Raw genomic sequence first — 132236 nt, forward strand, 5'->3', positions numbered from 1 at the left:
CAAATTTGTGATGCTTCTCTCTAAAACTCTCCTATCTCCAAAGCATTTTTAGTTCAGGGACTTTTGGCGGCTCGTGTTGTTTCTATGCATGTAACAGTCATCGATGGATTTCTCTTTCATGAATGTGTCCAGTCCCCTGTGGAACTGTGATAACAAACAAGCAATCAAAGACAATAATGAGATCTAAAAGCTGGAAGTAGAATCTCAACACATTTAGTATGGGGAGCACCTGGTTTTCCCAGTTGGGCTAATTAATGATTGGAATGGTGTAACGAGGATTGGAGGGGATTGCAGAGCAATAACAACATTTTGGCTGATTAATTTATTTTAAAACTTGCTCTAGTTCAAAGGGCTGTTTAGGCAACCAATAGGCCATGTGCTGTTCCAAATACTATTATTTTTACAGTTGAGAGACACCTTGCTATTAGTCTTCTATGGAAATTAAAAAACCTATACCTTCAGTGACATACATTATTGCACTCTTAAAAATAGCAAAGGCCTTCTTCATTTATATCATATCATAGCTTACTGTGTTATTATAACCTCAGAAGCCTCCATGTGAGCTAAAGATATACTGATTTGGTCCTGTTTATTAACATCGCTCCAGCACTACAATTTCCACATGGTACCTTGGTAGTGCTTTCTCACCAATGTTCTGATGTCTTTTAAGAATCAAACATTTCTGCAACAGGTTTTTTTTGTATGTTTGTTTGCTCTGTTTTGTTTTGTTTTGTTTTCCCAAGGGGCTCTGTTCATTGTTTAAGCCATATTGCAACAGTGACGAAAAAATATATTGCCTGTTTCTACTGCATTTTTTCCTTACTATTCCGTAACCCAGAAGTCTTTTTCATAAGATGTCTCACTCAGATTCTTTTTCTTCGGAGAAAATAAAGATATAAATATCCCAATTACAACAAATACAGTATTTCACAGGTGGCCACATAACCTTCAATATAATTTAGTGCTTATATTAGTACATGTTTATCTACACATCTAATGTTGCCTATTCCAGGATGCATTAATGATGTACCTTTTTCATATTCTGCAGCTCTGAAGAATCTTTTAAATCCTTTTTAAGTATAGCTAAAGAACAGAGAATGATAAAGTATGGAAAAACACATGGTAAAAATAAAAAATAAAAAAGACAACCTTGCTAGCATCGAAAGCTGAAAATCAATGTTCATATATTTCCTAGTGACTTTTGTTTCTTTCTCTCCTTTCTTTTAAATAACACCATTAAAAAAATGCAAAGGAAGATGCTCCCCATTGTTTTCTGTCAGATACTATCTTATTTGTATATAGTTTTTGTGGTTTAATTACTCCCTTTGTTGTTTTTTTCCCCTTGGTTAAAGAACAAATCTCCAGATTGTTCCATGATCTTTGTATCTATGCAGATTAGATTTGGAAATTAAGGCCACTTGCATCAGCTACATAATTAAGTACATTAAAAAAAAAGGTCTGCCACAGTTTTTTTTTTGTTTTATTGTTACTAATGAATGCATATAATAGGAAATGTTTAGGGTTTTTAGGGTTGAAATAAATATTTTCTGGGAAAGCCCTACCAAAATCAGGTTGTGTAAGTAAGCAGTGAATTTCAGCTTTAATAGTAAAGCTTTAACCTTTCCAGTCTCACCCCTCCTGTCCATTGGGCATTATTCCTCCTGCCCGTACATCTACTTGAATAAAACATATAACTATCGTGACTTATGACTGCTTTTGTACCAGCATCCTTGGAGCGTGCTGTGTAAAACCAAGATTATAGCAAGAAGGTTGAAAAAGCAATAACGCAGACTGTATACCTGGGACTACGCATGTCACGTTACTTGCTTCATAATGGTTATGAAGCCTGCAGTGCCCATGGAGGTTTTCTGGAGGATTTGCATGCAGAGCTGCTCTGGCACACTTTGTCAGAGTTACTAATGAAATAATTCTGCAAACAGCAAAGAGGGAAAGTCCCAGGTTGATTGGCCTCTCTTACTCCATGCTCTCTTTCTACATGAGGAGGTTCAAGGATGAAAATTAGCCTGTCTGACATGGGAAAGATCCTTCTCTTACAGTAATTTCAACAGAAAACTTGGCTTCTACCTCCTCCAACCAGCCAAAATTGTGCCTGGATGAAATGATGCCTTCCCCAAAATGATTGCAAACTGGACTCGCAGAAATTGTAGGAAAGATTTTACAAAAATGCCCACAAATTCTCAGTGGGAATAGCAATAAAAAAACTCAGTTATTCCTAACCATTTGACCACTTTGATCACAGACTGCTCAGGACGTAAAGGAGTCGGTACAAAGGAAACGGATTTTGAAGCCAGCAGCCCCCGAAAGTGAGTCTGTAACCATCCAACCCAACCCAACTTCACTCACTTTTCCCACCATGAAAGGACTATGCATTCTGCATGGTAATTTTTCCTTATATTACCAACGTATGACACTGTCAACCCCCAGTTTACTCATCTACTTTCTTCATTCAGCATGCCACCAGCAGTTCTTCAAATGCTCTTCGTATGTCGATGTCTCCTCTGGACTTGGGCTTCCCATGTCACTTCAGCCCGGTTTTCTAAAGAAAGGAGCCTGATGCAATCCTATCATCCATTTTCTGCTGAATTACTCAGCCTTAACTCATGAATTCTTCAGCCAACTGCAACTTAACTTGATCTACAAATTTCTCATACATTTTCTGAAGAGCTGCAACTGAAGAGAAGGGAAAGACTCAAGATAACATCTTCTCTTTTCCCCTGAAGAACTGTCAAGTGAGGTCCACCTCATCAGCAGCAGGACATGCCAAGCTAGGGCTGAGCTGTGATGGACGTTGCCTGTGGCTGTCCGAGCAAACAGCTGAGGGTGCTGAGCCCTGGGGGAGATGGGCAGAAGGAGAGTCAGTGCTGAGGCTGGAGAGAGGGGAGAGAGGCTGAGAATAAACTGATATATGGGGGGAAAAGCAGGGTCTCTCACAGTGGATATGCAGAGGGATAGAAAGCATAGAAATTAACATAGAAATCGCCAATTTAAAAACAGGTTTCATTAATTTCGCTGTTCACAGAACAATATGTTTAACAAAGAAATCGGTATTCAGCATCTCATTGGTACTATAATGGTGGGCTGGGGAAAAATGGAAAGAAGTGGATTTTGAAAAAGAAAAGTATTTTTCTAATGCAAACCTGATGTCAGTGTTGCTGGCAACACTGAAATCTGCAACCACATTCATTAAGGAAATTGTGTCCACAGTGCAGAAACTGCAGGTAAAAGGTAGCATTATTACCTAGCTTTAACCCAAATATTCAATAGTATAGATATTGTGTTAAAATAAAACTCTTGGAAACAAGAATAAGAAAACCTTTTGAAAAGTTTTAAAGAAAATGCAGAAAGTGGCTGTGATCCTGACACACTCCCACAGAGTATTTTGACATCTCCTGGTGAAAATCTGCTGTTTCAGGGTAGCGTGAGAGGCACTACCACACAGAAGGGGAAGGAAAAGAAAAACCAGTAAAAGCAAAACAAATAACTCTTCCCCTGCTGCCCTCCTTCCCCCAGGGCAGGGGAATGGTGCCCGATGACTGCCCAAGCAGCTCAGATCATAGCTGGGTGTGAGAGAGAACCTCAACCCTACTGAGTAATTCCATGCAGAGAGCACTAGGGTTTTTCACTGTTCAAGGAAGGAGCTAATCCCAGTAATTCTAACTTTCTGGTTTACTCGTAGGTAATCTAATTTGTGGAGTTGATACTGCTCTTTAGCAAACTTGCCGTGTTGTGTAAAAAACTACTCATGGTACATTATGAGAAGCAAGCACTTGTTTAATTTGAGATTCTTTTATCCCTTGAAGATGTATACATGTTTGTATGTTATGCAGTGAAATGAAATTCAAGTTTTCGTATCACAGCATCTGATTAACACAAATCAATTATCTCTACTGAAAAGAGGCAAAATTTTACCCAGATATTGCTGCTTCTTCCTACTGCCAGTGCCTGACATTTGTAGAGTGTAGCAGGTTGGATCTGAAAGTGTGTAATAGTATTTGTGCTGAATTAATACAGAAAATAAACTAGAAGAAAGCGTTCAATTTTCATTGTTGCCTGAGAATATTGCCTTGGCAAATTGCATGGAAGATGTGAAGATATGACATGCAATTCTAAAAGAAAAAATCCCTCCAAAAATTAGAAAAGGCCAAAAAACATCTCTTTTTATTTCCTCCTTCTTAAAAAATGTATTCTCCCTGCTTTCTCCCTCCCCCAAAAAAATACCATCTTTTTTTTTTTTTCCTTTCCTGACACCCTTTAATTAATGCTCTTTTTTGGTGACACTGCACACTGTGGATTACATGCAGGAGTGGATGTGTACCCCTGCCGAGCAATCAGGCACCCCGCAGGGCACAAACAAAAAGCCCCAGTGTCCAACCCGGCTGTCTCCTATGAATAGATTGCCCTTTCTTTATTAGGATAAGAGATGTGCAAGTGCCTGTGTGTGCTGGATTTGGAGAGGAGAGATATACATCTAGGCAGAAATATAGTATGTCTTGGGGAAATTTCAGAATGTGACAGACATCACTTGGTCCTAAAAGGGATTTGGGGCGTGCAATATCTACAATGTTTCTCAAGAAGGGTCACCACCACCCCAAACTAAAACAAATGGAAAGCCCCCAAAAAACTTCATGTTGCTTCTCTGTTGATGCTGAAGGTTGTCAGACCTGCCACCCACCACCTCGCCTGTCCCCCAAGGTGGCCTAGCATCGACTGCCAGGTGTGGGAAATACAAAATCTCGGAGGCAATGGGCTGGTGCATGGGTATATAGCCAAAGGATGCAAATAAGCTGTTTCAAAAGTTAAATTTCTGCAGTAAAAGGGTAAAATCTGAAATGCACTGGAATACAAATGTCACCAATGTCAACAGAGGCTTGGCCAGCAACTTAGCTCACCTACACAACTATATATCTATGATCGGTTCTTAAAGCCAATGAGATATTAAATTTCAGAGAGCAGGCGCTGTAGTAACTATCTCCTGACATTGCATCTGATGTGCCAAACACAACATACCACTCAAACAATGCTCTCCTCTCTGCTTTATTTCAGCTTAAACCCCAATTATACCTGGCACACTGAAAGGAGGTCAGGTCACGGAGGAAGAGTTAAAATCTGACTCATGCCGCTTGATGCGTGAAGGGACACGCGGTTACTTGGAGCACCACGAAGCACAGTCGGTAAGAATTTGAATACACAAGTTAAATCATTAAATAATCTACATTTCAATTGTGCCAACCTGTCAGTTTCAGAAGGATTATCTTGAAGGTAAACAGATAAAAACAAATAAATAAATAAAATAAAGATCTAGCACCATACTTGGTCAGGTTACACTGCAAAAATTCCTGAGGATGTATGACATAGATTGGAGTCTTAGTTCTTGGTCTAGCTCTCCTGAAATTAGGGAAACCCTAACTGCCTTGACAGAAGAGTTAGTGACTATGGGCTGAACATTATAGCAAGTGTACAAGGAAGAACTGGCATTAACAGAGCAGGGCTGTCCCTGCAGCTCTGATGCCCATTGCACGGTGGAGGTGCTGCACTGCAACGTTTGTGTACCCAGAACTACGCGCACTGCACGCCTGTTGTACAAGCACTGCGTATCACATCGAGGGCTGTGTTCATGCTGTAGCAGCCTGCAGGTGGCTGTTAAAGCATCAAACCCTCAGATTAAGCTCGTGATATCTGATAGCTACTACACCAAATATGTAGGAATCCAGTTAATTTTCCAGTCTTAAACAGAGGTCTTCATGCTTTGTCCAGTAACATGGCAGAGATGCTAAGCGGCAGATAAGGACTTCCATGATGCCGTTCAAGAAAGCAGAGGGTGTGAAGGATCACTTCAGCTGCAGCAGTGCTGCAGAAGGGCTGATTGGTGGTAAAGATGCTGGACTGAGGCTCAGGATGTAGATGTTCGACCCCTAACTGCCATATGCTATAACAGTGACTTCAGGCACACCGGCTAAAACTAAAATCCCTAAAAATCTCAGATGCTTCAAAGTTAGCTCCAGCATCAGTGCTGGCTGTCCCCTTGGCCACCTGGAGGCTCCATCTTAGGACTTTGTGCACCTTAGGCTGAAGGCACTGATCAGACAAACACAGAAAGGACTCCAAGCACAGGAACAAAGCCCAGGCTTCCCTGGCCCAGCACACAGCCAAGGGCTTACCAGGATGCAGAGTTTGGCTCCCTCTTGTGCTCTGTCCTTTTAACGAATTAATTTGGGAAATACAATGCAGTGGAATATTTTTAACAGGTTGTCTGCAAGTGCCTCTAACATGGGGTTGGGGCACTCATGAACACTGTGAACTGGAAATCCTTCAGGTAAGGAGTTCAGCTTCTCACTCATTTGGTTAAGCATGTCTTGGGATAGGAAAAAAAAAAGAAAAAAAAAGTGGGTTAGGAATGCTGAACAGGTTCTAACATTTCTAATCTTTTTTTGCAGGTTTCTCTTTTCCACCAAGCCTCAGCTTATGGCTTGTCAACCTGGGCACATTTGTGCAGCCCAGCAGGGAGAAGCCAATTCTCTGTAGGGATGTCTGCTTCAGAAGCTGCATCAGCAGCTCTCTGCCAACATCTAGGTTAGAAATTTCCAAGGCAGAAGCTGAATGGCAAGACATGACATTTCTAGTGTTTTACAGAAGGTGTCGTTGTTGCGCTGCTCTGTTTGACAAACTCCTTCTGACTGTTCAGTAGCACATGCAGTGAGTCACTTCAGAAAATGAACCTTTCTTTTTTTTCCTTCTCATTCAGCTACAGTCTATCCCACATCAAACTCAAGATGAAATGTTTCCTCTCACGGAGTTTGACTCTCACAGAATAGACACTGAAGGCTACTTCTCCAATTCATCTCTTAAGATTAATCAAGGGTGTGTAACCTCACAAAATGTTGCCTTACATTTCTGGTAATGATAGGAATTCTGCTTGAACCATAAAAAGCACGTTGAAACCAGTGTGACACTCATTATAACATGTTATCTGCATTCTCCTACCACGGCCAGCACACCTGTATTCAGGAGTACTTTGATCATGACATGGGCACTGGGAACACCGAGGCTCCTGAAAACAAAGGGGAAACATCTCCAGCAGCCCTCGGGAACCTGCTGGCTACCCCTATTCAGAGACATTGCACCACTTATCAAAAATACCCCAAACACCATTCCTCTCTGAAGGAGACCTAGAGTGGGAAAAATCATTTATGTGTAAAAATAATGAGAGCCTAAAATAGCTTCTGCAGTTGCAGAGGAAGGGCCTAGAATGCCAAAAGCCTGTGTCTTACTGTGTTGTTATGCACTCCTGCCTTATCAACATGACCCAGAGTCATCCCTGCCACCAATGCTGCTGTAGTTACAGTTGATGTGATACCTTTGTTCCAATGCTTTCGCTTCAGAAGAACTGAGTGTGATGATGCCACTTCCCCAAATCAAATTCTGCCATAGACGCTCACCTCACCCATAAATGATTTTTGACTCTCCTTGTGCTCAGCAAAGCCTACAAATGAATTTTGTGCTTAGCAAAACAACTGAAAAACCAGGACGTAGAAACAAGTGCAGAATGAGGTGAGGACTACCTTTCCTGGAGAGAAACGTGTCATTCAGTACCAAAACCCTGCTACTGAGTAGAGGAGGATCAAGTTGCCTGCCACAACTAAGATTACTCTTTGTTTGTTTGCACACAAATTAGGGAAATAGTAAATACTTATCCATATGTTTTTCAGATGTGATCTTACCCAAGATCTCTCAGGGATTGCAGGTATATGCCCATACCCCTTGACAGCACATCTCTCCAATATTTTATGACTCTCTCCCTTATGAGAGGGGGCTCAGTAATAAACTATTATCCATTGTTGGGACTACTTTTGGCAAGGTGAGAGCAGCTAAAACACACTGCCAGCTTCCAGCTAGTGGCAACTTCCCCGTTACTCTCCTGAGCACAGAAGCCCCTAGATGGCGCTGCGAGACTCCTCTTCCACTTGGCAGCACTGAGCGCTACCTGAAAATAGATTTTTCCCTATTTTTGTTTCTTTTTTACACAACAGGGTGAGAAGATAAATAAATATATACAAAACAACCCCAGCCAAATATCAGTTCACATTACTTAAGCTCAATTCCATGTTACTACTTGAAAACAAGGCAGGAAACTTGATCTGATTCCCATCCAACCTGCTCCAGCTAGAAATGTCCTTTTATTGATTAAAAGCCAGCACAAAATGTTGTTGCAGTAAAGTATACTTGCACTACTATCTGCTTTGCGTAACCACTGTTCTGCCTCAGATCGGTGCCACTCTGTTATATTCAGATTGTATCATCTTGCTGAGCCAGACAAGGTTTAAGACCTCCATGGATCCTTCCTTTTGGGAGCCCTAAAGCACTTGTGCTCCGTCAGAAAATATGCTGTATGGCAGTCAAACACTGGTCTTTGAACTGTGAAATATCCAGGATAGAAATAGGACTGGTGTTCAATTTCTGTTCCCCTGATGTTCAATTTCTGTTCCCTCTTCCACTTCTCCATACAACAGCTGAAGACATAAAAAGCAAGAAAGCAAGCAAAAAAAAGACATACACACCCCGATTACAGATATTGAATGGCACTGCTATTTTACTGGTAGTAGTCAGCTAGGAATGGGGCAACACTAACATTAGGACATCAGCAATAACATTAGGTAAAATCAGGAACTGGTTCATCAATGCCTTGCCAGCTCTACCAGCCATTAAACCTTCAGGATGAAAAGCAAGGTGTGCTAATGGTGCTCGAACGTGCCCACACACCAATTCCTGTGACCTGCAAAATTTCCACCGAGCACGAGCTAACATAGCATTGGGCACAAGCTGGCTTTCTGCCTGCCACAGAGCTAAGGGGCTGGGGAGCGGTGCTGCACCCTCCTGCCTGACTCCCTCGCATCTCTCCCATTTGCCCTCCACGTTCCCCACGGGCACATAATTATTTCTGAAGCCTTCATTACACTTTCAGATTTGGATGAATGAGTCTCAAGTACTAGAAAGTTAACAAGGGATAAGACGGAGCAAGCAAATGAGACATTTTTTCTTTAGAAACTAGGTTAAAAATGCTTCCTCTTCTCCCTCAATTGTATCAGCAGCAAATTCTTGCTCCCACAAGCACTTCAGGTTACTACAAACATGATTGCTGGCATAAAGGAGAACAAAACTCAAGCAGAATTTAGTCTTATTGTTCCTTCTTCTGCCAATCATCTGATGGTGTGATCCTCTGCACAAGACAGGACAGGATTTTCCTAGAGCCAATTATCTGCTTTTTGGTCACAGTATGCTCTTGCTGGCATTCAGCCTGAGATATTGCAATGTAAGGAATACAAAAGTAACCCTCTCTTCAACCTCCCTTAACAAAGATATTCACAGAAAAAATAAAACCATTAAACTATATACTAATGAAACCCAAGCCAGTAAGATCTGGTTGCTGTTTTGGCAGAGTGGGAGGCCCAGGGAGTAAACTCCTGCTAGTAGCAGCCTGTTGAGAAAAGTGTCAGGGTGAAGATTGGGGCCATGCATGTAGCAAGCAAGGAGAAACAGAAGAAACAGTCTCCAGGAAGAGGGGCTCCTTGTCTACAAAAAGGGGTTGCTCTGAGGAGCCTGAGAAAGGTGCTCCACCTTTCTCCAGCTTCTAAAATGTCCCCTCAGGTCTGTGGTTGTTGACTGTGGTATCTAGCTCTATGCACATCAGCTTTCCTACACTCAGGATGACTTGTTTCCTTGGGCTTGTCACAGAGTACATTACTTGAGCAACCATCAGCCAGCCACGGGAAGTGGAAGTGAGTTTTGGAGAAGCAGCGGATGTGGAAAGCTCACTGGCCAGGCTGGACACTGGCTGAGTTTCCAGTCCCGAGGGGAAGACGTATGCCATCCCTGGAGGTATTGAAGAGGTGTGTAGACATGGTGTTTATGGACATGGTTTAGTGATGTACTTAGAAGTGTTAGGCTGATGTGTGATTAGTGTGTGATAATCTTAAGGATCTTTTCCAACCTAAACCTAGATCATGATTTCCGTAAGACCTTGGCCAAGCCTTTTTGCTGCTCTCTTAAGTTGCTGTGTGTGTGAAACAGGGACAGTAACTTCTCTCTGCTGATGCTGTCTGGGGGACTTCAGCCAGGTAGCATTTTTATGTGCTTTCAGATCCCTCTAAATGGCACTAAGTGAATGAGATTTATTAACATTTCTTTTATCTGCTGTTCACAAACACCTGAGCTCAGGGAAGAGCAAGTGTTAACAGCCCCTGTCACCGCCCCAGGCTGAGCAGTGACAATCGCTGTGACCACAGTCACAACAGCACAGCAGCTAGTCCCTGGGGAGATCCCATAATGATCTGCAGGCATTAGTGGTAGGATAGAGTTAACAAGTTGTGTGTGTTTTTTTAATAAGAGGGTTACTACATAGAGGAGGAGGATTGCCTTGAGATGAGGACATCTCCCGGGTTCATGATCTGGCTTAGCCCGCAGGCTCAGGAGCAGTGGCATTGTGCTTCTTCATAACTAAATGATAAATGTATGATAAAACTGCAGTGCTCCCAGTCCCCAAGTCACACCAAAATCTGGTTATTATTTTGGGGGAAATTCAGATTTTCCCAGAGTCCCTACAACCTGCAGCTGTCACTGACCGGCAGCAGAGATGTTCAGCTTTTCTGAGTTTTACTCCTTTTAGTAGTCACTGGCTTCCAACCAGCAACTTGTAACACAACTGATTCCCAAACGCTCCATTGTCTTATATATTTGCAGCTTCCCTGTGACACCATATGCCAGCTCCAGCTGGCTGGCCCCAGCTGTGCTCAGTCCCTCACCCAGCTGTGCACATGGGGGCACTACAGAAATGGGGAGTTTGGGGTGCTGTGCCCAGAATGAAGAGGACATAACCCATGATGGCACAGAGATTGCAGACCAACCCCAAACAACAACCCCAGGTGCAGCACTGCCCCATGTCTGCTCCAGGGGACAACCCAGCAGGGCTGTGCCTTCTGGCCTGCTGACATAGATGCCTGAGAGATCTGAAATCAGGAGCAACCTGTTCTCCTTTCACAGCACGATATGTTTGCAGCACATTGTATTTGGGATCAAAGCCCAGCACTGCTACACAAAACAGTTCAACCTCCTCCTTTTCAAAGGTTGGGTGAACATAGCTGCCAACAACCACCAACAGAGCACACGTACAACAGCACCTTCCTCAAAAACAAAAAACACAAACAAAAAACCACCAGTACCAACAACAAAAACACTCCTTGGGCTCACAAAACCACTACTTACATGAAACAACAAACTCAGCATTGTGCTATTAACGCAGCAGGTTGGGAATTTGCTTGTTTCTGTCAAATGCATGCAGACAACTCTGTGGCGTGTTTGGAGAAGCTAGCCCAGACCAAATGCTCATGTTACAGCCAGCAGCTTTGGGTGAGATGCTGACTTGGGGAGCTACTGGCAGATGAGGAGGCAGAGGTCTCTATTCCCGTTAGCATCTGTCCTAAGTGAATGTGCCCTCTCATCATAAAAACTGGAAACTAAATCCAAGGGGAAATGTGCACAAAAAGGTTGAACAGATAATCGCATCAATCCACTTAAATGGGAATCTGAGTCAACAGATCTAATAAACGGAGGTCAGTGGACCACACAGATGACAGAAGAGCCTCTCACGGCTGCGCTATGCCCTTCAGTCCCTCGAGATCACACAGGCAATTTTAATGCAATAAACTGTCTCTCCAGGCACAGGATTTCACCACTAGATGTCAATGGCATCTGAGGTTTTGAAAGAGAAGGTACAGCTATGAGCAGGTTGGCTGCAGGAAAAGTTTGTTCAAGCTGGCAGCAGCTTTTGCTGGAAGCAACCATGCCAATCAAGCCCTCTGCTTGGTCAAAATGATGATGTGCTCCTTGCAGAGATGCTCCCTGTAAGACCCTGCCTGTCTTTTCATAAAACATGGCGCTGGCAGCTTCTTGTCTAGTTCTTGCCAGGAAAGATCCCTCAACAGAAGTCTGTACTAGCCACCTCCACTGACAGCACACTTTGTGGGAGCAAGCCTATGCAGGAATCAGGCCTAGGTGGCCTCAGCAGCAGTTTAATTACTCATCAAGCAATATAAACCTTGCAAAAAAAGAGAGCTCTCACAAGCATTTGTTAAAAGCTTGTATAACTTACTGTGGAATTGCTTGATCTGGGGTTTGATGCTCATCCGTTGTCATCCCTAAGTTTGAATCATCACTACTTACATTTCTTGGTGAATTCCCCTCCAGCAAAGCATGGCTCTGTGCTCTCAAGCCATCTGTCACAGCTGGTGGAGCCTCTCTCAAGGGGCACTTCACCACTTAGGTTAAATGGGTGACTTCTGCCAGTGTCACTTCCCCATGATAAGTAACGCTCCATCAAACCCATATTCTTGTAGAGAGGAAAGGACTTGCACCTGTGACAGAGCAACAGCAGGATGCCAAGACAAGAGCCCCACCTGCTCAAGTTTTAGAAGCTTTGACAATTTTCTGCAAGACTTCAGGTGCAAGACAAAAAGAAAACCTGTTCCAAACTTCATACAGTCTATATCCCATCTTCCCACAGAAGTCATCGTTTAAGTTGATCAAGGGAAGCTACCACAGTGACTGTCCTTTGGTGTTCTTTTGCTCATTTGGTTCTGATTAAAATCTTAATTTCTTACTCATTTTAGACAAGTACCTCTCTAACCTTCTGTAAGTTAAAGAAGGTCAAGTAACTTTGGTTTTGCTACCAAATTTTATTCTAATCCCTGCTGAATCAGTATTTCTTAGCACCCCCAGGACTGCTCTGACTCCTTCCTTCAGAGATAGCTGAAACCTTACAGAGAGGAACTAACAGCACCAGGACCTTATGGCACACCACAGCTAGTCCACCCACAAGGACAAACTGCTTACACACAAACCCTGCATTCTCCACTTCTCCCTACAAGGTAACAACTTAAGCAGGCCGATATACAGGTGCAATCAATCACAAAGAGCTTCCCCTTCACCTGCTGGGTTTATGTGGCCTCCTGAATGGCTCTTCTCTCTCCTGAGACCCAAATTAAATTCATCCTGGGACTTAAATGCTTTCTCTCTGCTTGCTGTGTTTTTATCAATGGTAAGGACAAGAATTACTCTAGCTTGAGGATTCCCCCTGAGGATACAGGACCAGGAAAGAGTTAGTAACACCCTGCAGAGCAAAGGAAGCTTTCTGAGGCTTTCAAGATGATGCCCCTTTCCCTCCTTCCATAGTCTGCCTGGGATAGGAGAAGGATGGAAGATAATGCTGAAGCCCAGCCAGTTCCCAAAATTGCAGAGTCTGGGATGATTTGTGAACTATGGTGCCTCTGCAAATCACCGGCAGTACAGACCTCCGAGGTGGTGGAGTGAAAATGACAGTGAAAGCTAAAAGCCAGCATACAGACTGTATCATCCCTGACCTCTGAGGCCAGGCACATGCCAAAGCTCACTTTTTCTAGGCTTTCAGGACTTTTATAAAGGTCTTATGAAGTCCACCAGCCTTCCCCCAGCCTGGAGGGAAAGCAGAGGAGAATATTTCTCTCCTTGCTTCAAAGATTGTTTATTTGCTCTGTGTCTGCAGGCCTCCACTGGTATATTAACTGCACTGGGTGATTCTCTGAGCTCTGATAAAACCACGGGTATTTCACAGTATTACAATAGCTACCTGTGTGTGGTGCTGTCAGTGTGACATGGTGGTCACTGCAGGAGGTGTAAAGGTAGAGTGCTGGAGCCCGAGGAGGTGTCGTTTAACCTGCTGCTTTGGGCTGTGCTGTTTGTGTGCTCAGCTGCCTTCCCCACGGCAGAAGAGAGCGTGACCCAGGGCAGGTGCCCAGTGTGGCAGGGAAACCTGCTGAGATGTGAAACAGAACAAATATTCAGGTTTATTTTTCAGGCTTGGCTCTTTCTTAGACAGAGAAGAGGGAATCACCTCAGGGCAGATAAGTCCTGTTTTGTACAGTTCACCCCAGCAAACTGCCCCCACCTGCTTCCTCCTGCCTTCCCACGGCAGCTTAAACTACAAGTTTTTGCCAATGAAGCACTTTTTTGATTGACAAGAACAAGGGAACCCTTGCCTTAATAGTTCAGCAAGATGGTTTGAAGGAACCACATTTGGAGATCAGCTGCTGAGTGCAGCAGCCTCTTCTTATGGCTCTTCTAGCACAGCTGGAGCTGAGGTACTTGTCCTACAGGTCCTACACATCTCCATGGTCCTGATAGCATGGAAAAGTCTTTAAACATTGTTATAGAACTGTGTCAACATTTTGGGCTTGTACTGTTTCAATTATTCCAGTTGCAATTATTACACACCCTTCTCAGCTATTACACTGGCACGCACTTTGTTGATCAAGTTTAAGTTTAGGCAAGGTTCAGCCACTTAGAGGATGCAGTATTGCCTGTTTACAAAGCACTTCAAACAGACATCACACCATAGGTACCAAGTGTTATTTGTGTGTGAAATAGCCAGGTTTGGCCTAGTGGTTCCTACAGTTTATGAGTGGAAAGGATGGAAGGAGCAGACAAGCCTCAGATGTGTTACAGAGCACTCACTGCTCATATCACAGGCTCTGACTTTCATACTCCAGACAAGCTGAGAGAAGGGAGAGGAAACCAGAGAAGCAGCAGCAGGGACAAATGATGCGAGGGGAGAGCATTTGCTCCCCTCACTAAGAGGATCAAGTGCTGATAAGCAGACTCCTGGGAATTTGAAGATAGTTGTACTCCTCCCCTCTCCCACAGGGACTTCTCACCATGGCTCCAGGCCCCTCTTAGACTGTGCGGTGATGATAAGGAACAGCTGAGACCCCATTAATATAATCTCTGCTTCTGAAATCACCTAGTATTTATCAGCATTAGCAAGACCAACCAACCAGAGAGGTACCAGTGGCTCTGAATGGAGCCAGGTTCCCAAGCCAGGCGCACACTGCATCCACCTCGCAAACACAGGGAGGGGCTGCAGAACTGAAGAAGTATGAGCATAAAATATTCTGGTTAGGAATAAAAAGGATGTGTGATAGGCAGGAAGGCACAGAGCCCAGTCTTCATTAAGGTAGTTTTTATATTTTGAAAAGCAATATTAAAAAACACTGGAAAATGCAAGATAAATGTAACAGTTGCTTCTACAAGTTTTAACCTTGTATTGCTTGGCCATTTTGACATATAAATTATTGCTTACTAGCTCTCATAAATACACAACACAATTAATATGTACAGAGGCAGACAAGCATGAAATATGAAAAGGAAAACATTGGCAACATTGATTCTGGTAAATCAGATTATTTCATACATACCAGGTCTCATAGCGGTGGATAACTACTAGCTGTAGTCCCTGAGAAGTTAGGTAAATACCTTGATTTGGGGTTTCCTGTTTTATTACTTTTAATGCAAGCTGACAGCATTATGGCACCCAGAGAGAACATAACAGGCAGGTGTTCTTACCTCAGCTCACTGACTTGATCCCAGTATTTCTTAACAGTGTAATAAGATGACAATAAATAGGCTATGCAAATAAATATTACTCTGCTAAAATGTTTAGTATTTACATCTTTGTAATTTTACAGCCACATATCTTATCGTTTCAATATATTTTTATTTTTTTGCCAGTGTCATGCAAATGCAGTTAACTTCTATCTGAAATGGGGCTAGAATCAAACAAGTAATGGAAGCATCTACATTTGATGCAGCAAAATCACACACCAGAGGTACAGAGTGACCTGGCTTTTTCCTTGGTTTTGTCTAATTACTCTTCCTAGCTACTCATGAAAATATGCGGTATATTTAGCCTCAGGTGTGACTGTGATATACTGAACTTACGGGATTCATGGATTTTATCCACGTAACATAAATGTGCTATTGGGCAAGGATGAACAGTTTAAAAATCACAGTTTTACCTGTGCCGGACCCCAGGAGAGGCTATGTAGTGCCCCTGGCATTTTCACAGGGTTTGTTTCTCCTCCCACCACACCTTCAAAGTGCCTGCCAGTCTGAAGCCCAGCTCTGCAATACTTTAGGTGTTGAAGGAAGACTTTGACAGGCCTTTTTGTTTGTTAGACATATTATTTGGGCTACTTGCCTTTCCTTCAAGGTAACAGTTTTAATACCCATATTTTCAATGTGAAATTGATGCACCAAAGTCGGCCCCTCAGACCATTAAGTCATATTCAAATAATAAAGGCCACTATGAACACTAGTTCTTAAAGTTTTAAAAAATAGTCCAGTTAGCCAGAACTTGGATAACATGCTTAGTGCTGGCTTTGTGCCTTCAAACTGTTTTCACGCCAGCTGTAAGGGACAGACAACACCCGATTCAGTATGAAGTTACAGTGGTGCAGAAAGCAAATGCTCAGGCTGGCTCGAAGCCCACAGGTACAACGTTACCCAACAATTTGCTTCAGCCAGTTTGAACTGGCAGTGAAGAGCCTTCAAGCTGGCTTTAGCATACTTTAAAATCAAAGCCAGAGTAGTTGTCTTTTTTATATATATTTTTTATTTTTTTCCTCCCTTCTTTCATTTCCTTTATTCTTCTCTGGCACTGCTGCTGCTTCAACAGCAGTAACCACCAGAACTATCACAGAGCTGAATGCAGTGAACCGCAAATACTTTCTTATGCTCCCTCTCCCACAGATTTCAACAGAACAACTTGTGGAATAACATTATAACATATGTGCTAATGCATGCAGTCAAGTCTACGTGCAGGCTCTTAAAAATAATGTCGTAGTAATGAGATTTCACAAGGGGGAGCTCAAAAACCAGCAGACAATGCAGGTAATGCAACTAGGGTGGGGATTCAGGGAGTGCTGGAGCCAGAGGAAGAACTGCAACAGAACAAGAAGCAAATTCAACCCATGGTTTGTGTTCTTACACTGCAAAAAGGGAGTCCACTGCAGCTAGTATCCTCATCTGAACAGTTTTGGTCTGTTTGCACAAAAGACTTATTTACAATATGTGCAGTCACATCTACAGAAGAACATAGGAAATTTTTACTCCATGGCCAGCAAGAGTTTATTTTTTCTTTCTTTTTACTGGGTAAAAAGAAGATTTTTTTCTTTAAAAAAAATCATATAGTATTTGATAATAACAAAGTACAAGCAAATACATTTCTGAAACATCTGTTTCCTTTACAATAGATCTATACAATATTTCACAGATGGGAAAACTGAATGCATTCTACAGATTTCCCCCACAGACTACTTATTAAAGCTGCTTTTAAAAATCCCTTTAAACCAGAGATAACACAATGATGAAGAGCATGCTACTTCAGTAGATCCACATTTCAGTAAAGGAGCATCTTCTTGGAAATCTTCCTCATGTGGAAAACATAGGATAGAGACGGGCAAAGTGGTGCAATGTATCCACCTTCCTGCTCTGCAAAGGGACTGTTACTGCAAGTCTGTGTATGAACGAGAGTGCCAGGCAGAGCAGCACACATTATTTTGTGTAACTTCATGCTGAAAACCGGAGCTATGGTGACAGTGGTGTGTAGATTTAGGTCAGCTGTAGACAGGACGTTAGAAATGCTGCCTCAGTATGTGCCCAGAAGTACTACTATTAACTACATGAAAATTGGCTAAGGAAAATATGTGAGGTGCACAGAAGCAGGAAGGGACCCAAATGCTGACAGCCTGATGTGTATGCAGGTCGTTACACCGGTACCCTGAAGGGTGTACAGTGCTGTTCTTTAGGAACTGGAAGCTTGTGCAAGTTAGGTGAAATTTTACCTGCTGAAACAGAGCGTTTCCAGAAGGTTAGTTAGGAATGTAGGTGAGCCTAGGCATTGCCTCTGAATTGACACAAAGGAGGGTGTAATACAAGCTGAAAAAAAGTAGCTCCTGCCATAACAGTCTATAACTCTTTAGCTTCAGAAGCTAGTACTAAATCTGAGATAAATGAAAAGGAAGAAAGTAACACATTTTCTGTGTACAAACAATTGTGTCCAGAAACTGCAACAAAAGTGGATTGGCTCCTACAGTGTGTTTTATAAAGCAGATTCTTAAGGGACCATTATAGTATCAACTGTTTACTGACCTCCAAATTGTGACACACTCTTGAAGTTCACATGGTGTGCTGCCTTTTTATGTTCCAGTCCTTGGCTGTCCGCAGTTATCCTGAACAAAATGCTCCGGTGGATGCAGGGGAGCTGCCTGGATTGCACAGTATTTTTGGCAACCTTGAATTAGTGAGGTACACACTGCGAAGAATTGCGAACCCCCTTGCTTCATGTTGCTTGCTGCAATGGTTTGCTGCTGTGACACGACACTTCCTTTCTAATACTGGCAGAATCTGCATTGAAAGCTACACTGGACCAAACAATATTTTCACAGAAACCAAGCTCTTGAGCTCAAAGAACACTGCTCCGCTTGGTGACGAGCGGGGACGGCACCAAGCTTGCCTTGCAGCTCTGTGAGCAGCTTCTTTGCTTGCTCTGCCTGATTTTCCTGTGCATGTTGTGTGAGTTACTGATAAAACTCAGTAAACTGTTCTCATATACGGAAGCAACATGCTTGGCATAAACATTCACTTAATTCAAAGTGCTGCAGTTACAAGGTTATACGAAGCTGTGTACGCTCACACGCGCGGCTCTATCCTGTGAGAAAGCTCGAAGAGAGCTTGCTGGTTGTCGATGACATGCAGGTGGTGGACGTATGGCTTCAGTTCATGGTGCTCTTTCGAAGGAACTTCATTGCCTACGGGACAGAGAAAGGGAAGGAATCAGATTGCTGAGCCTTGCCTGCTGCTCATTTCTGCGTGCCAGCAACCCAAAGGACTTGCAACTTCAGTGCAACCCGTGAGGTAACAGATACAGGAAAGGGGAGGAGGAAGGAAGAAGTAGACAACACCAGACAGCTGGCACACATCTAGGCATAGCAGGAGGGGTAAGCGGGTGGCAAGACACTGAACTTCCCAAGAGGAAGATGTTCCCTGCTGGGAGCATGGGCAACACATCCCCTGCCAGGGCTGTGCAAGAACTCCCTCGTGCTGCTCTGGCAGAGCAACAGGTAACCCTGAGCATGGGTGGGTGATCCAGCCTGTAACTCTTACACAGTTTCAGCACAAATACGTAAGACAGCAGGCCCCTCAGTCATTTCCTTTGGAGCAGGTGAAAGGCAACAGTGCAGCAGACGGATGCTGAAGTTCTTCAAAGCTGCTCTGGCAGGCCCCTGGGTTTTCATCTGTTATGCTTTTGATTTCTGCCTAATAACAGTCTTGCTGCTCTTTCATGGGAGCTTATATGGCAAGAGGAATTAGCTGTACAACTTGCATGTTCAAGGGTGGCTTGAATAGCATGTGTTTTCTGCTACAGTTGTTAAGCTTGGCATGAGCTTTTGGGAACTCACTGCCTGTGAAACCTTCCAGCATTGCTCGTGACATTGACGGCAGAGGCAGAAAAGGAAAAGCTAAGTCCATTGCTACTGAGACAGGCAGAGGAAACAACGAGACATTGCCCTCCATTGCTGACTGCTGACAAACTGGCGAAGGCTGAAGAGCTCTGTTCCAGTCCTTGTCCTCAGGGAATTTTTAATAACATTACCATAAATTAAAGAAGAAAACCCTCAAAACTCCCCAAACCAATCAGCTTAACTTGCACGCTCTCTCCCTCTCTTTTGTTTCATTATCATCCTTTTTTCCACACTTCCCTGCTACATGAGAACCTTTCCAGGAACCAACCATCCAACTCATTTCTACTGAGCACTATTTGATGCTATGCAAGTAACATGGGATGTCAAAGCAGCAGCTTCTGCATGCAGCTGCTAATGGTGTTCCTGGGAAGCTATTTTTAGGAGCTATTTCTGAGCACCTATCTGACTTCAGAAATGTGGACAGGACAATGTGATAAATCTGTGTCAGAATATATCAGTGACCTTTCTGGTCCTAGGGAATAGATCACAGCAGCTGTGCTGGATGTATTGAGAAACATTTGTATTTCTCATTAACACCTGAAATTACAAAAAGCTTCAACTGTGTTATTTGTTCAGGCTGCCTTGCCTGATTTTGGAAATGCTATTATTTGTTTTCAGGATATAAAAGCATTATTTCCATTAAAAATGCATTTCAGTCTTGCTTGAAACCTAATCAGCTTCTGATCCAGAAAGACACTTACTAGACATGATACAGTTCATAAACAATAATATTCCTTGCTTGGCTTTGTTTGAATTCTTTCCTACAGTAAGATGCCTGCTGCTCTCAGGCCAATCTGGGAGTTGATGCAGTAGAAAGATTCACATTCCTGAGAGCAAAATAAGCCCACTAGAAAAGGAAACTGTCCATAAAGTCTCAATAAATATTCAGTGAATTCATTTCATGCCTAAACGAATCTAACAAAAAAAAAAAAAAAAGTGTGCCTACAGGGATATCTGTATAAGCTGCTTTTTAATGCCAGCTTCACAATAAATCAAGTCTGTGGTAAAACAAAATAACAATCGTGCACTTCAAACTACCAGATTATATGATAAATCTCAGGTATTAACCTTAGATTTATGTTGCAACACTTACAAAACCACTCATAAAAATAAAATCAAAAAAAGCAAAGATGAGATGAAAGCTTTGCAAAGAAGCTGCAAAAAAATTCACCTCATTATAAGGAACCAATGCTATCATTTTATAATGCCAAATAAAAGGCATTCTAACTTATAGAGAGATGGGTTGGATTAATCATTATTTCCTTCAGTTTCTGGTTTAACAGAAGAAAAACAAAAGAGGGTGTCATTCTTCCTCTTCCATTCTTTCTTTCTGTATGTATTAAAATAACACAAAAACCAAAATAGTAAGCAACCTTTCTTTTTTAAAAAAGTCAGTGCATATGCAAGTAATTTTATAGAAAAAAAAGTATTCAAAAATCTTAATAGTACCTTTAGTTCTCCAAGGTAAATGTATTTATCCACTTTTTTTTTTTTGTCAGAGTCTGGGCTGCCAGCTGCTGAAAATACAGCTGCAAAGAAGACGATTCAAACTCTTTCTCTTTAACCATGAAAATCCCACATTCATGCTACAGTACAGTTCTGAAGCTCTTTGGAAAAGAGGTTTTAGTGGCCCCAGTAAATTACATGTTCAGTGTGTTTGGCTTAAAAGTGGCTCTAACCACCTCCTAAAGAAGTGTGGTGTTTGTCCCCCTCTTGTGTTTAACCTCTCTGCAGAGAATGAGAACTGCTGAGAAGGAGAAAAACAAGGTTTCTCCTCTGTTAGCAGCAGAGGAAAGCAAGCTGGGGTCTTCTAACATGGGCCCTTAGGGTCTGATCCTCTGGTGTCTAATGCTTCTGTGGTGTCAGTCTCTCCAGAACAGACTGAGGTAACTGAGTTATAGCTGGGAAAATGAGAAACAGCAGCCTCCTTTATTAAGTGTAGTTTGCACATCTATACTTGTATCTTGTTTTATTGTTCCCAGTATTTTGGAAAGGTAGTAATTTTTGCAGGAAAATTATTTTTATAAAAAAATCTAGAAGTGCTCTACAAACATTTTGTAGAGTAAAACTTTATCCAACTATGGTTACTGCTGCTTTGACCTTCCAAAAATCACATCCCCTCTTGCCAGTTACTTAAATAACTGGCAATAATGTTTTGCTGCTGAAATAAAGCAAAGCAAGTGGAAAGAAAGAACGAAAACAAACAAAACCAAACAAAACAGAAAAAACAATCACCCTCAAGTCTGTAAAAAGGCAAACCAAGTAGGAAATCTGGCTACTCACCAAACTGGTTATTTCTGCAATGTCTCAATGATCGAACAGTATCTGCAATCATGTGCTGCAAAGACAAGACAGATAAAACATCAGTGCAAAAATCTGAGATGGCTTCTGTCATTAGAAAATCCTGAAAAATCTCCTCGCCTTACCATGTAAAGCAAAAATCAACTGTGGTAAAGTAGTAAAAGAGGACAGTGGGGGAACAACAGAAAGGCTACCCTGCTCTCTGGCTCAGTGGTAATATATGATGAAACAAGGTTAGTTGAGGAGGTCTTTATTGGTATTGCACAGATTAAATGAGAACAACTCCCAAAGAGCCTGTGGAAAGCAGTAATGAAAAACAGCCGTACAATTACTTATTTTTTGTTCCCGTGACTTTTATTAAACTGAAAAGCTACAGGAGGGAAGTTGTGTGGATTAGCTGGGTATTTCTGCATTCAACTCCTGTCTTTAGCGCACTGTCCAGGGCTTCCAGTATTCTGCAACCTCTCCTGTATCCACGTGTTATTTAATTGGGCTGCAAGCTCTCTGTCGCCCAGCCAAAACCTCAGCATATATCCATACACTGCCTAGCACGAGCAGGTCCTAGTATCAGTTAGGCAGTTTTCTGTAGCATGATAACCAACATACAAAAATAACAGCCTACATCCCAGATAGAGCAAGCACCCTGACATCTCCATAGACGTTTTCCAAAGAATGGCATACCATTTAAAAAAAGCTGTTGCTAACAGGAATATATTATCCTCTTGCCCCCCAAAAGGAGAATTTTGTCCCATTTCGCCAGAACAAAGTATAAGCACAATAAATGACTTGGAACCTTCCACACTCACAAGATACCTGCCTATAGAATAGGGAACAAAAAGCATTCCTAGGTAATTAGAACAGCAAGTTGCATTGCGGAAGAACATAAGTAATAATGAACCAGTCTTCCCCTATGTGCCTCTAAGAATGATGTATTTTTTAATTTACTGGGCTTTCCAACCAAAGAAGAAAGATTTTAATGCTCTGAGAAAATGAAGTCCTGGAAAAATGAAATGTAAAGTCAGAATACCATTGTAAAAAATTTGACTTTTGGTCTGAACAAAGCATTAATGATGGCTTTGCATGGTTCTTCAAGATTTGACTCCAGAATTCACCTTCAATTGATCCTGGAGCAAAAAATATCTTTAAACTTGAACTTTAATTCTTCTTTCTAATCCATAAATCAGAGGTAAGAAAGATTAAGAAAGATGCATTTGTAGTTGTCAACTTCTTCCCATTTAGTGTGAGGCCATGTACAATGTTTCAGCAGCTATTTATATTCAGATTCCCTCATGGTAGAATAATTAAAGCCATCTTTGTATCATTGGTTACAGAATCATAATTCATCTGAAAGACTGCTGCAACTGCCATACGGTAGTGCCACAAGTACTGGAAACATCTTTCCTTGGCCATTCACTGGAAGAATATCATGGTAGTGCAGGTAGGAAATTCAGGCTACATGGGAGATTTCTCTTCAGTGCTTCTTAATACACTCCTGCAAGTATTTTTCCTCCCCTGAGTTACAAATATCTATCCATTTTACAGTTCCAACAAATCATAACTCATGATATATGGTTTACTTTGATACGGCATTTATTTAAAACATTGCCATTTTACTGTTCTTCTGAGGTACAGTAAATTTTGGATGTTCACTTAGATTACGCAGAGGAAATAAAAGGTTTAAGTCTGGTTTCTCATTCAGGCTCAGGTCTTCAGCCTATGAAAACTGCAACTGTTCAGTACAAGTCAGCAAAGTATACTCATTTTCACTAGATTTCACCCATAAATTTGTTGAGGCATTACTCTTATTTATTTATTTAATTGCTTTAGTGATAGAAAAGTGAAAACATACAGAATTTGGCCAACAACTTCTCACCAAATCTGATCACTAATTTAAGCAAATTGCTTAACTGCTCATTGCAAAACTCTTGATGGTGTTCTCAGATCTCCCTCAAAAATAAACAGAGGTGGAACAGATTACCTGTCCTCGGCAAAATATGTTTAAGATCAGAATAACATAGAACAGCTCATCTCTCAACACTGAGAGAGTAGCTTACAGAATTCCTCCGCAGGAAAGCTTATCACAGGAAAAACAGCTTTAATGGAAACTTCATATTCAGTGAATCCATTTTTAAAATATATTTTTGCTACGTGTTGTGCTTCATTTGCCATGCAATCACACAATCTCTTGTGCTGATGTTCTTGCACCGATTATAATGAAGTTCCGAAGAGATGTCCTTCATGGTCAATAGTGCAAGTATTGGGAAAGCTACAACTTCCACCACTGCTGCCGCTCTGATATTTTTAACATAGAAACATAGAATGTTTTTCATAATTTTTAGCTGCTACCCTTTGAATCTAGCTTCTAGAAGTAAGAGAAACCCCCCTTAGCACACACACTGTCATTCTTTGCTGCTTCTTTTATCAGTCAGTGTGGGGTCCATCCCAAGATAGCTTCTGAAGGTGATGCTCTGGTGGTGAAGAACCTATTTGTGTAACACTCTATTAAAGCAGAATCCCAAATCTCTCTTCTTTACTAGCCCAATTAGAGCCTCTGTCCATCTCCAACTCTCTGGGATCCAATTGTAATACAGAAAATCAGCTTATTCATCTGCAAAGTAAATGCTATTTCCTGACTGTTTAAACAGATGCTTGCGTACCATTAGTGTGATGAATAACACATTTCTTGTGGGTTTTCAGCCTCCCAGCTACCTAGAATCATTAGCACTCTTTTAACGGATGATAGCAAAAGCTCAGTCTTGGGAATTGTAGAGATATTTGGGGGGTGGGGGAGGTTGAAATTCTTCAGCTGCATGTACAGTTCTCACTGCTGAAGGTACTGTGTAAGATGGCATTATCTAAAATGGTAATGGCCACTGACCTGTATTAGAGTTTGTTGAAGTGTATCTAAGACATGTCATTGTTAAAATATGGGTGATGGCTCCTTACTGAAAAAAAATAAAATTGAAGCCACAATTCAGTGAAACAGCTCAGTAAATCTTCAGATGTAACGGTATAAGACTGTATTTTCATTTATAGACGAAGAGTGTATGGTACTAAGTAGTGATCTAACTCTATTGTAGAGTTTACCCAACATCAAGTTAAACAAACCACTGCAATCCTTTCAACTTTTGCTATTACTGGGTAACATTCCAAAGACAAAAGATCATTTCCTTTTCTACTCCTTGCAAATTCTTTTCTTTATATTTTGAATTAACTTTGTCTTCATTGCAATCATGTCATGTCAAATCAAGTTCAGTCATGGTAGGATTTTGTGGCCATGATGGCCTAAGAATATAAAATAAGCAGGGACTGTACTAAGAGATTATATATTTTATTAAACCTACTGATATTGTTGGAAAAAACAATGGTTCAGACTAACAAGTCTTCCTTCAGGCCAAGTGCTTAATGCAGACCTGAAATATTTCAAAAGTACTGACTCGAATGAAGACATAATAAACTGTCTTTGCTTTGAAATTCATAAGCAGAAACTCTACACATTTATGACGGTGAGTAAGTTCCTTCCCCAAAGCAGTAATCTGCTATGGTAGAATGATTCTTTTCTTCTTTTTCTGCAACAGCAAATTTGCAGGTGAGGTTCTGCAGCTTGACCCAAACTAAGCAGGAGTCAATGTCAACACTAATTTTTCTCAAGCAGTCAGAAAGTGCTCAGCACAGTAATAAAACGCCAGAAAAGACTTTCTTCACTGGGACAAAGCCTTTACAAGTAGAAAAGAAACATGGACATATACATGGTGATGTGTGAAGCGTCTTGTTAGTACATTCATGCCCAGAGACTAAATACCTTAGAATCCAAATGAACCAGTGTGATACATATACTGTCTGAGTTTCCACTACACCCCTATTTAAATTTCTTCTAAGCTTCCACTTCTGTAGCTTGCACTATTGTCTGCATTCATATGTACACAGGGCTTGGGACAACCATGAGACAACACGTTCCCCAGGGCGTGATCTGACTAACAATTTGGAGGAAGTGTCAGTGTTAGCAACCTTCACCCCACCACCATCACGCAGACTCTTCCCCCATTTAAGATGCCCATTTATCCTTTTGCATCAAAAAGGTGAAATCCTGGCTCACTGAAGTCAATTAGCAAAGATCCCACCACCTCTGGAGACACAGTGGGGACAGGAAGGATAAGAAATCTTACCAAGCAAGCCCAGCACGCATTAAATGTATATGTGACATTAAACAAACAAACAAACAAACAACAAGGTCTGGCTAAGACTGAAATAAGAATCATATCCTACATATCCACTAAATTAATATATGGGCCAGTGGGGGGATTTCAGTAACAATTATTGTGCATCAAGGGCTAGTTTAATTTACATGTTAATTGGATGTACTTCCAAGAGGCAATGAAGAAGAACATGCTAATGAGTTTTATGCAGACACCTAAAGGTCAAACAGTTAATGGACTTGGGACAAGGAAACCTTTCATTAAATGCAAATCAGTGGTCTCCTAAACTCTGCAACAAGAAAAGGTACAAGAATCAAATAGAAAACAAGAAAAGAGGATCTCAGGTTCAAAAGACAAAGCCTACATCTGCTTTTAGGTTGAAAGACAATGTATATTATGACAGGATGTGAAAAAAAAAAAAAAAAGTTCAACATCTAGCTCATGAATAACTCCCTGTTTGCATGTTCATTCTTGAACAAGCGTAAACACATGGAGAAAATACATAGCAACAATTCCCCAGGAACAACCACCTGGACTCGTAGTCCCATGGCACATCTAGAGCAACCAGGAAGAACATTTTGGTTTCTTGATCAAATAGGCCAGCCGAACAAAATCAAAGCTTCTCCATGCCAACGCTGCTCTGATGTGTAAGCTATGGTTTTCAGTGCTACAGAAGTGTTATCAACAAAGAACTAGAGCAAATGAAAGAAATCAAAACTCCATCTGGAATATCATGCCAGCATAGGTGTCATGTCTAGAGTAGATGTACACAAAGATACAAAGCTATTAAGTTGCCTTCTATATAACAATTAATATAGTGATATGTACAGTCAGTTTAATTCACATTTTAGGCATTAGTATCTTCATCATCTAACCTAGACCAAAAATTTTACTTTAATTTGAGATCCCTGGAATTAGCGTACCAGGCAGTAGTGTTGAACTAGACCTACATTTTCTATGGTGCCTTGAGAAAACAGAAAACAACTCAGAGAGAGCTCAAACAGGTGGACTTAACTGAGGAGAAACAGTCCACAAGGTGGTGTAAAGGAACAGGTCTCTTTGGGAAGGAACTGAGTGGACTGTGTGGCACTGACGCTGGATACCACTGGCTTAACTATTTTACAGGACAAAAGCAGGGAGGAAGGAATGAGAAGAGGAGCAGAGGAAGGAGGCAGGGGGGTTCAACTGTTGGCTGTTTTATCCTGTTTGCTCTTTGAAGCAGCAGAGCTAACCTCTGTTTACTTCCTCTTCTTTCACTCACAATAAAACCTTTTAGTCTTATAAGTGGGGGAAAGGGAAGAAGAGAATGAGAATTTCTATGAAAAACAGGAACGACAAAATTAACTTACCAGTTTTTCAAAATTAACAAGGTTATCCAGAAATGTTTTATTTCCTTCATGGATGAATGTTACATCTGAAAAAAAATAATAATAAGGCAAAAGAATTATTTTTCATGGCTTTGTGGTTCAATATGAAGAAATAAAATGACTAAAAGGAAAAAGAAAAAAAAAAGAGGAAAATATCCCACTAAGGATTGCCACAACACCTTACAAAAAGGGAACAAAAGCTTGACATAATTAGAGACATTACATACATATGGTAATAAGAGGATTTTCAAGTGAGAGCCCAGATTTCTTCCTGTTCTCTGCACCCTCGGGATTTATCCAGCCACACTACCCATAGCTGTGCCCAGGCTGGGGCTGGCCGGTCCCTGAGCCCAGAGCTCCAGAGGGGCACAGCTACCAGGCATGGGGTCAGCTCTGACACCCCTTCATCTCTCTCCATTGGGCACCATGACTCTGAAGTCCCCACAGAGATGTGGACTACAGCAGTGGCCAGCCAGTGAGGTTAAACACAAGCGACTAAACTGGAGCTGAAAGCCTAGGATGGAGTAAGCATTGTGGCTAGGCAAACCCTAGGGAGTTAAAAGACTCTTACACAGCATTGTTGGAGAGAATTTGCAAAGGTAAAAAAAAGGTCAGTGAGAGGAAAAGGAAAAGGTCTATATTTGTATCCAGGAAAGGAACTGAACACACTGTAATGAACTGGACGGGGAAGAAAAAAATAAAAATTAAAAAATCAGGCAAAACAAACATTGTGAGGTTAAGATTACAATTAAAACTGTAAGTGGAGGTCATTTTTTTTTCCAGTTTTCTTATGCCTGCTAGGACACAAAGCAATACCTGCCTCAGACATGAAATCCCGAGGTCATGGGCAGACTCCCCATGGGGACTGAAACTCTGCCTCCAGTGGTGCATCCTCTGGGCAACAGAAGTACTAGCGGGGACACCATCATCCATACCCCCTTATCACCTCCCTCCTGCTTTAGCTGCGCACCACATGGATGCACGTGTACCCACGAGGACCAGGAGCAGCCAGCACTGATTTAACAAGATGGGACTCTGACACCATTACTTCATAAGTCACAGCTCTCTCTCTGCTGAGGTGCCAACCTCCAGTACACCAGTGTAACTGCCCATCTCAGCATTTCCCTGTGCGCATCTCCAGGACTCCTTCTCATGTCCACTTGGTCCCCAAGCTGAGTGCTAGTTTTGGGTGGGTTTAGGACAGGAACCTGCAGCTGACACTGGGGGTTGCTTTACCATCTCCCTCATCCTACCCCAAAACAGCCAACCGGATTTATTTCCTTTTCTTTCAAAGATTCGCTCTGTGCCTGAGGGAGATTTTGTAATTGCTTAGAATGGAAATGTTAATGGCTCAATATGAGGTTGGAAACCCGAGGCGGGGACTCATTAAGCAGAGCTCTGCCTGAGGGGTGATGGGGAGCTGGGATCTGCTCAGGGACTCCTGAGCAAGTGGGGCAAGCATGGGGGTACGCTGGGCATGCCTCCAGCTCCTCTCTGCTTCTGGGTGGGACCCTAAAAAATCAGAGGGGAAGGAGGGAACAGGACCATCTGCACCTCCTCCACTTTTGGGGCACCCAGGAAAAAGGACAGGGAAAGGACACAGCTTCAGGACCAGGCTGGCAGGCAAGCATTACTTGTCTCTGTATCAGTGCAGTGAAAAAACGTCACTTCTAATGAGGAACTTCTACTGGAAGCAGAAATTTCCAGACAGCTTTTTAAGTCTGTGACTGCAACGGATATCTCTCAGGGTGGAAGGAACAGAAATTTGCTTTGCGGCCAACAACTAAGAGTCTAGATAAATTCAGTGGAGCAGAAAATTGCATCTGAGCTATGCTGTAATGGTACAACACAGCATTTCATTGCATATTTGAAAAATCTGCCTGATTTTCTAATGCTGTCTGTGCTGTAAGAGAGCTCTGCATTTAAATTTAATTAACTTTAAAAGGACACTCAAGTTATTTTTCATAATTAGCGAAAGATTTTTACTGATCTTAATTTTTTTCTTGAAACTACTTTTCTTCCTCCTGTGTTGAAATACAGTAATTTGTTGACTTATTAATGATTTCTGTGCTATTGATGCTTATTTTATTGGTCCTGTAAATAATTTTAATCCAAACATGTTTGATACAGAATATAGTCATAGGTACTGTACAATGCATTGAGAATTACCAACCTGGGCAACATTTCCTTATGGATCACTGTATTGAAGAAGCTTACTTTACCGTTTTGCGGTCGCCTTGTTATATCCAACACACTTTAGAGACATGAGAGCACGCTGCATGAATGCACTTATAAAAACCCGTGCGTTTTTATACCCTGTATTGCAGCGCTGAGCAAACATCATTGCTACACGTTACTTGTTTATGTTTGCCTTCTTTTGAAGTCTTGATAATTGTATCTATCGGAATTTATGCAAACTCCTTTGATGTGTGCAAAGAGCCTTATGGCTCCCAAACTGTCACCAGCTTGTTTGGAGAACTGTCTTCAAATATTTTTAAACCTGCAGCAGTAGCAGGTTAGCATAAACAGCCTAACAAGAACACTTTCAGAATACAGGACTAATCAAATGAATTTGTCATGTTCAAGACAAGACGATTAATAATTAATGACACTGAGATAATGGAGTATTTGAAATACGTGCCACTGAATTAGCTGCCCATCTCACTGCATTAAGCAAGCAGTTTTATTGCATCTCTCAGACCTATGGGAGGCTTGACAACCTTCTGCTCTCAGGACAGAAGGAGGGGGTAGATCCTGTTCTCCGTAGCTTTACAAAATCAGTAACACCAGCCAGTTATGCTTCAAGGAGGCCAGGCAAACCCTTCCAACAGCAGCGTGACCATGGCTTCTTGCGTGCATGCAGGCTGCAGGACCTGTGGCACTGCTGTCTGCCTGCTAGCCTCAAGGGGACACAACCACAGCCACTGCAGGCTGCTCTGCCCATGCCTGCCGGGGAAAGCACTGCCGTTTGGAAACCTGTGTGAAAAATGCCATTTTTCCCATCTTAAAAAGCAGCTGTGTTTATTATTATCAAGACTGAGAGCTATCTTGTAGGTATCCTCGTGTCTGCCACACACATCATAATCCCATGTGAAGGAAAAATCACCTTATAATTATATTAACTAACCATCACAAATTTCTGTACACGCACTGGCATGAGAAAAAAAAAAAGAGCAGACAAGCTTCAACAATACCTTTCAGAAGTAAGGGCATGAAGGGAATTTTTGGAGATTTCATTTTCTTGAATGCGTCTCTGTAAGCTTTGTGATTCAGAGAAGGGTCCTACAAAACCATTTGGGTAATAGAGAGAAAAATCAATAGGCTATAAAAAGAGCAATTCTAAATACATTATCGGCTTACGATCTGAACATGACTTAGATATAAAAAGGTTTCTTTGGGAAACGAGGTAGATAAGGGTTTTCTAAACTAGGTGACTTACTAAACTGAACAGGAAATGTAAACAATGAAAACAACAAAAGCAATTATGTTCCTCCAGATGAAATAGTTCTAAAAATGGAGTAAGCTGCAGAACAGATTCACTTTGCTCTATGATTTCCCCACAAATTTCTATTATCAAAATCTCTGCAGCTTATTTTCCAGCATAGAATATACTTTCAGAATGTATTGCCGATTAATTTCTTCTTAAAAAGCAAAACACCTCCTTCCTTGCTCCCTCTCCCCCCAATAACCACGAAACAAAACTCCCTAATCTCGGATCAAACGAACATATTGGACATTGTCAAAGAAAATAAGAGACTATGTTTCAGTGGTGTTGTGTAATTCAAAAACTATCAAGATTTCCACTATAAACAAGCGGTTTTGTACACCAGCTCACAGACAATCTTGAAAACATGTTAATTAATAAAAGACTCAAAGTGCAAAAGCATGACAATTGTTAAAGGCTGGATTTCATGCTCCCCGCATTAGGCAGCGATCTCACCAGGCATCCAGCTCCCTGGCAGCCAGAGGAAACACTTGTTTACTCAGCTTTGATAATGGTGACAAAGATCCCAAGCCTCTGATTTTTTATTTTTTTAACTTTCTAAAGCTATCCTCCTTGTCTCCTGATCTGCAGCACATTTCTTTGGATAGAGGACAATTAACCACCAGAGCAACAGAACAGTTTCCAAACTGGTACTGGTGAACTAGCAATATGTGCCTCTCTCTGCCTTTCCTCCAGTTGTCAGGAACAGGGCCTGTTTCTTTTTTGGAGACCACCTCTGAGCTTTGTGGCCTATGGAAAACCTCAGATGTGACATAACCAAGTTCCAGCTCCAGATAATGACAGGAGGTCTTAAATTACAAAGAAGGATGGCAAGTAAAGACAAGCAACTCTGTTGGGCTGTTATCACTGTACTTACTGTCAAGCTTTCCAGTTCAGTGAAAAGTTTCTTGAACTTCCCAGGAATTTTCTGAAGTGGGGAACACAGAGAAAAAACAGAGAATTTGATTTTAAAAAGGTAGAAAAATGTTTTGTTTTGTTTTGTTTTCCATGAGACTGATTTTTTTGCACTTCCTCAGGCAGTTGCCTCTGCTCCTCAGCTCCAAACACCCTACTTGCAGACCTGAACATAACGCCTGTGCCTGCAGCCTCGCTTCCACACCCTCACCATTCTTCTACAAAAAATGCACGTTAGTAGCCGTTTTTATTTTCTTGCCCAGCCTCCATATCTGTTGCATTTATCAAGACAGAAATAGTAGCACTGACTGAGGCTTCAGATTCTGTAATCACAACCAGGTTAAATATTCTTTTTGTAATTGCTCTCTCTCTCTAAACTATGGGTTCTGGAAATGAATAGGCATAACACTCAGTGCTGTTCAATACACCGCCCTGGTGCTTACCCATGGTATTCCATGCTGCTCTCAGAGAACGAGAACTTCCCTTAAAAAATGAGTACCCCATCTCTGAGGTCTCATCCTAATCCCACAGGGAATTGCACAAAATGCCCTCCTTGGGAGCTCAGGTACAACATAACTTCTTCCTTCATCCCCTATATGCTAATGCCTGCTCTATTCCACAAGCATCCACAATCTAAGATGCATCAATGGATTCACCTCATACTCAAAGCAATTGTTGTTGTTCAATTTGAATTTTGCTGCTGGTATTTCAGACTTGAAGAAAGGTGTGTGGACCTGAATGTTTGTTTTTGTTTTTTTTTCAAACTACACTGGTTAGCTCCAGTAGCAGATATCCCCTTACTACAAATCCTGCCTTGCCTGTGTACTTAAACCCCAACAGCCACAATGACACTACCAAAGAGATTTAGAACAATTAAGATTAAGTGGATGAGCTGTACGATTAAAATGCTAAGATAACTGAATGTGGAATTGCAATTGCACATTTTTAATATCTTCAATCAGTGAATCTTAGGCTCATTAAAACACTGCATAGTGTGGAAAAAAAAGTAGAATATGCTCAGGGTATATTACTTGTTTAAGAATTCAAGTGCAGAACCAATATAGTTTAGTGTGTAAATTGTTGCTTAAATTTAGGTGGCTTCATTTACATGTGTAAGTAATTATAATTAATTTATAAACATTGCTCTACTTTTTAGAAGTCACATTACTAATGCAAATAACCTTCTGCTTTTGAAATTTCCAGTACAGTAAATTTTTATAAAAAACACATGCAACTTCATAAATATTTTACACACAGGAACTTGACATATTTACAATGATACATATGCAGAGGCACTCCCTGTTCAGACAAGCAATACATTTTGTTCTTCCCAGAGAAGAACATCCGTGGCGCCTGATTTTCAGAGGGGTCTCACCACGCTAGAGAGCTCTGTGTGCTTGCAGGCTGGAGACACTTATACCATTGCCACCTGTATTTAGTCCCTTCCACACTCCTACCAAAGCCCAAAGAAAAGGGATGAAGTCAACCCATAAGAGCAGGCAAGGGCAAATGTTCCCTGGTGGGCAAGGCATTTTAGGAGCTGGAGAAACAAGGGATTTCTGTATTGTTGTCCTCAGGTGTGTATTTTTTTTCTAAATTTTTTGCTTTATATGTTATTTAAAATAGCCTTGCTTATCCAAGTCCCTGTAAACTCCATCCCAAAGCAACAGTCATTGCCCTCATTTCTCTACATGCCAACATCACTGACATACACAGTGATGTTTTCACATGCATGATTTCAGCTAAGAGGGAAAGACTGCACTGGACTGTGTTAAATAGCTTTGTGACCCTTCAACGGCCACTAGGTTTCAGCTGCTGGTGCTCAAGGGCATCTGCAACAAAGGAGATCACAGCTATTCTTTTTTACTTTGTGTTACAGGTTCATGTTTTTTGAGTACTGCCCACTTGCGGTGCTAGGTGGGTGGCAAGGGATGAGATTTCTCTGCATATTACATTAAATGACTTCTTCCTCCATTTTAGTTTCATCAGCAAAGATATATATACCTTGAATAAATGAAATTATTCCATAATAAGGTATGCTTTGTTTAGAACCAATCTTATAAGACTTTCTGTTCTGACATATGCTTAAAATGCTAAGATAATGTACCTGACTTCCCCCCCCATCCACACGCACACCCCTCTTCCACAAATGGGTAAGATCTCCTTGCTTTGCTCTTATTTAAAAGCTCTGGAAAGGCACATTTCGTTTAATTTGAATGGCTGTGTACCTACGGCTTCAGGTCACAGTAAAGTTTCTTTAGTGGCACTTGTCCTCTGTTAGATTTCAGCATGAAAAACAAATAATTAGGAAGAAAAGGTAATTCACCAGTACACAACATAGATGAGAAATGTTTTTGACAGGATCTAAAAGATACAAAGATGTGTCTTACCTCCCAGGTCTGAGACAGCCGGCTGACAGACGCAGTGTTGAGACCCATAACAATAGCAAAGAATGAATTCAGATTTCTTTGGGCTTTACAGCTGTGGAATAAAAATATGAATGCTGTATTCTGATTTTTTGTCCTCAGAATAAGAGATAAATGGAATGCACAGGTATCCTAGGTTACTGAGCCCAGTTTCAACTCTCAGCACTAACATACAATCAGCTTCCACATAATGAACTCATTAAATGTCCTATCATGGCCACCTGCAGTCTAGGTGATGTGGTCTCTAAGAAGTTTTTTAGCACACGTTCCACTGTCTCATCAACCCTGCTGTTGGCAGGTTATTTTTCTTCCTTTGCTGTCAGAATTAATTTTCCCTTTTCAATGTTCGAGTTACTCTCTGCTGTCCTTTACCATACAGAATAATTCCTTGACCTCTATTGTGTTGTATTATAAATATTTTCATCCCCTCTTTCATCTTTTCTGTAAATTGTACATCATTGGTTCCTTCAATTTTTTTTTTGTGGTCATGGAGTGCAATCTATTTCTCCATATTGCTGTTATTTTTCATTGAATTCTTTGTAATTATTTTAACTTTTCTCCCTGCTCTACTTCTTACCAAGGAGATGTGTGATACAGTGGGAAAGGAAGGAGAAGCACAATTACTGCTTTACCTCTAAGTTCTTACATCTTTCTCCTATGCAAGTATAAAGCAAATATAAAATATATTTACTTGGAACAGCGTCACACTTTGTCCTTGTCTTTAATTTGTCATCTGTTATCACCCGAAGACCTTTGTCACAGCACTGTTCTTTACAATCATGCCGTTATTTCTTCAGCTCAGTATTAGCATTCCCTAGCTGAATTACTTTGCATCTATCTAAATTAAATCTTATCCCACTGTTGTTTGCACATGCCACTAGACTCCTTAGATCATTCTTTCTTTTTTTTTTTAATCCTCCAATGCATTTGCAATCCCTCATCATTTTTATTGTCTGAAAATCTGATTAATGTTCAATTTACATGTCCCTATAAATTAGTTGCAGTTTGCACTGGTTTCAATAGTGGTTCCTGTGGAATTTGCTTGATACCTCTATTCTTTGACATTTCACTACATACAGTTGGCCCCTGCTTATTTCCAGTCCATTAGGAAATTTTAAATCCTGAAATAAAAAGACGTGTGTGTGTAAGAGAGAATCCTCTTAAGATGATTTTAGGTATGAGTGAATCCACTGTCTTCACTGGATTAATCACCATTGAAAAGCACATGCCAAGGCCTTAGACTGGAAACTCTCTGGCACTTGTTACAAGTTTGTATAAAGTTTGCACTCATCATGGCGTACCATCTCTAGATGGCACATCTCTCACTTAACTTCAACTAAGTTAAAAGAGAAAACAGGGAGCAGTCAGAGCTGCTCTCAGCTCCCTACCTCTCTGCCTTGGTCTTAAATAAAACAGCAGGGCTGCTTGGCTTGTGACTGCGCATAGCACACTATTTCTCCACCCCAACTTGTCCAGAATTTATGAGATATGATGTTTTCTTTTAGAAAGATGCTTTTTGGATTAAAACAAGACCTCAGCGAACTAGATACTGTCCTATTTGCATAGCAATATGCAGATTTTGACATAACTGATCTGATGGGTGCTTCTCCAGTGCACTGGGAGAGCCTGTCTTCCATTTACTGACAACTGTATTTAGTTTCCACAACTTCGACTATTCACTTAACAGACACAGAATTAATTCATATAGAGAAACATTCTAGTCTGGAGACAAATATATCCCTATTCATGTGGGACAGATATGAAACTTTTCTTGGAATGCAAATTAACGCTATTGTGGTGCAAGCAAGGCACACAGAGCCAACCGGTTTTGACGTAATTGGACCAAACTTGGCCATTGATAAGGCAGAAAATGAAAGCATTACTGTATACCCCAGAACGTGCAACCTAAATCAAATCACATTTATGAGTTACAGTAGATTAGATTAGAAAAATTCATTTCACCAAAGGCACTGCTTCAGTAGAGAACAGCCTTTTGTATGTAACTGCCTTGCAAATTAAATCAACCCAGTCGATGAGGGGAACAAATTATACATTTTCCATGAACATGCATATTCAAATATTGCAAAAGACCAACAAGTGGAGAAAGAGGCAAGAAGAATGGCTGCACATATTTAAATTGCTCCATTCCCTTGGTTACCAAAATAAGAATAATTACAGAGAGAAGAACTCTCTGTGTATAGTATATCTGTATTTTGTTCCAAGGCATAGAATAAATGCCAATAGTACTTACTAATAGTGCAAGAATAGAATGCCATATCTAATTAGTGAAGAACCTCTGCCCTCCTCTTCCCTTCCCCTCCACCCGTTCCAACAAATTAAGAGTATTCCAAACAGGATTGCATGGGGCAACAGCTTACTGCAGCCAGTTTCCTCTGCAGAGGTAGGCCTTTAAAACAGTTTTCTGGTTTTCTTGTAGTCTTTGGAGAATGAGTGTGGTTGCTCAAACAGTTTTGTAACACATTTCCTCAGGTTAGCCCTGCTAAGAAAGGAGGTATCCCTACATCATCAGGGATTTTGCAGTTGATGCTGCAAATACACTGGCTAAGTAGCTGGGGAAGATTTGAACATCATACACTCCACCACATCGAATTTTGGCCAGTATTTGCTGTTGTTGTTTATGGACTGTTTTATCTAGGTATGGTTACTACACTCTTAGAACTCAGGATGGCAAATTAGGTTTTTGTCTTTGCTTTGCACCTCATTCTCTTTTGTCACCCTATGTATATACATATATAAAGCATGTGAATTCAAGGATTTTTGTTGCAACTTTAGTAACTTACTGGGCAGCAATCTTGATGAACTTTTTGACCAGCTGTACACGCTTGCAGAGCTGGCTGCAGAGGAGTATCTCAGTGGCAACCCAAAGCTGGACCTCGTTGCATCTTTGAAGCAGAAGACTGAGATTCTCAGTGTTTTCAGCACTGCCCTGTCTGCTGAATGTGAAGTATATGAGCTCTTGCTGGAAGACATTGTCAATATTATTAGGGATACAAAAATGATTTAAGTATAAATAAGTTAAAATTACGACAAATATTTCTGAGACAAGATTTGGATACAACTGGCTATTTTTTATTGTCCATGAGCCAATCACAAATGATTCAGTTTTCAGATTTGGCTTAGCAGTCTAGAGGCTTATTACAGTATTCAGGTGAATTGGAAGTCCTGCAAGATGTACTTTTCTTTTAAGATTTCCTGCAGTTCCACTTCTAGTTTCAGGAAGATACAGGACATAACTAATCTGTCTCTTTCTGAATTTCTTCACTTCTGTTCCAGCATGAAGAAGCAACCAAATCCCAGAGCACTGCAGAATTTGAAAAATTTCCACTCCAATTTCTTGCTAAAAATGGCCAAATTTTTATGTTTTATGAACAGAAGCATGGGTCTTGCTTTCTGTGCAAAAAAAAAAAAAAAAAAAAAAAAAATCTTGACTAGCTCTGGTTTTAAAGTGTCTAACCTGAGTAAAAGAACATGAAATGAAAGATCGAGGAAAGCATCGAGAGGCAAGGGAATTTCACAGTCACTTTCTCAGAAAGTCATCACACTTTTCACTGAATGATATTTTCAAGTGACATTTTGTACTGTTAACTGTGTGTTTTACTCAGAAGCTCACAGGAGAACCTACCAAAGTCATTGAAACAACCCAATGGGCACTGAAATGGTATATTATGACATTTTATAAAGCCTGCCCAGTGGTTTTTTATCTCATTGAAACCTAACCAGAGCAGTAATGTGAACATCTAAGTTGCTGAAATAGTGATATTTTTATATGTATATATTTTTTTTTGATTAAAGCGATATCAAGGTCACTTATTCATAGAGTCCTGTATTTACTGGAATATTGTCGAGTGCAAAGGACAATTTGCATACACAACACATTCATACAGATAGTTTTTAGAGAATAATCGTGATCTTTACAGGCCAGGATGCTGTTGGCCTTCTCAGGTGGCCAAGAAGGCCAACAGCATCCTGGCCTGTATAAGAAGCAGTGTGGCCAGCAGGTCTAGGGAGGTGATTGTCCCCCTGTACTCGGCTCTGGTGAGGCCGCACCTCGAGTACTGTGTTCAGTTTTGGGCCCCTCGCTACAGGAAGGACATGGACGTGCTCGAGCGAGTCCAGAGAAGGGCGACCAAGCTGGTGAGGGGTCTGGAGAACAAGTCTTACGAGGAGCAGCTGAGGGAGCTGGGCTTGTTCAGCCTGGAGAAGAGGAGGCTCAGGGGCGACCTTATCGCTCTCTACAGTTACCTTAAAGGAGGCTGTAGAGAGGTGGGGGTTGGTCTGTTCTCCCACGTGCCTGGTGACAGGACGAGGGGGAATGGGCGAAAGTTGCGACAGGGGAGTTTTAGGTTGGATGTTAGGAAGAACTTCTTTACCGAAAGGGTTATTAAGCATTGGAACGGGCTGCCCAGGGAGGTGGTGGAGTCGCCATCCCTGGAGGTCTTTAAAAGACGTTTAGATGTAGAGCTTAGCGATATGGTTTAGTGGAGTACTTAGTGTTAGGTCGGAGGTTGGACTCGATGATCTTGAGGTCTCTTCCAACCTAGAAATCTGTGTCTGTGTCTGTGTCTGTGTATCTTTTACTCTCTTGAGGCAAGTTTTAATAAAACCCACTATGTATACAGGGAACTTGAGATGCACCACCACAGGGAAGTTACAAACCTTTGTCAAACTTTTGCAGTATCAAGGATTACAACACATCTCTTGGACCTGATTCAATACCACAACTGCTGAGAACTGTGACATCATATTGTCATGACAGTGAACCAAGAACCAAGGAATACCAGTGCTCCAAAATCCTGGTGCAATATCAAGACACCAAAGCAATATGTCCTGGTTTCCGGTAGGACAGAGTTAATTTTCCTCCTAGTAGCTGGCAGGGTGCTATGTTTTGGATTAGAATGAGAAGAGCGCTGATAACATGCTGATGTTTTAATTGTTGTAGAGCAGTGCTTACACCAAGCCAAGGACTTTTCAGCTTCTCGCTCTGTCCTGCTAGCGAGCAGGCTAGGGATGCAGCAGGAGCTGGGAGGGGACAGACCCAGGACAGCTGACCCAAACTGGCCAAAGGGGTATTCCATACCATCTGACGTCATGCTGAACAATATATAGGGGTGGCTAGCCGGGGTGGAGGGGGGGCCGGCTGCTCGGGGATAGGCTGGGCATCAATCAACGGGTGGTGAGCAATTGCATTGTGCATCACTTATTTCGTACACATGATTACTATTATTATTATTATTATTATTATTGTTGTTGTTGTTGTTGTTGTTATTATTTTTCCTGTCTTAATAAACTGTCTTTATCTCAACTCACAGACTTCACTTTCCCGTTTCTCTCCCCCATCCCGGAGAGGGAGGGGGGAGGGTGAGCGAACGGCTGTGTGGTGTTTGGCTGCCAGCCGGGCTAAACCACAACACTGCTGCATGGAAACAATGTACTTGGAAGTGGGCATGGTGCTCCTCACCTCATGAATTGCGTTGAAGAGGCTCCAGTCAAAATTTGTTAGTTCTAAGGCAAGATCCCAAGTGTTGATTCCCAAAATTCTCACAGACCGTTGCTGCAACTCCTCGTTTTCAGCAAATGGGTTCTAAATAATTGACAAGAACAAAAATTTCTGAGCAAATGCCAAAAGCTTCACAATGAAACAGCTGTTAGACCAAGGTACAAAACAGAGCTGACTGAGTAAGTAATCTTCTAAGTGCACTGAGGTTTTTTTTTCCAGTTATAGCCTATTTAATAAATAGCCTGAAACAAGAATTGGTCAATAGGATCAATGATTTCCCATTGGATTAGGATTTCTCCCTCCCATTCTCTTATTCTCTCTAAACTTTGAGTGTGGAACACTGACCAAACAGGTAATGAACATAATGTAAATATAACATATGAAATTATCAAGAAAGTAAATTTTGACACCAGGAAATTTTTATATTACAAGGTAAAGGAATCATTCTGCAAACTCACCAGCTTCAGAATAAATATACAAAACTTGCCACCAATCCACATACATTTACAAACAGCATAAATTCAACATAATTTACTCCAAGTGCAGTTGCCAACAAACAGTAAAACACTGCAGGTCCTGATTCAAAAAAGTTACTTAGGTTATCACTGTGGAGTTCATTGGTACTGCCAATATTAAGGGTCACTTGACATTTCCATTATTAGCTCTGATTTTCAAAGGTTTGTATTTCTCTTGGTTTTTTTGTCTCATCAGTCTGAAACCTGGCACATGAACCATCTGCCAAGATGAACGATTATTCTTATCAGTTAAGCCATTACTTTGGTGCTATATTTTTGACAGTTACAGCAAGTTTTGCAATTTTTATTATGCAACTAATGAAACTAGATTGGCTGTCACCTGTCTGTACTAGAAACCCTTCTTTAATATTAGCATTTTTAGAGGCAGCTAGAATGCTGGAGATAATGGGGATGACAGATTACAATGATATCAGCATGTCAGCTCTTCAGGGCACATTGATCCAACAAAATGTAAATAGACATTTCTCATTGCTAGGATGAATGCACAGATACTTGTGCTGACAACAAATCAAAGTCAGATGCAATACTGTCCCCGTACTTTCCTCAAAGCATATGAATAATTAGCAGAAAATATTAAATCTTGGAGTTCCTGCCTCACTGAGGTTTTGGGAAAGCACAGGGAGAGGGATTTTTCAATCCCATTTCCTGAGGACAGGGGGAATGAAAGAGCTTCTACTCTTCAACCTGCTTCCCTCCCTAGCACCAGAGACATGGATAGACAGACAGACAAAAGCTTCCTTTTGAAGAAAATGGAAGAAAAGGAGATGCCACCAGATGCAAAATAACCATGTGGATGCCACAACACTGTGGTCACACTGATGCTTAGTAATTTTGGTAAAACTCACACTACATATATATCTACATGTGGTAATTCCACGTTTGTAGGTTTGTAGAGTTTGTCTTCTACCTTCTGTAACTCTATACTAGCTATTTTATGTATCGTAAAAGCACAAGGGGTAAAAAATGGAGTCATGAGCTTTGAAGTAATCCTCATCTCAGTCAGCCCTGTACAAGCACAAGCCAGCTTTTCTAGGCTGACGTAGATTGAAAGATTTAAGCTCTATAGAAGCTTTGGTATATTTGAAATTGATGAACAAATTCCATTACTGTTCAGTCAAACAACTGCTGTTAATGCAAGATTTTTTTTTCCAGGTATAGAACACCTTAGTAAGCTTCACTAAGGAACTGAAAAATAAGTCATGTACTGAAAACACATTCTTAAATGAATAGGAAGCCCTTGATCTGGAGTCAGACACATAAAAAATTGGAAGTCAAAATACACATCCTTACCAAAGAATCAGTCAGATCTTTTCGGTAGACAAACATACGACTGGATGATTCAAAAGATTTTGAGATGGCCAAGTCATTTGGTTGTAGTTCATGTTTTTCTTTAAGAATAGAAAACAAAACACACAAGCTTCAGAAAAAGGAGTATAAGCTGCATATAAATATGAGAAAAAACATTACAAACATATTTGTAAAGCCACATATTTTTTTTAGAACATAACTAAGCATTAAACACACATATACCAAGCATGGTTTCATCATCTCCACACTATTCAGAATAATAAAAGAAAAATGTCTCTGATGGTGGACTAGAACACAAAATCTTCCATAACCTGCTTTCAGTGTGGACTTCACACAGGACAGAACATAAACAAACCCTTACATTTTCTAGTCTAACCTCCTGTGCATTTGGGAACGTTTCATTTCAACCCAGTGGCTCTACCACAAATGCAGTGACTTCAGTTAAAGCAACATGTCTCACCCTCAAGAGACTGAGCTGCTGTGTGTCACAGGCAGAAAATAACAGGGGTAGAAATCTCATCAGTAGCAGTTCAACCCATAGAGCAGAAAAAAAGGTCCTTGTTAATTAATTTATGTAGAGAATTTATGTAGAGAAATTATTCCTCTAGACCTATAGCAATTTATTTAGTAACCAGCAGGACACACCAAACAGGCCACAAAGAGAAAGGACTTTTCTTCTCCACTCACTGGGCAGTGCAGTGTTCTGCTCTGGGCAATTTTGGATGCACCAGAGAAAGGTGTGTGGGAAAAAAAGAAAAAAAAAAAAAAAAAGACCCAGAACACAGCTAAACACTCATGCCCTAGGAAAACTGTCTCTTCTTGCAGGCTCCAAGTAATCTTCTGGAGATCTGACATAAGATTTGATTACAGTCACTGTATTAATGTAGATCCAAAAGCACTACAAGCATGTTGACAGCTACCTTGGACTTTTCATGGCCCATGAGGGAGGGGTAGAAACAGGAGTCCAAGAGCAAAACATCATTACTAACAATTCGTTTTTTCCCCTTCCCATGCTCACACTGATGCCAGAAACATTCATGCTGAACTACCAGTATGTCTTTTCAAGATAATTTTGAATAAAAAGACCTTGCTTGTTCATTTAAAGAGTACAATAAAAACACGTTCGTCAATGCTCAGCCTGCTGCCCTCCAAGTGGATGGCGGATGACAGCTCTGAGTCACACAAACAGTGAAAAACAAAGGAAAAAATAAAGCATTGGCAGGCTGCTGTTTATTGCACACAGCACACAAGTGAGAATGCATAGGAACAAGGATACTGAAACTGTGCTATCTCCAGTTAATTTGTTCCATGTGACCAAACAGCATTTTGGAAATTACAATGGTCATGTACAAATGACAGTCCTATTGTACCTGCATTTTAATGATTACTTCTTATTGAACAGCCTAATGGCAATGACTTCTTTTCTGTGGCTTTCTTAGGAAACAATGTGGTCTAGAGATAATAGCACGTTTCATTATTTATGAATTGTTGGTTTTCTTTAGATAAATAGGCAGTTAGCACCAGATTTATTACTATCAGAGCAAAACTTGCCCTGCTCCTGACCGGGAGCACAACACCTGAAGAATAATGGCAGCAGTGCTGTAAAATGCAGTGGACTCAAGTTTGGGCACACACAAGGGTAAAACGAGTACATCTGCAAGTGATGTAACCCAGCTGGCCAGGACGCCTACATATAATGCTCCCGTGTGGCTGCTCCACGCCCAGGCTCTTGATTGCCAGGGCAGGGCGCCATCTCCTTGCCACCCACACCAAAACCCTGCAAAAAAAGGTTATTTAATTGTGTTTGACACGGGGGATGAAAATGTGACCTTCCACTTCTGAATCAGATAAATAAACAGAACAAGCGAGCATTTGTCTATATTTCAAAGAAGTAAGACTGAATGCAATATCTTTACAGGTTTGCCCTTTGTCTCAAGGAATCAACATCAGCTAATGCTGGCTGAGAGTATGGCCCAGGCATTCTCAAGTCTTAGCCCTTCTTTGCCGGTCCAGCTTGTCCTTTCCATGTATCCAGTTACATTGCTTCCTTTATTTTCAATAAGAGACAAAGAAAAGTTACCACAATGAGGAAAACAACCTGACCAGTGATTTTGAGGCCTGACAGACACCAAACGAAATCTTGGCTTTTGGCTGGTCCCAAAGCCCACAAGCAGTCTGATCCTCCACGGAAAGACAATAAGCCTTTCCTGGTAAATGAGAAACACTGAACTAACAGGCAAAAAATGTCAGTCATAAGCAAGACTACCTACAAAATATTGCTAGATTGCTCTCAGTATCTTGACTGTGCAAATACATGTCTCCTTCCTTTCTCCTGGAGAATATTCATTCCCCATGCTGTAAATAAGAAAGCAGCCACACATACAGTATTTGCTATTCCTTTTTATATTTTAAAAGCAAACCATGCCTCATTGCCTTCCAAATTAATTTAGACGTGAAAGTAGATTTATCTGTGGGGAACAAAAAAAATATCTTGTAATACTGATAGATATGGACAGTCCTTTGCACTCCCTTCCCAGCGTGGAAACGCCGCATCCGGCAGGACCCAAGAATGAGCTGTTGCCATGGGAACGACTCTGGGATGCAGCTCCTCATTGTTCCCTGGTCATCCAGCTGTGGGCCCATGCAGGAACAGCTGTATCCTTGCACCAGAAAATGTCAGCCCTCCCTTAAGGTGATGCACTACAAGGTGAGCAATCGGATGAAGGAATGTTATTTACCGCCAGAGAACGTGACTGTAACCAGTGCCAGCTCCTCCTCTGGGTACTGAATCTTTTCCGCTATAATCTTCAGTATCTCCTGTGCTGAAGTGGTTACTTGAGCTTTCACGCTGACGTACGAGTGCTCCGTTATATACACACGGCAGAACACTGCATGAAGGAAGAAAGGCAGGATCAGCAGCAGTCAGAGACCCCAGCAGAACAGGGGGGAGAACCTTGCAGCCCCAGCCTCTGTGATGCCCCAGCTGCAGGAAGGGCTGCTCCCTCTCCCTGCCCAACAGCGACGTGAAACTAAGAACCAAACATCACCATTATCCCCCTTGCCAACCCCTCTTCCTGGGAAATGACAGGGACAAACAGATGCATCTCCATGGATGCATGTCAGCAACACCTACTCAAGAGCTCCTACCATGAGGATGCATAGCAGGCAACCTCCTCTGTTGTCTATTTTCTCTGCAAACTCAGCTGTTACCACCTTTTGCCCCTTCCTTTTAGGTTCAGATAAATCACCATTCTTCTGCTGCAGAAACTATTTTGCCCCTCCACTTTCACCTGGAGCAGTAGGTTCCTCAAGAGACATTTAAACTACATGCACTGCCAGAGTATTTTAACACCAGCAGAGGCTGCCTGAACAGCACTTCAATTTGTTCCGAAACTCTCTCCCTGAGTCACTTGCGGCACACATAAAAGGGATTGGTTTGGAGAAATTCCCTGGGCTCAAAACTTCCACAGAAGTCCAAGAGTTGTTTAGGCTCTGGGAGGGAGATTCTCACTGGTAATGCTGTGGTCAGTTCAAGCAGTACTTTGTTTCTGCTATGAAAATGATGTACGCTCCCTCTGCTTCCCAGAATTTTAAGGTTTACTTTTTATTTTTTTCCCTGAGTTTGCAGTAGCCAGATATTTGAAATACAGCTGCCATACTTAAAAGGAAACAGACCTGTAGACTGGCACAGATGTTTCAAAAATGACATCTGCTAATGAGAATTGCCACAGCTCTGGATTCCTTACTCACTTAAGTGCTTAAACTTTTCATTTTCTTCTACTTAAGTGCTTATTGCAGACTGCTACCATGACAGTATAAGACAATATTATTCTCCAGAAATGTTGTATTTTTACTGACAAATGTATGTAGCAATTTTGGCTGTTGTACAAATCTTCATGGCTTCAAGGCACTGTCATTAACTGAGACCATGCCAGAAGTGGTTAAGAACTCTATCTTATTGAGCATCTTTTTTGTGTAGTAGAAAAGAAAAACGAAGATAAGAAGGAAGGAGGAACTTAACATTTAACCTTGGGGAAGAAAAGTCATCTGATTTTATAATTTTTTTCTTAACCTATATCTGCTGGCAGACAGTAAATCAGGTGCTCATCGTGTGTCAGAATCTCTCTTCAGAATGCATAAAACTAGTGAAAAGATAGATACATCAAACTGCACTCTAAATTACAAGGTAGAAAAAAAATAAATCTGACAGGAATATTTGGCCTCCATTGCCTACAGTGAATTTGTTTGAAATCTCCACCTCTGCCATTTGGGAGGGGTAGGTGACAGCAATATATTAACTTATAATTGAGCTGTTGACATACCCTTTATTTAGCATTGAACCAACCTACAAAATCAGGTCCTTGAGAACAACCATTGTACTGATCCTCTTCCCCTCCACAAATCCATGATATTTATGGGCATGGAACGTCATCCCTTCAGGAGCTTATGCTGCCCCTCAGTGAGATGCAGGAGGGAATGCCACCAGGAGGTTGTGGGGATGGGGTGTAAACCACCCTGAGAGGTAACACTTACATTAGGAGATAAAATGCTTCTGGTCTGACCTCTGCCCCTGAGGGCAAGAAGCATGGTGTGGCTTGGACAAACCCATCCTCTACAAGCACCATCTCTTGACAGCACTCCACAGCCCATACCATTTCCCTCTGTCACACCCAGGCATCTCTCTCTCCTCTCCCCAGCCCCACTTTTTCTATTTCATTCCCTCAGTCCCAGCATCTTCCATGGCTCATCCTCACAAAGAGAGAGAGAGCAAAGCAATTTATGCCCTTGCTGGGTCCTATTCTTCCTGTCCCTGTGGCCATGGGGTCTGTCCCCTCTCTTGTGCCAGTACCTTTCCTACTCATGAGCTGTGTCAGACTTTTTAAGAAGAAAAATGAATGTGGGTGTTCTCATCTAGAAATTACATTTTTAGAAGCAGCTTCGTCAGCCTAAACCTCAAATTAACTTTAGAAGACTTTAAGGCACAGAAAGAGGCTACCTATCAGCAGAACATAGTGTAGAAAAAGACTTGGCACTAATGGAGCTGTTTTTGTGCCATGTCACAAATGAGCACTAAAAATATCTTGACTCAGCATGAGCTTGTGGAGTTTTGTTCCCAAGGAGAAATAAAGATTTGTTGTTAAAGGGCAATGTTTTCCAGGAGAGGGTCTTTCTGCCTGTTCTCTGCTCATGTGCATGGTGTTATTCTCTCTGCCTCCTTCCTCTTGCAGGCATTACGGGACGCTGACAGCTTCACTTTGTTATTGCATTACCAACGATGAAGGGAAGTCGTATTTTGAAATGGTTGACATTAAAGTGTAGTGGCATCTCTCCCTCCACAAGGAAAGTTTTTTGAGGAGAGAAGGAACTTACACCGGTTCTCAGAGTTAGCAGATCCTGCCCCACTTAACCTGACAGGCTCATTCACCTCCTGCACCCAACATCTCAGTCAAGAGACCGAAACCATGACACAGAGCAGGAATAAAGTCTGGTGGATAGGCTGCCTCACCCATGAGACACACAGGCCTGTCACAGAGCCACTGGAGGAACTGGGCAGGGGGAAAGCCCTTGAGGTATCATCCCACCGCTGAAACCCTGCAAAGCAGGAGGCAGAAGGGCAATCTTCCTACAGCCAAACCTTTATTCTTTTGTGGCCCTAGGGTCCTGTTCAGAAGCTATACATCTCATAAAATGTACCTTACAGGCAGCCCTTACTCAGAAACAATTTTGCCCTGACATTTAAAGGCAGTGCACTAAGCTTTTTCCCCCAGTCTTTCAGTCATACTTACTTTCTTCTGCTTCATTCATGGTTCCTCTGTGTTGCAGCCAGCTCTCCTTTAGACTGAACTGGTGGAAAAAGGTTTTATTCTGTGAGGGAGTGGGGGAGGAAAAGGAAAAAAAAAAAGATACAACAATGACTGTCTGCATTCCTGCCCTTTACAAAGCAGTTGTTCACAGAATATAGCATTCAGCACATACGTCTGTCCAAGAGGTTTCTGTATAGGAAATCCACCCACCCTTTCCTGGATCAGTAATCTGGGAGTTGCCTTACTAAATAATGGCAAAGGTGGGAATTTCTGAGGAAGTGAGATGTGCCTAGGCCTAGCAGCCTCGACATTTCAAGGTTATTTGTAGTCACGCGCAGAGCTCATTTCTTATGCACTTATTCTTATATACATTTCCTGTGTACCAATCAGCCTATCTAGCAATTCCACTGTTCTGCCTTCTACATTTGCACAGTAACATTTTAAGCTTGTTACACACTACAGCTTCAGTCCAGAAGACTTCACTAGCTCAGCAGTTCACCTCTGCACAGTTCATACATAAACATTCTCCAGTTGCATCTTTTACCTCTGGTTAAATAGACAAATCCATGTTCTTCTCTTTCTTTCTTTCTCTGTCCCTGTCACAACAAATCCCCCTTTACTCTGTTTGCTTGCCACCTGCAGTCAACACCTGTGCTCAGGCTGGTTTGCCCAGGTTTGTTGCATCTATCCAGCCAGGCAGAATGTGCTCCCAGACCTTTGTTGTTCAAAATATTCAACACTGACATCTCAGGACGTGTTGTTAAAATGATAATACTGTCACAGCCACTGCAGGTTAGTTCACACAATTGATATCTAGGCTACAGTGGCAGAAAAAAAAAATCCTTAAGCAATGTTGCAGGTCTAGCCTCACTGATGCAACCTGTCATGTTTTTGGCCACCCATCACTTTCAACTGAGATGCCAAGAAAAGATGTGAAAGTAGGGAGGGGGAGAGAAAGTGAGATTGTAAGCTAGCAACCAGCAAGAATCAGGCTTGTGTTACCTTTCGGTGTGGTGAATATTCATCTACAGTGCTGAAAAAAAAAGAAAATCCAAATCATTCTTTCCATCCAAAGATTAGGAAGTCCTAGTTATCTAAGTTTACAACACAAAAAAGCTTTTTTTAACATTAAATGTTCACCACAGAATAGCTGCAGAGCTCCTTCAGTGAAAGCTAAGGGCATCTGACTCAACCAGAAAACTCTTCTGTGAGTTGCAAAGTCAATGCAGAAAAAAAAGTCTGTGAGTTCCCAGAGGACACTGATACCAGTGGCAGCCAGGGTCACAGCTCTTTCCACTTCCCAAAAGGACAAATCACAGAAATGATTCCATTTGTTAGAAAAAGGTGCTGAGGAAATATCTTTCACAAATACAGTAATTATTAGTAAAACAATAACCCTAACACAACCATTGCAAAGAGATTTGCTTCTCAAAACTGCAGGGGAGAGAAGGAGAGAGAATGCATCATTTGAAGTCAAAGACTGCTGGTTCTGAATTACATTTTGCCAGTTTTTCCACACGCTATTGCTTTACTTGGAAATCATCACAACCAAAATTAATGGGAGCGATTGTAGAACAACACACGTCACCCAACAAACATCAGATAAAATGGAATAACCTAGCTTTACTTTAAAGAAAAGATGAATTGTAAAAATGAATACAGTACTTGTATCACTCATCCCCTTATCTTTGCTGAATTCCAGCAAGATGCCAACAAAAATAAATTACACTCTATATAAAATGAGACTTGATCACAAATATAATCAATGCTTACTGACGACGATGCATCCCAAGTATCTTCTGAAATTCCTTCAGTTCCTTCTCAAGAACGGGATATTCATACACATCATCTAGCACATTCCGGTATATCGTCTACAAAATAAAATAGTATCTGCAAACATCTGATAACTCAAAAATAAATCTAAGGTGTCACATCAGTAGTCTAAATCAATTCAGGCACTAGCCTACTGAAATAAATTTCATCGTTTTTATGCAAGACCCATCAGCAGAGAATGTCCCTATTTAAATTTTCAGGCTAGTCCAATGCTCAGTTTGTCTTCAGAGAAGCACTCTTTTTATCAACACCAAGTGCAAAAGTAAAATGTTGAACTCAGTAATCTACAAACAGAAAGATAAAATGGCACTTGTGGCTGTTACATGAAATGTGAATTACTTCTGAAAAATCCATTCAGAAGCTTGAGAACATACCACACCATCACCACTCATCTAAAATGATAATAATTTGACTTAGACTTTCAAATTCAATGTTCTCTTTCACTTTTCCTCATGTTTGCAGACATTTTAAATTGAGTCAAGACTTTCTTCAAATTTAGTTCAATATTCATTTTTTTACTTGAGTGAATGACTGAACAGAGCAAAAAGGCCCTCAAGAAGATCTCCAGTTACAAGACAGAGTTTTCAAGAAAGGTGAAAGATTAGTCCAACAAATTCTCTCAAAATACTTTCTTTTTTTTTATCAGCAGGAAAAAAAAAGGGGGGGGGAAGAGGAAGAGGAAGAGGAAGAGGGAAAAAACCAACAAACTATCAGCTAGATCTTATGGATCTTGGCGCAGTGAAGACATGGCTATTTGCAAATCCACAAGGCAATTATAAAGTTTTGGTACTCAGATCCTTGCTAAGAAGGGCAGAATCTTACTTAATAAAAAGGCATAAAGCTGCGTTGTTCTCAATATACAAACATTGTGGAATAGCATTATACTCTTCCTAGTACCTCAGACAAAGACAACAAAACTTGCCCTTCATTCGTGATCATCTGAATACTGACTGTAGACCCTGTTCTGGCAGACCAGTGTGTCTAAGGAACCTCCACAACTTCATAGTTTTATTTCCTACCTTCCTAATTTTTCCCCATTTTCTAGACTGCATGTACTTTTATAAGTTTCATACCTGAAAGTAATGTTTTTCATATTGAATGTATGAATAACAGATGCATGTTCAACATGACTACCTCTAAGACATTAAGGCAAGACACGCATAAAACACTTTATATAGAAATATTAAGAACAAAATTTAAATATGAAAAAATTATGCTTTTTAATTTTTGCTGTTGGGTCTTTTTAGACAAAACATGCTAATTAAACAACACTGAAATGCATCAGGAAGTGTTTCAATACCTTTAAAAATTGTTTTAAATGCTCATCTTCGTGTAACCAGTCTTTGTAGAGAGAAGTCCACTGAGAAACCAAATGCAAAACTTTTCGTTTCCTACAGGATACATCAGAGTCATCTTCTTTCCCTTGATAGTTCTTTGCACAATAGGTAGAGTAGGTTAAGGGAAAAATATACTAAAGGTTCACTGAAACTTAAAAATCAAGTGACAGAAAAGACTTCATAATCACCTTGTTTGTTGTTTAGTAATGAAAGTTTTTTTTCACTAAACTATTCAGTTTTAAATGCATATTTATCCTCTTTGAAACTTTAGGAATTTCAACTTTTTGGAATGAAATAGTGATAGAAATGTCAGTTTATCCCCTGTGTCAACATGATTTTTTTTCCTTTCTATACTAGAGAGAGAAGTCTATAAAAGTAAAAACAGTTTAAAAGGAGTTATACAATGTTGAGTCATATCTTTCCTGTAGAAGTGGGAATGAACCTTTGTCCTGCACACAGATGGCAATGTGAATGTCTGTATGAAGGAGGACAATGCATCATTACAACAACAAAAAAAACTGAGCAGAGGAAGTCAATTCTTTTTCCCTGCACAAATTATACTATCTGCAGAAATAACACTATTAAGAAAAAAAAAAAGGGGGGGGAGTAAAAGAATCTATTTCCACTATTGTTCTCTATTCACAAAGCAGAAATACCAAAAGACAGAAGGTACTCACTTTATACATTGTTCCTGCCCCTCCACTATTCTTTCTTTCATTAAGTGAAAAGATCATGCTTTCATGGCAAAAAGGAAAGAAAGGAAAAAAAGAAGGTTCATCTTGTATCTACAAGATCATTCAAGCAATACACCACAGCTTATGGAAATAATTGGAAATAGGAGAAAAAAAAATGTTTTTTCTCAAAATGATTTATATGTTGTATGAAAATGACAAAAGGTACAGACATTGTTGAATACTTCTTCATTTTTTTTCCTCTTAACATATTCTGAAGTATATTACACAGGTATTCTAAGAATTAACATTTATGTTCTGGACATGTTTTAACCTGATCTTAAATGTTATTTTGTAAAAGTTATGAAGATTTATATAGCCTTAAACAAAAACAGCATTTGCATTGTTGTTATGAATTAGGCCTGACAGTATACAAACATAGGTGTCACTGTGTGACGCCTGCTAATACAGCACTTAAAAGGATATTGCCTCAGAAGTGCCTGGCACAAGTCATCAGTCGTCATGAAAACTGTGTATGTGAGAAGGAAGTCATCCAGGAGAGTTTCTGTGGAGGAAGACAAAAAAGAATAAGGTACAATATATTGTTGAAAGGAAGAAGACAGTATCTATTATCTATTCCTGTGTGCATGGCAGGAACAGGAACTCAAAAAAAAAAAAAAGCCTAAAGAATACCAGAATACATCACTGATTTGAAGACTGTTTCACACAGTTAACAGTATGTTTCCACTGCAGATGAGATCCTTATTTAACAAGCACATCCTCAATTCTCAAAGAGCCAACAAGTGGGAATATGCACAAAATAAGCCACAGTTCAGCACTAAGAATCCTCATCATAAACACCACCACCCTGGTTGGTTCTGCTGGATGGTTCCAGCCAAGCAATCTTTCCACCAGATAAATTGTTTTAAAGTCTCAGAAGACAAGTTTTTAATAATAGAAGATGGAAAACTGTGATTGCCATGTACTGTGATGAACATGTAGGCATAGTGTTTGAGAAGCATGAACTAAGCATATTGAAACCTTTAGCTGGTTAAATCTTTTGTGAATCACTGTAGGTGCTGGGACATTTACTCTATGGTTTACTTAATTACATTATTCAAGTTATTTTTTGCTTCTGACATTCCTCCAAATGGTTTCTATCAGTGTTACTACAGTGACCTGAAGGTACTTGCTGACAAAGCATTTCTACCCACTGCAGTGTAGGACCTCAGGTTGTCAGGACAAGCAGTACTGCCAATTCAGACCTGAAAGCAGCTTTCCCATTCCTCATTCCTATGCCACACTAATTTTAGGATTTTTCCAAACCTTTACTACACACAGTAGTCACAAGAGGGAAGGCTGAAAGAACTAGGTTTCCTCTAAGATGAGAGGGCTCAGGGAGAATCTTGTGGTAGTCTTCAACAACTCAGTGACAGGGTAGAGATAAAGCCTAACTTGTGCCAGGGGCATGTAATGTAATGATAAAAGGAAACCATCAGACACAGATAAAAGGGATTTTTTTTTCCCTTTGAGGATGGACAACCACAGGGACAAGTTGCCCAGACAGACTGCAGAACCTCCAATATCAACAATATTCAAAGCTTGCTGGGGCACCACAGCCTGGTCTTACTAAAGCTGCTTTAAGCAAGGGTTAGACCAGATGGCCTCCAGAGGTCCCTTCCAAGGAAAACTGCACTATAACTCAAACAACTTTGCTTCCAGTGCTAGTTAATCACTCATACATGGTGTGTGATCTCAGACTTAATTTTTATTTTGTTCATAAACAACACAATCTTTTAATTTTCTGCAAACAGACGTGAGAATTATGCCGGTCATTTTAGACCCAAAATAAAAATGACCATTGTTGTTTGTTTGTTTTTGACAAAAAAATGCAATTTTTCTTGAAACTTGAGGAGTCTGTGCTCACTGTATTTCTTTGACTTCCAGCAAATACCCTGTGCTCCGTTTAACAAGAAATCAGTTTTGCACCACCTGCTTTACTAGATGAGAACATATGCAGAGGCTGACAGGTAACGTAGGAAATTCCGGTTACTTTTTATTGAGATATATATATATATATATATATGAAGTATTTATTGTAGAGCTAAAAACAACTAATACTAGTTGTTATTAATTGTTACCAGTTACTCAGTTGTGATTTAAGTCGTGGATTTACAGCTGTAAAGATTGAAGGACAAAACGCACCTCACAGGACAAAGATAAGGCTGTGCCCTCATTTCCATATGCTGGTTTCCTAGCTATTTGTTTGTGATCTGGCCCAGTCCAAGCTAGTGCTTGTGTGCATGTAACTCAGAGCAACCCGGCAGCTTTTCATACTAAGCCTGTAATTTCACAATAATTTAGGCCAATTTCAGTCACAGCTGCCTTGGACCTCCTTGTCAGTAAATTGACCTCTTAGATGAGGTGCAGAATGGCAAGAAAAATTCATCCATGTATCATTAAGAGCCAGATACCATGTGAATATCACATGAATGGATGGCTAATGACAACCCACCCTTTCAGCACAGGATTCAAAAAAAAAAAAAACAAAACCTGATAATAATAATGTAACTAGATCAATGCCATTTGCCCAGTAGTTCTTAAAAGACTCCTGATGTGAAGATGCATAGCTAAAGCTCCTTGCATTCACTAATAAAACAAGTGGATTCTTTATATTTCACCAACATTGTTTAAAAACTGTGGAAAGTATTATCTCTGTATAAAACGAAAATTTTCTCTCAGTAAATGAAAAAGTTGTTGTGAACAGCTTGTTCTCTATCTAAAAGGCCATCTAATCATTCTGTTGCACGTCTTTTGGATGATACAATGAAGTTACTAAAGTTGGAGGTTTCACAAACATTTATTTTGAAATTGTTGTTCCTGGAGCCAACCACCACATCTAATCTCTCATTTTAGTTCTTGATCAAACTATGTGCAGTGATACTCATGAAGTCAAAGATGCAGCTACAACAGATTATTTCCACAACTGTCTTTTCTATATAGGTGATGCCAAAGCTTCAGCAATACATAGCCATATATTCAGAAAAGAAATGAAGTACTAGCTGAAGGAAAACTTTAATGCTTATCAGTGAACTTGAGGAATTGTTCAAAATAGTGTGACTTTATCATACTAACTGGTGTTAAAATACCAATATAAAAATTTATTTTTAATACCAGATCATGTGTTTTCCAGATGTCTGTTATCAATTCTTTTCCAATCCCAAAGTGTTAGGATAGGAAGAAAGGCTGGTTTTGCTATGACTTGAGTTTTTGCTTAAACTTTTTGCACAAACTGTGTTATAGATATTACTAATGCAATTCTTTTTAAAACAAGTGACAATTAAAACTGTTTATTTTTTCAGATGTCCCACAACTCTTTTTAAGCCCTCTGTTCAACTCAGACATACCTCTATCTGTTCAGTCTCTAGCTTCTAATGACTTTATCATAATAAGGTATACCACTCAGCCAACGCAAAGGCACAGTGATTACTTTTTTTTTTTTTTTTTTAATACAGAGGAAATGCTAAGAAGTCAATACATTATGATTTCTGTAGTTTGCGTATAGGCTGCATCTCTTCAAACTGCCTCTGAACTTGTTTAGAAATGTAAACCCTAAAGGAATGTTTTGAACAAAAAAGTCTAGATTCTACATGTGGTCCATTAATAGCACCACTCATCTGTTAAATTACCTTAACAAGTAAGCAATGAAAGTGCTTTTGCTAGATTAAATATCTATTACCAGACATCACGTAAGGACTTTATAATAATATTCATATTTTAAAACATCTGTACTAACTTGCATGTATTTCCCTGAAATACAGATATGTACAGTTCACTGTACCTATCTTCTGTATTTTCTTCTCAAATGCACTGTAATTTAAAATAATTCCAATATGGTTTTATATGCCATAGCAAGGACACAAAATCTAAGTGTTCACTGATTCTTCAAAAATAATCTCTTCAACTCAAACAATTGCAGACTTCTCAAATACTTTTTGAAGATTAACGTGCTCTCAGTTACTGATCTGTTGGTCTTAACCTGCAAACAGAGAGAAAGTCTAAGCATGAGACAATTTATTCACAGCAAATTATTTGTTCTGTGCTCCTAATGGACACTTAGAACAGTACACTTCAAGAGGAAGGGCTTTAAGTGTACAAGTTGATCTAATAATTTTGAACACAATTCTTCCTGTTTTTTCCTCTTTAGTCATGGTTGATTTAAGAGTTAAAAAAAAAAAACAAACAAACAAACAGCAATTCCAGTCATCATTAATTATTTACAGTGCACCATACACCCACTCAGAATGGCAGTGAAGTACCTCAGCTTTTAAACTTTCCTATGTCCCAGTTTCTGCATAAATTTGTAACCACCTTCCCTATTCTCCTCATAGAAGAAGTTTTTCTGGTATTTATAGCATCTAGTGAGAATAAAATGTACAGTGATAGCTGAAAAAGAAAAAAGCTGCCTTTGGAAGAAAAGTCTTTCTTCATACAAAAGCCTGTGATGCTATTTTTTTAATTTCTCTTCTTCATTAATTTTTTATTTAATCATTTTCTTTTAGTCATCAATCTAATTTTTCTTTATTCCTCACAATTTACCTTTATTTGGTTAAGCAATCACTACAAAGTATGCAGTCAGTTTACAGCTATGGAATATTTCATTTCAAAGACAATTTCAAGCATTTTAAAGATTCATTGAGACATGCAACAGAAACAGCATGCGTTCAATGGGCTACTGCTCTTGCAGCTCCTTGGGGGCAGCCTTAGGCAGTAAATCTCACCACACTGAACATGTGCTCTCAGCATCTTACCATAGGCATAAAAATAATAACAACAAAAAGTGCACTGTGCTCATTTGTTATTAAATAGTCAATTCACACTAGCTCCTGCTGAGACAGGTTCTCACGGGCTGTGTGTCTTCCCCCAAGTGAAAAAAGGCAGCGTAGACACCAACTTTACCGGCAGCTCTTACTACCCCTCTTCCAGACTTTCTGCACTAAGTCCTTCTGCAAGATACGTTCAGGATGGGTAAGGGATGGAGAGAGCAGTATATAGACATGGGATGTCCTGATGCACGTGGATATCCCAGGGAACATTCGCTTTAAGTTGGCAACTGGAGGACCCAGAAAAGACATCTACAAGAGAAGTTACAGCTGTACTGCATTACTGCATGTGTACAGTGATAGGATTCAATGGCAACAACAATCTGGCTGGGAACAGGGATCTTGAGTCCCAGAGACAGTAAATGGTCATATATTTGGATAAACACCCAATTGTACATTCCCATGTCCTTCAAAAAATCAGAGGATTTCCTGCTGCTTTCCATGTGCCCTCTTACCTAAACAGATCATACCCTTTCTCTCTGAGGGGGCAACTCTACATATTTTAACACAGTGTGAGGGCATATTTTTTATATATGCTTAATTTTAAATGGCAGGAGTGTAGAATGGGTTTCTCACACACCAAATTTTATTCTCTCTTCTCCACTGTCTTCTCTAGACAGGGTATCAATTACCAAGGCTTAGAAAAGAAATTAATAAAGGGCTGTAGTAAGAAACCCTCGGTGGTACACCTTTAGCAAACCAGTACAGGCAGTATACTTAATGTCTTTGGCATGTCCAAGACCTATAAGCTATTCTCAAACTTGGACATTTTCTTAAGCTAGCATAGTGGTAAAAGGCATCAGGGGAGCATTATGATGTTAATAACTTGTTACAGAAACGTGGAAAGAGACTTAATCTAAAGGAAATGTCTTTGTCAAATGAAATAAAAGTTAAATTATTTTTATTAAATTAAATATTTTATCTATCACATAAAATGAGTAAAGGACGAGAAGTAGAGAAATATTCCAGTGTTACAGATAGCTACACCTAACTACCTTATCAATTTGTATGTCCATATATTATTTACTAGCATGCGTTTAAACACACTTGTGCACTTCATCACAGCTAGAACACTACACATATACTCTATACATATTTACATTATGAATATGTTCAATAGATCAAACTATTCAGAGTACACTTATTGCTAATATTAGACACCCTATCCACCTAAGCCAGATATAACTGCTCCTAATACCAGCACTGAGTCAGTCATTAATCGCTTTATACCCACAAGAAGAGATAACCTGATGACAAACTACAGTTTGTCCTGGTTTTCTGATCACCCGGTTACATCCTGAATAGTTGTTGTTTTGCTGCTTCTCAGTGGCTTCCAAGAAAAAAATATGGGTGAAAAGTAAACCAAACACATCCTCCTATCTCCATACCAAACCAATCGCCCTGATGACAAGAACCCTTCTCTTTTCATATCTGAGCTTACAAAGCAACTATTCACATCTCATTCTTCTTACTCTATGGTGTTTCTGTTTCCATTTTTCTTTCTTTGTTATTACATGCTTATTTAAATATTAAGAAAAAATACATTTATGCAAAACATCTGGCCAACAAGGTTTTAAATACACAATGCATAATTTTGTTTCTGATAATTACATGGTTTACAAAAAGTAACTTGCTCTGTATAAAGGGGTACAAACTTACAGGCTCTGTGCCTGTAGACTCTGTATCCCTTTATCTGCAGATTGTCTGTCACGTACTGTTAGTTATTAAGAGGGTAATAGTGAAATCTTAAACTAAAGAAAAACAACTAATGTAGTTTTTTGTAAAGCTTATCACCATTCTGAACACAAATCTCTTTCACTTTGCACTGTACAAATCCATTGTGAAAGGTTGTGCAAGAATAATAGAAAGATTTAAGGGTTTTTTAGACCTGTATTCCACATTAAATCGGATTACAAGAAAATACAGATAAAGTACTGGAATGCACGTCTTTTTCCACTTTATGCAAAGTGGGTGTTCAGCTTTCTCTGAGGATTTGGTGGAGGAGACCAAACCTAGATGGAGAATGCAGAGGAAAAAAAAAAAAAAAAGCCAAAAAGCCTGAAAGAACAAGCTTCTGGAATTCACAGTTAATTCGTAAGTTAAAACTACTCTTAATGAGCTTTTACAGTGTCAAGTTCACAGCCCTTACTCATGCAGCTGTGGCTTTCACTATGAGTACGTGAAGAACTAAGCAAAAAGGTGAAGAACTCATGTCTTGGATTAAAAGTATTACTCTCCAAACCCTCGGCTTTCCAAGCCAAGGAAATGGCTAAATGCTATTACTCTTCAATTTACCTCTCATTCTCAGAAATGTGTCAAACAGGAAGAGATCAGAAGATCTTCTTCATCCTGAGGCATGTTAAAACCTGAGTATGATGTATTTGGTGGGCAGTGCATAGGAACTCCAGCAACATAAACTCTTAGTTGGGGTTACACACATTTCTTAAACATCAATGCAAACTCTTAAATTTCATGCAGGATTTAGACCTCTTTGCTGCTTGTTGCGGCAGGGTGGGGGACACTGGGGGGGGAATGTGTTTTAGATAACGTGTACACACACACACAAAAAAAAAAGAAATTACAGCAGCTGTAACCCTTCTTCTATGCCATCTCTTATTTGTGACTATGGCAGGCAAAGACAATGGTATGAGCATATAGACAATGGTATGAGCATATGGACATCTCCTGTCAAGTTCCTTATGTTAATGAACTAATCAGTGTTAACCAGAATTCTGAATTTAAAAATCACCAACAACTTCAAAATTTGTTCTCATTTGCATTCACTGTGTCATCCTTACCTTGCATGACCAGCCACTTTTCCTTAGCATTTAGTGAGGCTCATCCTACTGAGTATATTAGAAAAAAAAAATCCTTCAGTGTTTTGTCTTGCTATGTATGACTGAAATGTTGGACTCAACAATGCTAATGTATCTTGTGACCTCAAGACACACACCAGAAAATTGTGGGATTTTAAAAATTACTTTTTTTTTTTTAAATAAAATACTCATAGATGGGATTAGCAATACCATAATGCTCAGAAACAGTTAAAACTTGTATTTCTCACAATTGTAGAAAAGCATCCCTACGAGATAGGGTTACAGCTGGGCAAACAGACAGATGAAATCCCCATGCTTGAGTAAAATGGATGCTGATTGCTTACTGTTCTGTAGGGAACAGACATTTTTTGCTATTTTGAATATGTACTTACTGAGTTCAAATTAAACTAGATGAGGGCCACAGAAATGCATTTGCAAGTTTTTATGCCTCTCAGTGCTGAAAGCTCTTAAGTTTGACAAAGTTTTTGTCACCCCTCTTCTCCCTTCCATAAAATGTGAAAAATTATAATCACACCTCAAGGCGGAAGCTGCTACATGTAGTCTCTTTGGTTCACATAATACTATGTAATGCCCTGAAACCTTTCAGCAATGCAAATGCATGTCCAGCAAGTTGTAGCTAGTAATCAGAAAATTGCTTGTTCTGCAGAAATGGAAAAACGATCTGAGGGCAACTCCTGTTAAAGATAGAAGTTTCTCAATATTCTGTAATTCCACAGCAATTTACTAAAAATGTCAGGATGTCCCTGAGTACAAACAGTAAATGCAAACTGCTATCATTACTATCTGATCTAGCAAGATACCATTCATGACGACAAGGGTGCTGAGTAGTCCCAAATCCCCCTTGCCTTCAACAGATGGCAGTGGCACTCAGGACCTCACAGGATTAGCCCTTAATCCAAAAATCAAATACTCCAGAAATGCTATGCCAGACATAGGGCACAGCTTGAAGCAAAAAATGAAAATCACGTTGAGAAATAAAGGTCAATATATAATTTGCTGCTAATGTATTAAAACAATTATAGTAGTTATGTCATCTAACCACTGAAGCTCTGAGAAATCAATGCACAAAGGAATAAAGAGCAAGGCATTTATTTCTGCCGCTAGGTTAGAAAAAGAAAATATGTAAGGGCAAGATATTTAACCTGTACAACCAGAATTTTTATTAGAGCACAAAAATCAGAACTAGGAATAATTTCTAAGGTCACCTCCCAGTGATTTCTGACAGTATTTTAACATCTGCAGAATTAATCAAACACATTCTGTCTGGTAAGGTCAAAGATCCTCCTGAAGTTGCATTCCAGTTGCTGCTATCATACATACTGGAGCAGCTTCATATTTTGTTAGAGGGACAAAAAGCCCTGAAACCACAGGCACAGAGCAAATGTCAGACTTGTCTAGCTTTAATGAGGCACTAATTTTTTTCACATAGTCATCTGAAATCTGAAGCTTTTTTTTCCCCCCCCTCCAGGTAGGATGGAGCCGTGGTGATTAATGTGCAGCTATAATGGTCTGGGTTATTTGAAGTTATTGAACAAATCCACTACACCTTATACATTTTTAAGTATTAGAAATATTGCCTATAGCTCTCATCCTAAGATATTGCTACTTTTTTTTTTTTTTTAAAGAAAAAGCCCTTAACTATTGTAACTAAACCACTCAAGCCTTCCATGCAGTGAAACTTCAATTGACAGCAGGCCAAGATATCTAAAAGTATGTGCAAGGTATTCCCACCAGCCTAGCTGCAGAAAGCAGCCAGCCCTTGCTCGCCTCTCCAGTCTCCTGAAGTACTTGAGGAAAAAAAAAACACCATCCTCTCCTTCCATTGATTGTTTCTAATAAGCCAGCCAGGCCAGGAGTGCCTGGAGCAGCAGGATGGAGGATAAAAGATTTAATAGTTCCCTTTCATCTTTCTGCCTGCAGCCAGCTGCCTCATGTGGCAGGGGAGATGGGCATGCAGCACTAACAGCACAGCACACTGGATGGTCCTCGCTTGTTCTTCACCTCCAGCAGGCACACAGCCTGGCACCCCAATCACCCACTTGGCTTGGTGAAAGTCAGACAAGCAAGTGTGAGGCAATTTTCTACTTTTTCTCTTTTACCTGGATTTCTTTGTATCCCTGCCCTCACCCACACCTCCAGGCACCCAAAGAGATGCCAGGCTCTCCAGCCCCAATCCTCAATGACACAATGTCCAGGTGCCACTGTCACCACCTCAGGGGGCCAAGAGCTAGACTGGAAAACCTACTGCTCGGAAAAAGTAACCTTCAGATCTGCTCTCATATCAAATACATAAATATTGTCACATCTTAAAAACGAGATTGGGAGTTCTTCATTTTTGAGTCTGCAACTTGAACTACTTTAAAAGGGCCTAATTTTCAAAGACATTTCCCAGAATAAGAACCCAAATTTTCTGTTCCTGTCCCCAGTACAACATCTATAAAAATAAATGAGTAATTAAAAAAAAAATACTAATTGGCAGTATTTTCAAATACTACTGCCACCTAAATTTTTAAATGTAGTATCTAATGACAGGCTCTAAAAACCACTACATTTGGACAATATCCAGTCGAGTCAATTAGAATGACAGGTAAAACATAGGGATCAGAATATACTCCACACTGGAGCATCACATGGGTAAAGAACAAGCCGAAAGGCATGTGGAAATGCCACCTCTCAAGCTTTGCAGGTCAGGTGCAATGCCCAGAATTCAGCATGCAGCCTTACCCCCACCATCCGCTGCTAACTGCTTTCCATACCAACTAGAGCAATAGGTCCTTGGAGGGAACAGAAATGTACAGATCTGCTCTGTGTATTTTGAAAAGTGTTTAGCAAGAAACTTTGATCCATTATTTTCCCCCTACAAAGAAGCAAGGGGAAATTTCTTTGTGCTTCAGCCTGGGGAAGGAGATATAAGAGGAATCTTGTTTGCCCCTGGGACCCAAATTATCATAAATATGCTAAGCAGTGCGAGTTCCACAACACGTGGCACAGGAGCACGTGCAATAAACATCACCATGTCTCTTCAGGGACGCGGAGAACGACAAAGCCTCCACAGGCAAAAAGATCCTGGCTTCTACAGAGTTGGCAGAACTGCATAGAAAGGGAATGATAGTGTTTGCATCCAAATGAGAACCACGGGATTTGGTCCAAGCCTCCGCATAAGGTGGCAATAACATTTACGGGACTAACAGACAGATAACTCACAGATTTTTCTTCCAGCACGCCAAATAGCAATGCACTGGGTCAAATGACATGTTTGGCATATAGGGTTTCAGATGAGGTTAGGGTCTCACGTTGGCAACTGTGGTCCTCCGCCACACAGCCTCGGGCACAGTGACCCACATCCCAACATCTTCTGCCATATGGAGGCAAAAGGTACAGCGAAGGTGCCACATGACTGGTGTGTGCACACATCTCCACAGAACAAAACCCCAACGATGAGTGTCAGAGCTGTCGTAGGGTAGCCATGGTTTGCCTCCCCACACAGTGAATGGGTTCCAAAAAACCCCAATATGTGTCATGATGGTGGTGTTAAGCCATAATTTTACATTAATTGTAGGCTTGCATACATGATACATGTCCTTAAATTATGAACCTGAAATTGCACTTGCAATACTGAGACACCCAAATCATTCCATTGAGTGGTTAACATGTAATTAAAGACAGCTTTTCTCCTTATTATTACTGACAATTATAATGAAAGACAGAGAAAAAAGCCTTGTACATAGTCTGTATGTGTAGTAAGAATATCTAACAACTTCAAACTACAGAGTTGGTCAGTACAACCTTGTCCTGACAGCAGAATGAAAGAAAAAGAAAAGGTTCCCTCTTGCACTGTTTAAAGATCACACAGGGGTAGGTGAGACACAAGAAGAATAGACATTATTTGCTGCACAGCTGCTTGTGAGCATTAAAATACCTGCACAGCTACTTTATTCCCTGCAGCAGCAGAACTGTGTTACTGCACATGAACTTTTGGCTACTTCCATACATGGTTCTTCAAAGTTAGAAAGTGGGGATATTAGGCAATTACTTGACGAAAATCCAGTGGGGTGATTTTCTAAAGGTGAATACTCACTTTTGCCATTATTTCAGATTTTTTTGGTGCTACTTAATAACTTAGTTATAAAAAAATACAAACAGAAAACAACTCTTAGATAAACACAACTTTGCACTCCTGTAAGACAGTTTTTTCTATTGTATCCTTCTTTTTCAAGTCTTCTGAAACACTGTCTTTCATGCACAACCTGTAAAGCATCTAATACAAGAGATACATTATCTGTCCTGTAGAAATTTTTCAGTTTCCCCCTTCATCCGCCCTGCCAGCTGTTCTGTGGACTTTCATGGGGTACAAAGGAGTTTCCTTGGCTGAGATGAAATTATACCTTCCTGCACAAGCATACTTGAATCTAATGCAGTGTTTAGGATAAAGATAAAAATAATGAACCACAATAATAGATATGATATTGCATTAAACTGGGCCTCTTTGCTCATGGGCTCATTGACCATGTTTCACCACCACACAAAAGCTGGCAGTGACTAGCATTTGTTACCATCTCTCGTTTCTATAGCACTTTTTGTCCAGAAGTGCCAGGATGGTTTTTGCAAAACACACAAGCCTTATTTTTCCAGTGTGCAGAGAAGGGGAGGCATGCAAGGGCTCAGCAGCAGCACCAGCTGTGGCAGGAGGTACTTGCCAAAGCCGAGATGACAAACCCAGGGTCCTCACTCCTGCCCTGCTTGTCAACACCAAATTTATCAAATTCAGACAGTGAACCCAATGCAAAGCGCCTTTCAATTTCAAATTTCCAAACTTTTTTCAAATCAAATCGGCAAAAAACAGCACAACTTCTATACCTTTACAACACATTAAATGTATTATGATTTTCTTCAGAATATCTTTTTCTTCATTGTTTTTTAAGGGATGATCAAGGCTCACACAAGTGAGCTGTCTGTACAGCTCTCTGTCAGTCTTGCTCTCCCCTACCTCCGTAACTTTTGAATCTGTTGACAAATTTCAACCAAATTTGGGACAGAAGCAGCAAATTCTCAAAGATACTAAGTTGCTACAAATAATGAAAGTAAGTCCATCTGTAGAAGAAAGAGGGAGTCAAATTATTCTCTCATTCAAGTAAAGGCTGCACGTAAGCACAGCTATGTTTTCAGACATGAAACAACTCAGTCAGAAGAGATGAAGTCATACTGCCTCAAGCTGCTCCTGGTAGGGCTGTTTCTTTGATTAAAAGATACCATCTCCAGCACTGGGACTACTAGCATCACCGAGATATTCTCCTTATTTAAAATTCTGCAAACTGTGTCCATCCCAGTTTCTCTAACAAGGCGGCCTGTTGCTGCTATTCTCATCTCTGCTGCACCAGGCTGCTGTGTCTTGCCTTACTGCAGCCTAGAAATTCCCAGGGCAGAGCACTCTCTTACTTTATGCTTGCATAGCACCAGCCACAGACAATGAATGCCCATATATATGTAAAATGACAACTCAATATATTCCTGCATTTGTTTCTGCAAATAGCTGTGGTTATGTTTGTTTGTTTGTTTTTGTTGTTTTGTTGTTGTTGTTTTTTCCCTCATTAAACTGTTTTACTTATTCAGTTGGTTATTAAGGCCAATTATAAAAATCCATTTTTATTTTTTTTTCCACTAAGAAGCAATATCCTTTCCATATCATTCTTAGTTATTCTACAGAAGATCACCAATTACATGATGTCTGTCTCCTTAAAAAGACTGCAAGCACTTGTCCGCGGCACAACCTGGTAGCTGATAGCTTCTTTCAGCTTATATAGCAGTGAGCCTGTGTTTACTTTTATTGAAAGTCTCTGCAGGAGAAGGTAGCAAGGCATCTTAAAGGAAGACTCTGAGGATTACATACATCTCTTCAGCTAGCTAAATACCTCCTATAGAAAAACATACATTTAAAAGCATATTTCCAAATCATTTTTCAGAAACACATCAGCAGTTACAGTAAATATACAGGAGTTGGAGTCAATTCTATTAGGAGCTGCTGTTTCAAAGACACAGCAGTCCACATCCCAGAAGGACAATGAAGTACAATATGTAAGCTCATTTAATCACTGTATCCAATTACATGGAGGAATAAATCATCACGCACATAACTATGTCTGAATTTTAAAAAGTAAATAAATCATGAGTAGTCAAACCAAAAGCTGTGAATCTCTGGATTCACAGATTAGCAGGGTAAGTGGTGCATTTACTTCCCATTTGAAATAAGAACATCCAAAAACCATTAATATCACCTAATTATTTTAAGACAAATACAGAAGCTGCCCTTTTTCTGTTCAGTTTGGGGTTTGAATACGTAGACTGCCTTTTTCTGCAGCTGGTTACACAAAGTGGGGGTTTTCTAACCAATGCTCTTCACTGCCTTGACGTTGGTGGTTGTTCTAAGTTACCAGGTTTGGTTTCATTTCAGTGACTGTAAGCATTTCCCATTGGAAGCGACAATACCCCTACAGCACACAGACAGCAGGCTTATTTTACACTAACTCCTTTCACATATCCCAGGAGTCCACAAGCCAAATACTCACAAACATTGACCTCAACTGAGCTTGTAAGTGGTCTAATGATGGACCTCCCTAGCCTCTCTGCCCTGATTGATGCCTAGGACTCCCCTTCTTCTGGAGGACTTCAGAAAAGAAGCAGGCACTTCTGCTAATCCCACAAATAACGGGGCTTTGGGCAACTGTTCTGGCCCTTTGCTGTTAAGTTCTACATGACAATACTTTCTAGGAGGCACTGAATTCTCTCCATTTGTCAAGAAAACCCAGTACAGCAGTTTCCACCAAAGCTGATGGCATTTTCATGTCTTTCAGATGCTTTTAGAAAACTATTATTGAATATTTATCACTCTTTGTAATCAAGTACATAGTTCTCACTTCCCAAACTGCATCTTACTAACCTGGATTCCCCGAACAGATTTCCAGTCCTTTAAACTGAGATGTTAAATCAAATGCCCTACGGCCTATCCGCATGTCAAAACCCTCAACTGAATATGAAGATCAGACTCATTAACACTAACAGAATCTGCATGCAGACATCAAAGAAAAAAAGAAAAAGAATAAAAAAACACTGTTCAAAATATTTACAGAAGCTCCATAAGCAACCCATGAAATGTGCTGAAACTTTTGCCTAGGGAGAGGGGCCACTAGACTGAAGAGAGTAGGAAAAATTCCCTTAAGCCAGCAACACCACATTGAACTCAGGAAAACGCTTTTGTGCCACTTTGCAAGAGAAAAGACATATTTGGGATTACTGAAGGGGTTGGGAACACATGGGGAGAGGCCGTGCTTCTGCTGGTGCAGGCCCTCCAGTCCAGCAGGCCTGGGCAGGCAACCTGGTCCCCACAGAGTCAGGGAGAGCCTGGAACTCAAGCTGCTGCTACACAAGGAAGCTGCAGGCAAAGTGTCCTTTCCTCCTTAACCCTCCCAGGACTGACAATCCAGACCCCAAAAACTCCATGTATGTGCTTGGGGGCTTCTGCCCATGCCAAGCTTCGGGTGGCCAAAGGGCAGGGAGAACATGGGACGCAGAGGGCAGAGAGGACAGCAAGGGGCCTGCAGCGCAGCACGTAGCGGGATGGAAATGAGATGGAGGAAACAGAGTACAGGGATAAAATGCAGTCACCTGGAGAGGCTAAATATTTTCATTTGCCCGTTATTTGTGGTTTCCGTGCTTTGGGGCACGCAAAACATCACTGTACACTCACTGCTGCTTTGAGGATTTGAAGGAAAAACCCGTGACAAGAGGATCTAACAAATGCTATTTGTTTGTGGCTGTTTTCTGCCATTGTTTGTTTGCTGCTTCCAGCTTGTGGCCGTGCATCCCGTATGCTGTACTAACAGTAACAACAAACAAAATCGTACAGACAAGGCTCGCTTTGGGGTGGGGAATGAAACCCAACAAAGACTTCATTATTGTATTGATACTGGGGCTCTGAAGTCATGACTGGGAAAGAACAAAACTAGTATCTGGATTTCTGTTTGTAGCTGTAGCGGTTCCTAGAGACAAATCCTAAGAAATGAGGGTGGGGGGAGGTTAAAGAAAAGCAGATTGTTGAATCGGTAGGGCCTGGTGGGCAGGAGGAGGAGGGATAACAGCATGGGGGGACGCAGGGTGCAGAAAACAGGACAGAAATTGAAAAGCAATAGAAGGTGAGGTATAACGGCCTCCAGCAATCCTGGGTTAGACAGCATGATTTCTCCATGATTACATCCCTAATTCTGGCAATTTATATCTCCATCAAAACTCAAGTTCAAGCAAAGGAATAAAATCACAATTCATCCCAACTGTTGTCACAAGAAAACATAAGTTTTATATTATAGCTTCCATCAAAATTAGATCCATCAATGCTGCCATTTTATTTGCATTGATCTATTTTTTCCAGTCCTCCCACCCCCCAATTTCTTTCCCCTCAGTGCCCTTGAAAACAAGCCATCACATTTTTACTTCAGACACAGAGTACTGATTTGGTGTCGGAAAGACCTCACAAGCATTTCTAACTGAGACAAGGTCATCTCACGATCTCAGTCTGACTCAGGAGACATTATATGAGCTACTGCCACAGCTACAACTCGAATAGGTATTTTTCACCTCATCTGAGAGATGGGAATACCAATTTACTTTATTGCAGTAACTGATGCTATTCTGAAAAGCTTTCTGCCAGAAGCAGCTATAGTCCATGAGTACAACTGACACATCATGAGAAACCTTTGGCTGCCAAAGTGGTGTAATTCTACTCGTATTTCAACCTGTGAAAGGATCAAAATTGTCTTAAAAAAACATGCAGAACTGTCTCCAATGCCAACCACATAGACTCCCTTAAAAGGCGCTATATAACCCTGCAACTAAACCAGATCAAGCCTTTCCTTCTGAAAAAGCTGTCGCAATTTAAAGCCTGCATTGTCCATCAACTGAAACTTGTAAGCTCGTAAAGTTTCTGAATTCATGCAAAGTGCTTTTTGTTCCATTATTTCCTGTTTAGACAGGCACCTCAGCTTTCACTAAACTATTCCCATTACAACCATCTAGTCCTACATCCAATAGCTGATCTTCTGGCTTGCCCGTTAAAACAAAACAAAACAAAACAAAAAACCAGCAAGATAACATAAACCAGATCAGAATACCAGCCAACCACATTCATCATGGAGCCAATGTGGCTGTAAGTAACTGTTGTCACAGCTGCTCTTTCCCCCTTTTTTTTTTTTTTTTAACTCAGTCATGGTAGAGAGAGCACCAGCCAGAGCTAGCGCAAAGCACAGCCGAGCTCCATCACACTTCACAACCCAATGCATGTTACAAAGGAAATAGGAAGAGCAAGGACAGAACTTTGTGGAGGACGAAATAGAGAAGCAACAGCAGTCAGAATCAGGACATTGCAGCCACCACTATGGAGCTGCGTTACTTGGGGTGAAAACCTACTTTTCTGGCACCAGCATGCCTATCCCACAGACAAGAGTTCTCTTGCAATAGTGTTTATTCAACTATACAACAAGCACAGGCATTTGCTGCTGTAATCCAGCTCGGGGGGAGCACTTATTAAGGGAGGTCTTAAGAGCCCGCAGAAAGCCTCATCAGGCACTACACATACAGAAATAACCAGAAATCTGTTCCAATTAATGGCTCACAGATAGGTCCTGGGTCATGGCTTTTTGTTCTTAATTTCTCTGGGTGTCCTCTGAGCACAGAGATTTACAGAAAATGCTAAAGTGAACGGTTGGAAATAGAACAACTGCATCAGCATACTGTACAACAAAGTATCACCGAATGGTAATAACAGAGGGTATGATAGGTAGCTTAGTAAAGTAATGATAATTGTAGTTCGGCTATCAGTTCAGGCCCTGGTCCTGCTCACAAAAAGACCAAGGCTGCTACTTCCATAATACTGTGAAACTGTTTGAACTGAGGGCATGTTAAGGAGGATTGCGGGGGAAGGAGGAATTAACAGCATGAGAGTAAATTTAGTTCACAAGGGGAAAAAAGCAGCTTTGAATAACAGATTTCTTTCAGCTTTTTCACACACAACCTCAAAGCACAGGTCTTCAGTCTGCCAGTGAATCCATCCTTCCACCCTGTGGGCGGGGAATGAACACGCTCTTTATATTCCTCAGAAAATGTTAATCTCACAAAAACATCATTGTGTTGTAGTGACATTGAGCACTGGAAACACTGGAATTCAAAGCCTGAAGACAGTGCATGAACTGTATTCTTGGACTCAAAGATGCAGCAAGCATTTCAAGATTTTATGTTTTCAGCATTCCTACAAGAAAACTCCCCCACCTATGCAGTCATCTTCCCCAAAATATCTTTCAGAGAACCGTATCCAAGATCTACAACTTTACACAGAGGCAGATCTCAGGAAGGAGGGCTTTGCTCTGTTCTGCAGACAAGCTTTCAACTTAGCAGCCATCACACAAAGTGCTAATAGCACGACAGGAGTCATTAATGTACAAACACCCCTACTTATGTCGGCAGGCAGTGAATCGCTGTGATGTGGGAGAGGAATGCACAAAGAGAGCACTGAAAATATCATCCAGCTTTCAGCAGTCTGCAGCAGTGAGAGGCTGCAGATCAGGGTTTGAGAATGAAAAGCCTGAGGAAGGAAGGAAAGGAGGACAACACTAAGCGGCAAGGATGAGTAAATACTGAAGGAAGATGCTGGACCTGTGGTGAAGGGCACCGTGGCTGGGGTTCCCAAAGAACTGCACGGTCGGTGGCTCCTGTTGAAGGAACAGGATGTGCAGATACAACACAAGAAGCAGCAATGCTGATATTTTGGTTTTGCCTTTCCAGTTCCTACTCTCACTGTTAAACAACCTGCCAACCCGCACACAATCTGCTGCTGCTCCTTAAAGGGTCAGTAATACTTATTTTATTTCAGACTTAAAGAAACACTTCACTCTTCCACCACCCCCGACAAATCGGTGGCTGCAATAAGAGACATTCTCTTATTAATCATGTCTCGCTTCTTCTCTAGTGGAAACAGTAGCTTCGAGATAACTGGGTATGTTTTAGAACTAGTCAACTTCATGAGCCACGTTCTGGGAAAACCTGAAGACAGGGTTGTATGTAGGGGCTGAGAGGACCTAGAAAGTCATGTCAGCTTCACTGTAGGAATTGTCCTCTCCTCCTTTCATATATTTCTCATTGGTGGTTTAAATCCATTGCTGCAGGGGAACTGAGCCCAAGTAGACAGGAAACTAGTAAGAGCACAGTTTAGACTCATCTCACCATTTGGCTGCATCTTTGCATCAAGTCCACATCAGCGTTGACCTTCTTCGTTTAGACATCCTTATGGATCCCTAGGACATGGTCCTGTCTCCTCTGCTCCTTCTGCCCAGCCTCCCAGGGGACAAGGCTCATGCTTCCCTCCAGCTGACAGATAATGGAGGATGGCCACGGCAGATGATGTTGCACTGTGTTGTGTACTTAACGGGGCTGAACTCTGGTCTGCATCTGCAGGGCATGACATGGGTTGCAACAGGAGAAATCTGGCATGTTTTGCCTCCAAATTTGCAGGTGTCAAACTGAGCAGACCTTCTGTACAGCATTTAAGCCAAACGGAATCAGCCCAACTGGCTGGCGTTCTAAGACATCTGCCCTGTCAAGAGAGATCTCTTTGGTACCAACACTGTGCAGCAATTCAGTTTTCATTTTTGCCCATATGGCCCTCAGTCTTAACCATCAGATCTGAGAACACTATTTATTTCTGCTAGGTTTGACTCTGACCAGCCACTCTTGAATTATTTGAGAAAGACTCAAGCTAAGGAGTACATTAAGAGGCAACCTCTACTACTCTTTCATCACTAAAATACAAGCACTTTTATAAAATAAAATCGTGCAAGAATTTTTCTATCCCTTTCATACTCACTTTTTGGCTTAACAACACAAGACAATCAACAATGATCAAAAGTACTATTCTGAAAAAAAGTTCCAAAAGAATATTTCTCAAATATACAAACGTTTCTCTACAATCTCAGCTACGTAATGCATATATTAATTTGAAGATACATATGACCACATGTCCTTCCATACATATGAAACATTTACTCATTGGTTTGGTAATTCATTGAAATTGAAATATTGGTTTGGTAATTCATTTCTATTACCTAGACTTCCAATGACATTAAGGCAAAAATGATCTTATTAAAACTCTTTAGGGCCACACTTGGTTTTCCAGAAATCTTACCAAATTCCCAGTGTCAAGGCAACCTGTCTCACAGGTAACTCATCAAAATGTCTACATCATCCAAGTCCACTCCGCAGTACAACGAGTTAACATATTCTGCCTTTTACAACTTAAAAAGGAAAAGAGCATCTTTCACTGTCGGAAGAAAATTATTCACCCTTAAAAAGTTCTCCTGCTAGACCTGTGCTTGTCAATTCCTTTCTACTTATATCGCAAAGATTATCAAGCCCCCTTACAGTATTTATAATGTACATCTTCATAATAAATTATTTCACACTAGGCTTTCATGGTATTTCCTTATCACTTTCTCACATAGCAAAAGGTGACAACTAGCTATAATGAACCAGAGAATTAGAGGGGAAAGTCTGAGAAACTAAGGATATTATGATCTAATTTACCTCAAACACAAAATACATGAAACAGCTGCAGCCTTACCGTCTCCCACCAGAGCTATTCGTGCACAGGGTACTAAAAGTTTGTTTAGGCGCAAGAGGTGCCAAAAGGTGCCTAGGTGCTCCTGGGCACACTGAAACCATGTGTTTGCTTGATAGCTACCCTCAGTTCCCTTCCTTCCTTGAAAGGGTCTGCTCTGCTAGGTAGGCTTACCCTATGAAAATTGTTTGAGGTGATGAACTGTAAAATACCACCAGCTTCTACAGAGAGAGCCCTGACTGCTGAGACAACAGGATGTGCATCATTCCCAGGCTGACTTCAGGAAACCGTGCAGCAGGAAGGCTGGGTTCATGGAAACAAGGGAGCAGGCAGAAGTGTCTGTCCACAGCACCATGAGCAGGACATTGCCCAGTGTGAGCAGAGGGCGGAGGATTTTAGACCTCACTGGATACAACGGTGCAATAGTCCAGGAGCAGCATTTAGCATTATCCGCCTTTCCAAGAGAATTCCCTAAACTAGTGCCTGAGCACAAACAAAAAAAGCAACAACCTTTTTCAGGCTCTGCATCCTCACTTCCCAGAAATAACTGCATGAAATCCTGCCAGGAGACGGTCTTTGACACATTCCCCTTGCTGGCATTTCCTATTAGCCTAGGCACCACAGCGTGTGACACACTGTCTGTAGTGAATCCCAGACACGACACTCCTTCTGCAGGCTGATTCAGCTCACTAATGTGACAGAAAATAACCCCAGAAAAGGGAAATAGATAGTTTCCTATGACGATACATCTACTTGGCCCAAGGTCAAACCAAGAATATCAGAGGAGAATGGGCTACATGACGGTGACCAGGTGGACCAATGGAGGATGTCACGTCTCCCCATTTGAGCAGAAGCCAGTGCCTTGGTCCCAACCCAGGGCAACTGCCTCCCTGGTCCCAGCTCCAGGCACCAATGGGCCATTCAGCACACTCAGCAGAAAACTGCTCACCCTCTGCTGCCAGTTGAGCTGGTACCTTGCCCAGCTGATCCAGCTGCAGGAACCAGTGCCTTATAATGTATACATAACCTTAAATTCTGATCCACTGATTGCAAACTGCAATGTGCTGCATGCAAAGCACCTGGTCAGATCAAGGATCCCCAAAAAACAGAAACAGGTCTTGGACAGGGGCCAACAGAGGATGTCCAGAGGAAGAAAAATACAACAAAAAAACATACAGAAAAATGACAAATACCAAGTTGTCTTTCTCTCTCCATTGTACCCTCCAAACTTCCAGCAACTGGCAGTGTAGACTTCCCAAATAGAAGTTATATTCACATCATTGCAGTTTGGGATTTTTTGCTATGACTATGCCTTATTTGTTTTCAAACCCTTCCAAACCTTTGTTTCCACAAAATACTCGCAACAATGAGTTTCACAGTTTAGTTGTGCAGCATATTAAAGAACAAACAAAACAAAAAACCAACCACCACCAACAAGCTCCTTACTAGTTATAAAACCAAAAATTTCACTGTATTACAAAACACTTCCTAATTATAAGAAGCAACGAATAACCTTTCCATATTCACCTTCCCCACACAAACCATGGTCTTATAGACTGCACCATACCCCCTCCTTTACAGATACTGCTTTCTTATTCTGAACAGGCCTAGACTATTTAGTCTCTGATACATTTAATCTATACTTCTACTCACCCTTGCTGCCCTTTCATGCTTTTTCTAGTTCATTTACAACCTTTCTGAGCCATGGGAGAAGAAGGAACCATATTATACATATCATAGAGTTATACAATACTGTAACTATGATTCTTGCTGGTCTTCTTTCCTAATTGCCCCAAATATCATTTTCCTTTTTCATCAATGCTGAACAAAATTTTCCAAGAACTATCTACACTGTCTCCAAAGACCTATTTTCTGCATGGTACTTGCTATTTCAGCACCTCCGCTGAATATGGATAATAAGGATTTCCTTTTCTCCATGTTAGAGAATTCATTACCTTGCATTTATCAAACTTGAATCTCATCTGCAATTTCATCACCCAGTTGTGCAGACTTTTACTCCTTTTATCTTTCTTCAGCCACAGGGCTCGTTTGAGTGGGCCCACTCCCAAACTCGTATTCCCAGTGCCACATTGCCCAATTCTTATTACTTTCATGAGGATATTTTTGAGTTGGATCTGCTTCCTGATCTAACCTACCTTGCAGAAACACCCCAGCAAAGCTTGTCAGTACTACGGTAGGATGTGACTGCTCAAACAGGCAGTCAGAGGCAGGGGTAATAGGGCATACAAGTACATAACCTTGCATGTCCACCAAAGATGAAACCATGGCTTCATTTATCATGAGATCCTCAACCAGTTAACATTATTAGGGCATTCTGTTACCTCAGTTTTCATCTCACACTCAGCAGCACCCCAGTCTCCAGCAGCAACTTCTCTCCATTTTGATCACTGACAAGTTACTCTTTCCTTTCCCTCAGCACCATAAACCTGCATGCATTTCTTCCTTCTGCTTTTATGGGAATGCTACCCAATTTCCCAGCGGAAAGCCATAATCTGAGGCTGCAGTTCGGCATATAATTTCAACTCCTATAAGTAAGTATGGCTGCTAGAGGGACAGGTCCTTCCCTCCTGCTGCCCTCACCTCTTTCCCACTCTGTGCAGCTCTCTCCCTTGTGGCAGGGACAAAACTTGTACCTCTGACAGATTCAGTGGATCAGGAAAATGATCAGTCTTAAAACCAGTAATTTAGTATTTCCTGGGTTGGTGTCAGCCAGGATCCACAGCAGGCTGGACCGGCAGAAGGATCAGTGCGGCAGCAGGAACGAGTGGCTGCGGAAGGCTGAGCCGCTGCTTTCAGCTGTAGCATCAGTTTATGCTGGAATAATGGATTGGTAAAATGACAACCTTATTGCTTAGATGCTCCGCAAATAGGACCATTTCTTTTAATTGGCATCACATTTCCCACCTTCCTCTGCCACTGAAGCTGATTTATATGATAGATTACACAGCACTGTTAGGAGTTCAGCAATTTCATATCTGAGTTCCTTTAGAAGTCTTTGGGGAGTAACATCCGATCCCAGTGATTTGTAACTATTCATTTTATTGATTTATTCTAAACCTACTTCTACTGACACTTCAATTTGAGACAGCTTAGACTCATTGTGCATGAAGAAATGGTCCTGCCCGGGAACCTCCCCGAGTTCCCTTTCACTGAACACCGAGATAAATGATTGCTTCAGCTTTCTGCTCTTGTCACACTGATGTTGCTCCTTGTACGTTAACTCTGCTAAACTCCCGTTCCTCAATATGGGCATGGCAGTAATATGCATTTAGTCACCTCAGTTCACCCACTTTTCCCAATACTTTGGGGAAAAGTTTACAAAATCAGTCAGAATGATGACAGACAGCATTTCAGTACAAATGACTAGTGAGAGGTATGGCCAGCAGACTATTATTCTCTCCATCCTAAAAGCTGGAAAATCGGATCACAGACCGTTAGGCAAATATTTACTCTCCTTGACATTAGCCCCCATGCATGAGATATACTCATGTTGATTTTGTGGCAGTCACAGGAGTACGCTTTACGACACCTTTTACTCATCAAGAACAAGGCACAGTGAGCAAAAGCATTCTTTACAACAAAGAAACAACAAGCAATCAGATTTTTTCTAGGATTATTAAATAAATGACAATACCCGAGAGAGGCAGCGCTGTAACCCTTTTTGGCAGGACCATTTAGCAGCTCTCTGACTACATCTGCTTGTATAAGACAGTACCATTCTCCTAAAAAGTCACATACAGTTCCTCAGAGGGTGCCTTACCCAACGTCAAAGATCTGTATTTGGTCCAAGTGTAGAAGCAATGGATTAAACAAAGGTAACCTAAATAAGGTAACACTTCCAGTACAAATAGGCATGGTCTGAGAGCATCTCCTGCATGCTAGGTTATGATCTGAAATCTACAACTGCTTCTGTGTGAAGGGAGAGTTCCCACTAATCCCAGGACCATCTACAGCCCCAAATAAAATGGCATAGCATGGTACAAAGGTCATTGCTCTTTTCCTCTCCTATTCTGAAGACATTCAGATTACACTTTTCCACACCTATTTGAGCTAGGTCATGAGGATTCATCCTCTTTTTCTGTCCCATTAACCCTTCTCCAGGTTTTCATCACCTGCCATCCTAATTTCTGCAATAGCCTATCTGACAACAGTATCATGCCTCTCCTCTCACCACAATCCCTTTCACTGAGTCCATTAAAAAGATCCATCAGTTAAGATGGACACCATCACGTTGCTCCAGTCACACCATTCCTCTTTTACATCCTTTCTACAGATCTCCCACTGCTTCTTGCCCTCAAAGACCTTCACTAATCAGTCTTTTCTCCCTACTCACTCCCCAAAAATGAATCCCACGGTAGGCAGTTAAAAGGAAGGTAGTGTCATTTGACATGGTGAGGGCAGATGATGTTCTGTTTCAGCAATGTTCAGCTTAAGCTGCTTGAGAGAGATGGTCCAGTGGATGGAGGGAAATGGCCCGTGGGATGCAGGCAGGCCTGGGGAAGTACGGGCACTGGGTCATTCCAGAGGCCATCAAACATTGAATGCAATCACTCTGAGGCAGGATGGTATGTTTAAATAGCGACCAGCCAGAGGATAATCAAAGACTAGATGAGATAATATCCAGGGAAGGAAATGCTGCTCATGTCCAGGAAATAAAGCTTTTGCAGGAAAAGACAACAATTTTTAAAGTGTTGTAGTTATCAGGAAGGGATTAGAGATCTTGAGACACTAAGATTTGGCCTCTCAGAGATTACTCGTTCAAATCCTCATCCCTGATGAGGATTAGCCAGGAGGTATGCCTAGCATTTTCTGCCTGAATATTGACATATACGAAGGGCCTCACTGTTCAACTCTTAAAACTTCCAACTGCCCTCTAAACTATGCACTCAGCAGACACCCCCAGTGACTCCAACAATCAGAAATGATTCAAAAAAGTTGTTAGTTACAAAAACAGAAAAATTTTCAGCCGTCTCACAGTAGGTAACAAAAAGAACAGCTTTCTTTGGGGGTACGTCACAGGTTATAGCAACTCAACGAGCTGAAAACCTTCTCCCTTTGAGATGGAGGACTGTAGGTTTGTTGTGGCATCATCTTAAACTACAAGTCCCAGTTTAAGATGATGCTAGAGAAACTCACATATAAGCCTAATATAGACATCTCCAAAAACCCCTGTCATTAACCAGTTATTAGGTACAAAAGTTTGAGGAGTTTTGCAAACCTCAGGCTTTCAAGACATCCTTGCCCCCAGAAGTCATCCGAGCTACAGGCTAGTCTGGGTGTGCACACTGCAATGTCCCTTTAGCATCCTCAGTTGCTGTTAACAGTGTTCAATCTCTTCAGGCTGGGTGAGAGAAGGTGCCCCCAACTCTTTATTTTGGCAGCTCTTGTGAAAGAGGAATGCGTAACGTATCTTACTACAGGTTTAGTGGCAGCTGAAGGGAGCCTTGAGGCCTGGGCTGGCCCACAGTTAAATTTGCTCCAGACCAGCCCCAAAGCTCCCCTTTAATCTCCCAGCAAAAAACAAACAGCTACCTGCTGACTTGGCCTAGGAAATGGAGGGTGGCTGGAAGCAATACGTGGAGCATCATTCAGCCATGTCAGTGTTTACAAAAAGCTGTGCTCTGTGACCACGTTAGCCCCAGGGGACAGCGGATATTTGCTGTTATGACCACTGAGAGCTGCTCTTATCATTTGCTGTACAAAAGGTGGGAACGAAAACACGCAGAACACCCCTCCCTGGGAATCAGTGCAAAGGGTCAAACAGAACAACAGCCCCATATGCACGAGCATATGTGACCACTGCTCTTTCCCATATTCCATACAGCACAAATAAGCAAACCCGGCTGGGGGCTGCAGGGAAAACAGGAGGCCAAGGAAGTCATCCTGCAACTGGAAAACCGACAGCGGGAGCAGCAGCTGGGTACAACAACATCGTCCTTTTATGTTCCACAAAGCCATGCCTGTGAAGACACAAACTTACAGGACCCTGCAACTCAACCATCCTCTGAGATGGGCCTGCCTGGAACTACAAAAATTACCTACAAAGGACAGCAAATCCAAGCAGATAAACAGCAGAAGGATGCCTTCAGGTGCACATGCAAAGATGTGCATGTGCTCACTATACAGCCAATATCCCATACCCCTTTACATCAGTTGCTACCCAGTCTGCAGAACAGACTGATCAAAACCATCACAGAGGCACCCACCTCACAAATGCTGGGAAACATAACTCCTGAAGGGTTTTATTTTGAAGACGTTCTATATTACCAGATGAATAAAGTCAGACAAAAAAAAAAAAAAGGAACTACACAAGAAAGTGGAGGGCCACCGGGCAAGGTTTACCACACTTCGTTGTGGTGGCAAAAAAAAAATGAAACCACAACTACTTTGTTGCATCCCTCGGATCCAGCTAATCCTGGACACAGCAGAACTAATTGCTTCTTTCTCAAAGGAGATGTGATAAGGCAAGAAGAGGTGAGGAGAAGCCAATCAGCCTCTAAATACACTGCCATCTGCTAACAACCAGTCAAGTAGTGGCTTTAGCATTTGTTTGGAGGGCACTTTACCAGCCCCTCTCCCTAATAATAAGAACGGGTTTATGAACTGCCTCCCGGTGATGGGAGGGAGAGAGAGCAAAGAGGGGAAAAAAAAAGGTAGTAAACGTGAGGATATGTTCAGCACCTAATGCTTTTTGTAAGGAGCGCTTTGTATTTTAAACCCCTGAAATATAATGTAGAACACTAGTAAAAATCTCATTGTTTTCCGGCAAGATTATGAGCTTACAAAAGAAGCTGGAGCAGTCCGTAAGGGCGGGTCGCTGACGTTCGTCAATGTGCAGGTGATAAACATTCATGGGGGAACTTATTCTGCATCCAACATTTGACCTTAAGGGGTCAACGAAGGACCCTCACTGCACTGCAAAGGGCTGGCTCAAGTAAATCACAGAGCTGGACTGACCGCATCTCTGGAAGCGAAACAATCAGAGCCTCTCTCTGCACTAAATATTAATGTCTAGGCAGACAAAAGCAGCACTAGGAATATCATATTATTATCGCCACCAGACACTCCATATATTTCTTCGGGGCATCCATTCATCTTTGCCAGGAATATGCCTATTGTCCCACATTAAACTAATGGCTTGTTCTGAGGACCCAGTCCTGACGTTCCTCTGGGAATCACAGATGTTATTTATATTTTCAGTCACTTAAAAGGATTAAATTGTGTTTATTCTCGGTAATCTCATTTGTAGAGGGAGAGATATACAGGCATCAGGAGTATGCATTTTAACCCTGTTGGGAACGGCCAAACGCCGGGCTCTATTTCCAGCCAGTTCTTCCTTGGCTCTTCAGAATTTGGGATCTCTCCAAATCTCACCAGCCCGGTGATTTTGGGACCTCTGCAAGTCTCAGCAGCCCGGCCACTTCCATTCAAACTAGCTAGGAATTGCATGTTGCAGGCACTTCTGACAAGCTGCCACAGCAGCACTGGTGACAGCAAGCTGTGCGTATAGCCAAGAGATCCAGCTGAAAATTAAACTGCATGTCAAGTAGCCCGATCAATATAATAATTGCTCCAGGCTGGAACAAATTACAGGCTCCGGCTGAAGACACCCGAGTAGAGAGCATCAGGCTGCACACGCCGTTATCCTGGCTTATGAGAAAATTTAGAAGCCGCCTTTATGAAACGGAAAACGTGCCGAAGCACTCGGGGGGAGCACAGCGAGGCTGCAGCGCTCACCGAGTGGTCCGGGGGACGCTTTAGGGCTCAGGACACATCTTGTGCGCTTGCAGCCGCGAACAGCAAGCTATGCACAAGCCGCCTGCTGCTGAGCTGCGCCTCCCGGTGACCGCAGGCTCTCGTTGCCCTCTCTTTGCTCCCCCGGTTTGCACGGCGGGTGCCCAAAAGGCTGCAGCCGGCTTCCAGCCGCGGGTACCCCAGGCCGCCCCCCGTCCGTTCCCCCCCGTTCCCGTCCCGGGAGCGCTCCCCAGGGCCGGGGGTCCCGTCGGGGCTCGCTCCTTACCGGTGTCTTTGTCCTGCGCCGCTTCCAGGTGCAGGTCGCTCAGGAGATGCTCCAAAATCTTCTCCGGCGTCCCCGCCACCACCACGTACCTGTCGGAAAGCAGAGAGTCCCCGGAGTCATCCTCGGTGGAGGACTGCGAGCGGCTGCTCCACTCGTCCTCCTCGTCCTCCTCGTCGATGTACTTGAAGTAGGGCACGTCGAAGGTGGGCAGCGGCCGCTCCCCCGCCAGCGCCTCGGGCACCCGCGCCCTGCCGCTGCCCATGGCCCCGCACGGCCCCGCACGGCCCCGCAGCGCCCCGGGCCGGGGGCCGCCGCCGCCTGGGAGCGGAGCGGAGCCCGGCTCAGCCCGGCCCGGCCCGGCCCGGCCCGGCACAGCGCTCCCGGAGCCCGGCTCAGCCCCGTCCTTACCTCCCGCGCCGCTCGGGGGCCGGGCTGCGTGACCACACCTTCCGCAGCACCAGCGCCGCGCCGGCCTCCTCCCGAGCCCGCTCGCCGCCGCCTCCATCCTCCGCCTGCCGTGACACAGAGAGAAAAAAAGGGGGGGGAGAGAGAGAAAAAAAAGGGAAAGGTCGCGGTCAGCGCCCGCCCGAGGGGCTCGGCCCCTGTGGCTGGATGGGGTTAACGGGGGGGGGGGTCCCTTTGGGGCAGCGCCCTGCGCTGGTTCCCAGGGGGATGTGGGGCTTCTGTGCCCCCGAGGTGGGGTAAATTTAATTTTCCAGCGGCCCAATGCAGCAGGGGACAGGAGCCCGAGGGCTGCCCGGCGCTCCGGTGCCGGCTGTGTGCGTTGTGCACAGCTTCCCTCCCGCCCTGAAACAAAGGCAATAAAAGCGGTGGGGTAGGCACGCAACAAAAGCCCCTCTCCAAACGCTTCGTGGGCAACCCTCCCTCCTTCTTTTAGGGCAACTTTTTAACTCGGGGACCAGCCGCCCGGCAGCAGGTCCCGCTGAGGCTCGGCTGAGGGCCCGGCCCCTTCTGCCCCCAGCACCCAAAGCGGCTGGCCCTGCCGAGCAGGAGGCTGCTGCTGCACGTGTGTGTCAAGTGCACAGTACCCAGCAGCGACGAAGACTGCGCGTAGCCTAAAATTTGCTGAGGAACACATCTTGGCAGCACAAGGGAGAGAAACCCCTTTACTGCCCCCCCCTTTCGATCATTTTATTTCTGAGACCCGGTTTAGTCTGACTGCCACCTCTGGTTGTCAGCGGGTGCAGGCATGTCCAAAGATGCAGTCCCTGCCCTGAAGAAGTTTTCTTTATCAGTAAACAACATGTAGAATTGATCTATTAAATTTCTGCAAGGTCAGACATACAGGTACTGAGCCAATTAATGTCAGATATTCATTGTAATGCTCCCAGGGGACAGTACTGAGAAGACACGGTACAGGAATACTGATGCATAATTGTAATCTTCCATTTCACCAGCCGTGGTTTTTTTGTTGTTGTTGTTGTTGCCTACATATATGAAAAGCTGCAATGAAAGAGGCGGCGAAAGAGGTGCGCGAGAACAAGAATCAGAGCATTAAAGACATTCAGTAACAAGGGGGTTTATACAAACAGATACATCTCTCCATTTCTCTCTGTCTTTCCTCTGGCATCCTCTAAGACAGCCCCGATACTCATCTCCCTGTGCTCACTGACATGGCAAACTGCAGCATGTATGGGGCACGCATGTGAAAGGATGGTGCTGTGTTCGTACAAAGCATCTATATGGGAATGGGTTTTAAGCGTATCCATATACATTTACATACAGGAGCAGCTGGCTGCAAGTCAACGGTGAGCATGGGGAGAGCGAAAGCTGTATTGTACTGAAAGGACATTTACAATGGTCTGTTCTGGGAGACAGTGCTCCTGCTTTAACATCCCACCAAGCAGAATTATTTCCCCAAAAAATCCCTCTTGGATAACTATATGCAAATTAATTACATACAGCACCCCAGTGGTGAGATTTTCATAAGGCTCTTCTTTTTGTCCTTACCCATTTTATCAATTTCAAGGAAGAGTAAAAAAACAACCCCTTTTATCAGGAAGGACAAAAAGTGTGCAAAACTAAGGCCAGTCAGGTTCAGTTTGGATTTTCATTACCTATAATAATTATTTCCATAAAAGGGGAGGGATAGGGAATTTCTTTATTTGGCTATCATCTGTTATAAATAATTTCACTTTAAGGGAAGAATTATTGCTTCATTAAAACCCTGCTTATGCATGACATAATTTTGTGTTCAGCCAGGCCCTTTAATCATACTGCAAGCAACAACAATTAACCTGAACAAAGCAAAGCACAAAGACAAGTGCTATGTATTCTCCCAGTTTTACAAGTTCTGATTTCACTACCGATATTATTCTGAAATGACATAAAGGCATGCTTCATTTATTGGAATCCTGAACAGTTTGTGAAATAATTAATTCTTGCTGGAATACAACCAGGCTGCTCTCAGTGTGCTCCATCTACAGCCAGTGGCAGATGAGGACGAGGATGCCAGGGGCCCCCAAGTGACAGCAGCGTGTATCAAAGAGCAAGACAGCACCCTAGCTGAGTCCCTAAAAGTCAGCATGCTGACTCAAGTGACATTTTCATCATACTGTCAATTAACAATGAAACCTGCCAGCACTTTTCCAGACCATTACACAGCCTTAAGTGGCCTGCACTAGCCTCGAAGGAGCACAGGAGCTCAGGGTTGCCATCTCTCCCCCTTTACCAGTGGGAAGATGAGAGGCCATCCCAGGGCACTGCTGCAGTTCAGTGGTAGAATCACAGCTCAGGCTCAGATGGGTGACACTGGCACCTCAGCTCAGAGCCTCCTGATGCTGCCTACTTGGCATTTACTTTACTTTGGATTTGTATGTTGGCATTTGTGGGTTTGCAGAGGCACGTCAGTAGAGTGAAGAATACCAGAGGTGTTGTAGAGGTTAATCGTTGTCTCCCTCTGTACGTGGCCTTGAGCAAGTCACTTGCCCAGACTCTCCCATACCTCAGTTTTCTCTTCAAAAGCACCATTTGCTCCTACACTACACACATGCTAGGAATGTTTATTTCACATTTATTACAGCTTTTAATTAATCATCTCACCTCTTGATATCTAAACACAACACTGTCAACCTCTACGCTGCTTACTGGCAGGCGCTTTGAGCAAGCAGGAAGGCCCTCTGGACTTGGCAGATCTTTTGACCACTATTACGGTCAAGTTTCCAGTGCTCTCATCTATCTTTCTCCTACGGAGATAGGCCATTTATCTCCCGGGTAATATATTTTAACAGCAGACAAGCACTACCTTTTTTTTTCAGCATGAAAGGAAGCCTGGGGTGGTATAAATATTTATACGCTTACTGGAATGAAACACTGGGACTTCTTGCTTAGCGGGCCTTAACTTGTGCAGGTTACGGTTTGCATGGGTAGGAATATGACCCTCTGAATTACCGCTGAAGTAGAAGAAAGCAGAGGTACCTATGACAGCGTTGCAAATAACCTTGGTGTGCCAGCTTCATCAGGGAAGACTCTTGACTTCCATGTTTTCTGCAGTTGGCATGGAAAAACCTGATCTGTGGCCAAAGCAGCCAATAACTTGGATATCAGTCAAGGACATTTCTGTGTCTCTTAAATTCCTTAGTTTGGACTTGTAATTAATCGAAACAGGAACCAACACAGAGAATGTGCTGCCTCCCCTCTAGCTACTAGAAACATCCACTGCTAGAAATAGAGTTGGAAAGCTACTGTACGTCCTAACAGCTCTTGGCAGCCCACTCCTTCTTAAAAAGCACAGTGCTCTACAACGGACATGGGCTGTTCAGAAGCCTGCTCCTTTCAGTAGAAATTTCATTTTGACATTAACTCCTCCACAGGAGAGGACATCTGCACAAATATTTTATTCATTTTAGCCATTAATGAAGCACCTGTTATATTGAAACACCACCAGCTAGCTAGGCAAAATACACATTTCCCAATGACATAACTTCTTCAGTATCTCTACACCTGTTTTTTTAATAAAATGACCTGATCCAGAGCTACCCAGGTCCAGAGAGTCTCTCACATTGTTGATTTCAGTGGGTAAAGTAACACAAAAATTAAGAAAGAAACTGAATAAAGGCATCCATAAAATTAATGGAACACCAAAAATCCAGCCTGCGTACAGATTTTCCTGCTGCCACACAAGGGAGCAAAAGCAAAGAGAAGAATCTTTGGGCAATAAGCAACAAAGCAAACTTTACACAGACTATCTGCTTCAAAATCACATTAAATAACAGAGATACTGCCTTCTCTAGGAGGGCAGGAACGTTTTGTTTTCACAGCACAGTTTGGTAAAACTGACTCAACACAATCAGATAATGCTGATCATTTCTGCCTCTTTTCTTTTGATGCTGGTGCCTGGGCATGCCCTTGAGAGGCACAGGAAAAGCCTAACACGAAGAATTCCCGGGGCTGTTTGTGTTCTGAAGAGGAGTCCCCCTCAGCAAACCCGTGGAGCTTCCCTGCATGCACGTCCCATGCCCACGTGGAAATATCTCTGTGTGAGACATGTGAAATGCACGGTTGGAGGCTGGAAGGGGCTTGGAAACACAAGGGTAAAGAAGGTTCCACTGAAGTGCAGGGAAGCTGCTCAAGTAGGTGAAAAAGCAGGCCAAAAGCCACCAAATAACAAGATCCTCATGTAAGCAGACTGATGGTTTTCCTGGACAGGTAGATTTTTGCTTAGTTGTTGTAATCAATTCCTGGCACATATTACCCATTCAAAAGAGAAGTTACCAGAACAAGGTCAAAAAAAAAAAATCAGGTCCAAAACCAGGGAAACACTAGTTGTTATTCTTTAATTTAGCTCCTTTGAAAAATACGTAAAAAAAAAAAACACCTCTGCCCTGTTCCACACTACAGCTCTGTCTTGTTCAACATATGGTAAGGAGTCGTCCTGGGTCAAAGCTCAGACAAAATGCCCTTGTCTGCTTTACCCAGTGCCAAGGCTGAAAGCACATCTCTGCAGTGTGACGTGGAGTCCCCAAACCCAATCCCTGAGAACTACCTCAGACACAAAAATGTTGGAGCTGCTTTAGCTCATCACGTCCTACGAGTAGGTCCTGGCTTTACCTGCTGAGAGCTAGGGCTATGAAGAAAACCCTTCACAGCTCAAGCTGAAGCATGCTCAGAGCTTACTGAACCTTCAGATATTAACCTGCAAAGCTCTAAAACTCCTTACAGAGCATGTACAAACTGTGGGTTTTGGCCTCTAACTTGGCCAGTTGGGGTGGATAATCATGAAGATGGCAAAAAACCATCACCACCACCACCACAAAAACCACCAAAGACTATTCCCCAAAGGGATTTCAAATCCTACTTCAGAAGTACAAGGGCATAAGAGCTGTTCAGAGAAACTTCAGCCTTTTTTTTTTTAAGCACAGCAAAATGGTATTTACATCTAACTTCACTCTTAGCAGCCGCTGAACCATGTTGGCTACATTTTTCATTAAAATCTGAGGCAGACACCTTTCAGAACAAGCAGATAAGGTTTGACAATCTCATACACAACTGAAAATGGATTTTCACAATGCGAGGCATTTGCAAATGCTAGTAGTACACAATGAAATTAGTCCTAGCTATAAGATACGAACATATTTACATTACCTCCATAGAAGAAAGTAGGAAAAAAAAAAAGGCCATCCTATTAACAGCTTCTCCTATAAGAGACACTCTTTCAGACAGCATCTATCAAAGACCAAAGCCTGCTTACACTTTGTTATGTTTTTCCCTTGAATCTGTTATTGTGGAGAGTGCAGATTTCGATTTAAGGTCACCAAAGTACGAATAGATGTACAAAAATGGCCCTATTCTTTACAGGATATCCCTTGTTGTCTGACAGGAAAATGGAAATGAGCACATCACAATTAAAGTGGAGATGGACTACAGTATCTCTGATCTGTGCAGATAATACATCTCAGAACGTGTTGCAGTATGTCACTGAGTTTCGAGAGACCAATATCCCCATTAATAGGCTTGATTCACTTTCAACTACAGCAGGAGAAAAGCATTTCAAAGTCACCAGCACATCTTAACTGAGCTATATAAGGAGGAGACCAGTAAATATTTTCTCTGCAGTCTTTCTTTATTCTCGAAAGATAGAAATAAAACATAGCTACTGTTCCACTTCTACTTAAAATATCACAGCAGGAAACATTTTAAATGGGACTGCCTGTTTTTTTAGTCAGTTGTATGACCGCCACTTTTTCCAAATTTCAAGGGAAAAACTGCCTCATAGGACTGCAGGAATATCAAAAGCAGCTTTTCATATAACCATTTTTACAAATAAAAAAATGCACAAAAGGTTATGTTATTTCACTCTAAAGTATAGCTCATATAATACATTGCATTTTATTATTTTTGTCATCTCATGAACTTTTCTCCCATTCTTCTTTGTACTCTAATATTTTTGTTTCTTTGTGCAGGTGTTAAATCTGCTTTTGAAACCATGTGCTAACCCATAGCATACTGGGAGAAACAGAAATCCACTAATAAAAAATTAAAATGGCTTATACAGTGATTTCATATTAGCTCTCGGCAACTTCTGACCAGTCTGTAAAACTACAAAACACTTGAAATGATTCAAACACCATCTGCCAAGCAAAGGGATCATATCAAAACTTCCTGGTGGCCTCATGCTGAGCTATCTGTCTCAACAATGCACAACAAAGAGCCCATACTCTGCTGAACAGAACCTGCTCTGAATTTCTCCACTTTGCAAGTGATGGGGAAACAAGCACGAGGCACATCTTTACAAAAATAAAAAATAATTAAAAAAAATCCTTTGCTGCTGAAACTAATTTTGAGTATCACATTCAATAACACACCGAATAAGCCCTGTAAAAAAAATTGTTGGAGCTGTCATCTGCATACTGAGTGTCTGCTGCAAAGACAATGTTAATAACAAGTTACCCTTGTAGCGGGGTCAAAAGGATATTGCTGGTAAAACAGAGATGACAGACAACAGGCATCAGGGAAAAGATTAATATCCCTACACAGTCATACATCAAGGAACTCATTTTTTGCCTGTAATCCCAAAACTGCTGAGAGTAGGATTATTTCTGCTTTTCCTATCACTGAGAAGAAAGAAACCGCTCATGGGGATAGGGCACTGCTAAATGCAAGTCCTTATGTGAGCAGGAAGGTCCTGGGGCAAAAAAGCCTCAGTCGTCTATGTTCCCAAGCTCAATCAGTGGTCCCACTGCAAGCAATATTGGGGCTTCATCGTGTAGGCCACTTTAAAACATAAAAATCTGTACAGTTCAGGAAAGACAAAAGGAGCAATAGAAAAGGTGCCTTCCACAGCAGGTTAGCAACAACAAGTCCAAGCTGAGTTCTCTGTACCCTTGTCTGGCCCCTGTTACCTCAGACTATTGCCATTTGAGGCTAAAACATATTTATGGATTGGGGTTCAATGCAAAGAAGCAATACCTCTAATGCAGGAAAAAGAGCATACCTACTAAAACAACATGAAAGAAAGCATTACTGGTGTCACAACCACCAAAGTAATGATACCATAGCCTTACCCTCCACACCTCTTTGCTGGGTAATGAAAAATGTGTTTTTGAGACAACTGAAGGCTATGCATTTCGGTTTTCCCTTTCTTCGAGCACACACTCGTCATAGCTATTAGGAGATAAGTTTGACAGCCTGACAGAGTGCTGCCACCTCGGCAAGGACAACCTAGGAGACCTTCCCTCTGTAACCATACAAAAGATGAGGGGAAAAAAAAAAGTAGAAGGAGGAGGGGGGAACTGAGAGAAAGAAAAAAGGCGTTAGACAGTATTTATATTGTTATCATTCTCTCACAGACAGCAGGGCAGCACTTATTTCAAAAACACCAGGATATGGAAGAATTGGAGGCTGGAGGCTGAGAGCACATGTATTTGTAAACAAACTAATAAACAAACCAAAAAAAAAAACCACCTTGCAATATAGCAGGACAAATTAATGTGACTTGAGAACAAAAGGGACAGATGCCAACTATCTCTTCCAGTTGCCTTGTGATGAATGTGGTGGTGTGGAGCTGGCTGGACATTTTCCAGCACAACTTTTTTTTCTGACTGAAAAAAATGTGGATTCCCGAGAACTGAAACTCTGCCAGGACATGTCAGTTTGAAGAGAAACCAAGCTGCCAGTCTCCCAGCACGCGTGCCACATGCCCCAGGCAGGCAGGGCTTTGGGTTCCCCAGCTGCTCAGTGCTCCTGGAGCTGGAGCCTGTATGACCTGGTCCCAAGGCTTCCAGAGTACATGGCATGAGAATTAAATCTCTATTTCTCCTCTAATTTTGCAACTGTATTATTTTCACCTGAATCAGATTTTTTTTTTCCCCAGAGAATGTAAGGCTTCCTACAGGACAAAAATCCTAGCACCAGATGCAATCTCTCCCTTGCATTTAGAGTTGAAGCAAAAGTTCAACCCACCAGCTGCTGACACGAGTGTCTTCCAGTTCTGTAGCAGCAGATGCTTAAGCCTTAGAGCTGCAGTGAAATGCATAAGGAAAATAACATATTGACTGAAGTACTGCTTGTCTAGGAAGAGGGAAGAACTGCAGAACTCACCCAGATAGCCCAAGATTCATACTATGTACTGCTATTACCATGTGCCTTAGGAAAGAAAAAACAAAGGCAACTGATATACAGAAGCTCTACTTGAGAATAATACTGACATCAGAAGGGTGAAATTCTACGAATTACTGAGGTATAAGGGGAACTAGATAACAAACTGATTAACATCCAGAAGAGGTGGAACTTAGCTCCTAAGGCAGTCCACATGCAACTTTCACACAGCCATGAAAACTGCAGAAGATAACTAATATTAGTTGATTGCATTTATTACTGTAGACTAATATTCACCTTGGTAAGGACACATGTGCAAAGGCTTTACAGCCTTTATAATGGGAGTAGCAATAAATAAGGTCTCCTGAAGGAATGGAGGAGATATAGCAGTAAATATATGATGCTGTCAGCTTTATGGTGCTCTAATTACCAGTGTTGGGTACCTACAGCTTCTAAGTCAAACAGACAAGATTGTTAATCTCTTTCTTTGCCTATCACTCCAATTTATACTTGGTGTGAATTAAAATATTGTTTTAAAAACCTGACATCCTGTCACTGTCTACCAGAGAAACCTTTCTCTCTTACCCTAGGTCCATAGCACATCTCAATGCTGACAATGTTATTATTCTAATAATAATAATATTAAAAAGATGTGATTTATTTTTTTTATTAAAAATAAATATATATGCTATCCACATTGTAAGCCAGAAATCCAAACGTGGGAGATTACAACTTGCCTACTACACTGAGGTGCTGTTTGTTACATTTATCACTGTAAGGCACATATCCTTTTCTGAAGCCCCTATGCTCACAGAAGGAAGCAGCTGATTTCTCACAGTTGAATACTCAGCAAAGGACAGTACCTGGTTCAGACCTTGCAAAAGATAATCTCTAAAAATGAGAATACTAAATAAAGCTTGAGCTCATTTTCATCAGCTTCAAAATTCTCTCAAATTCACTGACATTTAACAGGAGCATCTAACAGAGAGCGTGAAAAAGCACTAAGGCAGTTAAAAAAAAAAAAAAGAAGAAGAATTCAAAGCTAACGTTGAAAATAAAACCAATTTATTTAACTTCCAGCCAAACAGTAAAAGTTACAAACTAGAGTTTATATCCTGTGTTTTGGTGTTTTTTCTAACTAAGTTGGATATAACGCTATGATTTCAAAAAAAAAGGATGAATCACCATGAATATAGTTTTCTTGGGTTTGGATGATGGTTTCAGCTCCCCCCAAAACAGCCTGGAATGGCCACTCTTTTTATTAATGCTTTCTAATAGTTCTTTTCTTGCTTAATTAATTCATGCATCTAAATCATTCAAAAAATAGATAAGCCTCTAATCACTTGCAGACTTGATAATGTATCCTAAGTAGACAGCAATGTGTAGAGCACACAAGGAGGCTGTCAAAAAGAAAGGAAAAATGGGGTAGAAGGAAAAATAAAGCTCAATCCTTCCATCTAATAACAGGAGATTTGATTCTGCATCTATTACATGGGATAAAATGCTCACTGACTTCAACACAGTCTACTACAGAAATGAGAGAAATCATGCTGCTTCTATGTAAGATCTAAAAAAAAATGTTACATACATGAACAAGAGCAAAAGAAAGGTTTTGTTTTTTATTTTCTTATCCTTTGCTAGAAGATTTGTTGTCCACATTTAGCAAAGAGCATAAAATAAAAGAATTGGGAGGGGAGGGGGAGTAAGAGCAGGTTAACAATTAACCAGCTGTTGTGAGCAATAATTCATTCAAAAGTGAAGGTTACAACACACAAGCAAGAAATTTTGTTGCAAGTTTACAACAAAGAAAAGGAGAAAAAATGCTTTCTTGTATGCCTATGTAAAGAATAATACTTTAAAATGATAAAATTAATTAAATTTTAAAGTATTGAAAAAATATAAAACATCACAAAAAATAACAATCACAGAAAAATATAGAACCATACTAGTCATCCCACTGAGGTAACATTTTATATTTCTCCTGTTTTACGATTTTAAATAATCAGATATTAAGTTATTTTTATTTTGTTCCAGACAGAATAATGCATCTGCTTCTTAACTAACTATATGTTCTAAAAATGTGTTTCAGTATGAATGTTGGGAGTCTCCTCCCTGCTTCCTTTAGATAATACAATTGTGTCCAACTATAGGAGGAAGGTAAGTTAGTTATACCGAAGGCAATCTCAACATTTATTCAAGTTATGGAATGGAAAAATGCATAGTTACCATGGCGACTGGTAAATCACATGGTATCTGCAATGAGATGCAAGGCATCTTGAGTAAACACTCATACGACTGCCCGTGTGTCCTCACAATGTTCCTTTGTTGAGGAACATGCATGGAAACCCCAGGGTCTAGATTGCACTGTCCCTCCTGCAAAAAGTTGGTACAAGTAATTCAAAATGTTATTTTTGCATGGGATAATTTAACAGGATCAGTCATTAGAATTGAAAGGAATACTGGGAAAAAAAAATAATAATATTTCGCTAGGATGCACCTCAGTCAAAACTGTGAAAGCTTGAAAAATGGTGGAGTGTACCTCTCAACATCACTTTGGTCCTTAGCACCAGGAGACCATTCACAATAGCACTAGAAAAAAGTCTTCCTGATGGAGTGAAGAGCTCACAGACAAGCATCAGCACATCCCACTTGGGCAGCTGAAGCTGTTACTGCCTCCAGCCATCTGCCCCACCCTTCTTGTGGATGTTGCCACCCCCAAAACAAGTACATCTGAACTACCCTTGAATCAGTCCTGAACCACGCTGCTGCCTGCTTTTCCAGGCTCTGATATTATCAGCAGCTAACATACAGCCTCTCCCTGAGGGGGCCTCCTCTCCTCTCAACCCTTGACAAAGATAGCTCTCTCCAGAACAATCCCCTCAAACTATATTCCTCTACGGCCAGTCACATCCACAAAACACCTAAATATCCATCAGTCTCTGGGCTCCGATTGTGGTTTCTCCAACCACTGTTGTGCCCCAAAAAGGCTCCCTCTGCATCCTTTTAATCCACCAGATTCCTGAGCAATCTCCCTTGGATTTCTCCTCCTTTCTCCTCCCTCAAAATATCTCCTTCTTCTTGACCTCCTGAGCAACCTGGAGTTGTGTCACCCTTAAGAGACAGAGAGCAATAGCACAATGCCACTTGCTAGCTTCTGCAAATGTCCACTGACAAATATCTTCTCCTGATCCCATTCTCCTCCTCACAGCACATGCCATCGCCACCAGACAGCGTAGCACAAAGTCCCCAGACACTGCCAATACCTATGACAGCACCCAAGAAATACTGAAGCTCTCATGTACCTCTGATCCTGACCCCTCTTTCCCCATTACTGGATTAGACTCCTTCCTGACTTCCATAGCTTTATAAAAGTTATATATCTTTATACAGTTTTACACTCTTTTTGTGTATAAACTTGATATCTCACCTAACGTCTTCCTCCTTATTCAGGAAATTATTTTTATAGTTGTATGTCTCAGAAAGTCACCCTATGTCCTAAGTCATGCGAGTAATAACTTCTTAAACCTGTTTTCTTTGCCGTTGCTGGGCTCTTCCTTCCCATCCGGTTAGCCATTTGCTGTTTGACCTGAACTTTGACAGGTAAGGAGATGCCACGGGTGAAGAAGAGACATGCTCTGGAATTCATCAGCTGTCAGAGAGGATTTGAGTAAAAGAAAGATAAAATGAGATGTGTGAACAAATGACCAGGTCTTAACTTTCTAATAGAACCCTGTGAAGAGGGTTACAATATCCAAGTACTCCAGGGAAATAACTAATGATCCTTTCTTCAGTTCAGTCATGTTTCAAGAAGCAATTGCCTGACTTACTAAGTGCTTGAGACTGCCTCAGTAATTGCAATGATTTATTTTATGCATCATCATAACTACAGCACTAGGTCAGAAGGACTTGTGCCTTATGGATGCCTTAAATTTTAACGTAGCCATAGGAGGATTAGGAGATTGCAGTCATAAAGACAGAGCCCACAATAATTCAACAACAACAAAAAAATAAATGACAAAGTTTATAAAATCTTTTGTATCTAAAACATTAGGCTTATGTTAGATTCTTAATAAAATGAATCTTAATTTCAGATGATTTGTAACAGAAGTGGTTTACAGTTTCCTCTGCTCCCTTGAAATGCAAGTGATCACATGCAAGTGATCACAGACTAATGTTCGTAAAGATCTACTAGTATTTTTTTTTTCCCTCTGTCTTATACCTCTATTTATCCCAGAGGAAAGTATCCCTCTGCAAACCCATTTCTTCATCTACACTCAGAATTTGCACTGGGCCAGTGCAAGACCTTCGTCTTCTGGGCAGTTATTTGGCATATGAGTTATAACCTTTACACATAGCTACTCACTTGCCCTACCATAACAATGCTGTACCAAAGAATATTTCATGCTGTCATACATCTGTGCTGAATGTGGATATGTTTGCACAGCAACAAAAGGGTTTGATTAGCAGCTTCTCAGGAGTCTCCATCCTTGTGACATTACTTAATGCCGGCCTCTAGTCACCTTTCCTTTTAGCTACGTGAGGCTTCACTGGAACGGAAGGACATTTTTAGGATAATGATAATTGAAAGTGCTGTCATCACCAGAACTTTCAGGCTGTTTGGAGACCTTGAAGACAATTCCCCTCCAGTGCCATAAACTGTTCCCCCATGATAACTGTAGCAAAAGTATTGCTAACCTTCAGCACTGTTTTTCCAATTGCTTGTGCTTCAAGGTTAGCAATGTGCAGAATACAAAGCTAACCCAGTTTTCAAGGTCAAAATGAAAAACAGCAATGATAGTCCACAGTAACTTTCATTCATTTGGTATTCAGGATGCATTCTTTCTGAATATCATATCACAAAATCATTGCCAATTCATCAGATTTCAGGCTTTGGCTTATTAAAAAACAGACTATGCTAAAAGTAAAATGCATTTTTTTCTTTGATCTGATTAAAATGTTTCTATACAGCATTATCTAAGCCTCTAATTATCTGTATCTTTATATTATCTCATTTGTTATTTAAATATGTGTATTCATAACAATCCATTTTGATGGAAAACATTCATATAATAAAAAGTGGTAAAGCAATAGAAGTCAAGATGCTGAATGTCAAGATGGTAGGGTCTATAAATGAAAATGTTTCTCTCCTTTGTGTTTGCCAGGAAAGCAAGAGCTCACACGGCATTTGGCAGCAATTTCCCATGATGAAGCAACTCTTCGTGGCTTTCATTTTCATAAAAGCCCCAGTCTATTTAGAGTTAGCTCCTTGCCCTTAACAATGCAATACAGATAAAGTTCATTAAATATATTGTCTAAGGTAGCAAAGAGAAATTTTGCTATAGCAAGCACTTAACATGTGCATGGAAAATCAGAAGGGAAAAAAAAAAAAAACATTAAAAAGGATTGGAACAAATTATTTGCTACAAAAGCAAAAGTGATACGGGTATTTTTATACTACAAATTGTGCTGCATTAGCAAAATTGCGAAAATGAAGCCTAGCCACAATGGGAAGTATTATTAGGTTCTTAATCAATAGGATCTTTTTTCAAGGAGGCTGGGCACCCAACTATATGACGCAGATCTTTTCCATGCAGGAGAGAATTGGAACACAGGAAACCGCAGCTTTAATGAATTACAAGGAAAATTGCAAATGCAATTTTTTGTGAGATTATAGTTAATTTTCACATTATAATGGTCAGCCAACTTTTACAGCTTGTTGGTATTTCTGCTGGAAAGCCAAACCTTCATTTCTTCTTACTGCAGGTAAGACATGATTTTCTACAATAATTGATGACTAAATTGCTTTTTTATTATTATTGTAATTTTTATTTCCATTCTTATGGGATCCTTACTACATATTGAACATCACACAAATTAAAAACTAATAACATTTTAGAACAAGACATATGCATGATTTACTATGTAGCTTTTGTCTAATACAAATATTTACTATTTTCATGTCACTGCAATGAAAACAGTACATGTCAATTGATTAATGGGTAAATATTAGCTGGAGTTTAACAGCTGCTGGCAGAGCAAATGGTGAAGTAGAATTATACCCTTTTTCCCTGCACAGTAGAAAACTAACTTTTGTAACATGGGAGAGACATGTCTGTATGAATACATAAGGGCATCTGTAACAGCCAAGGGTGCAAGAGTGAGAGCAGAGGAGTTACTGGAAGCAGAGGAGTTACTGGGAGCACACAGCCATCCAGGGCTCTGCAAAAACAGAGCAATTCTCTTTTATGAATGGCTACGGGTCCCTCACAAACTAGTGCAGGTGCCCACCTGTCTGCTGTAAGACTGGAATGTGTTCCTCCAGTGCCAGCATAGGTTACTGCAAGGCAAATGTCCAAAATTGAATAAAAGCAGTCGACTTTTAGAGGTCTCCTGCAGTGAAGGCTGTGGCTGTTCCTCTGGAAAAAAAAAAAAAAAAAAAAAAAAAACAAGGCCACCTTTAAGGAAGTACCTGATTAAAGTCCTAGCCCCTGGTGGCCAGGCTCCACCACCAGCCCTTCCTCCTCAGGGAGCCAGCTATGGCCCTGTGTACCTACAAAGGGTTATCTGCAAGGCAGCCCAGTGGACAGCCTGCACATAGCGCCTCTTCCAGCAGCAGGCACTGGATGGAGAGAGCAGGGAAAGGTGACATTCACAGCCCTGACGTCCCTGAGGTAGGGGCACAAAGGTCTGTGCAGGTCTCAAACGCAATGCCTGAGATTCAGGTTTGCTCTGAAGAACTGGAAAGGAGATTGAAACTTTTCAGAAACTCCTAGAGGAAAAAATGGTATGATCTGATGAGATAAGGAAGATAGGGATGTCACAACAGACAGATCACAAGGAGAAAGCAGCTTCTTTGTGTTAAACTGAGACTGTGGGAAATAATTGGTTATTTCTATAGTGTGAATAAAAAGGTTCCATAAGTACTCCTTGTAGGCAATCAGCTTTGCTTTTGGCAAGGTCTGCAGTCTATTTAATGAATAAATATGTACAGCATGTGCAAACATTGGCACACATCTCTACAGAAGAGAGAACCGGGGACCATGAGCACCCTAAGTTCCTTGGTGGAGGAAGACTGCCACATCCTTAAGGGAATCCTAGGAAAGGTCCCAGATGCAGGATGCCATCATCTGCAATTATCTGGGTTCCCAGTAGGGCATCAGGCACTGCTCAAACTCCTCTGGAAAATCTTCTGATGCCAGGAATAAAGCAGGCAGGACATTCCTCACCCTCCACCCCAGGCTTGCTTCTGCCTCTGTGGGGAATGGGACTAAAGAACTTACTGCAAAGGGAGTTTTGTTTAGAAGCTACCTACTTATTTTAAACAAGTTCACTGAATCTAGGGAGCCCAAAAAAATCAATATAACACAATGATTAGCTCACTAAAGGTACTGTGTACAGACTGATTATTTAGACAGACTGAATCAATCTGTTGATTCCACTGAAAAGATTCAAATTGCACAGATGGGGAGACAAAGCCAGAGTGTCAGTATATTTTCCAGCCACGTGCCATCCACACGAGGAAACCTGAATGTGTCTGCTTTTTAGCATGAAACCTAAACAGCAATGCTTTGCATGTGAGAATTAAAACTCTGTCCTCTTCACTCCAGCCAACTCTGATTAGGGTCTTTTCCCCTGATCCTGACCACATTTGTTCTCTCCATTAGCCTGCTAAATATGGCTGAACAACATATTTTACAAACACTTAATTGATATAACTATTGTAGTTTTATACACGTATATATTTTTAAGATTCCTGTGGTGAACAATCCCTTATTTTCCATAACAAAAGTGTTTGCTAAAAAAGTCTGAAGTGATATTGCATTAGCACATCTGAAAAGGGAAGAGAAACTGTGATATTTCAACCAAACCAAAAAGGTGATGCACATTCACACTCAGTGCTAGTTCCCTACCCTAACAAAAGAGCAGATTCTCCTTGGTTCTTCCCAGCACTTGGCAAAACAGAACTGCTGCTCCTGACAGAGCATGCCCAGGACTGCTCCCATCACCTCCCAGAGAAAATGGTGAAGAATGAAGGGCTGGTTCTCTCCATCTGCTGCTCCAAGTGAGACAGCAGAGTCAGCCAGATGTGTAGGGGATGGAGCTGATGCACAGCCAACAAAGGGGTTTGGGCTCTATGCCTCTTCCTTGACCAAGCAAAGCTGTATAAATCACTATCATCACCTGTTCAGGGCTTACCTCAGAAGAGAGCTTGGAAATCCATCTAAGGCTTGCTCTCCAGTAAGCCTTTAAAGGAAATACCTGATGCTATTCATGATCTTCCTGTGTTAGGTCATTCTATTATTTTCCAAGTCACCAAATGAGGCTAAAGTACTTTTTCCTTCAAGCAGCACTGCCTGTCGCTCCCACATGTTGCAGTATTCCCTACACTGATGTGCACCTTCCACTGAGCAACTAAAAAGCTGGGAACTGCTTGCCACGTGGTATCAGAAAGCAAACTCGAGGAAGGCTGCAAGGTCATTGCTAATTTCAAACCCTATTTCATGTTTCCAGATGAAACATCTAATTTAAATTTTTCACTGGGTAGTTAAGATGAAACCCATGCATATGCACTTGAGACCTCATTTTTACATGCTGTGAATTAGAATACAGAAGGTGCTGCACACAGCAATAGGAACACTAATCAAGGAAGGAGAGGGGAATACCTGCTTTGATTTAAAGGAGGACAGTCAGCAAAAATACCACTAATCGCCTGGGTTTTCATTCCTTTGCTCTTTGAGCTGCCACATACAACCAAGAAAAATGAATGCAAGCGGTGTATTAACTGCTACCAAATCAGCATTCTCCACAGGTGACCGTGTCAAGCACATATTGCAAAATGCCACCACCTTCCAAGGCTACAAGGCGATGGGAGCATTATACCCCAAGGGCTATTCCCTGCTTTCACTGAAAAACACCTATTAACATCAGCAGGAGCTGAATTAAGTTTTATAATGCAGACAGGCACAGTGAGTGACAGAAGAGCTATAGCAAAAGGATAAGATTTGCAGATTTTAGGGTTGTATCATGATTCAAATAAATAAATCCTGTAGAAAAAAAAATGCAAAAAATGCAAGGTCAAGTTGTCTTTCCTTTCTTGCTCTGGAGGAGGGAGGAGGCTTCAGCAATGGAAGCAATGACATACACTTTTGAGCTGCCCTTTTTCCAAAAAGCCCTTGATGCAAGTAAGCTGACTTCTGGTAAAGGGGAGGCAGCTGAATGAAATGGAAAGGCTGAGTCTTCACACCAGCATGCTCCAGGTGATCTTGCCTACAGGAACAAATGCTGATGGCATTTATTCCAGTGAGGTCGTGACACAGGCTGTCAGATGTCTGCAGAAAGATAGGTTGCTCTGGTAGCTGAGAAGGGTTGTGGTGCCAGCACAGCAGTACCTGCAATCAAAGGAGACCTCACCTAGGCTGGGGCATCCTGCCACTGGAACCACACTGACTTCTGCGAGGGCAGCTCTTACTGCAGAATGTGTTCTGGTGCAATTTCTGTTCAAAACAGGAGCAGACTGACATGTACAAACATTGTCAGTCTGCAGGAAACATGTTTACCTGTTTAATGACACTAGCATTATTGGCCCAAATCTCCATGTCAGTGAAGCTGAAGGTTATTCTTGAATATATTTGTGAGAATAAGAGGGAGGGAAAAATAAATAATATATATATATATATACACTTTTTTTTTTTTAAAGGAGACTAGAAGTCCTGAATCCTTTTAAATTAATGTTTTCTGGACAGGCTACCAAATCTCAGATGCTCTCCAGAGAGGAGGATGTGGTGAACAGCCATCAACTTCTGGCTTGACAACAGTTTTCCAGTTACCTTCACTGTTTTGTCTCAGCCAGGTCCACACTGTGAGCCAGTGAGCCAAAGCCAGATGTCCTTGATTGGTTTCAATTCCATGAGAAAACAGAGTAAAGCAATGAGTGACTCAAAAGCTCTGCATCACTGAAAGGTGAAGGAAAAACTACTACTCCTGAACTTCAAAAACTGCTGGGAATTTCTGATTTAAGTTTGCATGGTACATATACAAAGCACTAGCAACTTTTTGTTTTAGTCTTCCTGAATTTAGATAACAAACCCCCTTAATCTGACTGAGAAATCCAGGTACTTCTCCTATGTAGAGTTCCCAGGACAAGCGTAGAATTAATTGTAGAGAAGTAGATGGCAGGATACACCCACTGTATTATCAGCATAACTGGGAATTTATCTATGTCATGAGTCAGAAAAATGGAGAAAACATTCGGAATGTCATCAGATGCACTAATCATAAAAACAAAGGGACAAAACAGTAAATTTAGATGTGGAAAACATTACAGCGGGTGCTCTGAATTCATAAACTAGTAGTCTCTTCTAAAGGAAAAGAAATGGTGTTGATTTTATGTGTTTGGACAGTCTAGAAACATAAGCAGGTAAGTGGTTCATGCAATTTGTTTCTACACAAATGAGTAATAATGAGTCTTGGGAACAAAATAAAGAAAAGGATAAGAGCTAATATGGCCAGCCACCACAAAGCTTTGGGCTGGCAAAAGATTTGGGAATTATGCAGACGGATAAAACTTCAAAACAGTTCACAAAAAGGAAAAGTTCCAGGGTGCATAACAAGAGGGCCCAAACCCAAACAGTATGAATGTATTCAAGCTCTGTGTCATGAAGAGGCTGCCATCAGCAGTGGGGCAGCTTTCACCAGGGAGGGTCATCTCGGTCACTGCATCTTGCTCCCACCCCGTACCCCCATCCCTGTGCCATGTAGGAAACTGATCCAATTGAAAAACAACCCCACCAGGGAGGTTCATGTATTTTATTTTTCAGCAGGGTTATTCCCCATGCCTGTTCATGAAGCAGCACCAGAAAGGGCTGGGAATGAGGTGTGGGGCAGGACTGCTGGTGATGGCACCGCCACTGGAGCGATGCCTAAGGAACCCCAGGCTGTGCAGTGACTGCGGCTGCTGGCCTCGCTGCTGTCCTGCTCGGGTTTGTAAGATGTATCCTCCCTGGCCCTCAGCAGTTCAAAGTCCAGCCCGCCTTCAGCTTGCTGGGGTGCCCAAACCCTATCTCAAGGATCTCAAAGCAATCCATCAACACTAACTACTGCAGGTTTTATAGCACCCCTTCAAGGCCCTGCTGTTCAGGACCCCATTTTATATCTGGGTAAACAAAGGTGGAGAAGGGATAGGACCTGGAGAAGGTTACATATTAAATAACCAATAGGGTCAAAAATAAAATCCAAGTGTTGGGACTCCCAGCATTCAGTTTTAGCCTGTGGGATACCACTTGCCCTTTTTACCCCCTCCGCCCCATTAGCTAAGCTATTGTCACATGCAGGAGTGAGTCATCGCCCCGCACCAAAGAAAGCCCAGCAGGCAAAATGTGCGTGTGGAATTTCCTTCTATACAAAGTCCTTTAATGTTACAGAATAAATCAAAGAGGCACAAATTAGGCTTTCTTTTCTTTTAAACACTAGGCCAAGCATCTGGAGGAAAGAAAGTATTATGGGAATACAGAACCTGACTCAAAGGAAAAGAGTGAGTTTCCCAGTATCCTGCACATGCTCCCATCCTACACGCACAGCACATCATGTGAGCACAAGCGTGAATCCCCTCATTGTGAGATTTTTACAGGAGGAAGGACCTTACCACCTCACTGCCTCTTTGCACAGCTGGCAATCGGGCGTTATCATCCAAAATGTGGGCCACATTAAGCAGACTCAACAAAAGGAATAGTAAGTTCTCTTAAAAACATATAGTAAATAAAAATATAAAAATACTTTTATTAAAAAAAAAAGCCTTTCAAGAGGCTGAAACAAAACTTTTTCTAGCAGCCAAGCAATCCCCGTTCTACATCTGAGCAGTTTCCTTATCTTTGTTCACCTTTTTCTGTTTGAAAAAGATGCCTGTGCCTGTTCCACCCTGAAAAGATCCTAGGACATGCAGAAGTCCTTTCTTCTCAAAAGATAAAGAGGTTGGCTTACCCAGAGCAGGTGATCACCTGGGGCTACATATTCATTCCAGCAGATGAAGGATCAACCTTCCGGAACAGGACATGCTCTGGAACATGACAGAACTAATCCGTGTCCCTGTTCCTCCTCATTCAGACTAGAGACTTGAACTTCTGGTTACCTCCACGGCAAGCATGCACCTATCTCTTAACTACTTACTCTTAATCAGAGCGATAAACTGACTGAGTGATAAACTGACTCACTGTTTGACTTTTTTTTTGTTTTTCTTGGCTTTTAGTTGAAGTCTACAAAGTCAAAATTGCAAACATCTTTCCCTGCTACAGTTGCCTCTGCTAACGCTGTAGGACCAAAGAGATATGAAGGAAAAGGGCTAAATTCCTTCCGTTTAATGATTTCAGATATCTATACGATCTCATCTCCATTTAAGCCAGAAAAGTTCCCACAAACACAGACTGTGCTATCGCTGTTACGTCCATTTGATCCACAGTTCTACTGCAGATACAAAATAACCTCCATTATAATAAGAGGGAGCCAAAAGCAGTAAATCTACACTCAAGGCACCTAATCGATCTACCCCAGCCAGAGAAGACGTAACAAAAGCAGTGATGATTTTTTTAAAAAAGTAAAGCACAGATTTCAGTCACCTTCTGCATTCAGACATCATTGGATATATTGTTTTAAAGAATATTTTTCTTCCAAGCCCTGAATACTGACAACCAAACCAATGACTGCATCAGCGTGAGGACGTTGCTTTGCCAAGCTAATGACCACTGCAGCTCTGGGCATGTCCTGACATTCATTCTCCATGCTTTGCAGGCGTCCAGCTGGACAGATAGGTGCACCCTAAAATAACCTTGATGTCTCATGGCTGGAATTTCCTCAAGAAATTCTTCAGTTGTGAGTAATCTGTACAACCCCAGGCTCTAAATCGTTAATCTTCTTTTGTAAGCCTTTTAACAGCCTCAGCACGACCACGAACCTGCTTCAGTGAGCAAATCATCCGTCTTCTTAATGAGACCACTGATTACAAAAGTTAGTGCCCAGTAAATTAACAAAACTGTCCTTAAATATCTGTTGTCCTTCTGAAAATGTACCTGCCTTGCTATGATATAGCTCCTTCATCTTGAATTGGTCACAGAATCAATGCTTTCAAGCTGTATGTACGTTTATACTTTTAAACAGCGTGTAACTCTTATTAATACATACATTACTCTGTAAAGGGATTACCAGATTTAGGAAACACTTCCCTCCCCACCAATGCACTAAGGTACTGAAATAGCCCCAGATAAGAATATAATTTATGCAGTTGAATAAATGGATTTTTATTCTTCAGTTGGTCTCTACACATTAGAGAATCATCAATTTTCTTTGAACATTAGTGTCAATTTGCAATTCTCATCTGACTATGAAAACAACAGCATAACCTAGAGAATATTTTCCTCGTGTTGCTGAGGTGAAAAGACTTTTACAACACTTCTACAGTTTTGTTAAGACAATGACTTTATAAACGAATGGGATTTTCTTAATCAGTTCAACACTTCATTGAATTAATAACTGGAAATACTGTAAAAATAGCATCAAGTCCCTTACAAAGGCATTATTTAAGTGAGCTGTAGTTGCTTAAAAGAAGGTCCAAAAGAAGATATAATGTAGATGCATATGCATCTCAAATGTACACTTGACCAAAAAAGCAATGACAAATTATTTCAAATAGCTTTATGTACAGGGCTTGTTTTCTATATTATAACTGATACTAACACAGAAGTAAACTTCTCAAAAAAAAAAGTAGACTTTTTGTAGCTGAATATTTCAATACAGATTTTTCATCTGTTTTCTGTCAAAGCAATCATTTTAAAGGAATGAAATATTTAGATAACATAAAAATACAAATATCCCATTTTCTTTTTTCCCAGGCTTATGAGCACAATTTGCTTGTAATGATAAAATTACAACTGCAAGCTTGCATAGTTATTTTTAGTCTAGCCCACATTTGAAATTAAAATAACTTCTGTGCATCTTAGGCAAGTAAATAAAATAAAATAAAATAAAATGGTTATCAACAGTTTTACCCTGTAGGAATGAGACATCTCAGAGAAGAAGCTGATCTGCCTATTTAGAAGCTTATTTACTACTGTTTACTCATTAGCAAAACTGAAGTTTAGGAAACCTAACACATATGGTAGGTTCATTGCCTTAATTAAGAACCTTATTCTAACACGTTAACAAGTGAGAATGGGAAAAAATCACTATAAATTAGTTTTTGTTTTACTCAACAAGTTTGTAAGCACTATTACAGTTAGAGAGTTTTGCAAACAGTATATTCACCAAAGAGGAGTTTGGCACTGTGCTGCAGAAGTGTCTCAAATTCCAATACACCTGTCTAACCTGGTCATAACAAGCTTGCAGTGCCAGAAACAAATAAGCAGTTCACATACAATAGAGCCTGTGGACGAAACTTTTTAAATTATAGAGAAAAAAAAAAAAAAAGATAGCACATACCACAAACCTGAAACTAAAGTAGTATGAACTTTGACTTGTATGTTTAAATTATGAAGTAAAAATGTAAGCATGTACAAAATCAGCAGATATATACACCCCATTTTATGCCCTCCAGAACACATCCGAGCCCAAGAAATCTGTTATCTCTGCCACTCTAATTCCTAAATGAGCTGTTTCCTCCTGTGAACCACCCAGCTGACACATTTCCCCTCTCCCAGATCATCTGCTTTTTCTGAGAAAAAGTAATTGTATTTCACCTCATTCTGAACCAGTAGCCCAAAACCATCCAAGCTTCACCTGCCCACTTGTAAGCCACAGACCACAGCCCCCAGCATCATAGCTTGAAAAAGACAGTTAGGTATATCTGACCCAAAACCTCTGCACTGTATGAAGACTAGGCTCTTTTGACTCCCCACTTGTCATTTACCTTCCCTACATGACTCAAGAAGCTCTGTTCCCAAATTCAGGTGAAGTTGGTCATTAGTTACTGGAGCCACAGGAGGGCTTACCAGCCCTGCCACACACTAGATCCCCATCACACTCAGCGCTACAAAGACAGGCAAAGTTAGTTTCCCCAAGCAGCTCAGCACCTCATCCATTTTATAGGAAAAAGCTATGGGGTTCGTTGGGCACCACATTTTTCAGTTGACAGAAAAATGTGAGAAGTTGTACTAGTCTGAAAAGACTTGTTTTAGAAACACAGTGGATAGCAAGAGAGGAGCCACAATTCCATCTTCCTGACATTTTTACATGAGTGAAAGGGGTGGAATACAGTCCACTTAGACTTGAAGTATGCATATTCAGAATTTTAACAGTCCATTCAAGGTTGTTTGTTTTTTATTTTCTCCTTTTCACATCAGACATTTCCTTTTCACTTTATGACATGTGGAAATGGCCTGAAGTTATGCTAGGGAAGGTTTAGATTAGATATCAGGAAGAACTTCTTCACGGGAAGGGTGGTTAGGCACTGGAACAGGCTGCCCAGGGAAGCGGTGGAGTCACTTTCCCTGGAGGCGTTTAAGAGATGTGTGGATGTGGCACTAAGGGGCATGGTTTAGTGATGGACTTGGTAGTGTTAGGCAGATGGTTGGACTTGGTGATCTTAAGGTCTTTTCCAACCAAAGTAATTCTATTATTCTATCCCATATTCCCAGTGGACAACAAATCAAAACTCCATTTTGAGCCCCAATTCCCCCTCGGCCATCTAGAAAACAGCAGTTTTAGGCCCAGGCCTAGCCGGCCGGCTCCTGCCATCCTGAACGAGGGGCCCCGCGGGATGCTCGTGCATTGCATTTACGGAGCGAACGGCAGCCCTCTGAGGAAGGCAGACCATCCGTGAAAGCGCAGCTTGAGCTCACCAGGAGGGAATGCTGGTGAAAGCTTTAGTGCAGAGATGCTTGCTGAGAAATGAGGGTCCTGTGGAGAACACGCCAAGAGGCTCCGTTTTACTGCCTATAGAGAGTGCACATTACCCTGTGTTTCTGAGAAAGCAATCTAAGAGAAAGCTAAACACTTTTTAAAAAGAGAAAAAGAAAAAAAGAAAGAAAAAAAGACGGGCATGCTACACATCAGTTTGTAAGGACACCACACCCTGAAAACGTTGTTCCTCTAACATTTCGACTGAGCACCAGGGATTGGGCAGTAAGCCGATGCCAGTGATGAATCTGCCATCACTCCTACACCAGCAGGACTGGGGGGGAGTTCCAGAAGCCCATGGACAGGCAGCACTCCCAGCAATAACCTGCTGCTTCTCTCTTCAGAGAAGAGCAGGAACAGCTGCCTGCAGGAGCAAACTCTGCCCAGAGCTAAATCCTGCCATATGCGCTAGAGCAGCTCTTGGATGGGAAGGGAGGGAGAGGAAGGGATGGACGCTCACATCTTCCTGAATGTCTATGACCTGAGCTCCCACTGCCCCCACCACAGCAAGGCTTTTTTTTTTTTTTTTCTCCCAGCAGCAGTAAATTACTTGAGTAAGCTAAATTGAGAAGCCTGTGACGCATTCAAAAGTGCCTTTCTGGTGTATATAACTAATGAAATCAGTGAGCTGGGGGTTTAGCCCCCACTCTGAGGGCTGCAAGCCTCTCTTACAGCTGGGCACAGGCTGCCAGGCCAGTAGGTAACAGTCACATCACCACCTACCCCACAGCCAGCAAAGTGCAGAAAGGAATGGGGGGAAGCACACCGAAACTTGTTATTGCCAGTGCTAGCTGTAAGATGCTGCCCAGCTAGAAATAAAGGGCATATGAGGAATGACCTGTGCTTGGGCTGCAAAGGCTCTCAGGCAACTTTTGTATTTCCTTGCACCCAAAGGTCTGAAGGCATATCGTTGCCCAAGAGCAATAACTGCTGCGTTATACCACCCAGTAAGAATACGAGCAGCTTGCTCGAGCTGCTGCTAAACTGGAGCCATTCATGTCCTAAATAGCAGCTATTGCGAAGCATCATACTTTTCAAATGAGAAGAAAAGCTGAGCGCCTCTTTCTTTTCCATTTTTAGAGCTGTGCTGTAATCTGCATAGCTGCAAAACCACAGCTGACACCCCACCACCCTCTGCAGTGACTGGAGTAAGCAGTAAAAACACTACTGAATTTTCGGACTATCCGTCCCAACATACCCTTCTCCCCTATGCCCACAAAGCCTGTAATCTTGCTTCAAAATCCCAAAACACAATTAGGAACCTTTGCTGGTTTAAAATCTTCTTTGCTTAAGCTCCTAAACTTTTAATTGCACTTTGCTGATACGGTTTATAGATATATGGAAATTCTGCCAGCTGTCCACAGCCAGTGAATCAGCTGAAGAACAATTCAATCTCAGGGATTTGCACCTGGCTAATTACTCTCCTCCCTTGTCCGCACCTACTGATACAATTACATATTTAACTACATGAGACTAGACCTTACGCACTGCTGAACAGAATTGTGTGAAGCTCCGAAATACAATTTCATCTTTCTCTTTTTCCTTTGTACAGCCTTACTTCAGTAGGAAGGAGCTTGCAGAGGAGCTGAAAAGTAATTCTTTTCTAAAGCATAGGTCTTTCTTCTGCTGTCCAGCAAGTAGAAAATGGAAGAAATTACATATATATTACAGCAAGATACGTGAGGACAAGGTAGGATTTTTGTTGTTTCTTGCAGTTATTAGCCTGGGCACCTTTAGCTGAATATGCAATCAGAATAGAAATCTTTAGCAGGAGAACAAAATTAGGATACATTGTGCTATAAGCAGAGTAGTCATGTTTTCGTGCATTTTCAAATCCAGTTATTAACATTTGAATAAGTGCTTTCAGGAGCATTAAAGAGACTACTGCTTTCTTTAGTATAACTTTTGGTTGAAAGCACTTTTTTTTTTTTAATGAAACTGCTGAATTCCCTATCCTTTTTAATTCACACTGAAAAGCTCCAGCCAATGCTTCTTTCCAAGGCAGCAAAGCAATTTTCTTTAAGACAAATTAAATACTTTTAAGCATTCATATACCTTATGTGTTATATAAACACATCCTAAAAAGGACAAGAATTTCATAATCACTAACAACAATTTGGTGTTAAGCATCCTGAAATAATCTGCTTTTTCATTACATATAAGATATTAATAATAGTAACTGACTGTTACTGACAACATAATAATTTAAGTGTGCTGACAATTATTGAATTCAATGCACTTCAGAGAAATGTAAATGACAGAAGAGAACAGCTGTAGCCCCATGACTAATGTGTGTCCTGGAATCTGACCATCAGCTTTGCTATTTCAGTTTACTGACCTAAATCTCCCTCCCCAACCAGAAACAAACAAGAAAACCCAAACAAGAAATGTCTTACTTGTTCAGCCTTCTCTGGTTGTTTTCTATCCGCCTGCAAAAACTGACAGTTTTCTCGTGCCAGCTTCTGGACTAGCTCAATCCGTCCAATGTCATCTCTTTCCTGAAGCTTGCACAAAACCCCTGCCTTAAGGGTGGGAGAAAGAGCAAACAGATACTTAAATCCACAATCCCAGGACATGGCACTGCCACAAAATTTCAACTTTAAAAGAAATGCATCTGTTTGATCATATTTGCTGCAACTCCGTGCTGCTCGCTGAACTCGAATGGGTCGCTGCTCCCTGGGAAACAACTCAAGAAGAGCTGAGGCACATCTGAACCTCCAAATGTGTCTACTTTGGAGGAGCGAAGGCAGGGCTAACTAAATCAAGTGCTACTATGTGTGCGACTGATATGCTGTGTTTTGTTTGTTCCTGTCAGCCTGTTTCCTGTTACATCAGAGAACAGGCGCAAGAGGTTAAAAACTCATGGGAAAGTTAGCCAGGAACAGCCCTGGAAAAAGAATGAAGCGCAACGCAGTCACTCCTAAAAATAACAGGCTGCAACTCCCATTGCTCTAGCTCCACCAATTTTTCATGTATGCAAGCTGTAAGAGTTAAAAGAAAGTTGCGCCACGTTTATTTATTCTACTTAAACCAAATTATATAGTCCAATTCTGTTTAGGAAGGAAAATGAGATTTAATTTTAAAACTATGCTAGAACTATTTTTTAGCTAATATTCTGCCAGTTATAAAAGCTATGCTGATAGCATTTCACCATAACATACAACACTGGTTGTTTTATAACAATGTTGTATATATAAATTCAGATTCATGCTTACACACAGGTATACCAGACCCATGCCTTAGAAAGTCAGCTGACAGGCTAAATTGCTCACTGCAAAGTCAGTGGCTAACATTACTATCCATGATTTGGTCGTGGATATAGCCTCTGCATTAAGACCTGGATCGATGATACTGCACGGTTTTTATTAGCCCAGATGTTTCCTGATAGCACTGCATATGCCTTGGCATGTGGTACAGCTATGCTATTGCTATGTGACTTCAGAGGCAATCCGCAAATAAATCTTTATCCTCCACACTTGTCTTTCTACTACTCATCCTGAGTTTTACTGAATCAGTGTTTGCTCAAAAATTCATAAAACGTCTTGCCAGTTAGGACCAAAACCCAAGGATGTACTGACCACCATCCCATAGTGCCACGCAGTCCCTGGTCCTCCAGCCATGAGAAACTCCTGTCTATGACAGCTGTAAGTGTGTGATTGCCCATCCAAGCTATTGATCCTACAGTCCACTGTTTTTTCCAGGGAAGAGGGAAACGTGGATTAAAAGTTCTTCAGCTGGGGAGGGTAATGAACTCACTTTCTGAGTAACTGCTTTAATGCTGATGGAAAAAATAAATAAATAAATAGGTTCTCCTACTGAATCCAGAGAGTAATCCTTACTAAATTATTTGAAAGAAAAAATTTACATGCCTACATTCCTCCAGTCTGGATGAATCTCCTCATAAGGCTGCATCAGTGACTTGTGCTCTGGAGAAGGAAAGAATTTGGGATACAGCCTGTATTTCACATGTTCTATGCTTCATTCCCAACCTCCTGAGGCACGCAACCTTTTCACATAAGGAACCTAAGCACTGGTGCGAAGGTCTGAAATACACCAAAAAAATAAGGAATTGCAGTGCCAGACTTGAAGATCCTTATATTTTCTATGAGATTAACTCCTGATCTCCCAAATCAAAGATATGGATGTATTAGCCAGCTTTGACACACTTATCACCTGCAGATCAGGAGTGAGATGGATTTTATCAAATGTAGAAGAATACAATGAACTAGTTGTCCAGACTCTCTTTAATCAATATAGAAGAGGTACCTATGAAGGGCAGTAATGTTATTTATTTAACTTTACAGTATGTTTAAAAATAGACAAATGATTTGTTTCCTAAAACTCACATTTTTCTCCAGTAATATACACAGGGAGCCTAGGCCGTTATCACAGATTTGGCTGATGTGGGGACATCAGCTAGAGCCAAGCCAGCTTATTTCATGGCTTATGGATGCTTCTAGCAGAGTGTAACATTTGTGTGCTGTAATCCCCGCAGGCTTGTAGGCTAAAGACAACTCAAAGTGTTATGGCTTTGGGACTATAAAGATTTGCAGCCTCTCTGGATCTGGGCTATAACTACTGCAGGGGCACTTTTCACACCTTTACGTTGCACCCAGAGAAGTCAGACCATGAGCTACAAGAGGCATGGATGGTTACAGGTTCCCATTCTTCAAATGTCAGATATCCAACAGGAATGCCCTGCTCAGTCTGCTGAAGTATTGATCTCCAGCCTGCGAAGCAAAGCCTAAAGGCTAAAACTCTTATTTTAAGCTGAGGAGGAGGGATTTCACTTTGGAGGGAACAACTGGCTTCCGGATGTTCAACTGGAAGAAACATCCTGGAGAAAGGCTACTTTTTGAGCACGTGGTCCTCACCCCCCTTCACTGTGTGTTCAGGCAGAACATACTATTGCTTTTTATACACAGATGAGCATCCCACGGAAGAAGTAACACTAGACACAAGCCCATTATCCCTGCCACAAATATTGCCTGTATTCAAACTGAGAATTTCTTTAAAGAATCCTGTTATCCTCCTGCTTCAAATAACCACCAAGTAGAGACATTGCTTTTTAGCATGTGCCTACTCCCCCAGCTATTTTTTATTTTAAAGAATTGTAAAGAATGGGAAAAATACATTTATTATATTGGGCTGTTGGAGGATAAAAAGTCAACTAAAATTTTCTGAGAAAGCTAGGGTAATATCAAGTTAAGTATACATATTTGGCTCTGGGAGTAAATAACACTTAAAACACAAAAGTCTAAATAAGCTTTTTCATAATTAAGAACGAAAATACAAATCCCTCTTAATTCCATTTTCCTCAATTATACTGACTTTCCACTATAAATCTTTCTGCTTAATAATATAAGAAACCATCCAGCTCAACTAATTAATTGATGACAGCTTCTAAAAGCTGGTTGGGAAGATACTGTTAGTCTCATATTACTGGTCATTTTCACTTGTCCATATAAATTTAATTTTCAAGCAATACCTCTAAAGCTGTTAGGCAAAAGGGTAAAGACCAGAAATCCTACTTGTAAAATGCAATTGCAATCTGTATTTTGTGCAGGCACACAACCCCCAAAATCCTGCATGCTCAAATGTTTGTGCTTAGTCCTCTGATTCATGTGTATCAGCAGAGATGCAAGTACTAACCTATGTGAAGGTGAAAATTATGAAGTTGCATATTTTAACTGGCTTTAACTTCCTGAATGATAGAAGAATGTAGAAGCTTTATAGTGAGGCATTACTACCATTCACAACACAAAACTACTATAATTAAAGGTGTTTATGGAATATTTGAAATGGAATAATGTAAAGAAGATGAATTAGCCGCTACTGAGGTTGAGAAAGGAAAGATGCTGACAATACACTTCCTTTTTCAGCACATCCCTTGGAAAATATTTCCTCTGCAAAAACCATAAATGAATATGTTGGTAGCGATATGGAGGTGAATTAAGACATCCCCATGATGACAGGATGGCACACTGTTTATAGCATGCTCACTTTCAAAAATCCCTGTACTGAATTTTCTCCACATTTCAAACAGTTTTGTAACCTAACTCCAAGGCACAACAATTCTATGCTTAACAGAGTAGAGTTTAGAGCAGGCACCACACCCTGAAACTTTGCTAACAGAAGAGATTTTTTTTCCCCACTGTACCTCTGTCTTTGCCTGCATCTTTTGAAAACAATGAAATTATTAGAGGCTTTACCTTTGATCAACCTGAAAACTAAAAACCATACACCACTGTCTAGACAGATCATTTGCTTCGCTCCGAGTCACTTGCATGGTCTCGCTAAAGAGAAAAAAATCATCCACACCCTTAACACAAACTGTATTCAGTGTTTGCAGAATGTCATTTTTATCGGACTGACGAAAAAATTAGAGTTACAGTTGCTTTGACAATGCCACTGCTCTCCTCCCAGTTGAGCTCTTCAACACTTTTGTTAACTGCTCAATTAATAATTAATTTTAAATGTGTTTCAAATTCTCGCAAATTTTAGAAGCTGATTTACAACCAAATAAGAGCCGAGCAAAGCAATACCAACAATTAATTCTTACGGTTTTTCGGTCATCTGCCTATGCAAACTTACTAGCTGTCTCCTCATGAGCTTTGAGTGCACATTGTAGTCTTTCCTTTAATATCTCTTATATAAATGCAAACAAGTGTTTCCCTAAAATAATCATTACAAAAATCAAGTAAAACAGAGCATTTATGAAACATGGAAAAGAAAATGGTAAGCCAGATGTTTTTGCAGTAATATCAGTGCACACACAAGCTTAAGAGGACTGACCCTCTTTGTCACACTGATGTCATTTAGGAATCAAAGTCAGGTAACAAAATTTTCATGCCTTAGGGCTCCTACACTTTTTTCTTTTCAAAACAGATTAGTGACTTGCTGCAATTAAGAACAGAAAAGCAAAGGTCATTTCTGAACACGTTGCTCAAGTATTACTGTGAAGACTATGCTAAAAGTCCCAGTTCCAGGCTGATACAAGAGGTATGTCCACATGGCCCCCAGCTCTTGTGCCTGCATCCTCAAGGTGTCTGCCACGATGCAGGTCTGCTACAGAAGGTGTCTGCAGTCTCTTCTGCACTCACAGTGCTCAAGAGAGCCTGTACCTCTAGAAAGATACAGGTATCGCTGACATGGGTGCAGGGCTTGTACCTATTAGAATGGTGTTACTCAGACATCAGTGCAAATCCTGCCTCTCACATGTATCCTCGTAGCTGGCAAAATGTAAAGAGAGAAATCAGAGGCAGGAACAACAAGCTGTATGTGTCAGGAGAAGAAAAGGTGACAACTGGTGGGAAATATAAGATTTTCAAGAGGCACAGAAGAAAAAAAAAAGTCAAAAATGGAAGAAATCAATTTTAAATTAGAAACAATAATCAGTACCAGTACAATGATTAATACAGTTACACTTGCACAGTTTGAATGCATGAACTGAATGACTGAATGAAGTGAAGATTAATCAAAAAAGATTCACAGAATCAAAAGGGGTAAGAAATCCCACAGTAAAATACTCAAGAATGTAGTTAAATTTCTTCTGAGTAATGTCTAGAAGCATGCTTTGGTTGTAAATGAGGGCAGTTAGGGAAGGAAAGAAAAAAGGTTGTTGCTTATACTCAAGTGACTCTTAAGTATCCTCATTTTATTGCATGTCTACTTACAGTGATTAAATTTCAATCAAAATGTCATATGCCCTTGCCTCTTAAACACATCTCATTTTATTTTCACATCTGGTATATGCTATGCGTATTATCTAGAAAGAGCAGAGAGAGTTTAAAAATGCTGTCCGATTTCAACATCATGGGATTAATTCCCAGGGTGATCATCAATCTTATTCTAAATAGTCACATATGACATGATCCAGCAGACTTTCTGCTTCCTATGGGCTCCCCACTCAGAACATTGAGGGAAATCCATTTCCCAGTGCTAAAGAGCTATCAGAAACAGATCCTTCAACTTGTAGATCTGAAAAAGTCTCTGAGATGCTGTTAAACTTATACATTTACCTGAGCATCAGAGGTATCCTTGAGGTCTTCTAGCCCTCTTTTTCCTTGACTGTTGTTTTCTTCATTTTGATGAATTGCTAAAATAAGAAAGAAAGAACATATTAGAAGTGGGTATGTTCTAATCACAAGAAGCCCAAAGCAGCACAGCCCAGGCTAGATCAACACAATGACCATTCACCAAACATGGTTCCAAATTTAGCTTTCTAATTAAGTCATTGAGTGGTTTTAGATAGACACCTATATAACTTATTTTACCAAAGCACTAAAATGTTGTATTGAATAGGTATATTCCTGCTGCTACATTATTCCTGATAAAAAAGTGCAATTTAAGGAAACTCCCATCTTTTCTGTATCTTACAACAAGACTTGATGACTCATGAAGAATGAAAAACAGACATCCCTTTATTTTCATTTTATTGCAGAAGGTTAATTCAGACTAAACAAAATAACCGGATTTATCCCTCATCTCAACCTTGGAAAATTCTATGTAAGCAGTGATCTCAATCTCAAATACCACCACTATCCATGAAAATCATCTCCAAAAACAAATGGTAACAGAAGACTGGCTATTGAAGATTATTTGCTGCTAGCACAATAAGAGAAATCTGTAGCTTAGCTCAATTAACACCACTTAACACCAGCGAGTTTTGCCAGACTTTGAAGAAAAAAGTTTTAGATCAGACATGTAAACTGTGGAAGGGCCTGAATCAGAGATATCAGCTTATCTATAGCTTAAGAAACATGGACCACTTTTGGAGGGACACATCAGACTTTCATATTGTAAACAGATGTATCTACAGGTTGTAAACCTACCTACAGAGCCCAAGTAGAAGCCCTTCCAGTCAACACTCCCACCTGCAATATTTTGGTGGGGGGACAGCAAGCCTCAGCCATTCTGAAATGTGACACACGACAGGGAAGTCAGGTAAGACTCGATGAAACATGTGAGAAGTGACTTTTCTTACAACCGCCACTCTCAAATACCATTGTCCTTTTTCTACACACTAAATGACTTGTCCATAATAGCTGTAACAACAAAAGCATCCCTGAAGTGGCAGAGCTTGCGGATCCATTTCCTGAGCACTGCGAGGCTTTGAGGGATGGGCAGGAGGACTTCACTTGTGTGCTGCCTCCTGTTCACCTCCTCCCTCCTTCATCCCCAGCTATCTGTGCTGGTCGTCAACCTGCTGTCACCCCTTGTGGCACTGCATCTGAGGACAAGCATCACTGGTCCTGTTTTGTCTTAAAAGTGCGTCTGCAAATTGAGCATCCAGGATGTGGCTGATGAACACAGCCACTGTGCAGGCAGCAGCAGAAGGGCTGACAGGTAGCAATCCCAGCTTCATCAGCCACCCTCACTGAAGCTGTCCTGAGCTCTCACCCTGAACCTTTAGACACAGCCAGGTTACCATGGCTGAGCTGATGCAGGTAACTGGAGCCATGAGATCTGGCTTGTTCGGTCTGCTGCAGACAGGAGGTAAAATCAGTCTAAACCTCAAGCAGTATCCAGCAGCTTAAACGAAAAGTACCTTTAGACTCTTCTTGAACTCTAAGGATATGGATTTATTTTCTTTTTGCTGCAAGGTATCTGTTGATTTTGCTATGCCATAGAGGTTGCATTTCTTCTTTCTCCCTGCATGGTTATACCATTAAAAAATAATTTTAAAAAGTAATACAGACGCAATTATAAAAAGACAAAAAAAGTCATTTTGTCAACACAGTATATTCTATTCAAGGATGTTTTTTTAATCCACTATCAAAAGAAAACAGAAGTCTGATACAAATTTGGACTAGTGGCTTTGCTGACACCATTTCACCAGCCAACCTCTAAAATTCAGGGTGAATGCTGAAAACACTGGGTTAATCTCTAGTTGTAACACAAAGCACTTATAATTGGGGTTAAATCACAGTAGTCTTTAAAGCCAGATGAAACCAAAACATGATTGTGACACTGCTAGAAAAGTAATAACCCAGTGAAGCCATAACTGGAGTTCCAGCCTCAAAATCCTTGTTTGGCCCCCGTTTTCCTATCCCATGGTTTCTCAAGGCAACCTATTCCGTGCAGCCATGCCAACGCCAGGGGCTCTGTGCAGCCCCTTCCCTTGTAGCCCCAGCCTTCCTCCTCCCAGAGCTGCAGGGCATGAAGCATTCAGGGTATGGATGTGCTGAACGTAACTCAGAAAAACAGGCGTGAGGCAGGAATGTTGCAATGCCAGAAGGCAGTAATGAATGTTAAAAATACATTTGTTTGAGCAACTGTGAATTGCTCAAATCTATGGCTGTGTCAGAAGAAAGACATTTCCCCAACTCTCCTTTCACTTTCCTGGTTTCTCCTAAAATCACTTTGCTCTAGCCACTGATGGCCAAAGCATCCCCTCAGACGCTGGCTGCTAGTCATGGCATTTTAAGGGACCAGGTGATCTCCACGGGTCTAGGCAGCTTCTCCGACAAGCCTGAGCAGGAGGGGATGCTGCAACCAGCTGTGATAGGGAAAAGGTTGGTGGCTGATAAAAAGCTGCTTGTCGCTCTGCTGCAGGTGTCCCCGCCCTTGCCCAGTGCCAGGGCCAGTGCCCAGACCCACTTCGACCAAAATGAACCAGCCGACCTTAGAGAAAGAGCACACAGCTGCTACCTTGGCTGGTGAATAGAGAGGGGACAGTACTGGTGACAACAGCAAGCACCAATGGCTGTGGGGAATCACATCTTTCAGCTAGCCAAAGAGGAGGAGGGTGCATGTCCACAGCCTCCACAGTTACAGCTAGCCTCAGGAGCTGAACAATTTTAGCATGAGAAATTTTACAGCTGATGAGAAAATGGCCTCAGTTTAGACATACCCTAAATGAACCCATGATTTAAAAAAAAATAAAAATAAAAAAAGTTTTTGTTTTGTTTTGTTTTTTAACCAGCAATTTCACAGCTCAGCTCTAAAAAAGCTGAAAAAGTTCATAATCCAAACCCAGCTCTCCTTGGCTTCAGTGTTGTTTAGACTGCGTAAGGAATGTAGAAAAGAACCAGTAAATATTTTCATAAAGGAAAAAAAAATAATCCTAGACCTCACAGTGATGTGCTCCTAGCCCTCTTGGGAGGGAGGGAGCAGAGTCAGCCTCTTTTTCATGAAATTTCCATCACAGACCTCATTGTTGTGTCCTCCCTGTCTCTTACCCAAACACATAAGAACCAACCACAGTTTGAATCCTTTAGCTACATCCAGGGAGTAATACTGAAGGAATCACACCATCTAATACCTTGTTTTCCACCACAAGAATACAGTCCCTTGAGAACTGAGGTGGCCACATTAGCAAATAACAAGCCTTAATTATATTCTCATGGTTTCTGTGTGAAAAGGTTATTACATGTTTTATCTATAAAAAAAAATCTCTTAAAATATTCCTATAGGAATATCATATTCCTATTCCATAGGTCATCACACACACACGATACAAACTGCTGCATCTCTGTACACAGCCTGCATCCTAACCCAGTGTCAACTCACAGCTATCCCATGACATGAGATGTACACAAATTTATGTGTACAAGAATTCCCACACAGGAAATCAACCTGTAGCTGCGGCCTCAGCACTGCCCTAACGGGCTCTTGTGCATGCAGTAAGTGTTCAGCCATAAAGTATAAGAATTTAAGGATAACTTCCCACTTAATCTCAGTTGGCCTTAAATTTTTGACTAAAAAGACTTGGCGTTGCAAATTCTACTGTAGGAAAAGCGACAGGAAGGTTAGGGTGGGATGGGAAATTATTTCCCAGGCAAGTGTTGATTCTGGGACAGCTCCCTAAAACTGTAATGTGTACATGCAAAAAAGCTGTGAATTTTGGAGCTGGGCCATCCACTGCCTTCGCTGCCAGCATAAACCCTGCTGCTCTCCTTATGATACGAATGCTCCAGCACATCTGACAAAGCAGCAACACCAGGGAAAGGCAAAGGTGGTCTACCCTGATCTGTATACAAACATATAGTGACCGGCCCCCTTTTCTACCTGCAGCATTTCTCCTCCTTTTGTCTATGGGAAAGGTCACCATGAATGAAAGAAAAAGATGTTAAATGAGCACTAGCTTGTTAATGTGCAGCTCAAAGGTGTCTTTTTGCAATTTAGCCTAGGGAATACAGGATGTTGGCTTTTCTATGGTCACTTCAGGATCACAAGGGGCATCATCTGATCTGAGTTCCTTGAGTCCCTGTGGACCACAGCTGAGGTCTAGCTAGAGGACTCTTCTATAAAACTAACATTGGAATACAGAGTTCTTGTAGGAGAGAGCTTTATCCTTTAGCAATCTGATTTCAGCTCATTAAATCAGCAGAAAAAAATAACAAAGAAATAAGAAGGAAAAGTAAATCATGTACTAGCTATGTCAGCAAAGTCAGCCATCACAAGGGGATTAGAAAGGAAAGGGAACACAACCATCGCTGACACGGGAACCGAGCACATCCTTTGTGTCAACATTTCTGACCCACAGTGCTCCCCTGCTTTTATGGCCATGCTACAGAGTTTAAAGCAGGTTTAAGATTCATCTCCCTCAGCAGCATGGAGAATCGCAGGCATGCCAAAGGGCTCCCTGCTAACCTGCCTGGCGTGCAGCGGGGTCCCAAAAGCCACCCCCAACGCCTTCTTGTGCCTACAGAAGCATCACTGCCAGGGGATTCAGCGTTGCACAGTGTGCTGCCCCCCAAGATGCTGCTCTGTACACCCCAGACTTGAAGGTAAATTGTGTTTGATGCACAAGATCTTCAGAAGTAACATCATACAACGCGTACTTGTGCTACGCAAAACAGCAGAATCTTTTGCCTGAGTGAAAGTAGAAAGGACAGTTAAAAAAATAATAAAAAATCCATCCATAAAAAAAACTCCTGGAACCCACAGCGTTACAATCTTCCCAGAGGCTTTGCTCTATTGTGCAGCCGCACGGCTTTCTTCCTCTGCCACAAATGAAGTTTCTTCTTTCTACCCCTTCTGGCAGCGCAGATAACCTTCCCCAGACAAACCCCTGCGCTATCGGCGCTGCAGCCAGCCCCACCAGAACAATACCACCAGGAGAGGTGTGAACTTCCTCCCTTTGGCTTAATAGGGTGTGAACTCCGAGAGCTAATTATTTAAACGCTGCAGAAGGGACGCCACCGCCATTAACCATTTTGCTGCTGGACAGCACGACATAGCAGGCAGGGACATCTGTTCTTCGTCCTACACTCAGCTCCACATCACTGCTGGCTGTCCCGCACCCTGTCACTCTTGCTGCTCCCTCTCTGAACAGCCATAAGCCTGCGTCCACAACCTTAAACTAGTCTGGGTTTGATGCCCTGGTTGAGAATGGAGCACCTTGGCAGCAGGCAGCGGAGGGGACATCATGCAAGCTGGCATCGCCACAGCTTCAGCCCCCAAAATCACTGTGACCAACAGCTTCAGCCCCCAAAATCAGTGTCTGCCCAACCACGGGACCAGGATCGTTTTTTCCTAGCTGATAAACAAAGGGCACCTACATGCCCTCTGCAGATGGGTGGCAGGCAACACCTGGGCAGTTGGTAAAGAGCCTACTACTGAAGAGAAGAATTCTGTTTATTTGACAAGCCAGCAGATTTTCACCATCTCATCCCTGCTGGATAGTTATAGGCTGTTTTTCCAGCCCTGTCAAGCCATCACTGCTGAAAAGACCTCAAGAATCTGCAAGAAAATTCCCCAGGGGAAAAGCCAATGCTCTGAATTGCCAGCAGCCTGCACCAGTTGATTTATCATCAGGTCTTGGGAAGTTCACAACTTCTAGCATTCTTCTTATATCCCAATGTTTTTAGAGGCATGTTTCTTCTCTTTCTGTTTTTCTCCCTCTCTTTTTTTTTTTTCCTCTTTTTCTCCAAAGGAAGTTTCTAGCATGAAGCTTCTCAGGAAAAAAAAAAAAAAAAAAGGCATTTTTTAAAATAACATGATTCTAAGCCCATTTCATGTTTTTTGAAAACTTTATTATTTTGAACAATGGAGCTTGTGATATCCTTTGTTGTTCTTCATGGAGGGTATAGAGTGGGTTCTACAGAGGTTGGTTACTATGGCAGCTCTGGGCTGTTTGACAGTGTCAAGTTTGCTGATGTTTATTAATTTATCAGAGTGGGGAAAAAATGAATAGCTCCAACTGATACAACTGGGGAAAATAAAAGACAAGTCCTCTAGCTTACACATGGCACTAGAGTGGTGGGAAGGAGATGAGCAGCAAGTAAGCATTTTACAAATCTCAGGTCTGGGGGACCATTTTAAGCCAGACCAGATCTTCATACATACTGCTATTTTCCTAGTCTTATTGCCAAATAAAAGGGGGAAAAGCAACAAGCACTGAACAACTCTGAAATCTCCAAAAGCTGCGTATAAAACACAGCGATAATCCCAGGAATAAAACACTCCAACTGAGAATTGGTTCCTTATTTACCATGAAACTGTAATCTTTTCCCAGAAATTACTGAAAAGAGAAAGCTCTTTAAGCTCATCCTTAGCATGATTTCTTTTATTAGCAATACAAAAATTGCCTTTGAGCTTTCTCATTCCTTCCCACTATTTCTGCATATATATATATGCAAATCATTGTACAGATTTCCCTTTTCTGAGTACACTACATATCTCTGAAACAGTTGGCAGACCCTTGGGGGGGTGTTGCCCAGACAGCTGTGCAATCAGCTGAGTAAATCAGCTAATTAAAGAAACAAAGAAAATGCAAAAATTATTAGAGAGTCTCCAGCTTACAACCTTGTTCATCACCTTTGTACCTAAAAAGGCACAGCAAGCATGGAATGGAATAAAGGCGCTTATAAATTTGGGAATGAACTATTGCAAAAGTGACAATGATGACAGTTTCTCTCAAATACTAATCTGGGAGTCATGATATTTATGCTTTGTAGCTTAAATCAATTTCATATAAATTAATTCTTTTTTTTTTTTAAATGACAGAAACATGGAATGTAATGTCAGCTTCATAACTGATTTCAGTATGTAAAAAATGGTCATTAACTTCTCCTTGACCTTAGGTATAGAACTAATATTGAATTTGCAGAGAGGCTCATTATGCTCATCTAGTTTCCACCCAGAAAAGTAAGTTCCCAAGGGTCTTAGTGCTACAAGCCATTTCTCAGATCTGAAATAGGAAACACGACTCCTGAAAATTATGTAAAAAAAACATTTCCTCTCATTGCAGTTTATCAAAAGGAACAGATAACAGCAAGGGTAGGAATCAAATCTAAACAGAGCAAAGCCAGACTGGTAAGAACAGAGGCTGACAGATGTAGATTTGATCTTTCTGAACCACACATCATTAAGTCACGGTCCCTTTTCACTGCATCTGAATGACCATGGGAGGACAAACCTCAGTTTAAATGAGACTTCCTCCCCCCTGTGTTATATAGCCATTGTAAATTAAAGAATGAGTGCACCAAGTAGAGCAACCAGTATTTTCCAAGTCAAGCTATATGGCCATAAGCCTTTGCTGCTATTCTTTTCACATTCTAGTACAATGTCTTTATTAGAAATTTCTGTTTATTTTATTTATCAGAACTGAACCCTTTCATCTGACTTTGAAGGTCCATATGTCATCCAAGATTGTGCTGTGTTAGAAGACCGTGATTTGTAAAACAATTGGCTAAACAAGATGGGCATTTCCTGCTAGACAACGAGCCACCATTGATTCACCTGGCTGGGGAGGTTTGGTTTCCATTTCCTGGCATGTTGTAACACATACAAAGGAAAAGCCACATTTCACACATGCTTTGTGAACATATGACCTCATATAATTTTTTACCAAGGAGAAAAGAAGTGGAAAATGAGTTGCAAACAATGTAGGATTACGTAAGCGATGTTCTTTGTAGAAATAGCAGCTCAAGGAAAACCATTCAACAGCTGAATGCACAAAGATTTTACCCAGTGTTTTTAGACATTTATTCTCATCAACATATTTAAAATTAATTTTAAAAAAATCAAGCATCAACAAGTGCATCTCTAACAATGTTGCCTGAAATGAAATGTTGGAAGGGTGGAGGAGAGTCCATCACATGATAAACAGGCATGGAGAGAAAGGGAGCTGGGAACTGTTCAAACAAGGAGATAAGAGCACACACAGAGGGAGAGTGACAGAGCAGGCTGGTGCAAAGTGAAACTTCACTCTCTATTCCATGGAAATAACCTACGGGCATGGCCAGGAAATGAACAGGAAACAAAGAGGACTCTGAACAAATACATTCTGTGAACTCTGTAAATGCCTCTCCCAATGGACTGAAAAAAAAAAAAAAAACAACATTCACCTGGGAATTGTTTTTTGCACGATTATTTTCATTTTGACCTTACTGTGCAATCTCTTACCGTGCATTTGCAAAACATCAATCATCTATGCAGCTTTTTTGCATTGCTCATTTTCACGCATGCACCTTATAAATCATGCAGAAATAATGATGTCCCAAATTCTGAAACTACAAAAGCCAGAAATCACTGGGTGGTACAAACCAGGTGGTCACTGACCCACGCTCTATGCATGTCCCACACTCTGCTCCTGGCTGTAGAGCACAAAGAGCACCACTTACCAGTGTTAGAGGGAGCCTGACTCCATCTTCTTGAAGCGCTGCCTGCCTACATGATTACTTCCCTTCAAGGCACAAAATCCTAAAAACACAATGTAACTTGAAAAAATATCACTGACTATGTTTTCAGGTACAACTTTTAGGCTGAGTGGGAAAAGTAAAGGTAAAGTTACTGAGCCCAATCTAAAGGTCAACACTCGTGCACTTTGATTTTGAGCAGCTATTTCTCCAGGATAAATTACAGAACCATAGAATCATTCAGGTTGGAAAGACCTCCAAGAGCATCTAGTCCAACATTTAACTAAAGTCCACCACTAAACCATGCTACTAAGTTCTACATGTACACATTTCTTGAAGACCTCCAGGGATGGTGACTCAATGACTTCCCTGGGCAGCCCATTTCAATTCCACACAACCCTTTCAGTAAAGAAATTTCTCCTAATATCCAGCCTAACAACAGTTGCAGAAGAACTCCATCTTATTCTACATATTTTGCTAAGTTTGACCCTTGCTTTCAAGAAGTTGATGGTTAGTGGAATTGAAAGTTGTAAGGAAATAAAGTCTTACTAAAATCAGGTAAATGAACCCACTGGCAACAGACCTAAGGGGACACAAAAGCAGCATGATATTTTTGATATCAATGTTGTGTGCTAACCTTTCCCTACCTTTCAAACTCTCTCTCATTTTTTCCACAAGGGAAAATGCACACATCTGTGGCACATGACTGCCATTTTGTTCTGTGAATGGGAAAAAGTTCCTCCAGTCCCCGAGGTTTTTCAATGGCAGAAAAAAAGTGATAATAAACTGTGCCCATTTCACACCAGAGGTACTGTATATCTTACTTGTTTACAAGACCTGTGTCTTCAAAGGGTACTTAACTTGTTCCAGATTTAAACACAATACGGAACTTCTCCACTCTTTGGTGACCTTGGATGATGTATTTTAACATCATTTTCAAGTATGTGTACCACTCTAATTCAAATTCTTAAGGATTTCTGCATCTATATAACAACTCTTCTACAAGCAAATAATGACAACATAGAACATTCATACAGAATAAACTGACTTTTTTTTTCTAATTATTGTGGAGGAAAGTTACTAGGAAATCTCACAGTGATATGTGCTACTTTATGAAAAGGGCTAAGTGGTCAAGACACAGCTTCCTGAGTTAAGTAAGCTGATAAAACAGCTCAATGCTGCCAAAAGGCACTTTACAGGGCTCCTTCCCACATCCACCTCCCCACCCCATTGATAAGAAGCTGCCACACTTGCTTTGCGCCAACTCCAGCACCTCTCAGCCCTGCAGAACAGCACTACACACACATCTGACAAAGTGTGAGCTCTTCACACCCACATTCAGGGCAAGGTGAGCAGGAGCACCCCTTCTGGAATCACCAAGCTGTCCAATTTGCTCTGCTGCAAAGCCACACATCAAACCAACATGGCTTGGCGGCACACAGGCTTCTCAGTGTAGTCAGGTCTAAAGCCATCTGTGCAGAACTGCCAAGAGGATCTAAAGATGCTGAGTACCTGGGAGGAAAAATCACACATAAAATCCAATACTGACAAATGGAAAATAATGCCTGTTGGAAAAATCAGGTGTAACTGTATGAGGGCAACAAGCAGTGCTCAATCACAACTTTGAACAGTTTGATTTTCTAAAACATATTAGCTCAACACTTAGTAGGGATTAAAAAAATTGAAAAAAATGGAGATTAGTAATTAGTTGAAATGTTGCAAAATACAATGCCATAATACCATTTTAACACCAGTATTAACTCCTGCCTGCATAAGCTGGGGTGCTTCCACATGTTAAATACTGCATGCTGCTCTTGCTGCCCCATCTCCCATTAATATAACAAAAGACAATGCAAAGATTATCAGTTTTAATGGAAGAGATTTACTATAAGGAATGACTAGTGCTTGAGGCTGGAAATGAGACAGCTCATCGGGGTTATGACAGAAGGGCACAAAATAGCGAACGGTATGACGATAGACTGGGAATGGATTATTCATCATTTTACATAACCAAAGAGTTGTATCAGAACACATTGAGGGTCATGGGGAATGTGCTCAAAACAATTAAGAAAAAATATGTTTTCGCATACTGCACACATGAACTGTGGGACTCACTGCCACAAGATGTGAAAAAGGTCTGAAGTATAAGTGGGTTCAAAAAGCGATTTGACAAATTAATGGAAAGAAGGTCCACCAAGGGCTGCCCATCACAACAGTGTGGGTACAGCAGGATACCTCTACCACAGCCTGGTGGATGCTGAATGAGCACATCAGAAGGACTGCTTGTACTTGTTCTGTTTCCCTGCCCTAAGCATCCTTGAGTCATCACTCGCAGCGGGATCAGAGCTGGATGGACTTTCAACCTGACCCAGCCTGGCTGCTTGCATGTTTTTCACCAGGCTGACATTGCCTGGAGTGCATTCGAGTACAGCCGTGCAAACAGCTCTGACAGCCATGCTCAAGAGGTGGCACTGCGGCTAGAGAAAGGAAGAGCTGTTCACAGCTTGCTCTCCATTCATGTCAGCAAAGCTCAAGCCCAGTGACCGGTTCGCGTTGAATTGCCTGCCCCAATATAAAAATACTAAGCACACCACATAGACAACCGAGTTCTGACAGAAGCAATACAAAAATAAAGGGGAAGGGTGGATACGCATAGATGTAAATCTGAATTAAGGGGGAGGCAATCCACGAGATCTCAACAGAGTTAATATATTACAAAGTCATTATTATAAACAAAAGTAAAAAAAATAAAAATATCAATATTGCTTGTCAATTTAAGAATGGTATGACCAAAAAGTATCTAACTACGTTATGCAAAACTGAATCACGTTCTTAAGAGGAAGCAAAAATGCACGCAAGAACAAGGGCTTTTGTGGTTGCCCTGCAGGGAAGGGAGAAGCGACCCCCTGCCGGCTGCTTCCTTTAGATATAAAGGAATTTGCTGGGCAATGCCAGGAGTGCAGCTAGGCTCATGCACAGAGATGCAAGGCTTCCTGCTTGTTGACAGGATTAACTGGAGCTCAGAGCATCCACCTGACAGACTTTGATCAGCTCTGATGTACCTGTGTAGCTACACCACTGGCTAGAGTCTCCAGCCTTAGGCTGTTTGCTGCATTTTCTCCTTGTTTTAGCCACCGTCTGTAACACATGTGGAACATGTCATGAGCCATGACAAGCAATTGAGATAAATGCCAACCCTTGTAAACCTTCAGAACAGAGGCTACATGTGTTCCAGCACACTTGTGGAAGCGATCAGAAACCAGCAAGGTGTAAGTAAACAAAGCAATTAAAATGCCAAGTGCCTGCAACTAAAAACAAAGTTCTCTTCTGCTCCAGTTATTTGCTTCCCCAATACCTGTTACAAAATTGAGGTTGACAGCATTTAATCTATTTATTTCTGATGTTAACCAAGAACATTTTTAATGCATTTTTTATAAGCCACAGAGAAGTGCACAAGCTCATTTTCCCCTCTTAGGTCAGCCTTATCATGAGAGCTTTATTCTAGTGAAATATAAATGTGCTTTCTGGTCAACAGTGTTACTGAGTGCCATCAAGGCTTCAGGATTACAGACATCAATTTTACCCCACTTTTTAGTTCTATTTACAAAGGAAATACTGATGCTGATTTCCCTCTGTGTGAGGGCTCTCAAGTACCTATCCATCTGCTTTCACCTTGCTATTGGAGTGGTATATGTGCAGTGTTCATCTGAAATAAGAAAAAGGAAGTCTTTTTCACGGCTTACAAGTTTTTCATTCCTCAGGTTCTGCATTTTTCCTTCAGCCACCTGTCAGTTTTATGTTTTTCTCTTCTTCTCCCACCCCACAATAAAGACTAAAGAACACCTCTGGAGGAAAAGCATTCTCCTCCACGCCCTACAGGCTTCATTTTCTGCTGGCTGACATTCTCCATCAAGCCAGATCCTGTGCTAGCATGAATTTGATACTCTGCCCTACCCCACATCAGGCTCGTGGCTCTGCCTTGTTTTTCAAAGCATTTTGTCAGTAGATACAGACAGCATCTAAATCTCTGAGCTGAAGCAGCCATTCTGACCCAAGAACTTAAATAGCTGTAATTACTGCTTCTCATACACCAAATCTCTTCTAGCACTGTGTAGCAGCCCAAACTTCATTTCAATAAAAACAAACTGCTTGTTTCACCCTGATAACCAAAGGCAATGTTTCCAAGCACAGCAGACGTTAGTGGTTGGACCCCATTCACCTCTTGCAGAGGAAGCTGAGGTGCTTGTATAGCACTTTTTGTGCCATGCAACCCGGTGACTACTACAATAGTCCTTGACATGCAATATTAAAACTTGTATCAGCCAGTTTTTCTAATGCAATTAAATCACTGAAAAGTGCCTCTCTAAGGGCAGAGGTATATACAGAAATTAAAGTAATTTAGAAACAAATTACACAGTCTTTATATTAAGAAGGAAAATACTCATTTTTTTTTTTGCTCTTACTGGTAGTGCTAAGCAGCTGTCCAGGGAAAACATTTTGAAACACTGTAATTTAAAAAACACCAAGCCATCAAAATGCAGTACAGGAATTTCTGCACAACAGCTTTGGTTTTCTTGCTGCAGACCTCTAGGAAAGCTTTCGGATGCTGAAAAAAACAGCACTCAGGTTCCACCCAGCCAGGTAGGATGATGCCCACAGCCTGCCCTCATCAAACCCAGGGCATACAAGTCTGGCACCCACATCATTCACACCAGCCTGGAAGCAAACCAAGGCAGCTGGCCCAATAGCCATGTGCTGCTCTTTTAATGCCAAAATCAACTGTCTGATCTGTGTTGGTTTATTTCCTGGAATTATATGGAGTCTTGGACAAGGTTAGAAGAACAATATCTTAGAAAGATACTGTGGCTTTTAGCTCCAGAAGTACTTTCTGTGAAATATGCTTCACTTCACCAGGCACGGCATACTATAACCTGATTGCTCACAATAACTGCTATGCTGTGAATTTAACCATCAGCGATAAAACAAATAAGCATAATCAACCACCCTAATTTACTTCACTCCTACTGTAGTAAAGGCATTAACTTAAATTAGTCCTTACAGTTAAGCCTGCTCAAGCAGCCATATATTTTTTTTTACAGTTGTCCAAGATGAGGCATAAAGAAATGCAAATTTCAAAAACAAGCATATGCTAGTTAAACTGACTAAAGAGGTATCTTTTGTTCAGATCTAAACCGATATTGCTGGTGTTTACATTAATGTGGTAGGAAAGTCTGGTCAGCACTTCCCAGCTCTACAGGGATCTTTGTTTATTTAAGGCTGTGATTCTTAACTAAAATATTTCTACCTGCTCACCGTGTTCTACCTACTCTCCTGCAGCTCATTCCCGATCCAGCTGCCCCCATCCCATTTTGTACTGACAAAACTGCTTATGGAGCCATCCACCGAAAGGAAATGAGATGCTAATTCAGGTTAAAGACAACTCATTTGGGGAATAAGGTTTTGTTCGTTAACAGTAGCAGTAATAATATTTGCCGACACAACTGAAGATGAGAAGTAGGGACAGAGATTTTTTGGAGCTGTATAATGGCTAACTGCAAGGTACGTGGAACCACTCTCTTAACACGTTTTATGGCAAAACAAAAGGAATCTTCCAATTCTTCCTTAAAATAACCTGTTCTGCTTTGCACTAAACCAGAGCAGAAGCATTTCCATGTTCAGCCATTAACATTCAGGTGGGACTGGGGTGACACAAGGCGAGGGTAAGCAGATGAGGGGTGTTGATGTTGTGGACTACTATAGCAGCCCCAGAAGCAAAGCTGTGACACTCACAGAAGCAGCTCAGGTCTGAATTCATGCTTCGATTTATGATTACCTTCTGTGGATTTACATTTACAGATGACAACGGATGTAACCTATGGGTACTTCTATTTCAAGACCAACAGGCATCACACTGTCTGGAATATTTTTGTAATACTTACATTTGCATAAGGAAATATTTTCAGGTATGCCAACCACATCTTCTGGTGTCTTTAGTTTAAGATATTTTGTGTGTAGAGAGTGTGTTGCGTATAATAACTTTCGTGCTGTACTTGCAAGCAGTAGATAGACAGACATACAGATCGTATGACACCATATTGGTAACAAGTCAGAAAATAGCTCGAAGTCCAAGATCCATGATCTCAACTTCTAGCAAAATCACTGAAGTCACAAGAGATACTTCATAAAAATAGTCCCAGAGACCTCAACAGCTTTGGAAACATGCCGATAATTTAAGTTGACTCCACCTCTGGTTTACTCTAGTAATACATTCAACTCTCCCTTTGCCACAGGCATTTCGCCCTCTCTGCAGATTAACTATCCTACAGGTGTAGACACTGTAGAGTTAACTCTGTATTGAGTCAAGTAGGTTTCTTTACTCTGGTGAAGTAGTGGGTTTTCTGTTTGTTTGTTTTTTTGTTTGTTTGTTTGTTTTGTTTTTTAACTCTTGGGCACAGACAAGGAAGTGGCTGTGCTGATAAACCCTGACAAAGCTGAGATGACCATGTATCTCAGTATTTCTTTACACTGTATCACCAACATGTGCTGTAGTGCTTATATTCTGTGAGATTTTCAGTAATCTATTTGCCTTTTCCCTTCTACTGCCTTGACAACAGAGAATTGCCTTTACAGCCCTCCATATGTACCAGACAAGTCTTCAGGAAAGCATGTTCTCAACACATAAAGTTGGCTTTTTGCTTTAGGATAAATAAACTCACCTGACTGGGCAGGTAAAATACAGCAAAGATGGCATGAGATACAGGGCCATAAAAGCAAACACAGGAAAATTATCTTTTTTTTTTTTTTTTGGTCTTTTATAAAGTGGAAACCCAGAGATAAAGATGACGTTGGCCAGAAAGACACCCAAGTTCAATTCAACCATAACGTTCAGATTTTATCAACTAGGCCATTAGATGTGACAAGTGAGGGGAAGTAAAACTTCACAGTAATTGCACTGTGCTGTGTACACAGACTCTCCAGTGAGAGAGGAACGAGGTCTGCTATCTTTGCTTCCCAATGTTAATGAGACAGCAGTGAAAATTCAAATACTTCAATAACAAAAGGGAACAATGTTATAAAAACCCCTCTAAAGTCCAATCTGACTCACCTGACTTCCTTGCTTTCAAGGCAATGACAGCAGCCAGCTCCCTCTGTACCTAAAATACCAGGCAAGGAAATGATGGTTATTGTTACTGATACATAGTAAAACAAACAGACACACACACACAAAAAAAAAAAAAAAAAAAAAAAAGGCAACATTGGTAAGATACATGCTATCAAGCTTTTGGAGCAGTAAACTGCACACAGAATTATGCAGATAGTTTTGAAACTAAATCACTTTTTCTAGCAAATCTATTTCTTCTTCAGATGGGAATTCTATGTCTTTTTTTTTTTTTTTTTTTAACTTTAATTTAATGTAAATACTTCACATTCCTTAGGGAGGTGGGTAATTCAGTAGTCTGACCTGCAGTTTATTTGTGCAGCATATCTCCTTCACAAGCACACAGTTATAGCTTCTTCCTTGCCTTGTTAAATGTTTGCTCTACCTCTACTGAGCACGTTTGTAATGCTGGACTTTTGTGCGACTCCAGCATAGGTGCATTTTCCATGCTGAGGTTTGTGGATATAACCAAAGTTCATTTTTGGAGCCTTCAGGAGGGAACAACCTCTCCTAATAGCATGACTGAGTATTTCAGGACCAATATTTAACTTCAAATGAACAGGCAGAAATAGGAGCTATAATGTTTCCACATCTACAGGTTATCTTACTAGACTGTAATGAAATAACCCTGCCTTGCTAGCCAGATCCTTTCCTCAGCCTCCTGCCTCTGCATTCCCTTTATTTTCTCTATAATCTCTACACTGTCAGACAGTCTCATTACCCAGCTCAGCCCTATACCCACTTCCCTCTGTAGGCCTGTTCCTTCTTCTATCAGTAAAGCTCCACAGTATGCATTAATTTTATGCTTTGCACTTCTCGCTGCCATCGTCTATCCCCCCTGCAGCTGCCTCAAGTGTTCTACATCTGACCTGCAGCACCCCAGATACTCTCCTGCATACACCACAACTCTTCCCTTCCTCTGCCCTATCCATACTCTCAGGCTCTTTTGTACGCCTAGCAGCTTCTTTCACCTTCCCACATTCCCCAAGACAGCCTGTCCTTAGTCTAACAAAATAACTTTGGGACCCTCCAACTGTTTTTCTAGGGACTGTCTTATCTCTGTACAAAGTCTCCTGCACTGCATACCAGCCATCTTGCCTAGCAGACCTATGCACAGCTCAACGCTATTCTGAAACAGAAGTTTTGGCATACAGTTTCTGAGTGCATCTGAAATTTAAAACATCATTTGCAAGACATTGGGTATGGTCAGAATAAGGCATTAGTCCCACGAAGAGTCCTTGTAGTAATACAATCACTAACAACTGGCAGCATCCCGCTCTCACCATTCAGAAGAAAAGTTTGAAAACATGAACCCAGACCAGTTAATCTTACATTGCTCTGAGCAAAAAGACAGAGTGCAGTGGTTACTAGGAGAAGGCAAAATTGCCCAGGACCTCTCAGTACAATGGTAACCCCTGCATCTGCTGATCAGATACACAGCAGCCACCCAGGAACATGCTCTACATGGAGCAGAAAGCAGTCATACCAGAGGCCACATCCTTTCTCTACTTGCATACTTCCTTCCCTTATGGCAAAGGACAAGGGAGGTTTTTTGCTGCCTTTGCAAGGTACAAGGATATTTTCTACTCCTTGATACATCCCTTGGAGAGGGATGGAGTTTTCTGCCATTCCAAGCAGGAAAATATGAAAGCAGTGCCACAGATTTCTTAAATGTCGTCCTGTTTCCAGCACAATTGTGCAAGCTGGCAGTATTACCTTCCCTTCCTTCCTTCCTGTACACTCATTCCCATGTCTGGAGAACTGTTAATCATGTTTAATGTAAGCATAAACTGCAAGTATAATGGGAAAGAACATTTGTTTTTTTTTGGCAAAACAAATTGCGTGCTTACTTGCAGCAATTAATATACACTAGTAATGATACATGCATGCTATCCAGAGTTAGAGTGGGATTTTCAATAAAAGCCCAAGTTGTTTCTGAATAACACCAGAATTTCTCTTGGCTAAACTGCTCAGACATCTCTCCCTTCATTAAACTCAGCAGGAGGTACTGATGTCAATGCCCCAATCCTGGTCTATTCTCTCAGGTTACCGACAGTACAAAACAGTGCACTGATGTCTCTTCTTTATCTTTTAGTGTTTTAAAAATACGTTATCTCAAGATTAGCCTTGGGAGACTACAATCTGCAACAGTTATAAACATTCCAATTAACCCAATCAAATAGAATTGGAAAAATGCCCTCTTCTCAAAAACAGAAGAAAAAATAGCATTGTACCATCTAGCAATTATATTTACAATATTACTTTTGCTTATAACATAGTACATTCTAAGTGTTTGAAAGACAGTGCTAATATCACATGCAATAATACAATTTTTCTGTATTTTCTCCACAATATTCAAAATATCTAATTTTTTGCTGTATGCCAAGTGTGCAGCTAGCACTGAATTTGAGCTGAGCAAAAACATTAGGTTGGAACAGTAGGAAAAAATGTCCCTCTAGTCTTAATATTAAGCAAATGTTCCTTCACCAAAGGGTTTCATCCTGTCTGTCTGAGCTCCCTCTCATACGATTCACCCAAATCACAAAGAATTGGTACTGATGAACATCCTTCTGTTTTTGCCTGGTGCCCCTAGATTTCATAATCTATGTGCTTTTGTCTGTTTTAGCGTAAGCATATTTGGCATCTCTGCTGGACATGCAATTCCCATGCATCATTACACCGATGGAAATCTGCGTACAACATTCATTCCTTACTGCACACATGCCACACATTATCATACTTCTTCCTAATAGGATTTCAGTTACTGCCTGTTTGACAAAATCGATAGTTGCGCGTCACATTGCAGATAATAATCTAGACTGAAAGTAAAACATATATTCAAACAAGAGCTATGCCTACCATAATAAATTGAGATATTAAATACAAAAAAAAATGGTTTATACATGTAGCTTGTTGCTACAAAGCAAACACTGTCTAAATAACATCCCGTTTTGAGTAGCAATGCAGATGTCAAGACTGATTCAGCTTAAATGCTAGTTTACCAAAACATGTTTACAGACATATTATACCAGTCAAAAAGAGAACATTGTGTATATGCTGTAATCATATTACCACATCCTGCTAAGTTTTCTTTTTGCAATAAGAAAGAGCAAAAGTATTCACATAAGTACCCACTTATGTTTGCTTGATTAAATACAAATTATATTTTATGCGGTGAATCTTCCTACCTTTAAATGGCAGATGTAGATTTCTTAAAAATATATATATATATAAAAGTAATAATTAAAAAAGTCACACAAGTGTGAAACCTGGGGAGCTGGGGTGATGTTTTCATACGGATCATATGATAATTCAGGTTGGGAGGGACTTAAGGAGGTCTCTAGTCCAATCACTAGTTTGAAGCAGGGGCAGCTATGAGAACAGACCAGGTTGCTCAGGATTTTCTCAGTCTAATCTTGAAAGCTTCCAACAATGAGGATGCAATCTCTCTTGAAAGTCTGTTACACTGTTGTAGTGTCCTCACAATGAGAAGTTTTCTTTCCTTGCATCCAGTCCGAATCTCTCATTTCAATCAAGCCAAAAGCCCAGCTTCATATCCTTGATATGCTCCCTAAAGGCCCTGGCAGGCTGTTGTTAGGTCCTCTTGAACCCTTCCCTTCTCCAGGCTGAAGAAGTCCAGCTCCCTCAGCCTCTCCTAACTACACAAGTGTTCCGACCCTAAACACCTTGGCGAACCTTCAATGGACTTGCTCTAGGTTATCAGTGTCTCTTGTATTGAGACCCCAGAACTGCATGCAGTATCTCAACGTGGTCTAAGGAATGCCATTTAAAGAAGGATAATCACTTTCATCACTTTACTAGCTATGCTCCTGTTAGTACACCCCAGGATGCTGTTTGGCTGTCTTTGGTGCCAGGGCTCACAGCTGGCTCACTGGTATCCGCCAGGATTCCCATATCCTTTCCAGCAAAGTTGCTCCCCAGTCAGGCAGACCCTGACCTGAACTTGTGCAAGGGGTTAGCTTGCTCCAGGTGCAGGACTCAGCATTTGCTCTTGCTGAAATTCATGAGGTTCCTGTTGGTCCATTTCTCCAGCACGTCCAGCTCTCTCTGGATGGCAGCCCTGCTTTCCAGCATACAGTCCCCAACTTGGTCTCCTCTGCAAACTCGATGAGCAAGCAAGACTTCATCACCTCTTCCAGGTCATTGACACTTAACAGGACAAACACTAGCCCTGCAGCAACCCTCTTGTTGCCAGCCTCCAGATAGAGTACAGTTTGTCAGCTGTGAACCTCTGAGCCACACCACAGAAGCAGATTTAAACCTGTCTGGTTGTCCAGCCATTCAGACTACAGCTCTTTGCTCAATCAGATAATGACAGGACAAGGGGGAATGGTTTTAAACTAAAAGATTTAGGGGAGATTTAGATTAAAGTTTAGGAGCAAATTCTTCACTCAGAGGGTGGTGAGGCACTGGAACAGGTTGTCCACAGAGGCTGTGGATGCTCCATCCCTGGAGGTGTTCAAGGCCAGGTTGGATGGGGCCCTGAACAACCTGATCCAGTGGGAGGTGTCCCTGCC

The 132236-nt window shown here is 41.3% G+C and overlaps 1 protein-coding gene across 6 annotated transcripts; it reads right to left on the bottom strand.

Annotated features, from left to right (window-relative positions):
- Window positions 1-15061: 15061 nt before the first annotated feature.
- Window positions 15062-107145, bottom strand: RAPGEF5 (Rap guanine nucleotide exchange factor 5). Of its 6 annotated transcripts, XR_007707896.1 has the most exons (19): window positions 106347-107144; window positions 79924-80027; window positions 79516-79604; window positions 51589-51667; window positions 50395-50539; window positions 49035-49132; window positions 48264-48294; window positions 47244-47322; window positions 44196-44345; window positions 41440-41537; window positions 39575-39697; window positions 36897-37075; window positions 34060-34150; window positions 31632-31682; window positions 30465-30552; window positions 27253-27317; window positions 21690-21744; window positions 18034-18692; window positions 15062-17502 (listed from the first exon to the last, which is right to left on the bottom strand). XR_007707896.1 is itself a non-coding variant. In XM_035562509.2 (18 exons), the coding sequence occupies exons 1-18, from the start codon at window positions 106524-106526 to the stop codon at window positions 18574-18576; spliced, it is 1824 nt and encodes a 607-aa protein (XP_035418402.1). In that variant the 5' UTR covers window positions 106527-107144; the 3' UTR covers window positions 15062-18573. The 6 variants fall into 6 exon arrangements, 5 of the variants coding, with proteins under 5 accessions (XP_035418402.1, XP_050565086.1, XP_050565085.1 ...); XM_035562509.2 differs by having other exon boundaries at window positions 15062-18692; XM_050709129.1 differs by lacking the exon at window positions 106347-107144 and adding an exon at window positions 91597-91692 and having other exon boundaries at window positions 15062-18692.
- Window positions 107146-132236: the final 25091 nt, after the last annotated feature.

Source organism: Cygnus atratus, chromosome 2 (genome assembly GCF_013377495.2).
Source record: "Cygnus atratus isolate AKBS03 ecotype Queensland, Australia chromosome 2, CAtr_DNAZoo_HiC_assembly, whole genome shotgun sequence".
Classification (NCBI taxonomy): Eukaryota; Metazoa; Chordata; class Aves; order Anseriformes; family Anatidae; genus Cygnus; species Cygnus atratus.

Excerpts from the sequence above, each read along its gene's own strand:
- RAPGEF5 (XM_035562509.2), bottom strand. The coding sequence starts at position 106,526 with ATGTCCTGGGATTGTGGATTTAAGTATCTGTTTGCTCTTTCTCCCACC. Across the intron at positions 50,540-51,588 it reads TGCCAGGCACTTCTGAGGCA|CTATTGTGCAAAGAACTATC; the intron begins ATATCCTTTTAA and ends AACCTACTCTAC. Across the intron at positions 21,745-27,252 it reads TTGTTAATTTTGAAAAACTG|CACATGATTGCAGATACTGT; the intron begins GTAAGTTAATTT and ends TTGTCTTTGCAG.